This window comes from Dipteris shenzhenensis, chromosome 5 (genome assembly GCF_047967505.1).
Source record: "Dipteris shenzhenensis isolate YYH24624 ecotype China chromosome 5, Dip_SZ_1.0, whole genome shotgun sequence".
NCBI lineage: Eukaryota > Viridiplantae > Streptophyta > Polypodiopsida > Gleicheniales > Dipteridaceae > Dipteris > Dipteris shenzhenensis.
The window spans coordinates 11,188,703-11,332,881 of record NC_141600.1 but is presented as its reverse complement, the minus strand read 5'-3'; the positions used below and the strand labels follow the sequence as shown (position 1 = coordinate 11,332,881).

Here is a 144,179-nt window from a genome sequence, read left to right as displayed (position 1 = left end):
AAGTTTTGCTTGAGTTCTTCTTTAGGAACTTCATGGAAGATGTGATGGGAAGAATGGACGGGGATCATATTGAATGTTTATACACTCTAGCTAGTTTATTGAAGTCAACCAATGTCATTGGGATACTAAGGGACCCAAGACACAAATGCCTACATGTGAAGGACTTCAAGGAGATTGTAGATGCAAAGGAGATGCTTGCAGCTTGTGACACTGCTAGTGTAAGTCGTGAAGCTTACACATCTATTTTAAAAATTTTCAAGTATGCTATTCTAGGAAAGTATAAGAAGTCTACGGTGCCACTACCCACACCTTGGTCTGTGAGGCGTGCACAGAGAGAAACAAACCAACATGCAAGAGAAATGCTTGGAGGTTACCATTGTGTAGGGGGCACAATGACTTGGAAGAGTAAAAAGAAATTTGTTTGCAAACCTTTGAGATAAATGCTTCAATAACATCTACTTAGATGTTAAGAAACTGTAACAAGCAATTGTCAATTTCTATGGCATGAGAGAAGATGGTAAGACGAAATCCATTACAGCATTGCACTTTACTTAGCTCATTTCCTATATCATGTTTATCCTAACTAGTTCTCTCTTTTGTTGTATAGAATGCAATGGCAACCTCATGTTTGTCATCAAATGAATGAAGCTCAATTGGTGAAAGAACACAAGTTAGAGAGAGTGAGCATCTACATTATGAACAAAGCCTTAGCCTTTGTTCAAGGGCATGAGGAAGTTGAGAAAGGTTTATTAGTTCAATCAAAGAAAGATATATGGTGGCTTGCAACATTTGAGACTCTAAAAGTCTAGTGCCATTACACATTAAAGCACGTTCTAGATAGAACAGGAATCCCATCAACTGTCCAAAGACAAGAGGAAGGGTAAACACTGACAATAGATGGCCATGGAACATTTTGAGTTGAATGGCATCCTGTTGGTGACTTGAAAACCCTCAAGTGCTTGCATGGTTGTGATACAAGGCAAGTGCAATGTTCACATGCCTTTATCACATGTGTTCTCAATGTAAGGAAAAGGCTAGATTATAATGGGAGAATGGCATTCCCTCTTGTAGTCAATAATGCAAGCTCCCAATCATGACAAGAAAGATCCAAAGTGGGATTCCATCTTGCCCATCCCATTAGACAGAGTTCACCTATGTACTTTACATGTAGAGCTATGCATACTTTGATAAGTTGTTGTATTTGCATATTCTTTATGCTTGGAATTTAATTGCACAAGAACTATCTGCACGATGCATTGCAGAAGTTGAGAAGTTGCTCTCAGAGATGGGATTCCATGGAGGACATGTCAAACTAAGGAGGACAAGAAGATGTATGGGGCAATGCAAATTCTTCTTGCCAAAGTGTCCCTAGGTGGAGCGAATGCAAGGAGATTCCTATCTAACCACAATCTTGACAAAGACAAACATACATTGTCTCAGAGTACCTTGGGTTGGGAATACTAGAAAGCATTGTGTGAATGCATGACCAATATCGCTAGGGTCGAATCGATGAGATGTATTTTGAAAGGTTCAGGATGGCTGTGAAAGACTCAATTAATGGTGAAAGTATGGGGGGAGTCGCACATTATGCATTACATGGTAATCTTGTGACCATCATAATATTTAGCTCTTGCTTTATTAAAATTGTTTATTTTGCTAAAACAATGTTCGTCATGTTTGCAGCATATTCTCTATGCGCACGGACCATGGTTTGTACAGAATTGGGGCCCTTTGTCCATTTGGAATACATAAGCATGGAGAAGTCACACTATCAAGCCTAGGTAGCTTCCTTCAAGAACTCAAGGCATGGTTGTGGTGTCACTCATAGCAATGCATTGCACGAGATGTTTGGTTGGTTTTATAGATGTTTATGGTGGATAGAACTCTGACGTCTAAAAAGGCAAAGGCAACCGAACTTACGAAAGCAGTTCAAATCGTATCAAAGAATAGAAGGCATCGTTCTTGGAAGGCATCCACAGGGAGTCAAGGAGTCCTACATTGGTTGCAAACTAGAGTCAAACTAGAGTTAGTAGACAAGGGAGCAAATGCGTCCAAAGATAAACTAAAGCTACGGTGTAATTGTGTACTACTCTACAATGAATAAAGTGCATGTTTTGACCACAATTTGGTACTCACACATGGAGCTATGTCCCAGGGTTGGGGAGGGGGGGGAGGGGGGGCTGGGCTGGGCTTTGTTGGAGGTGTGAGGGTAGGGTGGGGAGGTGGGGGGGGAACCCTAATTTAAAAAGGCTATATAAAACTTTTTTGAAGCACAACTCATATTTTAATGGCAAGAGTCAATAACACTGCCAAGCCCACAGGATGTCACCTTAGGCCTTCTCCACAGCCTTCTTCCTCCATGTCCTTCAGCCCCATGACCTCCTCATGCTCCATGGCTTTTGAAAACCCAAATACCTCCTCGAGCACACATCCCTCCTTGGGCATGACCACCTCCACCAATCACACCTCCCATGAGGCCTCCCGTGAGGCCACCCATCAAGCCTCTCGTGAGCCCTCCCTTGATGTATCCTATGAGCCCTCCCATGAGGCCTCCCATGAGCCCTCCCATGAGCCCTCCTGTGAACCCTCCCATGATGCCTCCACTGGCTCCCATGAAGTGAATAAGCTGCCCTCTTCCCGTGAGGCCTCCCATGCCTCCCAAAGGATCCGTCAGCACTCTCCTCAAACCCAGCAAGTGGTGGATAAGCCCTTTGGATCCCACCACTCCCATGACAAGTCTCCGAATAGACAATGTTTGGAATTTGGAGGACAAAGAGAAGTCCCCCCGGCTACCCAAACTAAAGAGTAGACAATGTTTTGAAATCTAGAGGACATCAAGAACCTTGGTGGGAATTTGGTGACAAAGCAAATGGCGAGGAACCCAACAATAATTTCTCTTCCTATCATACAAGCAAGCATGGATATAGTTCATGTTCAAACGGTCCCCAAAGAGAAGCCTTTGAAGATTAGGTTCAAGAAAATGCCAATGAGGCCCAAACCAATTCGGTAACGTGAGGATGATGAGGAAGAACAAGTTAGAGCACAGCAGAGGACTAAGTTCAGAGCTGTGATGAGAGGCCATGGAAGCGCATGCGGGTCCTTGTACCACCTCCACTAAGAGTAAGGAAGCCGCACAGAGCAAAACAAGGAGTAAGAGCCCTCCAAGAAATTAGAAAACTTCAGAAGAGAACCAACCTTATCATCCTACATGCTCCTTTCTAATGTGTTGTGCTAAGAAGGAGATTCCCTAAGAGCACTCATAGATATAAACCTATTCCTGTTGCCAATGCCATAGCTACTGCTGCCAATGCTCTGCCATAGATATTCGATCTAAATGCATTGATGGTAGCCAAGCGGTGCACCAAAGTGACCTTGTCAGCATTCCGAGTGATGCTGGCATACCCAACAGCACGTGACAAGGCCTTACACTTCATCAAAACTCTGTAGGCCCTCGAGGTGAGTATTTGTTGTGGAAGACCATGATGTACTAGCCAGTTTGCCGAGGTAGTGGGCTAAAGCATGATCTTGCCCAAATGCGCTGTAAACATGGCCCCACTGAGAAGAGAACTTGTCCACTTCAAATACCTCTTGCAACAATTTAACAAGCATTAGAAGACCAAATCAGTGTTGTCAGCAGATGGTCATCCATGATCTGATTATCTGAACCCAAAATTATGGGATCTTGGACACTTATGTCCACATCAAGCCCGGTTAATACCCCTACCTTGTCCTCTCGTAATCCAAAAAGAACCTCAATGCCATGTAGGAAGACATACTCTTCTCCATCAATGAGAGGAGGGGAGAGTAACCATATATCTATTCCTGCTTTAGTGATCTCTGCCGATAGTTGCTTGCTTTACGCTAGTAGGGGGCTGCTATAGTAAGTCCAACACTTGAGCTGATTCCATCTCCTCCCTTTCCTCATCAAGGGGCTCTTCCACATATATGTCACTTTCTGGTCTAGGGATCAGCATCTCAATAGATTTGGTGGGGATGCATGAAGATGAGCTAAGTTCCTCTAAATTTCCTTCCTAGAGAAGAAAGATGAATGTCATCTCCCAGGAAAGGAACCTATTCCCTATTCTACTAATCCCCAACTGTAGGCTATCATTTTCATCCACTTTCCTAGACCCTTCCTCTATAATATTGGGACAAAAACGGGCCAAGCGCTTCACAAAGTTGGGTTCCTCCATGTATAGATACTTGATGTAATTAATGGAACCCATTTTTTTGAAGACTTATCAAGCTTATATGCAAATTTAGAGAAATGACCTTTCATATAGTTGATGAGCTCCTTGAAGTCATCCTTGGCTTGTTATGTGCCTAGGACATCTACGGTCTTATCAAACACCCTAAAGAGCTCTTCCTCGCAATCTACAAATGCAATTCGCGAGATGAATGCATGAAAGGAAACTCTTGCAGAATCCATGGACATAGAGGTTGAGGGAGTGAGGAAGTTTGGGGAGTGGGAGTTTCTGTGGCTCTATGAAAGTGAAAGTGAGAAATGAATGTAAAAAAGGCTCCTCTATATATATAGAAACTCTAAAAGTTAAAAAAATAAAACATAAATTCCCCTTTTTTTTTGGAAAATTTTTTGCATGAAAGCACAGAGAAAAACATCAAAGTAGATTACAGCACATTTTCAATGTGCTCGATTTCTTGAAACAAGAACTAAGAAAAGGCAAATAATTTAATGCTGCACTATTCAAACACATTGTTTACTATCTTCAAAGTTGCAAGAGGAATCAAACTGACACTATGCATGCACTTCTCTGCACGTTGCCCAATCTTTTCACCATTCAACATAAACTTGAAGGACTCTAACATGCCATCCTCCATGACCAATAGGTGTTCTCGCACATCCCTTAGAGTCCATCGCGATGTGACAGTCATATTCTTGGCATCTCCTTGATCAACATCAATAGACAAACTTACCCTTGTATTGTCTTCATTGTTAGAGTCAAGGGGAAGCCATTGGCCATTTGTTTTCTTCTAGGGCATGTACTGAAAAGCTAAATACAAGATTTGGCATCATATATGGTATTTAATAACCACATTATCCTTATATGCGTGACATTGAAACATATCACCCTTTTGTTCACCTGACTTGGTGCCCCAATCCTTCCCAAGTAAATCTTCTAGAGCATTTTCATCTACACGCTTGCAGGACCACATAGTTCTCGTTCTATGCATAGGTATATTCTGGAAACAAGAAACAAAAATGTGCGGAGGCATAAACCAAGACAACCTTGCCCATTTGGATCCAAATGTGAACTTCATGGCCATGCCCACATCCTTTGCAATCTTTTCCTTGTACGATTGCGATGTGCTTACACCCACCATGCTGCAATCCATGTCTTGAAGTTGTGGTGGTACAATGATTTGCAAATAGCCATAACTTGATGCTGTCCTTGGAGTTATGTATGTTGCATTGTTCCAATACACATTCTTCTTTTGCAAGTCTTTCGACTTCTCCCTAGCATGCATTTGCTTACCTAAACCCTCATGAATTGTAGTGAACTTCCCTCTATGAATGACTCAACCGGTTCCCACTCCTTGAAGTCCGAAGGGTATGCATCTGCCATGAATAAGAGCTCTTATCATACCAACATAAAATGTCAAAATGGACATATAGATAGAAAACTTACAATGTGATGGTATCCTAGATTGGTTGAATGATGGAGGCAGCCACATGTCTTTTCCCATGTAGACATGTTGCACCTTTGCAAGCCACCCTTTCTTGCAAAATGTAAACTTCAAGATACAAACCTTCCACTCATGCAAGATGTCACCTCTCTTGCTCTTGGGAAGCTTATGTGGACCTTTGGCCGACCCTCCTTTCATCACTATCCCAGTCATTCAAGCTATAGGTGCAAGGGATCCACTCATCCATTGCATTTTTGGTGTTGTGGAACACACAAGAGGACGCAGCATTGCATGGTTTTGTGGCCCTACTCCTCACCATGCTTGTAGAGGTTGCAATAGCAAGAATGGGACTCCTACATAGGGCAATGCAGCTCCAATAGAGGCACAGGAGAGGGAGAGAGAGAGGGAGAGAGCAACTCCAACAGAGGCACATGAGAGAGAGAGGGAGAGGGGGGCGGGGAGAGAGAGAGGTGCGGGGGGTTGAGGTACACAGGAGCAGCCAAAATGGAAGAGAGAGAGAGAGAGAGAGAGAGAGAGAGAGAGAGAGAGAGAGAGAGAGAGAGAGAGGATCTACAGTAATAAGCATACCAAAGCAAGAGGGAGTAGAGAAAGAGGGGGAAGAGGGCAAATGCAAGGGATGGCTACCTCAAAATGCAAAAATGGAGGCAATGGCATGCTGGACCAGAACAGTGTAGTTGCAGTAAGTAGGCCAGAGCAAGAGGGAGCACTGAAAGAGGGTGAAGAGGGCAAATGCAAGGGGGGGCGCCTCAAAATTCAAAAATGGAGGGAATGGTAGGCTGGACTAGAACAGTGGAAAGGGGGGAAGAAAACTCATCCACAGGGCCCATCGGCTCATTCAAAGTAGTTTTGGGCTCATGTGGGGGAGGTGCACATGGAAGGAGGGTCAAACATGGGTTAGGGGGGGGGGGGGATGGTTTGGGTGGTCCCTAGTGTAAGGGGAACAACTAATAGCGACTCTTCAGTCCTGCCTACCCTCCACCTTAACATACCATTGCCCCACACCTTCTGGCACCCTCATTGGTAAACCTCAAATCCTTTCTAATCCCTTGAAATTAGGAAACACTAATTGGAGGCCCTTTTGAGACCCCATTTCTCCCCTAATGATAATTGGGTGGAGAGTTTCAGATGGTGATTCATGGAGTTTAGTGCCTATTCTCTCGTTCAGTGCCTAGTCTCTAGTTTGGTGAAGATGATTGTGATTGTTGTTTGCTGACTCGCCATATCCACTGCCAACCTTGGCAAATGCTTTCTCTCTATCCCTGGTTCTATAAGCTATAGTTTGTATTTGCAACTTTTCTAACAAAAATACATAAATATGGAAAGTACTAGACAACAATTGCTTGCCAAAAAATGGCATAATGTTTTCAAGCTCTACAATTCCCAAAAGTGGATCTCAAATCGCATCAACAAACGCTCTTCGATTGTTTTTATAAAAAACAATTACTCTATGTTTCACTTGGAAACCAACCTACATGTTATTCACTCGCTTGCCAATTTAATTGATGGCCACATTGCAAGCACCTCTTTTGCAGAAAATATCAAGAAACTCAAATCTACTACAAGCTATTCTAATATAGCTTACTTCCATAGATTGACATTTGTGCAATCAAAAGTGCTTTGCAGCAACCTTTTGGATTTGTATGCCTGGTAAGAACAGATGCTAGCAACATCCTAGCATGATGCATGGTAAGAATTGGAATAGGCAACATTCCTACTCGAAGTACCCACACAATCCAATGTGGTGTGAGTTGAATGGCCGAAACAATGTGATTCTGAATGGAGTGCCACATGTCAACCCCACATTTAACCTACTTCTTATAATATATAGATACATACATACATATGTACATAGATACTACTTGTTTAAAATATATAATAGATACATACATACATACATGCATACATATATTGTCTTCTATAAGTTTCTACTATATACAAGGTCTATGGACTCATCATACATTCACCTCTAGTTTTGTACTTTCTCTTGAAATTAAGGATTGGAAAAGTTTTGTAATGGGAAATTTTGTAAAATATTGTAATGTTTAGTGAAATTGAGGATTTTATGTCATTTTCAACCCTTAAATGCTTCAAGAAGTATTTGTCCCCTTTGTCATTTTTTGCCTGCCTTGTGAAGGTAGGCTTTAGTTTTCCCAAAAGGGAAAAATACATCATTCTAAATTTTTAAAAATACAAATTTCTATTTTTTTAAAATAAGCTTTAGTTAAGGCTTGTGAGGGTAGGCTTTAATAAAGGCTTGAGTTTTTCCAAAAGGGAAAAATACAGATTTCTATTTTTTTTAAATAGATGCATTTTCATTGGCATACCTTGTGACAAAATAGAAAATAGATACATTTTTATTGGCTTACCTTGTGATGCCCATGTGGGCTTTGTCATTTCCTCCTCTTTCCGTGGCAAGAATATCTCGATTTGCTTTTTGTAGGTCTGTTGCATTCAGTCCAAGAAGCTAGCCAATCTCACTAATCGGTGAACGCATCCCTAAGCACATCCCTTTCCTCTGTTGGCTTCATTTGAAGAAAAGGCACTCGTTATGTTTTCTGCAACTATAGGCATGCGATGGTCCCATCTTGCTCGATTCAACAACGTTGTTGAAGGCTATGCGATAGGCGATCCTTGTCCTGCGACCTCCTGCCCCCACCCCCAAAATGGAGTCAATCCCATGTGCCATGGCAAACATAAGACAACAGTGGCCATTCCCACCGAGATTTATGCATTTCATTGCTATTTTTGCAAAACTAGGAACCACAGGCAAAAATGATGCTACAAATTTAAGAGAAGCGAAGAATTGATTGTGCCAGTGTTTTGGGGTCGCTTGTTCAATAATGCTAAGATGAAAATCTAGGTTCTAACTTAGCTATCTATTATTTTGTGTATAGCATTTGTAAACATCATCATATCTCCTCTCCATCATAGAAGTGTGAACCTGTCAAACTTCTTCCTTTCAAGTTTAACTAGTAGCATCTGAAGTCTGTCGTCCCATTATGTGACATTTCTCACATGTATTTCTTTTGAGTCCAAGTAGGAGAGATAGGATTTGTTACTAGATCCCTCTCCCTCAAGTGACCACGATTATGCTTGAACTCTAGAGGCTTTGAGTTGGCGTGGAAAAGAATGTTGCCAATCTTGTGTACGTGATGTTGAATCCTCAGGTGATGCATCAATATATCCTTGGAATATATGCCCAGCGATTCTCTACATTTGCAACACTTCATCGATATTTGTCTACCGATAAAAGTTGTGATCCAAATAAAAGAGTGCTCTTGATCTTCGCCTCGGCAACTTCAAGCTCACTCGTGTGATTAGCCTCAAAGTGGTGTCCACACGAGCTGACCATATCTATTGTGATGAGAGTTTATTGGCAAAGGTCAAATGAGCAGCCTATTCGGTAGGAGCCGTTTACAGGTTCATGGGCTTCTACATCCTTACATGGATCACTGTCATTCTTGTATGCAACTTTTATGCCGTGAGTAGCTTGCTAGATGTTCTAGCTGTTCATCAGGCTGGTGAAAATGGCATTGATCACAATCATCTTCGAACTTTGCAAAGGGTTAAGCCTCATAATTTTGAACCGGATCTCCATTGAAGAGATTGAAGAATAGCTATAGATTGGGAAGAATAGTTGTAGATTGGGAAGTATATGATGCAATGAAGCAATCAGGAGCCTCTAATTTTGTTCAATCAACTCCCAATATTCCATCTTCCTACGTATCTGCACCACCTTCCTGCCTTTCCTCTTCTGCATCTCTATCCTATGTGCCTTAGGCTCTGCCTTATGCATCTAGGCAGTCTTGTGAGGAAGTTTTTAGCTTTGCAGCCTGCCTGTGTGGTTGGTTTTGTTGTTGATGTTGCGAAGATTGCTCCATGGCGCTCAATGCCAAGGTAGTTGCACTATATTGTGTGACTTAAATGTGTCGTGCATGTTCTCATTTGATATACTTTTCTATTTTTTAGGCGATCTCTTCACATCTTTGAAGCAAATCTTCCTATATGATTTCATTTGCTAGTAGGATAGGCACATGCCAAGTCTCAAGATGGTTGGAGGAGGAGACTATGCTTTCAACACCTTCTTCAGTGAGACTGAAGTAGGTAAGCAGATCTGGAACCAACTTCACCAACAGGGAAGCAAATATGTTTTCCACACCTTAAAGATTAACAGAGAAGAGTGATGTATATAACTGCTCCTCGGAGTTATTATAGGGAGGATGGAGGTGGAACCCAATACTAGTGATGGGTTGCATATGGTAGATTGGGTAAGAATCATGAAGAGGATCTTTCAAACCACATTAGTGATTCTTAGTCCTCGACTGAGAGGTATGCCTAATCCATTCATCCAAGAGATGGAGTAAGCTTTGGGAGTGGCTTTCATTCGCAATCCACCTAATAGACCAACCATGAAAGATGAGGTGGCTCTATTTCTCGAGGTCAAGCATCTGTTGGAAAAGTATACAAAGATTTCCCTACCTTTGATGTCTTGAATCCATGACAGCTAATTCCTCTCCATTCGCAATTATGCCGCGATACTGCACGGTACCATCTATAACCTCCCCCTTCCAAACTTGCATTCAAACTTTCTTTTCCGGGCAAGCCTTATGAATATCTCAAATGCTTCACAAAGTCTTTTTTGGCAAGCATTAAATTTGTCATTTCTAACTACCACAATGGCATAAGGCCTTTAGCAAGGGGCTCTAATGGCATGCTTGTAAGGGGGTTGTACAAGCATCTAGATGCCAAGTCAAAGATGCTTGCCCCACCAATGGAAAAGCGCACTACTAATGCAACTCTTTCACAAATGGGTGGATGGGTGCCGCCCTCTTCCCTATCTCACATGTCTAGTCACGAATGGGAATCCCTCATTCCTAGGCGGCCCCTTCCATGTTGCCCATCTCCTGGCAAATCTTCTTCTTCTGTGTAATCATAGCCATGGCAGGGTCCACCCATCTTTTTTGGCAGGAGCTTCGACATTTTTTTGAAAGTTGTTGGGTGGTCGTTTGTGAAAGCAACCCGCCTGTCCACTCATTTGTGGAGCCAAAGAGCCTGTCCGAACCCTTGTGAACTCCCCTCCGCCGCCCGCGCCCCCTCCCCCCTCCCTCCCGGTCGACAGAGATGCGAGATGCAATCCCCACCGTCTGATCGAGGCCCCTTAAAACTCGGAATGTGTGCTCACCATTTTTTTGAAATCTGTCACGTGTCATTTGTGCGACCTGCCTTGACGACTGAGAAGCGCCACGTGTCGACCTGTCCCGATCGAAATTCGGCCGAGGAGCCGAAATCCGGCTGGATTCCTGCGGGGCAAAAGCCTCCCCATGACCCTTCCCTACTCCTCCTTGTTCCCTTGAAGCTTGTGTTTCTGCAAATTAGGGGCGCTCATGTTGCTCATGAAAATGTTCACTAATGTGCGTCCAACTGCGGCAGGCTGGCTATGCCGGCGCTCTTGGGTGGCAGAGGTCACTTAAGTCTCGTATTGCCTCCCACAAATGTGCACAGTCGCAGCAGCTATCAGTAGAGAACCCAATTTCCGGAGGTCGTTTGTGGGTCTTTTGCAGTGCGGGCACCATAGTGCCAATAACGTGAGTGAGATTTTCTGGTGTTCTTTCATGTCAGCTCTGAGATGATCATGATGGGTTCTCTAAGAGAAGTAAAAAAATTGGAGCTTTTGTACAGATCGACGAGATCCAAGTAAATTATCGTTGGAGACAAGCAAACTTGAAACTTTTGCTGCAAGGACATGCACCTGCTCGTGAGCGCGTAACAGCTCGAGACCTAGTCGGCAAGACGGACAGGTAATAAGAAGCGTGGAGTGATTCTCTCTGTTCAGAAAAAATTGAGCCACCTGCATCATCATTTCATCTCTTCATTGCAAATCAAATATTTTTTCCTTTCTATCAACAAACTTACAGCCTTAAATTATGCTTAAGTCCTGGTAGACTATTTGGATCCGTCCGAGGCGTGGTCACGTTGAGTACGGAGAAACCGCTGGATAAGGCACTTCAAGACGCAGACCTTTTGGATCAACAAGGACTTCCAACATCTAGGAACACCATTTATTGTCTTTTGCAGGAATGCATCAGAAAAAAAGATCTAGCAGCTGGAAGGCGTTTGCAATCCCTTATGGTCAGCAATGGTCTTAACTCAGTTGCAGTTTTGGCCGACCATCTTATTCGTCTGTTTGCCTTGTGTGGTAGCTTGAGGGAGGCAAACGAAGTGTTTTCGCAAGTTGCACTTCCGAGTGTGTATACTTGGAATGCAATCTTATCAGCACATGAAAAACTTGGAGAAGGTGAGAAGGCTCTTGAGTTATATTATGGAATGCAGCAGAAGGGGATAAATCCAGACAAAGTGACATTTTTGTGCGTCTTGAAAGCATGTAATAGAATAGGAGCCACAGGATCTGGAAGGCTCATACACAATGAGATTACAAAGAATGGACTAGACGCAGATGTGGTTGTTGGGAGTACCCTGATCGACATGTATGCAAAATGTGGAAGCTTAGGGGAGGCTCACCGAGTTTTTGATGGACTTCAGAGTCGAAATGCTGTCTCGTGGGGTATACTAATTGCAGGATATGCCCTCCACGAGTATGGTTTTATCGCTTTAGAGCTTTATGAGAGGATGCATCAGGAAGGTGTATGGCCAGACAAAGTTACATTTTTGGGTGTCTTGAGAGCATGTGGCAACATAAAAGCCATACAATGGGGCAGGCTGATACACAATCAAATTATTAGGAGTGGTCTTGAATTGGAAATGATATTTGGGAATTGTCTCATTGACATGTATTCCAAATGTGGGAGCACGGAAGAGGCACGTGAAGTGTTTGATAAACTTTTGAAGAAAGATACCGTATCTTGGAGTGCATTAATCTCAGGGTATGCACAGCATGGGCATGGCTATCTTGCCTTGGAACTGTTTCAGAAAATGCAACAGGAGGGCATGCAGCCAGATAAAGTTGCATTTTTGTGCATAGTAAAAGCCTGTAGCAGCATAGGAACATTAGAGCTCGGTAGGCTTGTACATGAACAGATATCCAAAATTGCTCTTGATAGAAATTTGGTAATTGGAAATGCAGTTATTGACATGTATGTGAAATGTGGAAGCCTAGATGACGCACAGTTAGTGTTTCAGAAATTAGTGAATCGAGACGTGGTGTCCTGGGGTGCATTGATTACAGGGTATGTGCAGCATGGACATGGGATAAATGCTCTTGAGCTTTTCGAGCAAATGCAAGAAGAAGGCATAAACCCAAACAAAGTCGTTTTCTCTTGCATATTGACAGCATGTGGTGGCATGAAAGCCATAGAGCACGGCAGACATACACATATCAACATAGTCAGAATGGGTCTGGAACTAGACCTGGTTGTTGGGAATTCCCTTATTGACTTGTATGCTAAATGTGGGAGTCTGGAAGATTCGCAGAGGGTGTTTGACAAATTACCAATGCGAGATGTGGTTGCGTGGGGTGCGATTATGGGGGGATATTCTGAACATAAACATGGTCTTCTCGCACTTGATCTTTTTAAGGAAATGCAAGAGAAGGGTATGAAGCCAAGCAGTGTCACATTTTCATGCATTTTGAAAGCATGTAGCAGCATGAGAGCCATAGGTCAGGGTAGATTGATACATGAGCAGATTGTCGAAAGTGGGTTTGAAATAGATGAGCTTGTGGGAAGCACTCTCGTTGACATGTATGCAAAATGTGGAAGCCTAGAGGAGGCTCATAAAGTTTTTAGTAATTTGGTGCATCCAGATATGGTGTCATGGGGTGTACTAATCGCAGGGTATGCTGAGAATGAGAATGGTTTTACTGCTCTTGAACTTTTTAGAAGAATGCAACAGAACGGGATAAAGCCTGGCAAGATCATGTTTTTGTGCATCTTAAAAGCATGTGGTATGATAGGAGCTATAGAGCAGGGCAAGCAGGTACATGACGAAATTGTAAGGAGTGGCCTTGCAGCAGATTTACTTATGGCGAGTGCCCTTGTTAACATGTATGCCAAATGTGGTAGCCTCAAAGAGGCTCACCAACTGTTTGATGAGCTATCAGGTCAAGATGTGGTGTTGTGGGGCTCAATGATCGCTGGTTATGCTCAATGTGGCAATTGGAAGATGGCAGCACAATGCCTTGAAAGCATGCGAGTACAAGGCTTGAAACCAGATGATGCAATATTCAACAATATTCTTTCTGCATGCAGCCATGCTGGCTTACTGGAGCTAGGCCTCAGCTATTTCAAATCTATGAAAGAAGATCATGGCATCAGACCAAGCATTGGGCATTACAATTCCATGGTGGACCTCTTGGCACGTGCAGGGCGTTTGACGGAGGCTTTAGATCTGCTTCAAACCATGCCCTTCCTGCCAGATGTTGCTATATGGACATCACTACTCTCTGGCTGCAGAACATATGGAAACCTGGAGCTAGCAAGACAATGCTTCAATGAAGCTGTTCCATTGGACCCCAATGATGCCTCTGGATATATGCTTATGTTAAACACTTATGGCAATGCTCATATGTGTGAGGATGTTGATAAAGTACAACATTTCAGGAGACTTGTGGGTGTGCAAAAGAAACCTGGGAAGGCTTGGGCTGAGGTTTATGACAAGGTGCATGAGTTCATCGTGGGAGGCAGAAGCCATCCACAAGGTGATGAGATTTATGCAAAAGTCAACAAAATAAGTAGGCTAATGAAAGAAAAGGGGCATGTGCCACATTGCGACTTAGTATTTGAGCGATCAATTGATGAAGGCAAGGGAAATGCCTCTTGCGAGTATTATGAGAAATGTGCTTTAATGTGTAATATTCATGAGCATGTTGACTGGGCTGGACGGAATTCTTTAGTGTGTTCTCACTTTTTTTATTCATGTATGGATGCATCTATGGTTGAAATAGGAGGTGTTGAGATGAGGGATGCATTTTGTGTCTTTGATCTCAGTAATGATATTCACTTGCAGAGATCACTCTTGATTGGAAAACAAATAGTCGTTATTTGTGTTGCTTTTATGTCCCAACAATTGAGAAAGCAATGTTATGAACGTATAAGCATCAGAGATGCACGGTAGAATTTGTGAAAATGCATATCCTGCAAATGCTGTTCTTCTTCGGATACAAAGCAGTTCCCCCTACTCGACAAAAAATCAAAATTCCTAGTAGTATTAGGATGTGAGTGGGGGGAGTAAATCATGAGTGGGGAGGAAAAGCCTCCCTCTCCGCCACCCTCTTCCTTCCATCCTCTCAGCTGGTTAGAGTGGCTTCCTCCCCACTGATCTCCCCTTTCATCCCATCTCACAGCCTCTCTCTTCTAGCCTCCCAACGTCTCTCGCCCAGCTCCCCCCCCTGCCACCGCAGCCTCTCGCCCACCCCATTTCTCCTATCCCAATCAGCTCTCCCACCGACTTTCTTGCCCAGCCTCTCCCCCACTCCTCATGCCTCTCTGCGCCTGCGCCTTCCACTCGGATCCCCTCCTTTCCTTCTCAGCCTCAACCTTCACCTCTTCCTCTTGCTGCCTTTGCCTGTGCCTTCCCTCCCACTTCCTCTGCCGTTGCCTCTCTCCTTGCATGTTGTTGTGGCCACCTCTCTCTCTCTCTCTCTCTCTCAGTCCGTCGCATGAATGCGTGTATTTGCGCATTTGTATTTCTGTCATGCATGTGGAATGGCACCTGTGTCACAATGTTAATCATTCCTAACTGCATATATTCCTCTACTGCATTTGTTGTCTTAGAATGACTGACTGGTAGTCCTAGAATGAATGTAATTCATTCTCAAGGGATCACCTTATAAACATGTAACATAGCAAATCAATTACTGAAAGGGGCTATTTAATATTGCGAGACTTAGAAGCCTTAGTCAAACATGAGAGGAGTAAAATCATTAATACTTCATGAATCACAATTGCGCAATTGCAATGACAAATTTCACGCTTAAATTTAATGATTTATATTTTATATATTTAAGGAAGGGAGTGGGTTGGAGGAGCGGGAGTGAATCAGGTTCCTGAGGAATTAGCTTGCCTTGACCATGCTCTGGCTTTTGGAGTGTGAGGGTCAAGAGGACGCAGTGTGAGGAAGGGCCTGGTGCTGATCTCAATGCGGGAAGGTCGGGGGGTTGAGAGGCGTGGTGGGGATGGGTGTTTGATAAGGAGGTTCGGGAAGAGTACACTTCGTACACGGAGAGGACCAGTTTGTTCCTTAGTGGAGGCTTTTCGGAGAAGGCTCATTGTGTTTTGCATGCAGATATTTCTCGTAGATACAGGAGGCTGAGCATAGGGGATGGAAGGAGATGGCAAGGAAGCATGCATATCATTCAACAACAACAGATCCAACCCTTGCCTCCAGACCAGAACATGTTATTCCATGACGTGCGTCTTTCACCATTGATGAATTTTGGTCTCATGAGTGCCCATTGGGGGTATTTTCTCCGATCCTTCCGTTCGTATCAACCGAGCCATGAGCTTCACCATCAGATACAAAAGCATGGGCACAATAAAAGGCCTGAGTGGAGATTTGCTTGCTGTCATTTAGCGGCAGACCGATCACGAGCACGATGTTCAACTTCGGCTATGTAGCTCAAGGGAAAGGTCTAAGAATCCTTGGTTTCCCACATAATGAAAGAGCGATGGCCCAAGAGTAGCATATACTCTATTAAGGTGTTTCGAGTTTTCCAAATTTACAAACAAGAAGAAGGAAACTTTAAGATGGAGGTCTACATACATTGGCATGCAAAAGTAGAGATAAACTACTATGAAATGGAGCAACAGTGGGCAATTATGAATAGAGATTTGTTTGTGGTAAAGAATGCCAATGCGGTAGAATGTAGAATGCAAATGATGAAGATGAATAGTGATGTGGGATTTTGATTTGAACTGGTAGGTACACAAATCATCAAAGAGGATGTTGTATTTAAAGTAGCTTGCCATGGCAGGGTCATGGCTGGATGCCCCCATTGTTGCATGCTTCAATGTCCCTATCTAAGCAACAACCCAAACGTGGGAAACAACACTTTAAAGAGGGAAAAAGGCTCCAAGGAGTTGTGATGGTTGTAGTAAATGAATGGAAAGATGCTAACTATAAGGTCATGCCTTTGGGATAAGGGCACACACGTGCACGCGCGCGCGTGCACACACACACACACACACACATAATAACTCTGTGTGTTTGACCATCCATTTCAGGATGATCCCCACTCCTCATTCCCAACTCAGTCCTCTTACGAATGATATAGTTTTCCCTTATGACAAGGTGGATAATTTGCTTCGATTTTTTGGTAACATCTCGGGTCCTTCTGTAGTTGAAATTATTATTTCGCCTTAATGGACGAGTGTGCAACATCTCGGGTCCTTATGTAGTAGCTCGAATTAGGATTTTGCCTTAATGGACGAGAGTGTATGGGGGAGAGGATGGGGCAAAGAATTGCCTATTCAATGGATTAGGAGAGGGAAAGTTTTGAGATGCTTAGGTGATCAATTGGGTTTGAGAAACATTTCATTGGTTTTGTGATAAGATGAGGGAGAAGTTTCATGGTTGGCATGGTTTGTGTCTGGGGTGGAATGCAGGGCTTCAAAAAGTGGCATTGGTTGGGAAATTGAGAGAATACTAAGGAAATTTCTCTAGGGAGATTCATTTCATTCCTTGGGAGGCCCTAAAAGTGGCCAAAAGTAGGGGAGGGCTAGGGTTAATGTTGGTGGCCAAAAGTAGGGGAGGTTTGGGATTAACAAATGTTGAGTTGAGGAGTTTGTCCTTGGTTATCGATGAATCTGCTTGAATGGTGTGCTCCCTAGGTGGAAATTACGAGGTGGTTATTGAAAAAGATTGGAAATTAAGGTGTGGCATTACTTATGGATGAGAAGATCGAATGCTATTTGGAACCTATTTGATAAGATCAGGTGCTTCATCATTGGTTGTCGATCAAAACCAGACCCTTTAAATGGGTCAAGGTTTCTCCTTTATGCCTTGTTTGTAGGTGTTATGTTGAAAGCTAAGGCATCCTTCTTAGGAATTTGTGGTTGTGAGGGATATTTGGAAGAAATTGGAGGACTTTGTTTGGAGGGTGGGGCTGATGTTGAGGGTTTTATTAAGTTTAGCTACACATCAGTGCTTGTTGGGGATCCTCAAGGTTACACATCAATTTTGTTGTGTTTTGACCTTATTTAAGAGGTGTTGGGTAGTTGGCAATCCATGAGGATGAACCTTCAAGAGGAGTTTCAGTCGAGCAATTGCGGTGCCTTATTGGTTGCTTCATTGAAAAAAAACTGATTTTAGTGTGATTATTCAAAGGAAGTAATCAGTTGAGAGTAGGGCTCTATTGGATTTTCAAAAGGAGGTCCAATCGAGCAACTGCATTGTGGTTCCTTGTTGGTTGCTTCATTGAAAAGACACTTGTGATTTTAGTGTGATTATTCAGAGGAAGTGATCAATTGGGAGTAGGGCTCTATTCGATATCTAGCATCTCTATAAGGGTAGTTTGTTCACCTGCTCTGTAGTATAGGCCTTGGGCAATATGCTCCTAGGTTGTGTTGGCCGTCCTAGATCTTTTTGTGGGAGAAGTCTCTTTATTAATGTCTAGTCTTTTTGTGTGGATATAACCCACCCTAATATAAGTTGGCTAGTTTTCTTTTAAGTTATATTTTGGTAGTTCATTACCTGAGATAAATTGTGGCTCAAGGAGGAGATTGAGTGTAGTCTTCCTACTCCCTACATGCTCCCTACGGGCCACTTTGAATAAGAAGTGGACCTTGTGTTGCTCTCCCTGTGGATCACTTTGACTAAGGAGTGCATCATGTGTTGCTGCTTTAGCAGGGTCAACAAATTGAAGGAATAGGGGATCGGTGTTGGCTTGCCATTACTAGGAGGAAACTAGCTCTCAACCAGTAACCGGCCATTAGTTCGGGAGCCTATTGAGCCAGTTATGGCTAGATAACCTCGATTCTTGGCTGTCATTGGCGAGGGGAGGCGGAAACCATGTAGCAGCCATTGTATGGTGCATGCCACCTCTCAAAATACATCACAAGACAACGATTTTGTGACACAAGGCATGCCTTTTTTGTTCGTTGGATCTAACTATCGATCTAATAATGGACGAATGTTAAAGTTTGCCAACCATTAGGTCTATATTACATCTAACGATGGATGTTGTTGCTGCAAACAAATTGTTGCCTCAATCTACATAGACCTTATAAATAGCCGATCATGTATTTGATAGATGGCAAAGTTTTGAGAAGGGTGCCAATGGCACGCTTTAACCCCCCTTGATCAATAAAAAGGATCAATCCTTCGTTGACCCCTGCCATTAACGGTTCCTTCTAGACCATGGTTCCCATTTTCACCCTAGATTTTCTTGTTGCTCAACTATGTAGACCACACTTTCTACAAACTCAACCCAATTGAGATGAGGCATCCTTGCTCATGGCATTTTGGGATGCCCGACAATGTTCCAATGCAAAGCCCTTCGCAAAAATTGGTGCCTCTAGTAAATGAGATAGTGCAAAGAAATAGCTTTCATCTAGGAGAATGGGGTCTCATACGCTTCTGCATTTGACTATGTAATTCTTAGGATATCTTACCTCTTTGAAGTCCATCAGCCATTCTGGCTCTGGCATGTCGTCCTCCATAAACCTTCATGGTTTTTCCCCTATCATGATCAGCCCATAAACTTCATGGAACTTTGTCATAGTTTGATAGAACCATGTGAGTTAAAGCTCAGTGGATGAGCATGGCATGTTCGCAAAGAGAGAGAGTGTTGTCATTCTGTAACTCTAAGATAGAGAACTTGGGTAAGCAAAGCAATGCAAGGGTAGAGTGACAAAGGACTTGAGAGGAGCATGAGAAAGAGTGAAAAACAGAGGACTTGATAGAGGAGCATGAGAAAGAGTGACAAACAAGTAGAGAGGAGGGTGAACGAGAGTAATAGAGCACTAGAGATTGAAGGTGAGCATGTAAGAGGGAGGTTGACAAAGGGAGCCTCTGGTAGTGAGTGTGCTCCCCATACTTTCACGAGCTATGGTTTGCAGGCCTACTCGTCAGCTTTGATCTCTCATAGACCTACTTCTTAGCTCTTCTCTGATCATCAATAGAGCCACATCAGCTAGAATCTTTAGATGGAGGTGTGGGGGATACCCCTCCTCACCCCCCAGACCCTCTTCTGTGGAGGTCTTTGCACTTTTGGAGGTTGTGCAACTTGGACTTGTGGGGACCATCCCCTAGCTGACAAACCCTCCGGTGTGTTAGATCATGGCTAAGCCGCAAGATGGGAGGAGTGGAACAACCAAAACAACTCTTATACTCTATTCATGAGAGAAGGCCAATATATAGGCACTTGATATATACATGAGAGCCAAGCTCCACTTATTTCTCCACTGATTTCTCAATCAGCATCTCTCGATCACACCACACTCCTAGATTCACTCAATCACAACCTACTGATGACTGACACATCATCAATCACACCTAACTCAGGCACACCTACACACACATGTGTTCACGCACTCACTTATGTGATCACACTCACAACCATAGACCTTGTAATCCTTGGTATTGTCCCCAGTACATCAATTTGTCCCATCATACCACCCCACAAATTGATGACCTCAACCCTAGTAGTTGTTGATGGGAAACTTCATGGCTTTCCCACCTCTAGTGACAACACTCATGATCCCAACCTGGCACTCACTCTAGTTGCATCAGTAGTAGACTCATTTGGGCATCCTCACCCCAACATGATCTCACTCTGACTTTGGTTTCTTGGTTTACAATTGGGAAACTGGACAATGACTATGCATGGGAAATCCATGGGTCTAACAAGGTAATAAATCAAACATAAGACTAACAATCATTTAAGGGGAACATCCCAGGGCAGAAAACCCTTATTGACCACACACCAAATTTTAATTTGAAGATGTGGGAAAATCCCCCCCCCCTTGATGGCAATCTTTTTCTGGCATCGTTTCCAAGCCACCATTGTATCAAACTCATAAACTTGCTTGTCCATTGCATTCTACTTGGTCGATGAAGAAAAGCTTTCCTTATATCCAAGGTCTTACCACATGGGTAGTGTCTAATGCCTTACAAGGTTTTACAAATAGACTCAAGCGAGTGGAACTTGAGAACATATTCTTCAAGAGCACAATTATCATGTCATCCCCATAAAGATGCAAAGAAGTTGCATACATCATTAACTGATCTCCACAAATGCAAAGTACAATGATAGCTATAAGTTCCATAACTGAGTTTTGATCCTCAAGAAGAGTCAATATATTGAAAACTTTTAGTCAAGGTCAAAACCCCTAATTTTTAGTTGACTTGGTCAGCCATAAGACCAAGCTGTCAAAATCCAAAGATATGAAGGAAAGGAAAATTCATCAAATACTGAAACATATGAGCTTAGATTTGAAATGGAGTTATCTCTAGGTGTCGCCTAGCCTCCCCTGAGAGGAATTAGAGGGATTTTGTCTGCAGTAAGTCGCATTTGGTGAAATGGCTTGGACTAAGTATTGTGTCAGCACGGGCAAATGAAGCAAGCATTTGTTAATTCTTCCTAGCCAAAGGTTCACCCCATCATAAGGGTGCTTGGGCTTAGAGGGCATGGGAAATGTCTTAGATAATGAGGAGAACAAACCTAAGGAAAAAAAATGGGAAGAGAGGGAAGAAATCCTTCATTTGGGAAGAAGATGATGACATGCACTGAAAGTAAGGCTTAAGGAGGACGTTGTGGCTCTGATACCACATGTTGGATCATGGCTAAGTAGCAAGATGGGAGTGGAACAACCAAAACAACTCTTGTACTTTATTCATGAGAGAAGGCCAATATATAGGCACTTGATACATACATGAGAGCCAAGGTCCACTAATTTCTCCAATGATTTCTCAATTAGCATCTCTCAATCACACCACACTCCTAGATTCACTTCTTATTCACTCAATCACAACCTATTGGACACCTAACTAGGCACACCTACACACACACTCAATCACAACCTACTAATGGACACATCATCAATCACCCCTAACTAGGCACACCTACACACACACATGTGTTCACACACTCACTCAGGTGATCACACTCACAACCATAGACCTTGTAATCCCTGGTATTGACCCCAGTACATTAATTTGTCCCATCGCCTACGATGGTAGTTTGACCCCAGTACATTAATTTGTCCCATCACTACGATGACAGTTTTTCCAATCCATGGGCATAGCCTCTAATGAGAGCTTGGAATGTTTGAAGAGACATGGGAACTAACTGAAGTACTATCCCCATGATAACTGAAACTTCCACAAGAAATGGATCATCTCAAAGGTAGCAGTTGGTCAAATCAATGTACATGGGTCATATTTTAGTGTTGGGTAGTGCTATTTTCATGCTTCTTTAGCATATTCTTTTTATCACACAAAAGGCATACCAGCCAAACATGCATATACCCAATATCCATAGTACACACTCTTGGTGCACACGTTCAGTGCACACTTATACAACTAATATGGTTTTGCCTTATTGTGCACTAGGATCCTTACACAAATCCACACATGGAAATTGTGAGGAGCATGAGCACATTTATTCCTTTGTGATTATAAGGTGACTCTTCCTTGAGTAAACCTTTACTAAGCTCTATATCATAAGTTAATGACATGGTGAATCATCATCATTTCATAACATAACTATCAATTAGCTACATAAACGGTCGCACTAAACAAACAATCCCTTGAATTTGCAACTTCTTGAAAAGTATTATCAAAATCCTTAGCAAGGATTTCCTTGAGTAAGCATAGATGTTTTGGTTTCTTGGTAAGGTATTCTAACTCTATTGAGTTATTAGTATCCTATGGTACATAATGGTACAAGTTTTAAAACTTGACATGATGATCCATCCAACTGACTGCTTAAGTTATATTTTATAATGTTTGTGTGTGTGATTTTAAAACCCATCTTTTATTTTTATTTAAGGTAAAATTTTATTTGAGATATTAATTTATTTTTAATGCATTTATCATTTTACTATAATTATTTTTCATTGGAGAATCTACGTCACATTACGATTATTTACTTTTTTTGTTTGTACTTACTAATCTTATTTAAAAGGGTGGACTTTTAATAGCTCATAGCTAGGCACGTTACATGTTGCAGCAAAGAATTCAATGTACGAGTTAGTTAGCCAAAATCTTGATAAGTAAATACTTGGGAGGACACAAAAAGTTGATTACTACATATCATATGGTGCTTTAATATTTATCATAATGCTTTTTAAAAGCATACTTTCTGGTTTCACACCTACAAAGGTATTCATAAGAAGTTGTAAAACCAACTAGGGACATCACTATTGAGATATCTGAGTTACATAGACACTATCGAGATATCTCAGTTGCGTAGAATGTACACGATATTCTACACTTTGTACTTTGAGCCTCTAATCTCTGACTGGAACAACCTTGCATAATTATTTATAATTGATAAAATGCACTTTGACTTGCTTAGCTTCTACAAAGATTCCTACTTCAATTTACCTTAAAACATGACGTTCTTTGATCATCGCACCAATTTCTTAATATGCACAATTAAAAAAGATAGATATCGATGTATAGTCTAGATACTTTCTTTCAATTATTGAATCATGGCCTAGTAATTCCATCATGAAGAAGGTTGTGCATGACAAGACAGAACAAATCAAAGAAAGTATAGATGGTCAAGAGAGCAGAGGCACAAAGAAAGGTGGAAGACCACACAAAAAATTGACCACCTAGGTGGAAGACCACACAAAAAATTGACCACCTATGCGAGCCATCAAAACCAACGTATTATCCTAATTTCATAATGTAGATTAAATAGCTTTCACTAAAAAAAGACATTTTAAGATTTTTTCGAGACAAAGGTTGTCTATAATAGAATACATTATGACCTTTCCCCCCCACCAAAAAAAAAAAGACTCCTATTAAGTATAATAAAAGATAACAAAATCAAGAAAAGTGTTAGCCTAAACCTTCTCCTTTTTGAACCCCGGTACAATTGGTGCTCGGTTGAAATCCATACATTACCATAAATGAACTAAAACTCGATGTAGAAATTTGGGTGCTATTATATGAAAATCTAATATGGGTAGATCCCCTCCCCGATGTATTTTCCCTCTACTCACATATGCTTTAAACATAAACTCCAAGTCATTGATGTGATTGACCCATTTAGTTTGACCATCACTATGTGAATGAAACTAACAATATGAGCACTCCACAAATAGTCTAGACCTTGGTCTAGCTAATTTGGGAGTTTAATTTTTGCTTTGATTAGAATACATTGACTGATTTTAGAGAATCGATCTTTAATTACCTAGACAAAGCATGCCCAACTTTGTGTTTGGGTTAATTCCTCAATAAAGTCCATAAAGATGCTCTCCCATTTGCTAGAAGGAACCTATAAAGGATGAGAAACCCACCTACTTTTAGGCATTCAACCTTATTGACCTAGGATTTTTGATAGTTATCCTTATTCATTCCAAGTTAGTAAAACTTCCTTTTCAAAAGTGTATGTCTTAGGATATTAATTATCGAAAAAGACAGGAGGGAAGAGGAAAAGGTAGGAGGGGAGGGATATCGATTAATAGGAGAGGAGGGGTGGAAATATAAGGGGAGGCATAAGAGGAGATTGATTTGAGGATTTCCATGTAATTATGAGTTGAGGGGCCCCCTCTCCTCTTATTATGAGGGTGAGAATTTAAAACCCTTATATACTCTACTTCTTATATATAATCTTCATGCATCCTAATGATAAGACCTTAATAATGGATAATGGATGGACTCTTGAATTCAAGTCTCACAATGCCAACCATGAATGGTTTGTTATCATTCGCTACATTCAACACTAAATCTACTAGCACTTGTCTCAAAATGGCAACCATGAGTTTTTTGTTAGCATCTACCACTTTCTACTGCAAAGTGACCAGCTTGTGTCAAAATAGAAACCATGCCATGCTTTGTTAGCATTTATAATTACTTTCAACACTAAAGATGTAACTATAGCCACTTTAATCTCTTCAAAAAATTCCGTTTGGGATTCTTCCCAAATAAAGGCCTTTCCCTTTCTCTTAAGCTAATTCGTCATCTACATAGCTACTTTAGCATAATCAACAATAATAGAGTCTTGATAAACTCACAAATATGTGCAATTCCTCATGCTTATTAGGATGAGACCATTATAATGTAGCCTTGAATTGATCAAGATGTGTAAGGATTCCATACACATCTTTGGCAAAGAATTCACATTTAGATTCCTTTGCAAAAAGAGAGTGTTCTCTTATAACTTAAACACTTGTCTCAATTGTTGCGGATGCTACCTTTTAATGTTACTATAAATTAGGATATCACTCAAAAACACTATTGAAAATTTTGTAGATAAGGTCTCAAGGCAATGTTCATAAGTATATGAATATTGCCTTGGGCACATCTTTTGCCATAATGCATACATGATGATATCTTGAGCTTAAATCAATTTAGTAAATACTTTGCTCCTTGCAATTAGTCAAAGAGCTTATCAACACTAGGCATTGTGTATTTGTTCTATATTATAATTTATGCATAGATGCATAGTACCATTCAAGTGAAGTCACTGGAGCATTACTAGCTTGGTGATTTTGTCCTTTTTACGATAGGCCCCTTGAGCCACTTGTCATGAATCTAAGCCCTTCATCTTATGCCCTTGATTTCATTTGATGTAAAAGCTAAGCTTTTGACTAAAGCACTGAAAGCATATAGGTGCTTTTCACAATAAAAAGACTATATAAACGTTTCAAACCTACTCAATTTGAAGAGATGGTCTACTTGATTTGCAAGTTTGGGCTTATTGGCATGTGAAGCTTTGGAGAGCCTCACGATGACCTTATGCTCTACTCTCACAAGCCTAAAAGCTCGACTTACTACAATGATCAAACTCCCATTTTCCCGAGGTTGGAGAGGCATGTAATGCTGGCTAAGTGGAAATTTAAGAGAAAGTTACGTGCTCTACTTTGGACTTCCTGTAATGATAGTTGTCTTTTTGTGCTATCCAGAGTCTACTGAATATTTGAGAATGTTGGAATCATCTTGCTCAAGGACATACATAGATCCTCTTAGGGTCACATTGGCAACTTTTCTAGATATTGTCTCTCGGTGTTTGACTATAATTACGACTATTGACATTCAGGTAATATTCCAATTTCTTATCCATTCGTGAGACTTATCCTCGGTGCTAATATTCTTAGCGTTTATATTCTTGGCGTTATCTCGGCACCTAGGGAAGCGCCTGTTCTCTCATATTATAACTTTTTGGGAAAGGAAGCACGCTGCCTCCCCGCCCACATATGTGTGGTTATAATAATTATATATTATATATTATAATATAAATATTTTCAATTACTAGTCCATTCAAAATTTTGTTGTTTTCAATTTGAATTCTTATAACATTCCTCTCGTTTAATGCATGTTATCGATACGAGGGAGAAAGGAAATCTAAGATGGATGCAACATTGAAGGATGACTACACCTTTATTCATATGGTTGTAGTCCATGTGACAATATTGTAAAAACTGTAACAAGGATCAGTTATTGTATCACCTTATTCATGTATTTGTTGGACTTTAGCTTCCAAAGTATGGACATTACAAAATCAATAATAAATCACCACCCCTAACATTTGCAGAGAGGATCGGGTCCTAAGAGACCCTGTGTCATGTCTCATGTCCACTATTTTACTCATTCTCTTTTTCCCTTAAACAATTGATAAAATAGTAGGATTCAGCTTCAATTTTGAGTTAGTAGTTACTTGCTCCATGATGGAAAGACTACCTTCTGCAAATCTAGTTAAGATATTTAGATAGTCCTTTTTTCTCCAATTTACAAGCCTATAAGGGGATTCACAAATAAGGGTAGATTCAAGAATTACTTATGTACTGATCTACATCTTACTCTAGAAGCAAATTACTGAGAAAATTGCTTCGAAAACATCTTTAACTTCAACCACTACTTTATCAAGAGGAATTCTGTGTTTTTAAATAAAGCTTGAAAAAACTTTTCCTTTTCAATAGTATGACAAATATGAGCATCATAAGAAATAAAATCACAAAGAAATAGCTTGTATTTATCTTCTTTCAAAAGTCACTCCAATTCAATCAAACAAGTGAGAGGAGAGTTTGCTATGCTATATCATGTTTCCCTTGAATCTAAAAGACTTTGCCCTCTTTTTTAAACATGATGGAGTTATTAAGATACTTGCTCTTTAAAGTATGACCCATGCTATAGAGCCATCTTTGTCCAAGCAGAACATCTTTGTATTTAGAATGCATAATTTGGAAAGCTAGGGCATCTTTGTATCGTTTTAATTTCCACCTCGGTATCGTGTATCATGGTCTCCCAAACAAATGCACGCCTATCTTTAGCAAAGACATCACATACTTGTCTACAATCGGGCTTTTTTTTGCAACTTTACTTTCTTAACTAATTAATAGTTTAAGAAATTATGGGTTGCATTACCATTAATCATCACACTTAATTTATGACCTCTTATGTTTCTATGTATCCTCACTAAATCTTGATCTCTTTATCTTTTTTAAGTGTGTAAAAATGGTAACACTTTATTGTATGCACTTGCTTTTGCTTGGAAGGATTAGTCCCCATGCTTTAGGAGTATTACATTAGGGGTTATTTTCATTCAAATGGAAATCTCCCATTTACCATTCGGTCCTAATGGTATTACATTATGACTATACAAATGGTATGAGAAAGGACAATAAGGAGAGTATGACCTATATGGTCATACAAATAGGTGTGATAGGTGTGGTCTTGGTGTTGTAGAGACCTCATGAGTTGTATGGTGTTGGGGGGAGGGGGGGGGGTCATCATACAACTTATATGGCTTGTATAGGTAGAGGAGGGACAACTCAAGGAGGGTGTAGGGGTAGGGGTGCGAGCTTAGAACCCATTAGGCTGTTTTTAAGTACTACTTTCGGTTGTTTCTTTTTTGTCGAATTTCTGCTCATCTTCTCTTGCATGGTCTTGAATTTTGAATTTTGTCAATTAACGAGCCATAAGTAATAGTTGGATGTTGTTTGAGATGAATGGGTGCCCTTGCGTGAGTGGGAGGGTGTGGGATGATGCCCTCTGATTGACACTCCTACCTAGTTTTATGAGAGTGTGGAGTTGTGATTTTTGGATTGGGGAAAAAAAATTGACCTTTAAAAAAAAAAAAAGTGCCAGCATGTATTAAAAGGGGGTGGTCAGTCCCAGAAACAAGAAACAGATACAAAATTTGGCCATCTCAAGGGGAAAACGCCTATGGCCTACTCTACTAAAGCAATAAGAAAGCAACCCTAAAACCTGAGACCAATATCCTGAAGAGTGTTTCCTACTAGCAGGTCCTTCTTGACTATCAACACCCCTAGATCCCGCAAATTCTCCTTGCAATCATTAACCAACAATGGTAACCTGAGCACCCAAGGCATCATCTCTCGAAAGACCTTTAATGTATGTTTTGCTCTCGTTTTTCTCCAAAGCCTAGAATGTATGCATGTTAGATTTAAAATGGAAGAGCCTACATATTTTTGGGAGAGAAGAGGCGTAGTGGTGTAAGCCAAGTCGGCACGTTTGGGGTCGTGAAGGCGACGATGTCACAACGTCCAGCTACGTTACGGGGTGTGACATGCATTTACAAAGAGAGGATGATATGTATATAGAATTAAAGACGAAGTAGCAAACCAAGAGAGCCATAGCCAAGATGGCTTGCCTGAGGACCTTCCTCCTCCTCTTCTTGGCTTTGCTCAGCTGCCTCCATCAGCTCGCCCTCGCTTCGCCGCACAAACCCAAGCCCAAGCCCAAGCCCAAGCCTTACATTCATAAACCTCTCCCTTTTCCCCCCGGCGTCGACCCCGAAAGCACCCAATATGTCATGACTCGTCAGTCCCCTAACGTCCACATCTCCGACACTGCTCGTTGCCTTGCTCATAATCGCTGCCACCTCAAACACCTCAACTGCCCCAGCCAGTGCCCCAAGCGTAAAGGCTCCAAAGCCTCCCATTCCGCTTGCTTCATCGACTGCTCCCGCAAGTGCCAGACCTCTTGCAAGCGTACGTTGCGTCCGCTCTCTTTGTGACCTTTTTCATCGAATCTTTATTGGTTGTTGCTTGTTCGACTTTGACGTTTATTCTTTCCTTGTCGATTGATCGGTTTTTTGCAGACCGCAAACCCAACTGCTATGGGTTTTCTTCCGTTTGTTACGACCCACGTTTCGTCGGAGGCGATGGTATCATGTTCTATTTCCACGGTAAGGCAGGCGAGGACTTTTGCCTCGTCTCTGATGCCAACCTGCATATCAATGCCCATTTCATTGGGTTGAGGCCTGCTGGCAGAACCCGCGACTTCACTTGGGTGCAAGCCGTCGGAATCATGTATGATAACCACAAGTTCAGTGTAGCTGCCAAGAGGGTGAGCGAGTGGGACGACAACGTGGACCAACTTGTTTTCACATACGACGGGGAAGACTTTACAATTCCAACAGGCGATTCCGTAGCATGGACCTCGCCCATGGAAGATATCAAAGTGGAACGTGTCTCTGAGACAAACACAGTGCACATTGTCATTGACGGACTCATGGCCTTGTCAACCGAAGTCGTCCCCATCACCAAAAATGAGGATGCTGTGCACGGTTATAACATTCCAGCGGACGATTGCTTTGCCCATCTCAACATTCAGTTTAGCTTTTACCAGCTTTCTTCTAGTGTGGATGGCGTTCTTGGCCAGACATACCAACCGGATTTCAAAAACCCGGTGAAGGTAGGAGTTCCCATGCCGGTGATGGGAGGGGAAACCAAATTCCGGGTCTCATCTCTGTTTTCAACAGACTGTATGGCAAACAAGTTCGCTAAATCCAATGCGCTTGATGTCTCTGCGACAACGTTACAAGCAATGAACGCAAAATGCACCAGCACGTCGACAGCGGGAGGAATTGTGTGCCGTCGCTGAAGTTGAGGGTGCAGCAGGTTAGACCATGTTGGTGATCCCTTCTTGACCCTGCTACGAGTTCGTCTTCCCTTCCGTTGTCCTTCTTGATCCTGTAGTAGTTCTCGTTTCTCGTTTCTTGATCCTGTAGTAGTTCTCGTTTGTTGTTCTCCCCTGCTAGTATTCTCGTTTCTTGTCCAAAATTAATCTTGGAAAACCTGGACGTTTTTTTTAACCAAATACTTGACATGTAGAATCACAAAAAGAATGCTGAGAGGATAAAGCGTAAAAGAATAATTGTATAGCCTTAATTATGATAAAAATAATACGGAAAATGAGACATAAAGCACCACCCTTGTGCTAGCAAACATTAAATATGTGGTCAAGCCAACCGATTAACATTTCTTTATTTATTTATTTATATTTTTATATAGGTATTAGGGTTACTTCACACCAATAAGAGACTAATGTATAAAATTTCCACACAAAAGAATGGCCTAAACAACAAAGCACAAGAACTAACTATTAACGAATGACAAACGTCAATCGGCTTCTTTCTCTGAAGAATCACATTGAAATCATAGTCTTCCAATCGGGCCTCGCTCCTCGCCAAGTTCTACACACTCTAAATAGCCAACAAACTTGCATCTTTCAGATATGACAAGCACACAATGATTGTAGATGTGAACCCATCGGCATCTCCCACAAACATAGACTTGTGGGGGGTCATGTAGAAAAAATATAACTATCACGTCCATTCAATAGGAGGGCATTTTTAAACATGTTTTCAATAGAAATATATCTACAAAGGGATATCATAAAAAGCAATTTGTAAAGAAGCTACAAATTTGTAGAGAAAAGGGTTTCTTTTAATCATATAATGTTCACAAATAAGTGATTTATAAATTAGGCCTTGAATGCACGTGTTATATATGGTTTAAATATAAACGTAGAGCACATACCTCTCATTGATTCCACTGAAATATCAGCATCAACCTCACCCATCAAATCGACTCCCTCACCTCTTCCACACACCCCTCAAGACCACACAATCCAAGAACAAATGCCTCTCACTCTCCAGCAACATGTTTACACATTAAACAACTTACTAACGAGTCGGCAACTACTAATGAAGAAGAAATTTCACCTTCACAACACCAAACTTCCAAATCTCCTCTAGCCTATTCCTCCACTAGTTAACACCTTGTAAAAGGCTCCTTACCATTTAGTCTTGCAACCAATGACTTGTCATCATTAAGGCCCTGTAGATTGTAAACCACTTTAGCCAAAATTTTCCTCAACACACAACCCCCACTTAGACTGATTCACATTCCAACTAGAACTAACCACATACGTTATCGGCAAGGGATCCAATACACATCTCAACACCTCAAGGGTACTTAGGCTAACACCACCAACTTCCATGTTAAGTCCAAAATGAACCCTTGAGAGTCCAAAGGTTCCATTCAACCTTCCTATCATCTCAAAGCTGGGCCCCAATCAACCATGCCCTTCCTCTATCAAATTTATTAACACTCAAGGCTTACCATCCCACGCCATTGCACAACTCCACATGATACATTGCCCAATAGACTCTCAACATCCCTAAGGTCCTTCTTGCCTTTTCACTTCAAGCAATCACCAGACATGAAAATATGACCCCATTCAAGCGATCACCATAGCTCAACAGACATGAAAATATGATCCCATTATCTTCAAATAAAAGAATGCCATTCGTTTATCATAGCACCTCTAATGCCTCCAAATCCCCACCCACACACCTTTACCCTTATCAAAAAACAAATTCTCCTAGGAGCACTAGCTTTGAGCCACTTACATATCAGGGAAACATTAACATCAAATAACAACCCACCTCTACTTTTCCTAGCATTTAGGACATTCCACATAATGAAATGAGGCTTCCTCCTCTCACCTACCTCTACCCAAAGAAATTCCCTCAAACATCCTTTCAACCTCCATCCAATGACACTTTCTAAAACCCCACACCAAGGACACATAACTTGTTTAGTAGTAGCAAATGACACCTACATGATAACTAATAAATGAGTATTCCATGGCAAACATAAACCATGCCACGAAATTCTGCCTTAATTTATCCAAAACCCATCAAACCACTATCTCACTAGTAGGCCTAGGCCAAAAGAAGCACCCAATAGCTAACAATCTCCCCTCTACCACTCCACTACATGGCAAACCCTCTGCCTAATCTTCCTTTCTCCCTACACTCTCCAAAGTCTAAAATTCTTATTCTAGCTACACACTAACAACCACACCTCACAAAACATCTGAAGTATACCAAACAAATTATCCACTTTTAACACACATTGCAAATTTCCCCACAACCCCGACTTAGATTGATTCACATGCCAGCCAGAACTAACACATAAGTAGTTGACCACAAATCTGAGACACAGCTAAATGCCTAAGCTAGCACCGCCAACTTCCCTATTTAAGTCCAAAATGTAGTCCTAGAGACTTGAAAGATTAGCCCTCTTGTCATGACATCTCAAAGTTGCCCCCAAGCAACCACACCCTTCCTTTGTAAATTCCTAGCTTGTGGTAGATTTATTAATACTAGAGGCTTACCATCCCACACCACCACACATGACTCCACAAATATTGCCTAGTAGACTCCTATTGATCATCTTTGAGGCCCTTCTTGCCTTTCCATTGCAATAACAACCCACAACCCTTTAAAGTAGTCACCAGACATCAAAATCAAATCCAACCCCATAATCTTCAAATGAAAGAACTTCATTATCTTATCATACTAGCCTAAATGTGTCTGAATTCCTACCCACACACTTTTACCCTTATCAACAAACCACTTACCACTTTTACCCTTACCACTTCTCCCAAGAGTGCTAGCTTTGGGAGCCACTTGCATGTTAGGGAAACATTCCTCAACCCAACATCAGGTAACCCCAACCCCAACCCTACTTTTCCTAGCGTTTAAGGCCTTCCACAAAAATTTCCTTTCACTGTCTGCTGCCCAAAGAAATTTCCTCAACATCCGTGTAATGACACATTCTAAAACCCCACACCGAGGCCACATAAGTTGTTATAGTGGTAAACAACACATACTGAATAACAAATTATATACGAAACGTAAACCATGCCACAAAACTCTCCTTAATTCATCCCAAAACCAATCAAATCGTTGTCTGACCAATAGATGTGGGCCAAAAGGAGCATCCGAATACCTGACAATCTCCCCTGTGTCAATCCACTACATGGCAAACACTCTACCCAATGTTCCTTTCCCACCACACTCAAAGTCAAAAGTCTTCTTCTAGATACACACCAACCACATGATCTTATAAAACAATTGAAGTATACAAAACAAATTATCCACTTTTATCATGCACTATAAATTGCCCCATTACACCCCATTTAAACCTAGAACTGCAGATGCATCCCAAACAATGTTCATCGTCACCATCCCAACAAAGTCATCATGTCAACTCCATTTGTAACAATACCCTATAAATATAGTCCAATCAGATCCTATAATAAGATTTATCTAGGTCAAAACCAAACAAGATGCATTTCTACCCCAAAGAATACGCATAATCCAAATCAGGTGACACATTCAATGATATTCTCAAAAAGATCTCTACCCTTCACGGGCCCTTCACAAACCCATTTTTCTCCTTGTCCACCATAGACATAAATATGTTTCTAATTTTCAATGCTGAAGCCTTGTCAAAAATATTCTAGGACATATTTCATAATAAGATGCCAATACCCCACCTACAACTTGCTTTCTCACTTGAGAAAGGCTTCCGATATACCATCATTCACATCCTCTGATAGAGAGACCCTCCAAACTACTTCATTCTCCATCTCAACCAAGCCTTGAGATCTAACAATACCCTTTGACAAAAGCTAGAGGAAGGAAAACCTCTCTCAAACTCTCAAGAACACGAAGATGAAGAATGCCTCAAAGGAGGGATTGTTGGCGTTGACAAGAGCAAGGGATAGCACCAAACTTTGATACCATGTTGGAGGATCAAGGAGAGAGAGAGAGAGAGAGAGAGAGGAGTGCATCGGAGATGACTAACTATACATTACATTGTATTCCAAAGGAACTAAAATATATACATGAGTCCCTTACAGTAGAGGTAAGGTTTTTTCCGTGAACCTTATCTCAATGGTGCAATTTACACCATTCTCAACAACAAGCAATAAGAGATGCTCAAGATCAAAATCATAATTATAGAGAGGTGTTCAGTAATAGCTTGCTATTTGCTTCGATAGTGGTTGGAGACTTTTTGCTTAGGTATAGGTAGCTAGAAATTGCTTAGGTAGTGATCATACCATCTGTAGTAAGTAGCCATCAGTAGAAACTAAATCATTGTCAAAGACATGGTCTTCAAATTGAGCATTCTTAGCCTCAGTTTCAAGGTCCCAAGGAAAATTTGAGTCATCATCATGGATAGCTTATTCAGGTTCACCATTCGAGTCAAGGTCAACCATAAAGAATGGCACCTCTAGATCAATTGGTTCTTTGTGTGTGAGTGGAGGATTTACCTGCATGACCTTAGCATCAATTTGTGAGAAGATGGGATCTAGTGAGTGGCATTTGTTAATGGTCGCCAATGCTTGGATCCAATTGTTGACATTGCTTTGTGTATCGCCCGCTAAGGCATGCTGTTGTAGGGGGGCCGATTTGCTTGAGATCGTCCTTGAAGAGGTTTCATCCAACACTCTAGGCACAATGGGTTTTATTGCTCTTGTCCCCACATTGACTCTTACTGTGGTGTCTCGATTTTGGATTGTCAATCTATCAATTCCCCAATCATGGAGGACTGATGCTTCACGCAACCAAGGATGTCCAAGCAAGATTTGATAAGATTTCTTTGGGGAGATCCAAGATTGTGAATTGAAGAGAAAAACATACTCCTGTGACTTTTGTTGACACTTCATTCACTATTCCCAAGGGCTTTGCACGTGAATCATCTGCAAGGTGTATGTTGAAATTAGCCTTTTGCATTGGTGGGAAACCTCATGCATCATAGAGCTCCTTGGATAGGACATTCACACCTACTCCACCGTCCACTATGGCTTGGATTTCATCATATGCTTTATGGATCAAAGACACAGTGATGTTGCGTATGTCATCTCTCTCACCCATCCGCATAGGGATATCTTCTATGTCTTCCATATGTGGAGGGGGATTTGCTAGTTCAATCCATCCTTTGAAACTCTCCCAAAGATTGGGACAATTTTGTAAGAAGGTTCCAATGGGAATTGACACAAGGCAACTTAGAATGCTAGAGAGTGCGACACCTTCAAGTTGGAGTGGCGGTACATTATGTTATGGATTTTGTTGCTGGAACAGAGGCTCAAGTATAGTGTCAATGCTCGATGGGACCAAGTTAGGGATTGGATCTTGTGCTTGCTTCTGAGCCTCAAATTGAGCTTGTTCCTTCTGCACCCATTGTTGAAGTGCCTAAAATCGAGTCTTCTCCACTTTTGCATTAGGGTATGGAGAGTTTTTTATTTGAGGCTTGAGAATTGATGTGGATGAGGTTGGATGCTCATTACTTGTAGGAGGTAGAGACACTTGTGCTTTCTTTTGAAGAGGTCATCTTGATTGAATTGGAATATTAGGGCCCTTGGTGGCCTCTTTTTACTAGCGTGTCATTACATTCACAAGTTGTGATAATATGCTTGCTGGCTGTAGACTTTGATGGTCCACCCCAATAATGTTGATTGGGACATCAGGCTTAGCCTCATTTTGTTGTGGGACCGTATTTTTCATGGGACAATCCATACAGGCATGGCCAATGCCACAATCCCTACAGAGTGGTTGGAAAGTAGCGGGGCTACCATGATGAGGGCACTCTATGATCCAGTGATTCTCTCCACAACCATAGCACTTGATTAGCACTCGATATGTGTTGGGCCGAACTTGATTCGCATAGACTGGTATTAAACCTTTTGCTCCTTCCACATAGTACACTGGGTATTCAGATTCATACTCGAATCGCAAATCCACTTCCTCAACTTGAAGTTGTTGGATTGGAACTGTCGGAGGAGCTAGATTTGGCACTCTTGGATATGGTCGTGGATTTGGATTCTTGAGTAATTTTGTGAAACTTGCATCCGAGATGAGAACAGGACTCAGCCTCGGAGCTAGGGGTGCTTGTGCAAGTGCCGGTTTCTTGTACACTGGGATGGGTGTCACCGGTTAATATTATTGGGGTCGAGGCGGGTTCTTGTGCATGTTGAAGATGCAACTATTTTCATCATGCCCATCGACTACACAGATATGGCACCACAACCTTGGTGGTGGATTGGCTTGTGCATTGATCCTGGCTCTTAGGATGGGGCATTCATTTGTTGTATGATTGGCCATGCAGTGTGGACACCATACATTTTCTCATCGCCATGGATAAGTCTGAGGTGGCAACTAAGACATGTGAAGCTTTTGTTCCATGGCATGCATCATTTCTTCTCTTAGCTTCTAGATGATCTTCATTAGATGTTTCTGCAGTGGACTTGGATTTTCCCTTTTTAGAGCGCTTATCTCGTGCACTGGCTCTTCCATCATCACTGCTAGTGTCAAAGTCGTTCATGCCATCCTCGATGTCAATGGCTGCCGCATGCGGATTCCGGCACCTTTGTATGAGTTGACAAAGAAAGATGCCAAGTTTGAATGGAATGACGAGTTGACTATGGTTTTCCATGAGTTGAAGAGCCGAGCAATGGCTACTCCTATTCTAAGGCAACCAAGGTGGGATGTGATCTTTCATGTGCATGTGGATGCTTTTGGATATACTTTACATATTATTTTGGCTCAATTGGATGGTTGATTGGAATATCCAGTACATCATGCCAGCCAATTATTAACACCCACATAGTCCAAGTATAGCACTACTGAGTGAGAATTGTTGGGAATGGTAATCAGTGTGTAGAAACTAAGGCATTATTTACTTGATAATCCTTTTGTGTTCTATGTGGATCATCAAGCCCTACTTTACCTTATAAACAAGATTGTCATTCAAGGACGCCTTGTTCATTGGCTGCTTCTACTCAGGAGTTTAACTTTAAAATCATTCATAAATCAGGCAAGAACCATGTAGGAGCTAACTGTTGAGATATGGTGCCATGAGCACATAGATTAGAGGCTAAGGTATGGTATAGGAAAGAATCAAAGTAGCCACCCTAGGATGTGGACTACATGATGTGGAGATGTGGATTGAGGATATCCATAAGGAGAGATGTGGATCAGAGGATCCCACATGTGTTGACTATTCAAAGGGCACTCTCTATATAAGAGGCCTATATATTGTTGACATAGCACATTGGAATAGATTAAGTGCTTCATACTTTGTGTCTCTCTCCCCATGGCTTTTCGTACTTGGTTTGATCCTCCGTGATCTTTATGCTCAATAAATTATAGATTAGGCTAGTATGATCCGCACTTTGACACTAACTATTTGTCCAGGTTACTAGCACCCAAGGATCTTCCAAGGATACCTAGGGAGTTAATATGGATTGCCAAATGGTAAACTCTTTACAATGGATTATTGTGAGAATGAGTACGCCAAGTTGATGGATTATTTATCTAAGGGCATGTTTCATGATACAATGCCTTGGGATAAGCGCAAGCAAATAGCCTTGAAGGTTTGGAAATACACCTTGATCGGTGGACAATTGTATTGACACCTTGTTCACAGATGGGTTTTGCCACATGAATGAGCCACTGTCTTCCAGGAAGCTCACTTGGGTCCATCAGGAGGACATTTTTAAAGGGAGTTAACTGCCAGAAAAGTCTTGAGGTAGGGTTATAGGAAAGAATTAAAATAGCCACCCTAGGATGTGGACTACACGATGTGAAGATGTGGATCAAGGATATCCACAAGGAGAGATGTGGATCAGAGGATCCCACAGATGTTGACCATTCAAAGGGCACTCTCTATATAAGAGACCTATCATGGATTGTTGAATAGAGAAAAATGCACATTCACTCAAGATTATGTTTATGAGTCCAAGCTAGTCTATCTTGGAACCTAATTGACTTGAGGTACATGTCATAAGCATTCTCTTTAGCATGTTTCCACATAGGTTCCATCCACCTTAGAGGGATCCATGGATCCTGAGGCACTCGTTTTGTCATGGTATCATAGCTTAGGTCTAGTCTCTTATATCAGTTATAGGCTTGCCTTCGGAGTTCATGGGTTCTCCTAGGTTAGTTTTAGTTTTAGTTTTAGATCAAGAGTGTTGTTCTCGAGTGTTCCACAGTGTACTTTCCAAAAGCTCTTTCAATATTCCAGTTGAAGTGCTCATTATGGTCATTGATAGAGTCAATGTCTTTTTCCTCATGAAACCTTCGCCGCCTACTAAAGTCCTTCTGATTATGATCTCTTTCCTCCAGCTCATTTACCATCCTCTCTACATTCTCTTCAGTAATATCACGAGCCTTCCCATATTGAAGACTACTTCCATCTCTAAAGAAGTCAAGCATCTTCGTTTGCAGTAGCAGCAGAGCGGTTGGAGGAGGAGGAGGCTTGCAATCCTTCCCATATTGAAGACTACTTCCATCTCTAAAGAAGTCAGGCATCTTCATTTGCAGCAGCAACAACAGCTAGAGGAGGAGGAGGCTCGCAATCCTGGGCATGACTGTCGCTTTTCTGGAGGCCTGAGGGCCGAGGACGCGAGGATCAAGGGTGGCCTGAGAGTCGATGATAGGGCAAAAGCAATACTCAGAGTATTCATGGTAAGGGTTGGAAACGTTGATACAATCGGGGTGGACTCTACCGACATTGGCATCCTCATTTTTGCTCGCCATCATCCAAACCTCGAACAACAGCAACAACTAACTAACACCATACTCTACAACTGCCAGTGCCTTCAAGTACTCCTGCTCCTCCAGCTTCAGCTGAGAAGCTCCTACGACCAAACAAGACGACAACCCATGACACCTTTTGTAGAAGACCTTTGAAAACGGCCACAGCAAATGCATCGATAGAATCAGCCGCCTCCCACGTCCTACGTGCACAGACGACCTACGTGCAATAAGGTAGCTCTAGCCTCTGACGCTCTCTATGTGTGACTACCTCAGCAGCAGCTCCCATCATCACTCAACCACTACCAACAGCGCAAGCTAGCTCCTACTAAGTAGCTCTAAAGCTCATGGGCAACCTTCCCTCCACGAGCAACGCGGGCGACCTCAACAGACTTCGCAACTCAATACAACATCCGCAGATGAGAACGGATGCGAGTGATTCCAGAAAATCTTTTGCACCTTCTTGCTGGTCGATGCTTCTGCAGAGAAGCTCCTTCGAGCTTCTTCTCTCTATCTCTACCACGTGGTAGATACAATCATACTAGAGGCTAGGGGCAAGTAACCCTCGATTAAGGTTATGATTAGACTAACTTTACCATGGTTAAGTCTTTTTAAGTTTGGTTTAGTTAGTTGCCTCGTGGCATAGTTCCACCTAAGCACATAGCCCCTATTAAGCACAGTGTACCTGTAGCATGTGAATGCCCCCTGTGCCACATCATCAATTGCCCCTCTTCTTGATCAAAACTTCGACAAGGAGCAGAGGGAAGCCAGAGAGATTGGGGTGATGTCGAGCCCTTGCAAAGGGCAGAGCAGCATCAAGGTGGTACCGCATTGGCCGCCATCACTCTACCTCCGGGCCCCCTAGAAACTACCCCATGCAGAACCATTCCCCTTAGACTCCCTATTAATAGAGAATAATCATTAGGACCCGGCTGCCACCACTGAGAGCTAATGGTAGGTGCTAACAGAGGACATGGTACATGCGGCACATGCGTTAGACTTTTTGGCTAACCACCACTGGATCCCTCCCCAAGTACTCGAGCATAGCTTATTCCTATAGAAGTGGTACCGGGAGGAGATGTCCACGTTCTTTGAAGAACAAACGGCAAGTTCGCATCGGGCCGAGGCATATTTGTTTGTAGAATGCAAGTAATTCCAGGAGTAGCTAGATGGAAGAAATGCAATCGACAAAGAGATGCTTTAGAACTATTCACAACTACATCAACCTGTAGTGTGAGGTGGATATGCTCTCGACCAAGACCAAGGGTGAGGTGATGAGCCTGGTAGGAAAGAACATGTAGCTACAACATGTCCTATAGTGCTTGCAATAGAAGACCTCTGAAGCTTGGAAATAGTAGGGACTCAGACCCAGATCGAGGTCCTGGAAAAATAAAATGCACGACTAAGGCAAGCTGATAGTACTACAAAAAACCAAGACTTGAAGGAGGAGAATGCACAACTATAAGTCAGCTGGACCAGTATAGCCAACTCTAGCAATTAGTCCGCCTCCTCTAGGTTCCTGATGAGCACCCTAGTAAGTTGCCCTGTTGACACCCACCAGACCACGATGGCTTAGATGGCCAGGCTGGTGTACGGGAGTTGTCACGATCGAGCAAGCAAGTGGGCACCTCAATGCAGAAATCCATGGAAGGGGGAGGTGCTTCACAAACTAAGGCAGTAGAGGGTATCTCAGCTCGTGCCCTACTCATGCTCCATTCAGTAGGCCGAGCGGAGTGTAAAGAGATGGCTACTCAAACGTATTGCAATTTTGGGGATGCTCCTACATACCAAGGTGTTTGCCGAGCCTCCAAATACAAGGAGTTTGAGCTCAGCCTCAAGTTTTCCCCCAAGGTTCGTTCCTTTTTTTAGGTACATATAGTCTTAGTCATATTACCATTCTTGCACCAAAAAGAGAGATCAGCCAAAGAGGTCTACTAGTTCAATGGACTCACTTTCAAACCTTGTGTTATCTTCAATAAGGCCGATAGTGAGCACTTTGAAATACTATGTGTACCATATGGTTCTTGAAGCAAAGGTTTGATGTCCTACCTTTAGATCTTAATTTTTGGTGTTTAGGATGTCTATTTGTTTGTTATGGAATTGGTGAGAAGCTTTTCTTGCATTAGGAATGTATATAGCTTTCATAAATGCCCTGTCCTAGGATCATCTTGCAATAGGAAATGTCCATGCTTCCTTGTGCAACAACCAAGTCTATTACAACGTGTTTCTGCATCCAACTATGCCCCTCCAGCCCACTGTGTGGCTGTTGCTCTTTTTTTTTAATCTAATGTGTGGATATCGTACATTATTTCTTGGCATACATGCTTTTCCACTTCATGTTCGCACATGCTTTTCCATAGTCTATTTAGATGTGGTCTTCTATAGCACTTCTGTCAAATTCTCCATATTTTTCACATTAGTGTCGAATTGTCTCTGGTATATTGTGTTGCTTAGCATAATTATAGAGGAAATATTCTTGATTATTAACTTTCAAAATAATTCCCCCTAATCTGGCTTTGTATTGGATTCAGTAAAGCAAATAAAAATCACAAGTAAGAGTTACAGATTTTTTAAATAATCACTTATGTTATTGCAAAACCAGGCTTTTCCTCATCAAAACTTGAATTCATTCACAAAAATTGTGTTTCTATTGCTCTGCAGGTATTCATTCAAACGCAATCACAATCAACAAATGGGAGATACGATCAAACCATTATAGGTAAACTTTTGAGATCTGAACTAAGTAAAGTAGAAGAGACAATAGAGGAAGAAATAGATATGAACTAGATCTGAACTAAGTAAAGCACAAGAGACAACTGAGGAAAAAATAGAGATAAGGAGACTTGAAAACCAAAGTTGACGAGTGAGAGGCATATTGTAAATAATTGGAGAGGAAGTGTGCCACCTCTCCCTGTACATGATGTAGGATTCTCTTTTTTTATTTTACAAATTTCTTACTTTTCTCAATTACGGATGTACGGATTTCTTACATGATGTACGGATTTTCTTTTTTTATTTTACAACTTTCTACTTTTCTCACACCCTTAGTTTTCAAATTTTATTCTTTTGGGCTTTCTCCCAAAGAATGGTAGCTTCCTATTCATGAATTGAATATGTAGAGTTTCTTTTTAGAATACATTCAAACTTAGATCCTATAAACTTGTGATTTTACCTAACCAGACCTCTCTTTTCTTAATGCATGTGCAAGAGCTAGGGAATTGAAAGAAATGACCATGGCACATGCAAAGTCAAAGGATGATAACACAACATTCATGTGATCAAGGTCAGATCATTATCTCTCAAAGGTCGAAGTGATGATCACTTCCAAGTTGCAAGCAATCCCTTATTCACGTATTTGTTGGGCTTTAGACTCCAAAAAACACTAATCTTTGTCCATCATGAATTAAAAAAGCACTAGTACCCCTAATATTTACAGGGAGGGTCGAGTTCGATGGACTTGATGTTGTCTCGTTTTTAAAATTTTTCCTAGGTCTTTTCATCTCCTTTTAAGATTTGGTTTAGAGCAATGTTATTTGATAGAAAATCTCAATTCTTCAAGGATTCTAAAATAGTGTTAACCAACTTGTCAAGTTAATAATATCGATCGCGACCTTTAATGTAGAAATTACACACCTAAGCCAAGTGTAAATAGAGTGCAAGCAAGGTTGGTCATGTGCTACTAGTTTTGTGCCTTGTTAATTAATTCTCCTTTTTCATGGATGGCATCCGCCCCATCTCTCAATTGAGCCTAGTGTGGTTACACACTGCCTAGTGCCCACCCAAGTAGAGATGGCATGGGCAAGCGGACGAAATAAAGCATGCAACCTACGTGGTTTAGGCTGAGGGATTATTGATTGGACATCTTGAGTTCAATTCCTCTTGTTAGAGCTTGGGTGAACCATGGGCAAGGGCGAGTGGTTGCCCAATATAGTGGGTGCCACACGTGACAAATCATGCCATTTCATGTGTCGTCCACCTAACATGATGCGCCTTCGACCACAATGGGGGCCCCTTTGTGTGCGACGAATCATACCATGCCGCGTGTCATCCACAACGACGTCGCCCAGGCACCAACAGGCCTAAGGCATGATGGAGTTGACTTTTGTTGTGGAGGCGTGGGGACTGCGAACGATCATGCAAAGCAACACCAACAACCCAAGTTCCCACTTCTGTGAATTGTTCCAATTTTATCAGATGTCTCCGAAGAGAACAAAGGCACTAAATCTCTTCAATTGAGATCAGTGCCACCATCTCATTTTTAACAGCATGCCTTCATCACCTCGCATCTTGCAACACCTCCCCCCTTGCCACTCCACTCGTCACCTCCTCGCATTTTCCTTCCACCATAGCTTCTTCTTCTCTACCACCTCTTTCGCTCCAACCTCCCTTCGAGCATATTTCACCCATTCGCATTCATGCCTCTCTTCCATCCCCTGCAATCCTTCATCACCGCCTGCTGCCTTCTTTGGAGGTCGAGCCGCTCCTACTGCAGACGATGACTCCATCGAATCCTCACAAGCACTCCAGGATGACGCCACGGTCTCTTCTCCCGACCTTGTCGATGTTTTGGTAGAAACAATTGGCAAGAATAAAAGACGCATAACGGTGACTATTTCGATTGACGCTCCTTTGGAAGCTGTCTGGAATGTTCTTACCGATTATGAAGGACTGGCGGACTTCCTTCCAGGACTCGCCGTGTGCGAATTGCAGGACCGATGGGAAAATGGAGCTAGACTTTTCCAGGTATTTGATAAGCTTTCATTCCTTGCTCTTAGAAAATTTAAAAACAAGTCGCCCATAAGCAGGCACATGGCACATGTTTCTGAATTAGAACCTGGGCCTTTTAGATGGCTGAATGCACTTGCCCCGTCCCCTCCCCACACCTTGGCTATGGAAATGCAAAAGGTAGAGTATTACCAAGTTATCCTGTGTGCACCCGTGCTGAAAACTGAACTCGTGACCTGCAGGAGTTGAGTGGAATCTCGCATACATGCTTAGCTCCCCCTTCGTTGCTTGTTGGGCTGATTTCCTATTTGTGGGAGTTGCTCGAAGTCACTTAATACCCTGGAGCTTTTCCACTTGGTCAGACATACAGATGCGGGGCTTTTAGAGTTGTTGCCAATCTCACCAGGGCATTCCGAGCAGAAAAAGGATCAATCTCTAATCCAGTTCCATAAGTTGAGGAGTTTGCCTTGTCCTTGAAGGATTTTATTTAAAGGTAAAGGATTTTATTCAAAGGTATGGATTATGGCATTGACCGAAGTAGATGGCTGAAGCCCTTCTGTTGGCAATGGTCACTGATGTAGGTCAAGAACTGCAGTTTCTGGGGTGATCCCTTCAAGGCAAAATGTGGAAGTGGGCTTTAGGTAACACCAGAAGTAAAAGATCACAACAACCTCACGTAACAACGATCAAATTTGATGAGGCTTTTGCCGGTAGTTTAGGGCTGTGGGCCCATAGCTGCCTCTCCTGTTGTCTCCTGATCATGCGGGATCGCGAGACGGTGTCGAAAGCCTCCCTATAGTCTAGACTTTCTTGTGTTTGGACTTCGTCTCGTCAATGATAGCCCTCAAAGTGACGATGTGATCTAGAGTGCAATGCTGCCTTTGGAATCCTGCCTGCGCTAGTGCCCCCTGTCCTCGAGCCTCTATATGACTGCTGATCTCCCACTCTAGTACCGATCTATAAATCTTGGCCAATGTGTGGCCAATCATGAGGGTGCAGTAGTTCCGAGTATCCATGGGGTCTGTTGCTATGTATCGGTACAATAGTGCTAGTGCTCCAAGCAAGTGGGAAGCCGTGGCATATAGGATGGTTGCACATCTATGCTAGAACCAGGGTAAAGACATCTTGCCCATGTGCAAAATGCTTAGTCCGTAGGCCCTCATGATCCTTTTCTTTATGGGTTGTGTAGCCGAAAAAGTGTAGCCTGTACATTCTGTGTAGTGAAGAGGACATGTTCGGCAAAATTCTTGGTCCAAATCATGAAGTGGGGCTGCAGTATCAGCAAAAATGTTTGATGAATCGCAAGCAATAGGAACAAAGTCCTAGAAAGCTGCGTGCTTCATGCACTTTTCTCAACTTGGGCCATTCTTGGATGGTTTTATCTTTGTGGGATCCATTTGTACTCCATCGTTAGAGATGATTAGTGAATCTTATCCAAGAAGAATTTTATTTCCTTGATGTAGGGCTTATTGTCTCGTAGTTCTTGGAAGAAGATGGCTTAGTGTCTCTTATGCTCCTCTTTTGACCTTGACAACACAAGGATGTCATTAAAGAACTTACCTATGAAAAGTTTGTGAGGTTTGAAGTTCTTGTCCATCATCCTATGGAAAGTGGCAAGAGCATTTGTTAAGCCAGAGGGCATGCTTGGGTACTAATGAGAACATAAGCATAGCTTTGCTTACTAGGTTATTATTATTATTGTTATTATTTTCTCATGTACTAATAATTTTTTTTAAAGTCGCTCATAATTCCCTTCCTTTCTTTGTTCTTTCACTTGTTTCATAAAAAAATTTAATTTGTAAGATTTGATATATCCTAGTCTTAGGAATGTGTATGTTTTGTAGCTAATTGTCTTGTTGTAGCTAATTGCATTTTTATTGTAGTGAGGCTCTATATGACCATCGACTTGCCTTTGTGTAAGAAGTGTGCAGTCATGGCATTCAAATTGACATCTACACAAGCTCCACTAAGGATCTCATCCAATTGCATCCTTGGACAATACCAAATGGTGCCAAATCCAAGGCAATTAGATCTCTGCAGGTGAGAAATAGTGTGAGGGTTGGATCAATTTGTCTTGGCAACACAGCCTATGTATTGTGTATTATTCATGGGCGATATCCACAATCAACTCATGATCAATCTTTATGGTAGCATCTTTAAGGTTTTATGTTGATGACATTCTGGTTAATCCTGCTGTCCACTAACATGTGAACAGCCTTGACATTTATGTTGCCTCTCAATCTGAGTGTCTTGGCATTTCTAGCCCAATCAAAGCATTTGGGGATGTGGAATACAACCCTTGTTGTGCATTTTGTATTTGGTGGTTGGTGTGGCTTGCGTAAGGCATTTTGTGGCCGATAACGTTGGAGACTTGGGAAATGAGTTTTCACAACCCTTTTGTCATTCCATTCAAGCAATTTGGACTGGGATTTGGGCTGTTTCTCTATCTTCAGTCTGTTCCCTTATGTGTTGCCCCTAGTCGTCTTGTATTTGTGTGCGTACTTTGGCTCAAAAACCTCTGCAAGCTTTGCCGCTCCTTCAATGGTCAAAGGCTCATGGGCCCTCACATGAGATGCCAAATGAGGATGCAAGCCCTCCCCTCTTCTAGATATATTCTCAACAAAGGGGGAAAATCCCCCAAGAACTGATGTGTATGGTCTTTGGAATGTGTCTTATATGATACATAAAAATCAGCCAAGTACTTCTTCGGAATGAGTAAGGATACAAAAGTGGTTACCTTGCCTTTTAAACGAATCCCACATGACAAATGTGCTTGCTGTATATTCCCATCAAGTGTGGGCATAATATTGCAAATGCATATGAGAAAAAATGACTTTTTCCTTGCTCTCCTTTGCAATAGGATGGAAAGTAGCCTTCTAGCTTCATGATCCACTCCTCAAGTTCATTTGAGGTCTGTCTGTCCATTAGAGAGGCACTCTTGGATATAGGCTAGGGCAAGCAATGGAAGCTCAAAATGTCCTTCAGAGAGTCACTCTTGGATGTAGGCTAGGGCAAGCGAATGAAGCTCAAAATGAACGAGAGAAGACAAAAAACGAGATGTTGTAATGAGTTGCTGCAAAACTGAGAGTGGAGTCTCAAGAGAGAGCTAACAAAACAAAACTCTAGGTCTAAGTGCCCTAATTGGACTAAGTGCCCTAATTGGACTAAGTGTCCTAACTTTCCTAAGTGGTATATGTACTAATTGTACCAACTGACCTAACTGACTTTTGCCAGCAGGAGGCGATTAAGGTCAGACAGCGGTGTTGGGCACGGGAGAGGGGTCTTAGACGTGATCTCGCCTCGATTCAGAGGATGCAGCAGTCCTCTCCTGGCTCTGAGGAGCGCAGACAGCAGGAGGTTCGGGCCCGAGCCATGCTAGAGGAGATTACCCAGCGTCGATTAGAGTTTTCATTTCATGCTTCCAAGTCCTTCTGGGCTAGGAAAGGCGACAGGATGTGCAGCGAGTTCTTTAGGACTCATGGACAGAGGTCAGCAGGGGAGCAGCTCCGTTCCCTTAGGACGCAGGATGGTAGTGTCAGGACAGATCCAGATGAGGTCCGGGACTTGGCGACAGACTTTTACAGATCAATATTTCAGTAGGAGCCCCCAGACCCTCGTGGCCGCATTTGCAGAGAGGAGGTGTGGAGGTCTATACCGAGACTTGTGCAGCCCAGCATGAGCGACACCCTTCTCGCTCCTTTCACTGTTGCGGAGTTGCAGGATGCGGTGAGTGCTATTGATGGGCAGAAATGCCCAGGTGAGGATGGCCTCTCTAGTGCTTTCTTCACCACCTTTTGGGAGCAGATCCACCGACCCTTGCTCGCAGCCTTCCAGCACATCTTCTGGGCTGATTTGCCTCATCCCCAAAGGGGGGGACCGCCAGGAGATCAGACAGTGGCGCCCAATCACCCTCCTTCCGACCGCCTACAAAATCCTCGCCAAGATGATCAGCAGTTGCATCCGCCCCCTGCTACACGACTTGATTCATGACACCCAGACTGGTTTTGTCCAAGATCGCAGCATCTTGGACAACATCTTCACTTTCTCAGAGGCGACGGAATGGGCCCAACACAGTGGCCAGCACCTTGCCATACTCCTTCTCGACTTTGAGAAGGCGTACGACAGGGTAGACTGGTCCTTCTTGGAAGGTACACTCGCTCGGTTCGGTTTCCCGGACGAGTGGATCAGAGGTATTGCTAGCCTTTACAGATCGGCCTCCAATCGGGTTATCATTAGCGGCAGGATGGGGGAGAGATTCACACTCGAGCGCTCGGTGCGACAGGGCTGTCCATTAGCGCCTTACCTTTTCCTATTTTTTGCGGAGGCCATGACACACTTCCTTCGAGCTCGTACCACTGGTCTTTGCGGGATGCGTCTCCCTATTCTAGAGGATGCCGAGTTGTTGGACTCCGAGTATGCAGACGACACAGCTCTATATGTGCAGGATGATGTCGAGTCACTGGAGCGAGTGAGACTATCCCTAGAGATTTTTTGCCTTGCGGCTGGGGCGAAAATCAACTGGCATAAGTCAGTTGGTTTTCTTACAGATCTGGGAGCCAGCTCACAGTGGGGTATTTTCTTGGGGTTTCGCTGGATCCCTAGAGGACAGACGACACGTTACCTGGGATTCCAGGTAGGCCTGGACATCACACCGGCTCAGCAGTTCTTGCCGGTCCTAGCCTCCATACGACGGAAGCTTGCTTTCTGGAGCATGGCTCGGCTTTCCTTGGCAGGTAGGGCCCTTGTGGTCAACCAGGTCCTTCTTGCCACTGCTTGGTATGTGGCCTCTTGCTAGTGTTTTTCGAGGTCTTGTGTAGCCCAGCTGAGGAGATTGGTGCGGAACTTCCTATGGTCAGGTTCAGACGGTTCCGGCACCACCAGAGCTAGGGTCGCCTAGCAGACGGTCATTCTTCCCCAGGCAGAGGGAGGCCTTGGCATTATAGATCCAGAGCTGCAGAGTCAGGCACTTCTTGGCAAGCTAGTCATTCGCGGTCTGACCCAAGGAGGACAGACGCGGAAGCTCTTGCTACAACATGGTCTCAGTGGGTGTACTCCCCAGAGAGGGGGTGTTTGGCAGCCTTCTATTCGATGGATCTTCACTTCAGCTCCTTTGACTCAGCCCCGTTCCCCTTTCCTCCGTAGCCTCATCTCGGTATGGAGGAAGCTGCGACACAGCCTTTCTTAGGTTCCCCCTAGCTGCCGAGAGGAGACAGACAGACAGCCCTTGATTTGGAGCAGCCAGGTGACAGATGATACAGGTCGTCAGCTTGGAGAGAGATCCCATATCCCTTGGGCATTCTGGGCGCACGGGCCCGCACGCTCGTTCCGGGTTTGGAGGGACGTCTACAGTAGGATGAGCCCAGGCGAGCTGGCAGCAGCAGTAGGTATGGCACGTGGGATCCAGGCTCGGCGAGCAGAGATTGGTGCTGCCATCCCAGCATGTTGGAGGATTCCCGTAGGCACCGGACAGCTCTTTCCGGGAGATGAGAGGTGGCTAGGACAGTTCACTCCATGAGGCATTCCTTTGGTGGTGGCAGGCCTCTTCTCGGATTCTTCGGTATATTTCTTCTCCATCACTGATGACAGTCGCCTACAGAGTAGAGAGGCCGTGATCGACCCCCAGCTTCCCTGGCAGCGCCTTCGCATTGTAGGGCTGCAAGGGAAGACTTGGCATATAGACCCCCTGATTATGCAGGACCAGGATTGGAGACTCTGGATATGGGAGGGCCGTTCCTTGTCAGAGGTGGAGTGGGACCCAGGGGAGTGGCTTTGGCCACCGTCGGAGACCTCAGAGAACCCTACCCCCTTCTTTTCTTACAGTACATGCACGGGCCGGCGTGCTCTTGGGGCTCTCCAGCGTGGGCTACCCACACAGGCACATAGGTGGTATGCCGAGGGGATATCCTTGGTCTTTCTTCGCACCTTCTGGAAGACTCTCTGGGCCAGTTGGCGTCCGAGGAAGATCTCCTACTTCCTTTGGATGGTGGCACACAAGGGGCTTCCAGTTGGTAGCTGGCTGAGAGAGATGGGGCAGGAGGGGCATTGTCAGATGTGTCTTCAGGAGGAGGAGTCCCTGAAGCATTGCCTTTGGAGCTGCTCACACGCGCAGACGGTTTGGAAGGGAATCATGGGGATCTTAGCTAGGGCTACACCCGAGCTAGGACCGATCACTTGGGGAGCCGTTTGTTGGTGCAGCACTGAGCCGGGACATCACTGGGCCTATGAGTTCTCTAGACAGGATCCCGTCTTTTTAATCACGCAGGCCACTTGGGCATACATGGACAGCTTCCCGTGGCATTTGACATAGACAGATGCAGGAGCGACGCCTCGGCACCCAGTTTGGGAGATCATAGGGAGCATCACAGGCTGGCATATCTGGACTTCCAGATGTGCGCAGACTGTAGGAGCTCAGACTTCTTCTACCACCCAGACCCTCACAGATATCTGGAGCACGATCATTCACACGCTCAAGGGTCAGTGGGATCAGATTCAGGGAGAATCCTGGATAGGGAAGGAAAAGAGACAACGTTTCCTTTGCGATTGGGACCACCGGGAGTTATTCTTCCAGCACTCCACTCAGAGTCTTCAGTGGCATTACGCCCCCCCACCGTGGCTATTTGTCCACTCTCCGATGATTATGCCCTAGGAGGCTTGTATTTAGCTTTTTGACTTCTCGGGCTGAATCCGTTTTGTGATTACAGCCCGCTGGCCTTCAAGCCTTCTTGTACTCTCGCTTTCAAGTAATATAACTAGCACTACTTTTTGCGCAAAAAAAAAAAAGAAGCTAGGTTCTTGCGAATGCCTGGAACATAAAGAACATTCTCTAGAGTGACAAGATTACCAGGAACAGAAGTAAGAGCAACTTGCCTAACGCTTTTCACTGTATATGATGCATTATTGGCACATGTGACTGTCCCCCCCTTAGATGCATGTTCAAGTGAGTTGAAAAACTTCCTGCAGGAAGTAATGTGCTTACTAGCACCAGGCATCTGATACATCAGAAACTGACATGCAGGCATCATGAATATCATGAACATTAGGATTATACTAACATGTAACCAGAAAAGCCCAATGCTGGTCTTGTGCAAAATTAGCTGACTCATGTCAATCTTCTGGACTAGGAGAACTAGATACTGCAAGACCAGACTCTTTCTTCTTCTTTTCAGATGCAGTTCTTTTCCTGCATTCAGAAATGGCATGCCCAGGTTTCTTGCAATAGTTGCATCCCTTCTTCTTCTTGTTATCCCCCGAAGAAGAGGCAACATGGGAGTGACCAGCATGTGAATGAGGGGGTTTACCAGCTGAAACCTTGCCTTTGCCTTTGTTTTTATGTTGGGAAGCAAAGGCTTGATCACTCGCCATACAAGCATTGCGGTTTGCACGGCTTTGTTCCTCCTGACGTAGAGGAGCAAAAAATGGTTGGCATTGCCACCTGCAACAAACCTCAATGTAGTAGCAAATCCCTGATAAGAGTCAAGCAACAAATCAAGGGTATTAGAAACAAGCTGAGAATCAGGCACCACCTCATCAATATTAGCCAATTTCTCTTTCAAATCCTTCACATAGGTAAGATAGGCATCCATGTTACCACTCTCTCCAAGCTTCAAGTCCTTCAACTGCTTGCGGAGATAGGCAAGCCGCACCTCATCCCACACCTAATATAAGGATGCAAGCTGATCCCATGCTTTCTTTGCTGTCTTGCAAGACCGGATATGAGGGATGATGACCCTTTTAACAGAGAGAGCAATCAAGGCATGTGCTTTGGCATCACGACCATCCCACTGAATCTGCTCCTATGTAGGAGGCAAAGTACCTATAGTAGAAGATGCAGCTGCTCTAGAAATAGCATTAGACCCATCACCTGATGAGCCTGAAGCAGTACTTGTAGCACCAGCTGCATTGCCCGTAGGCCTGACCTCAAATCCTGAAACAATGTGCTACAAATTCTTGGCAACCACTACATGCCCCATCATGTATGCCGACATGGGGTAATTTGTGCCATCAAGCTTGTCCTTAGCCCCAAGCATCCCAAACAAATCATCTTTGCTGCTAGTCATGGTGCTGAAATTCAAGACAAATGCACCAACTGGCAAGGCAAATGAGAGAAAAAAGATTTTAAAATCAAGTGACAAAATTCTGCTCAAGCTTCAAAGTTTTTCACTACAAAAGAATCTGTTGTCTCAAAGTGTACCTGTTGCAAAAAATTCCTTAAAAGGCAACACGAGGCCTGTCCAAGGCAACACAGGGCCTTTCCAAAATGCAAATGAAGTAGAAATTGGAAAGAACCAATGCAACAAAGGCTTACCCAATGGTGTAGCTCAACAATATAGTGTGGAAAAGGCTCTAGATATATGAGTAGATGTAGTCACCCTTGGAGGAGAGGTGAAATGGACAGCAAATGGCAATGAAGGATACCAAGAGAAAGCTGGAAATGAGAATTACAACAAGAGAATGTGCTCCTACAAGGAGGAGAGCACCTCAAAATGAGCGGAGAAGGATCCAATGGTGATAATCTTGCAGCTTGAGGAAAAGAATGGCGAATGGGCTCAAGGAGATGTCTCCGAATAGCAATAGCAAGCTCCAAATGGCTCCAAATATGGGCACGCTTCACGAGACAGCACCAGACAGCTCCGAAATGAACCCCGAACAGGCTGCAAAGACCTCCGTACAGCCACTTAATGCACCGTACAGCAGCCCGTACTGCTGTACGGACCACACATGCGAAATTGCCTGCAATAAATGATCCGTATTGTGCCTGTACAAGCAATAAATGCTGCCGCATGCAGTCCGTACAAACTGTACAGATGCCCGTACACCACACTTTTGAGGCGGCTGAGTCCGTACAGTCTTCAATGGCTACAGCAGGGTAGAAAATGAGTAAAAAATGCTCCTCTCCAAAATGCAAATTTCCTGCGATGGAAATGCTTGGAGAAGCCTCGGGTGTTCACACATGTGAAGATGCCCAGGGAAATGAGCCGACCAGCAGGAGAATGGGCTGCCAAACAGCTCCCAATGGCTCCAAGAGGACTCTGGGTGGCTGGAAATGGCTAGAGAGTAAAACCCTCACCTGCTCTGATACCACTGTAGGCTAGGGTAGGCAATGGAAGCTCAAAATGAAGGAGAGAAGACAAAAAACGAGATGCTGTAATGAGTTGCTGCAAAGCTGAGAGTGGAGGCTCAAGAGAGACCCAACATAACAAAACCCTAGGGCTAAGTGCCCTAATTGGACTAAGTGTCCTAACTGTCCTAAGTGGTACATGTACTAACTGTACCAACGGACCTAATTGACTGCAACTAGGCCTACAAGGCACATACCAAGGAATGAGTGGCACCTATGGATAGCCCATAGAATGGCCTACATTGGATTGGTTTGCTCCATGCCCACGTGCATCCTTTTGCTCGAGATGGTACTTGTGTGTACTCAATCCATCTCATGTTTTAGTGTTGAAAGGATGCATAGTGGTGATCTTTGAGAGCCATTGATGCCAAAGATTAAACAGAAAAGGGACTTGCTTGCTGAGTGAAGCCCGAATGCCTATACACAGTAGAAGATTTTGTAACCTACAAGTTCTAGGTCCCGCATCACATGTGCACATAAGCAATGTTTCAATTATGCATAGATTTGAAAAAGTAGACAACCCGATAGACAATTGAAAGCATGTATGAAGATGATCCAAGATGGAATCCAAAAATTAGCCTATCAAGTACTGCCACATGGACGATAGGATGCTACTTCAATGTTGTCAGAACAGATTTGCTTATCTATTCAGCCTTGGAGCTGATTTGCTAGAGCTCTGAATTGCTACTCAAACTACTTGTGGATGAGTTCATGATGGCCTCCTTATCAAAGCCCAAGAAGGAGCTGTTCAAGGCATTCAAGTATGACATGCTAAACTAGATTGCAAAGTGGATGAGGTGATGCGAAATGCCACAGCGACATCTAGGCCTAGGATGAAGGCCGAGATTACCAAGTATATGTTAAAGTGCCAGCAATGTCAAGTGAACAAGGTAGAACGTCTAAAGGTTGGAGGGTTGTTACATCCTCTAGATATCCTTGGAAGTAAATGAAAGAGTATTTCCATAAACTTCATGGTGGGCATGATGCTATTAGAAAAAAAACCGTGAAGCCTACTGAGTTGGCTTATCAGTTTGTTGAGCAGCCTTCTCCTTTAGTGATAGCCTTTGTCACGGCTAAGTCTACCCTTTACCTCTGGAGTGCCGAAAGAAACTTAGTATGAAGACCTTTGTATAAATGGATGCTCAAGTATGTGTGGGTGTGTGGATTTGTATGTGTGAGAGCATATGTTTAATACTATGGTCTACACCCACTGTTGGGCGCTGATGTCATCGGTGGGGATGTCATAGTAGCTAGTCCTTGCTAGTTTCATGTTCTTGAATTCATATACATGTGTGTAATATGTATGTATGTATGTGTATATGTATATGTATATGTATATATGTATATGTGTGTATATGTATACGTATATATATGTCACTCAGGCAATCTTTCTATGATTGTCTGTGCGTTCGTCAGATAGATTACTCTGTTTACTTGTCTTACACTGAAATCTTTTTATATTGTACTTGCATGTCCTCTCTTTGGGGACTCTTCTTGTAATATAAATATAAATGGATTTCGGTACTCCCCTCTGTTCTTGCCCCTTCCTTTGCCTTTGCGCAGGCCGTAAATGCTGTACGGTCGTCCGTGCAGCCTGTACGGTCATTTGTACAGCCTCCCCCTTTCGTACAGTTTTCTTCATCTGTACCTGCTCCCATGTCCATACAGTCGGGTTCGGTACAATCTCTTCCTGATGTCTATTCCTCCCCTCTTACTGCTGCTCCGATAGATGGCTCTTTCGTTTTCTCTGCTTTAGCTCCCCCTTCTGCCTCTGCTCCTCCTGCACGCGTCTTCTTTCGGCGGAAGCGTGGTGCTTTGCCTCCCTCCACTTTGGTTAAATCGGCAAAGCTGGATATTGCGGATGGTCCTTCGTCTTCCCTCCAGTTGGACCTTCTTCGCCAGATGTGTTTTGCTTCCGTTACAAATGTTCCTTCATCGGGTTCACCGCTTGTTTGTTCTTTGGATTCTGCCCTTCTGGTTTCCAGTCTTCGACAGGCTCAGCAGTTTGGGGTTAGTCTCTACTTTATGGGCAGGGTTTTATCTGCAGCTCAACTTTGTCGTTGGGCTGAAGTTGCAGTGGGACAGGATTGCCTTTCTTCCTTTCTCTTTCTCGGCAAAGGTTTTTATTATGCTCACTGCTCTTCGACTGACATGGTGGAGCGACTTGTCAGTTGTGCTGGTATTCATGGGACTGGTTTCTTTGCTTATGTGATGCCCTGGGATCCGCTTTTTGATTCATCTGCCTCTCTTCTGACTCACTGCCCGGTCTGGATTACCCTCAAAGCGTTGCCTCTATCTCTTCTTCAGTATCTTTCTACTCTTGCAGCTTTTTTGGGGAGGCCTCTACATATTCCGAGACAGGAGTTTTTGTAGGCTACTCGGCATGTTCGCCTTTGTATTTTATGGGATATGATGCAGCTCGTGCCCTCTACTGTGGATCTTGATTTGGGATTTGCTCATCCGATGCGCATCAGGCTGCATTTTGCCTCTTTTCCTACAGCATGCTATTGGTGCTGGTAGGTTGGTCATTTTGCACGTGCTTGGCCTTCGACTTCCATGACTACTCCTCCTGTTCCTTCTTCAACTGTAAAGTTTACTCTTCCTTCTCCTCAGGTTTCTGCTAAGGCTTTACTGGATAAGCCTTCTTTTACTGCTCCGAAGCATTACCGGAGGAAGGTAGAAAAATCACAGGTTAATCTTCCTCTTGCTAAACAAGTTCAGGATTCGACTCCCATTGAGCATCATCAGCCTCCTTCTCCTCTAGATATGGATGTGCCCCTTGCAGAGGGGATCATACAGGATGCTGCACATGCTCTTTCTCAGGTTGATCCTCGAAGTGAAGTTGAAATGCTGAGTCCTGCTTTATCAGATGCAGCTCTTTCGTCGGAGGATACAGATGTTGATCTAGCTCCTTTGCCTCTGATGCCTGTGTCAGAGTCTCCTTCTGTTCGGGATACAGAAGTGCCTTTTTTACTGGAATCTTTTTATCCCATGTTACAACATGTTTTTGACCCTGTGATTCATAAATTTCGGGTACCAACCTATATCAAGAAGAATCGCAAGGGCAAAAAACAGCTGGTTTTTATTGATGGTGTGGTTTCATCACTGCATCAGTTTTTACAGAGCAATAATTTGAAGTTGGAGGATGTTGTGTTTGATCCTCCTCTAGCTTGATATGTAACTTTTTACTTGGCTGCCTCATGACTTTTGCTCTGAGGCTTTACTTGTAAATTTTTTTCTTGTACTTATTGGTGGGTTTTTACCTCTTTTGAGGTTTATCACACGGAAATATAAGATTTCACTTTATTTAAAAAAAAAAAAGTGTGTGTTGTATATAAATATGTATGTCTCTCTCTCTCTCTCTCTCTACACACACACACTTTTTTTTTTGTGAGAAGAACTCTCTACACACACACACACACACATGAGTGGTTCTTAAGGGCTTATGTGTGATCTTAAGGCCTTCTCATGTGCATTTTACTTTCTAATGATGATTTTGGAAAGCTACTCAATAATATGGGAGAATTGCATCCTCTCTTTTGGGATTGTTCCATTTGTGTGAGGAATGATGACCTGAAAGACAATTTATTGAAAAAATGCTATGCAATCAAGCAGGTTCCCTCTGTTCTTGTTGTTAAATATTCCTAGAAATTATGTTTTTATCTGATATAGGCATTTTTTTGACATTTTTGGAGTTAGATTGGCGAGCAAAATTTGGCACTTGGCTTGAAGTTTCAAGCAAAGGGTGTAATAAATGTGCATGAACATCCATTAGAAACTCTTCCATGTGGGTTTCGCCGTGATATTGATTTTGAGATGATAGAAGGCGACTTTCAAATTTTCAAGGGAACATGGCGCATGGAGCAGGTAGCTGCCTCTAAGCTTGGAGGTGAAATTTTACTGTTCAGTTGTGATATTTAATCAGATGGAAATTAATCAATACTTGCATTTATAAGGATGATAGTTGAAGGTTTTAACTTGATGTTGTTTTCTATATTGTCCTTTTAGACCTATCAAGGTATTCAAGAGGATTTGAAAGCAAGGATATGGGTGCATGGAACTAACCTCATAAGTAGGGCCGTTGGAAGGTCTTAAACAATTTCTAGTGGCTTTGTAAAGGTCAACTTTGGTTCTAGTCTTTTGACTTTGTAGCTGCAAGGCTTTTAGCCAAATAGGTGTGTGCTTGCTTGACAAAATGACAAGGGGGACAATTGTCAATGTTCAACATTGGTATTGCTTTCTAGTGCACTATCGGATAAGATTTTGGTAAAGTCCAAAATATGCATGCTTTTAGCAAGGGGTTAGAATTTAGGAAGCACAAAATGCACCCAAAGCATATAGAGCTTGTTTAGCCTTTGCCACAGCTGAGTTTGCCCTTCACCTGTGGAGTGCCGACAGAAATGCAGTTGAAGAACTTTATATAACTAGATGCTCAAGTATGTGTGGGTGTGTTTATTTGTATGTGTGAGAGCATATGTTTATACTATGGTCTACAACTGGGCGCTGATGACGTCAGTGGGAATTTCATAGTAGCTAGTCCCTGCTATGCATGATGGAGTTTATGGTTTCAGCCTTATGAGTGACTATCGTGAGATTGAAACTGCAATATGTTGTGTTTTTAAAGGATGAGTTTGGGCACGTTCCTGGATTCATCTAGACACATACAGAGCTTCTTGTATGGTTGGACATATACATGTGATTTGTATTCAAAGTCATAGTCTATGCTATGCTCTTGTCAATATATTTGAGGCCATGTGCCATTTGCCATTTGCCATGCCAAGTCTATCAATTTCATTAGCATGAATGATTTCATAGGGTTAGAGTGGTCCACAATATTGTAAGAAATGATATTAGTGTTGGAAAGGTCACCTTCCCATCTGTAGGCCCCCAAATGCGGAGAGCATGGGGGAGGGAGACCTAGGGCAAGACCTGCCACATGGGCATCTACCGAGAGAAACGAGAGAGGGGGCTGCCACATGGGCAGCACCTCAGAGCAAACAGGGCAGGGTTATCCCAGGGCAAAAGTGCACTGATGGTGAGGCTTTTGGTAAGGTGTGTGGGCAGGGTTATGACCTGCAACAGAACTAGCAGATGGCGTATCAGATGGGGCAGGCTGGGACCAGAAAAGAGGGCTGCATAGGGGCAGTCCCCTGCCCTTATATAGAGCTGAGGGCTGGCTGGTCGGCCAGCACACAGCCCCACAGAGGGTCCCCACAGCCCCATAAAAGGGCTGGCGGGTCGGTTGAAGGACCTGCAGCAGTCGGCCATTATGGGCCCTGCTGGGTCGTTACAGTTAGGGAGCTGCCAGACCCTATAAAAGGGCCCTCTTAGGGCCTCATTATGCAGCCACCAGGGCAGCCTTCAGGGAGCCGATTTGAGTACAGGAGTAGCAGACTTGGGGCCTACATCTAGGAGGACCAAGGCAAACTATGTACTGCAGACAAAGCTTGAAGAAAGGATGCACACCTAGGCTGACGTTCAGGGCAGCAAGGTGCGGGGGATCAGACACAGAGACGCTCATCAGGGAGCACTCGGACTCAGGGATCTAGGAGTGTCTCGGAGGTAGTAAGACAGCATCTTTTGGTGAGGACAAAGTATTACGGTTTGGTGGGACTTTGGCCCTCTGTTGTATTGTGTCCATTGGACGGAAATGTTTTGTTGGTCCTATATCTCTTCTGAGCATTGTCTATTTGCTGCTGATCGGCACATTTATGTGAAGCACATTAAGTAAGGAAGTTTGTGATTCCACCCACACCACCACTGTGTGAGGTCCTGGGCTATTCTATCTGTCTTCCATTGTGTGTACCCTTTGTTTGGTTCATTTCTAACAATTAGGGCACTCTTTTATAAAGTCAAGCCATCTATATTGCAATGGGCCATTTAAAAAAATCAAAGCCTCTTACCCTTCAATGAAAGATTAGATGGGAAGTTTACCTACAACTTTGATGGCTCGGTAGGGTGTTTTAACTTTACTACCACGCACATCATAAATGTGAGACTACAAGAGTGATCCAATTTTTGCATGCATTTGAACCATATTTTCATATGCATCTAGAATCATGGTTGCAATGGCACAGGATATAGAGAGTCCTTCTGCATACATCTTATCAATGTCTTTGGAAGCCATGCTATGGCACTATCTTCCACTAGCTTGGCTTCTCCATGACAGCTATGACAGTTATTCCTTCTATATTGTTTTTGCTTTTTTTTTGGGGGGGGGGGGGTGTTGAAAAGTATCGTTTTTATTATAAAAAGTATCTAGAAACAACATGGGGCAAATTATAAAGCTTGAACTCACCCTCAGAGCTGCAAAAGACTCTTATAATGACAGTTATTCCTTTGGGGCTTCTTACACATTGCTTAATGCATAATGCTCCTTTGGATTGCCAACTATAGAAAAGACAAGCTAAGAGCTATCCATAACAACAATTGTGTACTTGGTATGCATTGGATGTGTACCATCGACACCACAATAAATTTCTGGTAGCAAAGCTGAGGCAACTAGTCTTTGCTTGTTTGTAAGCAATTATTAATCAAGGAAGGTGGGAAAAATGAGAGGGACATGTTGTAAGCCGTTATAATCAAGGTAGAGGCCCTTTTAGCTCAAGTCATGGAGGGGAAGAAACAAGGATTAGGAATGAAAATGTATTGTTAAAACAAGTATACAAATGTGAGATATTCCAATCTTAACTATCAACATGCACTCACAGTTTAAATCTCTCCTCTCAAAGGCCCAATCAATTGTATCAATAGAGTTCGATTGCAGAACTCAAAAGCCTTGAGAGCACTCGTTCCTAGGGAAGAGGAGATTTTATACAGTTTGCACTATGGATTCCCAAATTAATTCTAGTAGTGGAGCTTGTAGAACTGAAGCTCTTTTGAAAGCATCAAGTGGATTTTCAAAGAGTAAAATTGTGTAAGATTACATTGGCCACGTATTAATCCTGCTTGAAAGCTTGGTAATAGCGTACATCTCATCCATGAGTTGGCCAATTTTGTTGAGAGGAAGAAAGCTTCTTGCTTTCAAAGGCAATTGGCCGTCTCTCTTGCAATAAAACCACTCATACATCATGACCGCTCGCATGGATTTCTAGAAAAATGGTTTATGAGGATCAGTAATTTTCACCGTAGACTTTTGAGCAACTACTCTCTTTACTATACTCTCATGTCGATTCTTTCCCTAAACTTAAGGTACTTTATCTAAGGTCAACTCAATTAATGGTAAGATACTATCAAAACACGCTTTGATATGTCTCCTATAGAACTAAACAAATCCTAATGATGACTGCAACACTATGACATTCTTAGATACATGTCTTCTTCTTGTGATAAAGACACTAGCTTGACTCAGAGTATTGAGCAATTTTCTTAAGTGTAGCTATTGTCAATAAAATGTACTACGAACTTTCCTATATATGGGCAAATTAAATCATTGATCAACATGAGAATGTGCGTGGAGCGTGGGTAAGCCCAAATGGCATTACCAAACCTCATAATGGCCAAGCCTATTTCTAAAAGAAGGTTTACACAGATCTTCAGCTCGAATTCCAACCTGATGGTAGCCAAACTTAAGATCTATCTTACTAAAGATCACGGCTCCATATAATGCACCGAACAGATCATCAATTCTTGTCATTGGATACCTGTGCTTAATGGTGATATTATTCAAACCATGATAATCGATGCACAATCGAAAAGTATCATCTTTCTTTTGCTTTAATACCGATGAAGAAAAAGATGAAAAATTGAGTTGAATCTACCTCAACATGAGGTGTTCTTCATACCTCCACTTCTTTCGTGAAACTTAGTCTATAAGGAGATCGGTCCCAAGAACAAGTTTTAATCTTTTCTTTACGGAGGTAATCCATAAGGAGTTCATCTCTAAAACAATTAAAACACTGAGAATCTGATCGGCTAACAGGGCCATCTCCCCATATTGGGTAACTGAGGAATCTATTGGTGCATCCTCACATGACTCCATAGATATACAACAAAGGAATTAAAACTCACCTTGAGTTTCTATGTCTCCATACTTGAGGTGAAAGAACCTTGAGATAAATGCTTTTAACCTCATAACATAGATGGCATACTATTAAATATAACTCTATGTATGTGTTTCTACCAATCAATTACAAGATTCATCTTAGAATGCCATGCCATACCTAGAGCTATATCTATGTGAGCTAGCTTGGTCATACTAGTCATTTCAAAATCCATCTTCCCCGCATAGCCCTAGATGTAGAGTTCCAAACTATGTGATCCTCTTGTCCCATACTTTTGTTGGGCTTCCATCTGCCATCTTAACTGTATAGGCATAATGGGATGAGCAAATTTTCAATTTCATCCTTTTCATAACTCGTAATTATCAACATTGTATGTTGATATGGAGTCAAACAATGCAATTACATTATGATCGCTACTTGTCCTTTCATCTCTATTAATTCTGTTTCAAGAAAGATTAAATACCCCGTAGTTACGGGTTTTAACATGATATTATCAGGTACATCATCTATTTGCTTAGCAACAGGGACACACAACAAAATAGAATCTAACTTGTGAGAAGATCCCGTTAATTGACTCTGAAGCTTCTCTGCCTTAGGACTTTCCTGCATTTCTGCATCAGATTTTGAGATCTTTCTGCTAATGTGATTGACCACATCCAAACTACAAGCTCTCTCTTCTTGCATGTTCCTTCTGCTTTGGAGTGAAAGAGGACTTTGGCCAAGCCCTAGCTGCCATAGATGAAATCTTTCTTTTCACTCCTATGGTTTTGTTTGGCTGGAATCCACCATTTTTTTCAGGTTTAACAATCTTTGTACTATAGTGGGTAGCTGGCTGCTTCCCTTTTTAATAAACTTCTTCACAAATACATGCTTCTTCAGCTACTCTTGTTGATCGCTAGGAACCACGAGCCCACTAGTTTTGATTCTCACATCCTCATAATTCAATTTAATTGCTATTTAAATTTATTGATATACTCTATTATTGATAAGTTCTTCTATCTCATACACCTATATTCATCCCATGCTCTTAATACTTCATCAAGAAGTAGAAAATGTTTCTTGAATTCCATCTTGAAGTTCCCCCAAGTAAGAAAAGCGACATTGCCCTTGTATTGCTTGTATTTCTTGTCTCAGTGAACATGTGAGTGGACTCGGGGATTTTCATAAGATCATTATGTACTCCACAAATGATGAAATCCTTGTCCCATTTGTGAAGCCAACCCCTGATATATCGGAGTTCCTATCCTTCATTCGACGTGCATATTTATAACGTCTATAATATGCTATGTTAGGCCATTTCAATTTTATAGTTTCTAGGATATGGACACCAAGCTCTGTTTCAGCCAGCCCTTTTCTCTATCCTTTCTAGAATGTCCCTTAGCAACACTATTCATTATTTTCCATGATTCTTCGTGAGCTTGATTTGCCTGTAATTGCTGCATCATAGGTTGCTATAAGGCATCTTCTAAAGTTCCTATCCTTGCATTTAACTATTGAGTCTTAAGTATGTCACAGGGCACAATATCTACTATACCGGCTGGACTCTTGATCCTATAGGACCACACAAGAAGTTTTCGCTTCTACTTACATCTTGTACCCAAAATTCCTTTCCATATTTGCAGGGATTCTTTTTTTTTTTGTTTATTTCTTTGGGTCTCCTTTTTTAAATAAAAACACTCTTTATGTATATATAAATAAAAACCTTGCCTTCCAACACTTGGAAAGTCAGTGCAATAAAATGGATTGTAAATCTCAATCACACAATTTGACCCCAAAATAATTGCAACCAAGAAAGAAAGGAGCTCCTTGGTCAAATCTGCAACTTGGAGCATTGTGATCCTCACATCGAATAGAATTCACCAAGTCTTATTTGGTATACACAGTCTTATCACTTCATATTTTTCTTAAGCGTCTGTTCTTTCACATATATATACATATGTTTCTCTAAAATACTTTGTGAAAGCTGCCAGTTGGTATGCCTCTCTTCATTTCTAGCATAAGTGATGGGAGCTTGTTACATCGGGTCGCCACGCAACACTACTTTGCTCCCTTGGAGTTTCCAACATCCTAGTAGCTCTTCATAATCTCAATCTTCATTTGGATAGTCTTAAAACAATGTTGTACCATGGATCCCAAGAAAACATTGCATTATCAACTGCCTCAATTTGCAGGCTACTATAGTTTCAATGGGTTGGCCCTTAACAGCAGCAAGTGTGCTCCCTGACAAACCTTTGTTCCACTCAACATATAAATTTCTTCACAACAAAGTAACCATTCCAATCACCCACTTCAACACAATTCATTAGATGCGCAATTTCATCGGAATGGCGATAAGGAGCAAAAGGGAGAAATTTGTTAGATTTTAATGGATCTACTAATTGCCGACTATCAAATTGTGAGTGCGCGAGGAAGATGTCAAGGCCCAACTACACCCCATGCACAAACACCTGCAAGTCTGCGTACGAATGAAAAAGAGTGTTGCTCAACAACATATATGAACATTTTTCACAGGCGATGAGCATCGATCAATGTCCACACAATTCATTACTAGGGTTTTGTCTTCTGCCGGTGCATGACCAACACACAATTCAGTCCACCAATACGTCGCCTAACTCTATACGCCCAAATGATCAGTGCTTTAAAACGATAGATCACCTAAACTCCATTGTTGCACATGCTTTGTTAATGTAATGTGCAATTGAACCATCACCTCCACCCTGTTGATGCACGCACTTTGTAAATGCTCGTTCATAGAACTATGTAAACCAGCCCTCTTCACAGGTAGAATTTCCTTGCTCTGATACCAATTAGTACAAACAAATTTCTTTACAACAACAGCAGCCTGTAGCGGAAGTCTACAATATACAAATCCTGGGAACTAATAGGTTATCGAGACAGCTGATCATCTTGAGTCAGATAGACAAACTGAGCGGGACAATAGACTTTAAAAGACATGCTGAGCACATATGTCTTTAGAAGGCAGTTTGATTGGGAAGAGTATCTTCCACCGATGGACTTTGATTATAGCAGTCCGCTACTAGACTCAATCCGTGCTGATGTATGGATACCAAGCAAGATTCCCATCTTTAGTTGACATTTTACAGGTTGTTACTGCAGCTAATTGGTTGCAATAGCAACATAATAGATTGCAATTTGCAAGAGAAAGCATAAATAGTGCCACGTTAGAGTGCAATTTTATGCCAATCAAAATCATTCACTGAAACCGGCTTTAAGACCAACAAAAGGGCAGTAATAAGCAAATAACCAGCCAATACTCTCACATCAACGATTCAACAAATAAACAACCAGCATAATTGGGAGCTAGGATGCTCTTGCTCCAATACAAAGACACAGATTGTACCCAAACTTGGGTGCCCCTTCGGTATTTCTTTAATATTTGGAAGACCTAGAAACTGGGTTACACAATGGATACAACTCCACTTGCTTCAAGGGCATTCCACTGCCCATTAGGCATCAGTACGCCGTGCATATTCCTTGCTTTGCACTGCTCTCACCAAGCATACCAATGGGCACTAAGCCTAGAATTGTTCCTAGAAACCCATACTGGGTCGCTTGGTTCCCATAGCCGCCTCAAGTGCCCACTTGACCTCTAGTGTGCTCCTAGTAGAGATAGAGAGCATGAATACACAGCCCACCTCAACGGGAACTTGTACAAATGATGAAGTTGTCTATTGCAAGACCCCCTCTGCACAACATAGGCCTTCCAAAATCAGTTTGCAAGTAGGGTAAGCTCTAAGTGATCTGCCAGCCCCTCTTGGACAGCTCGCAAGCACTTGACAAAGCCTTACGACCAACCAGGGCCCGGCTTCCGAGATGTGTCAAGGCATCCCTGAGGTTCAGCCCCTTCTTCAAACACTCAACCGAGTTACACAACCCTAGCTCTGTGTCCAACCACGTGCCCAAAGCCAATGGTGACATCGATTGGCACTCATCTTCCAAACCGTCCCATCCACTCAGCTTGAGGCTGGCCATTATGCTCAGCCAGCACCTCAGGGACCAGCTTGCGGGAGTGAAGACAACTTCTTGTACGGCTTCGCTACCACGTTTGCTTTTGCTACCAACTTGTGAGATCAATTGGTCAGCCCGTGCTCCCGTATGCTGACCTCGACCAAAGCTTGTACGGACAAATTCGCCACCACCAGCCCGTACTATGGAGAAGCACCGACCCCGACCAGCCCACAAATGTGGATTGCGAACTGCCGACAAGCCTCTAGAGATGGAGGCGTCGTCATCCCACTGAGCCCCCTCCACTAAAATGGAACCCTGAATCGTGACCTCTCTGCTCCCTTTTGGTGATCAGCCCGTGCTACAGATCGTCGATCCCCATAGTCTATGGCAAATTCACCCTCGTAGGGCTTGCTTTCCCCCATCGGTGCCCACGCGACGTGATGCCTCAATCTAGAAGCCTCTTCGCTATTTCCATTCCCATGCACATAGAAACTGTGGGTTTTAGAAATCGCCACGTGGTACCTATGTTTCAATTTGCCCCTTTGGTCCCTCTTTGGACCACTCTAAAGGACCAAGTATTAAATACACCCCCAAGGCACAATTATTTCTAGGAGTCCTTTGCACACCTTACAACCCAAGGCCTTGCCCATTTAAGGCAAAAATAGGCTTCATAGTCCGAGTTAGAATTCACGTCCTCGTGACATAACCCCCTCTTGAAAAACGGCAAGCGACCCTGATTGCATCTGAGTGCTCAGAGTCATCCATAAACTTAAATACATGTACAAAGCTGATAGCATCGGCATGTGCTGCCATCATAAGCATGTTCCAACATGTATTGCCAAGCTGACGTTGCATGTATGATTCTCAAAGCCTAGGATAGCAAAACAAATATATTGTGACAAACTATCTTAGAGTGACTAGTACACTGATCGTAGAAATCCCAAGGCAGTTACACTATTAGCAAGCATTACTCGGGTGAACATACAATGCTACCAAGCGACGTCTAAATATTTGAGCTTGTTTGTACCCAAGCAATGAAGGTACTACCCCGCTATTAAGGATCAGGAAATGCTGTAGACCTACGCTCTACTGAGCCTGAAGGAGCCACAACCAAAGTTGGCTCAAGCTGAAATGCTTCCAGGTAAAGTTGTAATAATTGTGGTGTGTATGCCAGATCACCCTCTTCAAGCTACTTTACATGCAATGGTGATTATTTCTGAAACTTTACCTCCGGCTTTCATCCTCTGTGGAATGAGAATCTCATCAAGTTCCTCAACCTTTGCCTGCATCTCAGAAGGCATATCCTCTGGCACATCTCCCCGGAAGGGTTGAGAAGACTCACATGGAAAATAAGAGAAGGAAGAGGGGAAAAGAGATTCAAAGAAGAGAAAAAGAAGAGGGAAAAGAGCATAAGCATAAGAGAAGGAAAAACATATGCATAAGAGAAAAAGAGAGAAAGATTATGCTCATGCTTATGCATGAGCATATGAGGGAAAGAGGGGGGGAAATAGGGAGGAAAAGAGGAAAAGAGGGGAAGAAGAGGGAATAGGAGAAGAGAGGGAAAGAGAGGGTTCCTACGCCCATCATTGCAACTAGCGCTTAAGGCGTTAGTTGTAGGCCAATGCAAATAATAAAAATAACAAAAGGGAAAAAGATGAAGCACTTTCTTACTTGGAAAAGTCCGAACCATGTTTCGTGGATTGGCCCTACAAAAAAGAGAAAACATACCATCTTTTCAGATAACTAGTTAGAGGAAGTAGGAGTTTGGAGAAGCAACTTTTCAAAGGGATTGGATGAATTTGGAGAAGCCTACAAACAAGGACAAAGCATAAGCCTACAAACAAGGAGAAAGAGGAGGAAGAGAAATACCAAAAAGAAAAGAGGTGAGTCTTCTTTCTTTCACCAAATCTCGTTTTTTGTCCTTAACCTCTAAAAATCAAGCATGAAAACTAGCACAGCCTTAGCAATAGAAGGAGAAACATGCTTCAAAACTCACAAAACAAAATCTCACAAAAAATGAACCTACATTGCTTAAAGAGACCCACCTTCGTGAAAAACTTCCTTTCACACAAGCAGAGAGGGAGAAGGGTGGAGAGGGAGCAAGAGTGTTGGGAGAGGGACTGGGTAGGGGTGAGGAGTGGGGAATAGAGAGGAGAAAAGCAGGGTCGTCGAATATAAGGTGGGAGGAGAGATTTTTTTCTTTTCCCACAATAGAGATGTGAAAGACGACGTCGTGCGGGGTTTCGGGTTTAAGCCCCCAGCATTGCTATATAGCGACGTTGGGAACAGTCAGTCTTTGCCCCTCTTATTTTCCAGCCTTGCCTTTTCAGAACGCAAAAGAATGCAATCATCCTCTGTAAACTCAAGTGCACGGTGGTGACGATCAACTACTTTCTTTTGCTTTGCCGGAGTCTTCTAGAGAGCTTGCTTGACTCCTGAAACGCTACATCCATGCTCTCGACATACTTGTCAGCCTCAAAGATCTCGTCTTTTTTCTGCAAAATGGGTGGGACTTTCTTCCCTCTTTTCACTATCTCGAATGGAGCTTTACTTGTGGAAGTATGCATGGTGTTGTTATAAGCAAACTCCGCCAATCATAAATACTACTCCCATTGTGTCTTATGCTTAGACACACTGCATTTTAAAAGATTAAGCACGTGGGATTGGCCTCTTTGGGCTGCCCATCTGTTTGTGGATGAAAAGAAGATGAGAACTTCAAAGTAGTAACCATATTCTCAAAAAGTCCTCTACAAAATAGACTTGTCATATGCGGATCTCTGTCACTAATGATAGACTGAGGCATACCATGGTACTTGAAGATGTTCTACATGAACAATCTTGCCATATGATCCACTGCTATCTTCTTCCTCACTGGGATGAAATGAGCATGCTTGTTGAATCTGCATATCACAGTCCATAGGCCATCATTCCCCATAGGTGTTCTAGGAAGATAAAAAACAAAATCCGTAGCAATGCTCTCCCACGGTCTATCCGGAATAGGCAACGGATGCAATAGTCCGAGTGCCTTTTGTCGGTCAAACTTGACCTTCTGACAAATGATGCATGTCCTGACAAAAGCATCTACATCCCGTCTCAAAGCTAGCCAATAGAAAAAGTGCTTCATTGCTTTCACCATGGCATCAATGCCTCTATGCTCTGCATACGGTGGAGCATGACTCTATATCAAAACTTTAGGCCTCATCTACTTTGTGACACAAAGGCGACCGTGCATCATAAGAAAGCCATCTTTGAGAGTGTAATGCTCATGACGCTGACCATTAGACAGCTGATCATAGATCCTTGCAAAATCCTCATCGTGTGCATATTGATCCTTCATTGCATCCAACCCATGGTGGTATACAATGGATACTACTAAAACCTGAGGTTTCCTTGACAATGCGTCAGCCACAACATTCTTTTTACCCTCAACATGCACTATTTGGAAGTGAAACATGGATAAGAAATTGGCTCAATGCATATGCTTCTCAGACAATTTAGGCTGAGTGAGGAAATATCTCAGGGACTAGTAATCTATCTGTACAGTGAAATCAGCCCCAAGCAAGTAATGCTTCCATGCAGAAAGAGCATGAATCACAGCTGACATCTCTTTCTCATAAATCCCCAAACTTCTCTTAGCATCTTGCAAAATTCTACTCTCATAGGCAACAACCCGTCCATCTTGCATGATAACTGCCCTATGAAGCAGTTGTAGCTTGAATGAAGAGAATGTGGACTACTTTTTGATTAGCCTTCTCCTTCAGTGCTAGCCTATGTCATAGCTGAGTCTGTCCTTGACCTTCAGAGTTCTGATAGAAACTCTGTACAAAGACCTTTGTATAAATGGAGGCTCAAGTATGTGTGGGTGTGTGGATTTGTATGTGTGAGTTCATATGTTTATACGATGGTCTACACCTAGTGTTGGGCTCTTATGACGTCAGTAGGGATGTCATAGTATCTAGGCCTTGCTATGCGTGATGGAGTTTATGGTTTTCAATCTTATGAGTGACTATCGTGAGGTTGAAACTGCACACTGTGGTGTATTTTTAGAGGATGAGTTTGGGCATGCTCCCGGATTCATTTAGATATATGCTTTTGTCATAGCAAGATCCATACGCACTCCTTCCTTGGAGACATTGTGTTCCAAAGAGTCACTTCTCTTTGCTTTGTTGACCAACATATGCTTCCTGAGCTGTGCAAACACTATTGCCGATTGCTCCTTATGCTTTGCCTCATCATTTGAGTATACAATCATATCATCAAAGAAAGTGCCCACAAAAGATCCGTACTCCTGAAAGATTCTATCCATCATTCGGTTAAAGGTGGCGGTGAGTCCAATGGCATAACTAAGAACTCATGCAACCCAAAGGAGGTCCTCAAGGTTGTCTTAGACACATCCTTTGGTCGAATGCGTATCTGGTGATACCCACTCTTCATATCTATACGGCTGAAAATGGCTAATCCCTCTAACTGATCCAAGATATAATCAATTCTTGGAATGGGAAATCGATTCTTGATGGTTATGTTGCTCAATGTGCGATAATCTATGCACATTCGCCATGAACCATCCCTCTATTGGACTAAAAACACTGGTGGAACAGTAGGGAGATGAAACAGGCTAGATCAGCCCCTTTTCCAATAAATTCTTCACCTGCTTCATGATCTCTTCTTGTTGGGCTGCATCAACTCTATTTGGTGGCTTGTTCGGTGGACTACTACCTAGTATAATATCAATGCCATGATCCTTGGGCCTTTCAGGCGGAAGTTCCCTTGGCAAAGAGTCAGAGAAACATTCCCCAAAGTGACTAAGGAAATCTGTTCGCTCTTTATCCAGCTTAGAGAAAACAATATTGGGATCATTAGACTTAATATCCTTTGAAAAAACTAAATACGTAGAAAGCTCAATTTTCATTACTGAGCAGATAGCAAAAGTAGATAGGTTGACTCTCCCTTAAGTTTGACATCCAAAACATGTATCTTTTCTCTATGCACCAAGGTGATCTTCCGATTGTAAGCATCCAGTATAGCATGAACTCTATGACACCATGGCATTCCCAACAAGACATCACAGCCCTCAAGTGGCATAACATAAAACTCCTCCAAAAGTTTGAATATGCAAACGGAACTTCCCAATGATAGAACAGGTGTACTGAACCCAGGACAAGCCAAGCTTGCCTCACTCACATGTCGCATCTCTTCTGCACAGATTCCCAACTTGCCTGCTAGCTCAAGAGAAATAAAATTTGCACAAGCCCTGGGTCGAAGAATATTACCCCAAGCTATGCATAGCTTTGTAGTATCCCCATTTGGCTGCTCGATAATAACATCAGGGATCTATCCTACAGTGGGCTTGCCTTTCTGTTCATCCCTACCATCAGCCATCCTTGTCCTCGTGCTACATGTCCCTCGTCCTTGCAATGAAAGCATTTGCTGGCATCCATTGAGGCCTTCCTTTCTTCACATGACAACCAGTTAGAGCCTAGCCTATCACGCTTCTTTCCTCTATTGAAAAGAGCCTTGGAAACATTCCATGGCGTTCTTGCTTTCTTAAAATTATCATTTTTACTGTTTTGTAACCACTAGTCTTCCCAAGCAACAATGCATCAGCTATATGTATTTTCAATCAATTGTATGGTTACTCTAGTCCTAGTGCAGTAATCTCTAATTTCTTTGGGCAGTACTTCTCAATCTGCATAGATAGAGGCATATGCCGACAAGCTAATGGGCAGCAAAGCCTCCCAGAGTTTTTGTTATACTCCTCCAAGTTATGGCAGTTGGCTGCATCCAACTTTTGCCAGGCTGTCATTACATCCACTTCGAACGTATTAGTCAGCCAAGCAGCTGTTTAAATTGAACCCACCTAGACAGTGCTTTGTTCTGAAGCAACAAATTTGTCCACCAGTGCAATGCATTCCCTTTCAGAAAGGTGGCTGCCTTGCGCATCTTAGAAGACTCAGTGAAGCTACCTCCTGAAAAGGCTGCATCAACTGTTGAACAAAAGTCAAAGCTTTCAGCCTTTCTTTGTTCCCATTAAAGGTCTCAAACTTCATTGCTGCCCCACCTTCCTAAAAGTCTTTTGCCTTGCCTTTGGGTGTCAAATTTCATAAACAAGTGGCTGCAAAAATGATGCTTGCATAGCATTACCCACAGCCTGACCAACGTTGCCACTGCCCATAGGAAGATTTGTCATACCTGCCCCAGTTCCTTGATACATCACATTATGCGTTCCAGGCTGCATTCCGCCAGGATGATACCAACAGAGTAGTTTCCAGGCATTCCAAAATTATCCATAGCTTGACCAGCCATTTCCTGGAACATTGAACGACCCGCAAAATATCATGGATGGATTGAAGATTGGGGAATAGCTTGCTGCCCTTGGCTTGCATAATGAAAATTATTGCCTTGGCCATGCAAATCAACTCTAGAGTCTAGGACAATAGATAGATTGTTTGTTGGGGTAAAGGCACATTGCCAACCCTTCATTAAAGATAGGACACCTATGACTGTCTTAAGACAGTCATAGGGTAAACCTAATCCTAATAAAACAGATGAGTTTGTGGTGTGGCTCATCACTTCACACCCGCACACCTTGAGTCTTCTCTCTCTCACTCTCTCCCTCTTCCTCTTCTTCCCCCTTCAGGTCCCTTTCAATTGGTATCAGAGCCAGGTTTCCCTTCTACCCTTGACCTCTCCCCTTCGACCTCTACATTGCCATCGCCGTACGGACGTACGACGTCCGTATAGCCGTACGGACGGACGGACATCGCGGGCGCGGGCTGTGTCGTGGGCACGGGAGCAGCGCGGGCGTGGGCACGGGCTGTGGCGCGGGTCGCGAGCTGTACAGCAGCTGCTGACAGTAGCAGGGCGGCGCCGCATCAAGCCAGCAGCCAACAGTTGCTACTAGCTGCTAAGCCCTTCGGGCGTCGCGCAGTCCACACAAGGGAGACCGTACAGGAGCCGTACAGTCGTATGGACTGCCGTACAGCTGTACGGACGACGCCGCCACCCTTTCGACAGTTTTCCCTCTTCTGGGATTCTGTACAGGAGCCGTACATCTGTACGGATCTCCACAGCGCAGGCACAGTGAGCTGCTTCCTTTTTTTGCAGCAGGGAGTACATTTTCTTTGTTTGGGGAAGAAAGAGAGGTGAAAGCGCATTCTGCTCTTCATTCCTCTTGATTCAGGGTCTTTTTTCAGTTCACACAACTGTGTTATCTTGACAGTACAGCAAGTACTTTCATTCATCTCGTGCTTGAGGTGAAGAGAACCACAGTGTGTGGTTGATTGCACAGCTATTTTGTTCTGGGAAGGTAATGCCTTGATTTTGCAAGAGGACATATGCTTTTACTGGGTTTGAATCTCAGTTTATAGGTGAGCAGATCATAGGGCTTTTGCCCGGAAGGTGATGCATTGTATGCCTTGAGGCAGTGTGGTGCCAGAGAGCACACATTTGTCTTGATTTCCGCAGTGTCGAGGTGACATTTTCTTGCAGGTCACATTTCTTGTACCACACTCCGAGAACCTCAGTTGAGCCACGCTTGGCCAGGGCGCACGAGTTTACTCGGTCCCTAACTGTCCATCGTTGAGAGTGCTCAAAAGGTTCCTCATTGAGTGTTTGTACGTTGGGATCTGTGTATGTCATTTCTACACAGGGCAGTATATGCATTACACTGGTGGATGATTTTGTCAGAGAGATTTTCATATTGTCTGCTACCTGAGTATTGAGGTGTTCTCCACTTGATTCAGGTGTCAGATCAAGGGGCTTTTGCCCAGACTTTGTTTGATAGCACTTGGGTTACCGACAGAGATCTTCAGATGCATTTTCTCCCCTTGGTATAAGGGTGATTGCTTGGGATTTATCCCATTTTCTGTTGCAGGCTGTGTGACAGGCTGAAGTGTCATTTTTTTTTTTGGGGTGTTTGCCAAGTGGTTTATGCATATTAACTCAGTGCAATACCTCATCTGAGGTGGGAGAAGTGATCAGTACAGTCAGTACATCAGGGTTTACAGCAGTGTTTGTGCTTTGTCAGATGATTATGCACTGTTAAGCACTTGTTGAGCAACTGCAGCAGTCTGAAAACTTTCCTTATCTGATATGGCATCAGGGGGAAGTGATTCTTCGATTCTGAACATAAAGAAACTGGAAGGAGCACACAACTATGCATTATGGGCAGAACAGTGCTTGAATGTACTTCTGTTAAAGAAGATTGCTAAGCCCATAAGGGTGAAGGGTGTCAAGCCATCTGACATGGCAGCTGATGACTGGGAAGAGCTTGATTTGTCTGCAAGGGCAGCTATCATGCTCACTATTTCAGACACTCTTGTGTTCAATGTTCAAGCTGAAAAGACCTCTTATGGTCTATGGCAAAGACTAGAAGAATTGTATGCCCAAAAGAGCTCAGCCAGTAAGGTTTATTGGCTGAAGAAGCTGGTTGATCTTCGCATGAGGAAGGTACAGCTATGACCTCACACTTGAGTACTCGAGTTCAATGCCATCTTTACAGAGCTGATTGCACAGGGGTTGACTCTTGATGAGGAGTTCAAGGCTACTTTCTTGTTGTGTACCCTCCCTGAGAGTTGGGACACTTTCAAGACCACCCTGTCTAATTCAAATGTCACTCTTATATATGCTGATGTAGAGAGCTCTCTCCTCATGGAGGAGATGAGCAGGAAGAATAATGCGGGCAGCAAATCTTCAAATGCTTTGCAGGTACAGGATAGAGGCAGAACTCAGCAGAAGGGGAGATCTGCTAGTAAGTCCAAATCCCGAAGTCAGTCCCGTGGTAAAAAGGATATTGAATGCTTTTATTGTGGCAAGAAGGGACATGTGAAGTCTAAGTGCTTCAAGTTCATACGGGATCAGAAAGCCAAGAAGGCTGAAACAAAGGATGCAGGCAATGCAAGCAAAGGCAAAGGCAAGGCCAAGGCAGATGACTTGGATGCAGTGAATGTTGCAGCAGAGGACAGTGACAGTGACATACATGATGTTTTATGCTCTTCTGCTGTAATAGCACATGCCTTGGTTATTGATGGTCACGACATGCACACCTGGCTCTTGGATTCAGGTGCCTCTTTTCATGTTACTCCTCATAGGGAGTGGTTTACTTCCTACACAGGTACTCATGGAGTTGTTCATCTTGGGAACAACTATGCATGTCAGATTGCAGGGATTGGCAGTATACAGATAGTATTTCCTGATGGACGCATATTCATGCTTGATGGTGTCCGCCATGTGCCGCAAATCAAGAAAAATCTGATTAGCACTGGCTTATTGGATGACAGTGGTTACCACACCACATTTGGGGATTCCAAATGGGTGATTACTGATGGCCAGACTGTAGTGGCTGAGGGTTTTAAGAGTGATACCTTGTACCCTCTTTATGTTTCTAGTGTGGGTAATCATGTTGTTGCCATAACCGAGCTGCCAAAGGTTTCATTGTGGCATAGCCGGTTGGGACACATGTCTGTTAAAGGAATGCAAGAACTGTCACGTTTGGGTTATCTGCCGCCTCTTTCTTTTTCAGATTTGCCTACTTGTGATCATTGTATATTTGGCAAGCATTCTGTGACTCCTCATAAGAGGAGAACTCCCCAGAATAGAGAACCACTTGATCTAGTGCACACTGATTTGTGTGAGATGCCACAGTTATCACTAGGGGGTGCAAAATATTTTATTACTTTCATTGATGATGCCACACGCAAAGTGTGGGTCTATTTCTTGAAGCATAAGGGAGATGCCTTAGATGCTTTCAAGAAGTTTGTTGCTCAGGTTGAGAATCGGACAGGTCGCAGGCTGAAATGCCTCAGGTCCGATAATGGGGGTGAGTATGTGTCACATGCTTTTGTGCAGTTTTGCCAAGCTAAGGGCATCAAACAGGAACTCACAGCCCCTCATAATGCATCTCAAAATGGTGCAAGTGAGCGTATGAATCGAACTATTCAAGAGAAGGTTCGATGTATGTTGTCTTATGCTGCATTACCCCATGGCTTTTGGGCAGAAGCCGTGCAAACAGCAGTTCACATTATTAACAGGTCGCCAAACAAGGCTTTGGAGTTGAAAGTGCCAGAAGAGGTGTGGTCTGGCAAGCCACCTTCATATAAGCACTTACGTGTATTTGGCTGCGAGTGCTTTGCTCATGTACGCAAAGAACTACGCACGAAACTGGATCCAAAGTCTATCAGATGCATCTTTATGGGTTATGGTGACGAAGGTGAAATGGGGTACAGATTATGGGATCCCGTTAAACGGAAGATTATACGCAGCAATGATGTCATCTTTAAAGAGGATAGTGTACACAAGGAACCCGTGCAACCTGTGGAATACAGGAGGGTTATTTATGATGATGTTGGACAGCAAAGAATGCCCATTTATATGCAGCAGCAGCCTGCTGCAGATTACCCTGTTCAAGGGGGTATACAGGCTGAAAATCAGCCAGATAATTTTGCCAATGATGCACCACTGGATATGCCAGCAGATGGGGCTGTAGAACAGCCAGATATGGTGGTACAGCCACCCGTCATGCATGAAGAACAGGCTGGACAGCAGCCTAATCCGGAACATTTTGTTAGGAGGAGCACCCGTGCACAACGGCCTCCTGCCAGGTTTGTTCCAGGAGCCAATAATGTGGCTGATTTTATCATGCTGACAGATTGTGGTGAGCCTTCCAGCTTCAAGGAAGCTATGGGAAGAACGGAGAAAAAGAAGTGGGAGAAAGCCATGCAGTCAGAAATGGACTCCCTACTTCAGAATGATACATGGGACTTGGTGCAGTTACCTGCAGGCAGAAAGGTTTTGCCATGCAAGTGGGTTTACAAAGTCAAAGTGGATTCAAATGCTTTATCTAGGTATAAGGCCAGATTGGTTGCCAAGGGATTTAAGCAGGAGAAGGGCATTGACTTTGATGAGATTTTTTCCCCTGTAGTTAAGATGACTACTTTGAGAGCAGTATTGGCTCTTGTTGCTCATGACGACATGGATTTATGTCAGATGGATGTGAAGACAACCTTTCTTCACGGAGATCTCCATGATGAGATCTATATGAGTCAGCCAGAGGGATATGCTGTTAAAGGGAAAGAGCAGCTTGTGTGTAAGCTCAAGAGGAGCTTGTATGGACTCAAGTAGGCGCCAAGGGAATGGTACAAGAAGTTTGATGCCTTCATGCAGTCCCAAGGGTATCATAGGTGTGAGACCGATCATTGCTTGTACACCAAACGGGCAAAGGATGGCAGTTTGATGCTACTCATTCTATATGTGGATGACATGCTTATTGCCAGTAAATCTCAGCAGGAGATTAGTGCTTTGAAGAAACAACTGCATAAGTCTTTTGACATGAAAGACTTGGGTGATGCAAATCATATTCTTGGCATGCGGATTACTCGTGACAGGTCCAAGGGACTTCTGTTTCTGTCACAGAAGGAGTACATTGACAAAGTACTGCAGAGGTTTAAAATGGAGGGGGGGAAGTCTATTAGTACCCCGTTGCCTCCACATTTAAAACTCAGCAGTAAGGACAGCCCCAGATCAGATGATGATAAGGCTGAAATGGCCAAGGTTCCGTATGCATCTGCAGTTGGATCTTTGATGTATGCCATGGTTGCCACTCGTCCGGATATTGCTTTTGCGGTGGGAGTCATTAGCAGGTATATGGCAAATCCAGGCAAGCGGCACTGGGAAGCAGTGAAAGGTGTCTTGAGGTATCTCAAGGGTACCAAAGACTTGTGCATATGCTATGGTAGGCAGGATGCATTGGTGCATGGTTTTACAGATTCAGACTATGCAGGGAATGCAGATAACCGGAAGTCTACTACCGGTTATATTTTCACATTTGCAGGAGGTGCTATATCATGGGTGTCTCGGTTGCAGAAATGCGTTGCACTGTCAACCACTGAAGCTGAATATGTTGCAGCCACTGAGGCCTGCAAGGAAGCAATATGGCTTACTCGGCTGGTGGGAGATTTGGGCATTACAGGAGATATGCCAGTTTTGCATTGTGATAGTTAGAGTGCTATCATGTTGGCAAAGAATCCGGTCTTTCATCAGAAGACCAAGCACATAGAAGTGAAATATCATTTCATCAGGGAGGTACTGGAAGACAAGCAACTTGAGCTTGTGAAAGTGCATACTGATGATAATCCTGCAGATTTGCTCACTAAGAGCTTGCCTACAGAGCGGTTTGCACATTGCCGCCACATCATGGGATTAGGATGAGACCATTCTTATTTTATGGTCTTGTATACAGTAATTGTATATTGCTGTAATTTTTTATTCTTTTACTGAAAGTTGAATTTGACATGACAGATTCGGGCATGTTAAATTTCTATTTGGGGATCCAGTTCATACAAGACAAGCATGGGATTGTTATGTCTCAATCCAAGTATGTGCAAAAGCTCTTGGATAGATTCAACATGCAAGATTGTATGCTTATAGCCACTCCCATGGAGCCAGGGCTGAAGCTTACTATGTATGATGCAGGTGAATCTGTGGATGCCATACTTCTACAGCGAGGCTGTTGGATGCCTCATTTATTTGTGCAATACACGGCCCGATATTTAGTTTGCAGTATCTCAGGTGAATAGGTATATGCACAGCCCACAGACAACACATTGGCAGGTTGTAAAACGCATCTTCCGTTACTTGCAAGGCACAAAGTCTTATGGCTTGATGTTTCCCAGGGGGGTGACTTGCAGATGCATGCTTACAGTGACTCAGATTGGGATGGAGACTATGACACTAGGCAATCCACAAGTGGTAATTGTTTCTTTTTGGGCAAAGCTTGCATTTCTTGGCTGAGCAAGAAACAATCTACTGTGGCTACTTCCTCATGTGAAGCTGAGCACAGGGCAGCTTCAGAGCGACAGTTGCATGTGTTTGGTTGCGTCGTTTGTTTGTTGATCTTCATCTTTCATTGGAGGGTTCTTCTCCGATTCTCACTAATAGTCAGAGTGCTATAGCAGTGGCAAAGAATCCAGTGTTTCATGCTCGCACAAAGCACATTGAGGTTCATTATTATTATGTTAGAGAGAAGTTGCAGGCAGGGGAGATCAATATGATCTACGTGTCAACACATGACAATGTTACATACATCTTCACCAAAGTACTTCCACGTGAGAAGTTTGAGGCATTTCGCAATGCCCTGAACTTATCTCCTTTTGGTGATTGATCACTACCTTGTACATCCTCACATTGGCACTGCAAGGGGGTGTTAGAATTATTGCCATAACTCTAGGCAGTGACCAATGTAATCCATAAGTGAGTTAGGGGCACTTCTCCCTCACTAGAGGTTTTTCCCCCTAACCACAGTGTCATGTGCATGGATTGGTATCCGACGTGTACTGGGTACACAAGACTAGCTCGGGTAGCCTAGGAAGGCTTAGAGTTAGGCAGGCTTGATTCTCGGGTTGAGTGGCAAGGGTACGAATGAGATAGAGGTCTTCGATATTTTTGGCGCTTGGGGCCCGAGTCTATATAAGGGGCCCAGAGGTTCAGTTCTCAGGGAGCCGATGGGAGCAAGTCTCGTTCCCAGGTGCTAGGTCTGATCCTGGATTGAGTCGCAGACGCACGCCTGCATCATAGCGTAGCCCAAGGCCCAGCAGCAGATCCCAGGCTTCACAACACCACCTGGTGGTATGGGACACGAGGGTGGTTAGGATCTGGTTGGGAGTTCGTGCCAGTAGCTCAGCTCGTGGCTCGGAGAGGACATCACCTGATTCGGGATCGCATCCCGTAGATGTCATGGTTGGGTGGTGAGCAGTTTGCTCAGATTCCTCACGTTGGTGTGTTCTTGTGTTTGCTTGCAGATCAGAGGTTTCACGAGTGCTGGGGTCGTGTCAGTTGGTATCAGAGCCAACTCCTAAGGTAGGAACTTCTGTTGCGAGAATTTTGGACGATTTTTTCTCTAGGTATGCCCTAATTTCGAACTTCATGTTCATTGCCCTGCAAGTGATTGATGGGTTCATCGTTAAGGGTCGGGGTTTAGGATTGGGAAAAAAGGAAGGAGGAAGAGAGAGAGAGGGTGAATTCGATTGAGTGAGAGAGTAAGAGGTGTAGCTTGGAGAGAGTGGAGAGGATTGTAGGAGAGGTGTGAGAGGGGTCGCTAGGCAAGCGATGGGCTGAGAGGAACCCCAGGGGATCCCGTGTACGGTCAGGGCTGCGCAGTTATTAGGTGACACATGCAGGAGAGTGTAGAGGGGTGCGCCATAGGCTGGAGCAGGATCGCGGCCAGGTTGCTGTTCGGGGAGGTTGGATGCTAAAAAAAGCACCATCCCTCCAAGTTTAGGAGGGTGGGCTTTCTTAGAAAGCATAGCTTTCTAAAAAACCTGAACCTGCTACGTTATAGCCTGGTAGAGACCATAGTTCTGCCTCAGCTTATGCTTGTGCGCACGAGAAGACCCCTCCACACCCCTGGCGGATTTCGTCACCTAGGTACGTCTTGTAGTAGACTTCCGTACGGCACAGCCAGCAGCGGGGCCAGCAGCGGGAGTCTCAGGGTTCACTGACTGGAGCTGATCGTCAGCTTTGTACCTCTTTCATCGGCCAGCCTCTCTTCTCTTTCGTCACCTCCTATCCGGATAGTTTTTTCTTCTGCTCCACTCTCCTAGCTCCGATTCCACCTGTCACCTCTCTAAGTTTACTCCCTTCTTCAGATCAGATTTCAGATATGGCTGATTCAGTAGACCCCGCGCTTGTGATGGGAGATCAGGATATGAACTACCATGCGGAGGATGACCAGGGTCTCTACGATGATCTGATCATGAAGAAAGCCTTCAGTGAATTCACCATTGCTCTTGATGGAAAGTTTGAGTAGGTTAACACGAATCAAAAGGGGTTGACACAACAACTCCAAGGGATTCATACTACACTCATACTTTTGACTAGCACTGTTCAGGCGCTCACACATGTGGATGCCATGGCTTCAGTGTTAGGTCCGAACATCACTCCAGATTCTTTTCCCGGAGATCGGAAGTCCCGTACTAAGGAGGTTGTTGACACTTGGTTGCACAAGTGGCAAGTATACTTCCAGTTTCACCGTTATCCAGATGACAAGAAAATACAGCTTGCAGCAGGGTTTATGTCAGGAAAGGCTTTATTGTGGTGGAAGGAACTCCAACCCAAGCCTGCAACATGGATAGAATTCGAAGGGGTCTTCAGGAAGGAGTTTCTGAAGGAGGAGGAAGATTACGATATCGTAGGCAAGCTCAAAGCCCTGGATATGTCCAAGCTGAATCTGACTTTTGAGGTTTATCTTCAGAGTTTTCGGGATTTGCAGACCGGAGCTAGAAAGATGGATCCAGTGACCTTGTTAGGTTTCTTTGTGGATGGTTTGCCTGACTCGTACAAGTTACAAATCAAGAACAACAAGCGTACCACTTTGCAAGAGGCCATGAATTACGCGCGCATCTATGATGATACCATGGCCAGCGCAAAGGGAACCACAGTTGCCGACACGGGTGGGAAGCATAAGAGGAAGTTCTTCCAATCTACCACTGGTACCGGGAGGTCGAAACGCCTCCAAGAAACATTCGACTCAGGCGAAGAATGGTTGTGCCCGTTTCCTTCGTACCTTGAAGCTAAAGAAAGAGGGACGTTGCTTCATATGTGAGAAGCGGGGCCACACTAGGAATGATTGTCCTAAGCGCAAGAATCAGAAGCAAGCGTCGGGACCGAAGCTCAATGCGGGTCTAGGTACCAAAGCTAAGGGAGCTAATCAAGTTTCGATGACAGGTATTTCTGTAAATGTCATTACCTGCCCACTTTCTTGTAATTGCACTTTTATTAATTTGTTATTTGGTTCCCATGATCTTTTCCGAGTTTATGGAGAAGTTAGGGACCAAAGAGTTCACATTCTCTTTGACCCGGGCAGCTCTTAACTTTGTTAATTACAAACTTGGGCAGAAGATGGGGCTGTCCACGATACATAGTGATCACACCTATGAGGTGCAGCTTCCAGCTGGGAAGCAGTTTTGGGATCGCAAGATTGAAGCGCTTTCTATCTGGATTCAAGACTACACAGCGGTTCTTACGTGCTATGTTATGCACCTGGAGCATGTGGACTTGTTAATCGGAATAGAGTAGTTTAAAACCCACGATATTCGGATTGGATGGAAGGAACATACTCTTTCTTTTTTGGATAAGGATACCCAATTTTGTATTCAGTGTGATAATATTTCCTCTTCTAAGGGACCTATTGTATCTGCGATGCAGCTTCGGAATATATTAAACACTTCTCATTATGATGTGTATCAGTGTGTTTTGATTCCGCTTTCTTCATTTGTTGTCTCTGTTAATAACAAGAATGATTTAAGTGTGTTTGAACACCGTGAATTGAGAACGTTGTTAGATGATTTCATGGATGTATTCCCTGCTCAACTGTTGGAAGGTTTATCTCTAGAACGGATAGTAAACCATCGCATAGATTTAGTACCTGGGGCTCAACCTATTAGTGTTCCACCTTATAGGATGAGCCAGCTTGGGCTATATTCATCTAAGTAAATCACCTTGGGGAGCACCTGTTCTCTTAAGAAAGAAGAAAGATACTTCGTGGAGAATGTGTATAGATTGTAAACGATTGAATAAAGTGACAATTAAGAATAGATACCCTCTTCCTCGTTCCAATGATTTGATAGACCGTTTGGCTAGAGCGAAGTATTTCACAAAGATTGATTTGCGTACGGGTTATCACCAAATCCGTATCTATGCTAAGCACATAGATAGAATCGCATTCCAAACTAGGTATGGCCACTACGAGTTTCTCGTATTACCTTTTGGTTTGACCAATGCTCCTGCCATCATCCAACAAATGATGAACGATTTGTTCAGAGATTTTCTGGGCAAATTCGTTGTCGTGTTCTTAGATGACATCTTGGTATATAGCCGAACGCTAGAGGATCACATAGGACACCTCCGGATTGTCTTAGTTATTCTAAGACAGCATAAGCTCTATGCCAAGATGAGTAAATGTGACTTCTTTATGAAGGAGATCATTTACTTAGGACTCAAGATTTCTTCTGAAGGTATTAGCATTGATCTGGATTGTATCCAGAAGGTTTTAGAATGGCCTATCCCTCAGACTGAAACAACTTCGTTCTTTCCTAGGATTCACGGTATTTCTACTGAAGTTTGTGCGTGATTATTCACACATCACGACACCCCTGACAAACATATTGAAAGGTCGTGGACGCAGGTCTACCCAACCGATCTCTTGGAATGATGCATTGAACAAGGCTTTTGAAACCTTGAAGTTAACTATCAAGGAAGCACCCATTCTTGCATTACCGGATTCTACCCGGCCTTATGTTTTAGAGGCCGATGCGAGTGATTTTGCGAATGGGGGCATTTCCATGGATTTTATTACCGGTTTGCCAAGAACGTGCAAGGGTCATGACTCTATTTGGGTCATAGTCGACCATCTGACAAAAACGGCTAGATTCTTATCTACTAGAACAACTATTTCAGCTGTTCAGGTGGCTCACGAGTTTGTGGACCACTTGTTTAAGCTATATGGTTTCCCCTCTGACATTGTCAGTGACAGGGACTCGAAGTTTACAAGTAACTTTTGGACACTTGTTTTTGAGAAGTTAGAAACTACTCTGTATGAGTTCCTCAGATCATGCACAATCTGATGGCAGTACAGAGAAGGTTAACCAATTAGTTGAAGATATGCTTCGGGCATATGTTTCTAAGAGACAGTCTTCATGGGAAGATTATCTACTTATGATAGAATTTGCTTATAACAGTGCAAAGCATTTGAGTATTGGGTACAATCCTTTTATGCCTATGTATGGGTTTCAACCAGTTATGGTTGGGTTAAAGGGAATCCAAAATGATTCATGGGAAGATTATCTACCTATGATAGAATTTGCTTATAACAGTGCAAAGCATTTGAGTACTGGGTACAATCCTTTTATGCTTATGTATGGGTTTCAACCTAAGTCACCAGTTATGGTTGGGTTAAAGGGAATCCAAAATGATGCTGCAAAGACATTCTTGCAAGACATGTAAGAAATGTTGCAGTTTGCCAAGGAATCTATTAGAAGTGCCCAAGATCGGGACAGATTTTATGCTAATAGACGTCATTCACCTAGAGAGTTCTCTGAAGGAACGATGGTATATTTGTGAATTCCCAAGGAATCCAAGAGCCTAAGTACTGGTTTGGTTCCGAAGTTATCCCCCAGATACTGTGGTCCGTTCAAGGTTATTAAAAGAATTGGACCAGTTGCCTATAGACTAGAATTGCCTCCTGATGTTAAAGTACATCCAGTATTTCATGTCAGTAGACTGAAAGAGTTACTGGGTGTGGATGATCAACTTGTGTCTCCTCAAGAGATTATAGAAGTTACAGATTTGACTTTTATTCCATACGAACCTGAGAGTATTCTTGAATTTCGTGAAAGATAGATTCGTAATAGAACTATCACGAGATACAAGATCAAGTGGAAGGATCGTGTTGAGGAGGATTCAACACGGGAGACATTACAGAACCTCCAGAGGACATTCTCGGGTTTTTTAGCGAACTCAAGAGTGAGTTCTTAGAGGAGGGGAAGTATGTCATGTGCACGGATTGGTATTTGACGTGTATTGGGTACACAAGACTAGCTCAGGTAGCCTGGGGAGGCTTAGAGTTAGGCATGCTTGATTCTGGGGTTGAGTGGCAAGGGTACAAACGAGATAGAGGTCTTCGCTATTTTTGACGCTTGGGGCCCGAGTCTATGTAAGGGGCCCAGAGGTTCAGTTCTTAGGGAGCCGATGGGAGCAAGTCTCATAGCGTAGCCCAAGACCTAGTAGCAGATCCCAGGCTTAACAACGCCACCTGGTGGTATGGGACACCAGGTTGGTTAGGATCGGTTGGGAGTTCGTGCCAGTAGCTCAGCTTGTGGCTCGGAGGGGACATCTTCTGATTTGGGATCGCATCCCGTAGATGTCATGGTTGGGTGGTGAGCAGCCTGCTCAGATTCCTCACGTTGGTGTGTTCTTGTGTTTGCTTACAGATCAGAGGTTTCAGGAGTGCTGGGGTCGTGTCACACAGTTAGTGGATTAGTGTGGTTTGTCACTTAGACAAAACCACCTCTACTCTTGTATTTTCCTTATCTTATCTATTGCACTCTACGATTTGCTCTCCTGCTCCCTTGCATCTTGCTTGCTCATTTCTCAAACATACCCCATATCCAAATGGTTGCGTGCTCTGTCACTAGAAAACGCGTTTTGGGCAGTAGAAACGTGAAGAAACGTTTCTAAGAAACGTGTGAAACGTGAAAGTTTTTTTGAAAATTTTTAAATAAAATCACACTATTTTTATTATTTATATGAAATAATTTATATAAAATACACTAATTTTACACGTTTCTAGACAAAACTTCTGTCGAAATCTCGAAACGTTTCTTGAAACACATTTCTAGAAACGTTTCTTGTGACATTGGTTGCGTGATGAAGAGGCCAGGTGAAACAAGAGAAAAGATCATTGAGAGAGCAAATTCTGAGAGATTCTGAAGCATTGCGACTTGAGAAGGAAGATTTGAGCGCCTAGTTGTCTGGCTTGACAATTAGGGAACAGAATGCAATTGAGCGGGAGATTGCAATTGTCAAGAAGGAGCACGAGTTGACACTTCTTCAAGAAAGGATTGCGCGCAGAGAACGTGTTGTAGAGCAACATGAATAGCATGTGAAGGAAACAGAGGCATTCATAACGAAAGAAAGAGATCGGGTTGAAGCTTTTGAGCTAGCATTGAAACTGAATGAGGAAGCATTGCCAGAATAGCAAAGGGATCCGGTTGAATTGCAAAGGGCAGTGGATCAGCAGAAAGCAAAGCTGGATGCAAAGAAGGAAGAGTGTGAATTGGCGCTGGCAGAGCTGGAAAGGCAACGAAAATCCTTCTTAGAAGAAAGAGAGGAGCTTGATTGGAAAAGGGACACAATTCAAGATTTAGAAAGTGAAATTCAACGCAAAGAGGAGAAATTGGCAAAAAGAGAGCAACAGCTGGAAAAGAAATTTGAGAAGGAGAAGGAGATAGATTTGAAATCGAAGGTGCTTAGAGACAGAGAACGTACCGGGAAAACTGAGGAGAAACAATTGGAGCTAAAGGCAATTGAAGAAGTTATTGCTAGAAGAGGCTGGAAAATTGAGGACAGATATTGAAGTAGAGAAGCAAAAGGTTTAAGAAGAGCAAGGGAAACTTAGAGTGACTGAGCAGGAAAGGGAGGAGTTGCTCAAATTGCAACCTTGTTAAAAGAGGAGATAGATAATTGCAGGGCTCACACTAAAATGGTGGCCTCTTTGCAAGACAACAGTGAAACAGTAAATGGTGTGCCTGCTTTATGCCTTCGAGGGTTTGACTTAATTCCAAAGAGGTGAGATTGAATGCCATGGTGGCATAGTTGAATAATATGGTGCTAATCTTATCCGAAATGAGAAGAGGTGGTATTGCTCTTTTTCACCATTGGAGATTACGTAAGATATCATTGCCCTCTCTTGTTCATTTATTGCCATTTCCGCTTTGCAAAAAATTGGCATAGCCCACCGTGAGTAGCACAGTGGTTCATATTTGCCGGGGATAGGATTTGTTTGCAGGTCCCATATATAAAAATCAGAAAATATCGCTTTGGGGCAAGAAAGTAACCTACCATGGCTTTATCAAGCACAGAAGCTGAATATTATGGAGCAGCCATTGCAGTGTGTGAGGAGACATGGCTCAGATTATTGTTTGATAATTTGGGAGTATGTATTGATGGTAGTGTTGTGATCTTTTGTGATAATGTGAGCGGCATCATGTTAGCAAAGAATCTGGTATACCATGCAAGAACCAAGCATATAGAAGTCCGCTATCACTTTATTCGAGAGAAAGTGATTAGTGGAGAGATAGATTTGGTCTATGTAAAGACCAATGAGCAGTGGCTGATATCTTTACTAAGGCATTAGGTAAAGATAAGTTTGAGTATTTTAGAGAAGCTCTAGGCTTATATGATGTGCAAGCTCATGTTGAGCTTGAGGGGGAGCTTGTTGGTGTATAGATATATGTATGGACTTTACAGATATGAGTAGAGTTATGGTGACCATGTTATGGTCTAGTGGATTTAAGGATTTTTTATATAATGAAATGAGTTTGATCTTTGTATAGTGTGGCTGTAATATATGAGCATCTTGAAATGAACGAGGGCATCCACGTAATATGGAATGGAGTTTCATGAACATTTCTCTCTCTCTCTCTCTCTTTGTGACTTCTTGCATCTTCACCAATACTCTCACATCAACGATTCAGCAAGTAAACAAGCAACAGAATGGGAGCTAGAATGCTCCTGCTCCAATACAAAGACAGAGATTGGCGTCAAACCTTGGTGCCCCTTTTGGTATTTCTTTAATATTTGGAAGATCCAAAAACTGGGTTACACAATGGATACAACTCCACTTGCATCAAGGGCATTCCACAGCCCATTAGGCATCAATACACCATGCATATTCCTTGCTGTGTACTGCTCTATACCAATGGGCATCCTTTTTTGTTCGAGGTGGCTTGCACTAAGCCTAGAATTGTTCCTAGCAACCCATACTAGGTCGCACAATTCCCATAGATGCCTCAAGTGCCCACTTGACCTCTAGTGTGCTCCAAGCAGAGATAGAGAGCATGAATGCACAACCAATGTCAACGAGAACTTGTGCAAAGGATGAAGCTATCTATTGCGCCCTTGCATGATATAGACCTTCCAAAATCAGTTTGCAAGTAGGGCAAGATTTGCGTGACGTGCCAGCTCCTCCCAAACAGCTCGCAGGCAATTGACGAAGCCTTATGACCAACTGGGGCTCCTCTTCTGAGATGTGTCGTCATAACACCCCTTGAGGTTCAGTCCCTCAAACACACAACCGAGATGCACAACCCAAGCTCTGTGTCCAGCCATGTCCCAAAGACAATGGCAACGTCAACTGGCACTCATCTTCCAGACCGTCCGGTCTACTCAGCTTGCAACAAAAAGGTTGGCCATTATGCTCAGCCAGCCCCTCATGAACCAGCTTGCGGACAAGTGGTCAGCCCAACCTTGACCAATCCCAAAGCCCGTACGAACAGATTCGCCACCACCAGCCCGTGCTATAGAGAAGTGTCGACCGCGGCCACCTGAATCGCGACTTCTTCTCCCTTTTGGTGCTCCTGATTGTCGATTCCCACAGCCTGTTGAAAATTCGCCGTACTTAAGGCTTACTTCCCTCGTTGGCCAGAAGCCTCTTGGCTATTTCTGTTTCCATGCACATAGAAACTTTGGATTTTAGAAAGTGCCACATGGCACCCACATTTCAATCTACCCCGTTGGCCCCTCTTTGGACCACTCTAAAGGACCAATTATTAAATACACCCCCAAGGCACAATTGATTCTAGGGGCCTTTGCACACCTTACAACCCAAGGCCTTGCCCATTTAAGGCTAAAGTATTCAGACCTAGACTTCATATTCCCAGTTAGAAATTCACATCCTCGTGACATTCACCTCAGGCTCTCTCAAAGGGCGAGTGGGTTTACTTGAGAATCCCAAAAGATTCTCCTCAGTGGCCATATTTGATCCTTTAGAAATCAATGTATGGGTTGCAGTCACTGATGGCATCGCAAGTACATCCAATCTTTTCATGCTGGTAGACTAAAGAAAAGCTGGATGCTGATTTAGTTTCTGAGGATAAATACTCAAGGATCTGTCTACTTATGTCCCCCATGGAGCCGCAATGCTTTTTATATTATAGGAACTAACAACTTAGTAACATGATTATTCCAAAGCTCAAAGTTAAGTGAAAGGATCACTCTTGAGAGGATAATACTTGGGAGAGTCTTGATTGTCTTTGAAGCCAATACCCATAATCCATCTTTTAGACCTTCTTTGAATAAAGAGGGGAGAATGTCATGTCGACGTTTGGATATAATGTGGCTAGTGTTAAGGAGGTCGAGAAACCTAGGGTTGTGTATCCTAACCTTGGGCTAGTTAGGACATGTTGTGCCCTCGATATATTTAGGCAGTCTTCATGTAGAGACACTAAAGGCAAGCCTAATCTATTTTTCCTAGAAGGCCTCACATCGGTTATGCAGTTTACAGAGTGAGTCAATTTATTGGGAACTTAGGGAGTCATATTGGAGCAGCCAGAAGGATACTCAGATAGCTGAAATGTACTTTGGGCTTGTATATGAAAAAGTTGAAGACATAGATCTTCATGGCTTTACAGATTCAGACTGGGCACATTCTGTGCATGATACGATTAGGATTCCACAGTTTGGTGGCAATGGTGCAGGGATATGCTTGGACTACAGGACATCGAATTGAGTATATTAAGGGAGTGTTAGAAGTTGATGATCGATTATGATGTCATTTCTGAACCAAACAATGGCCTTTTTTTAATTTGACAATGGTTAAGCTTAGCTAGGGCAGCTTATCTTTACATGGTGCTAGTATAAATTTTTAGCCTGCCATGTGACACTGCCAAATTCCTAATCATGGGAGAAACCTTACTTTTGTAACTACATCAGTTTGTGGTGTCTAGTCTATGTGTGTACTTCTCACACATGTTTTATATGTTCTCTCTCTGACTGAGATATTACCAATACAAGTTGGCTGTTTTCTCTTGTTGCTTTCTTCCCACTTGCAAAGAGAAGGTCATAGGAACCAAATGGATCTTCAAAGGAACAAGTGCTGTTCTGAATGAAGTTTCAGCATCTAAACAGCATGTAAAGCACTATGCTAGCAATAGCAAGAACCATTCTGATAGTAGCCATTCTTGCTGTCAGAGCAAAAGTTTCCTAGTAGTTGAACAAACTACGAAAGGCTATCTACGGGCTGAAATAGACCCCAAGGGCATGGTACACAGATAGATGATCTTCGAACAGATCGGATTGTTTGGAAGTCCTTCAAATATGCCAATTTCTACTTCTTCTGGAAATGTAGAGTTCCAGAAGAGTAGCACAGCAGCCATGTCAGCATGTGTGGGCAAAACAGCAACAGATCCACAAAGGAACAGTGTTAGAACAGGCCCAAGGCCTTGCACAAATTCTACCAGCGTTTCTGTATAAGGCATGGATGAATTGCATAATGTTTATAAAAATCTAATGGCTGATGTGCCTGAAATTGTACAGCCTTAATTTTGTATAGCCAATGGCAATTTACGACAGGAGCACTGGAATTTGTTGGAGACTACAAACCTTGTGGGATTATTGGTTTCAGCAATGAAATAGTCATTGGCTTGAAGTTGTCTGGTGTGCTGTTTTACATGATGTGATCTCATATTTGGACAATCGGGTCAAACACTACAAGGCATATTAGAAAACTGATCTCCCAGGCATGTATTCATTTGAGCCATCTTGAACTGATGCAACAGTCTTGGATTTTTCAATAGAAATTCTTCTCTGCAAAAATGAAGGAAAGTATCTTTTCGAACTAGATAGTCATTTGTATGGGTCACCGATCTGTATGAGAGGATGAAGTCTTGTAACCAAAACTTGGTTTGGACCATGAGTGGTCAGCTTTTCATTTTTTCTTTAAGATGAGGTAAATTCCTAGGCAAGGGCTTCACATAGAGGTGATAGATATCTAGACCAAAGAGCACTATCAAATTGTGCAAGAAAGCAATCTTTAAGTAAACTTGCTTAGCGAGCAATGCTCATCTTCTCATTGTTTCTAAGATAAGTACATTATTTGGCAAGGGTTGAACACAGAGGTGATCAATCAAGTTGAGTATAGATTGACACAAGAAAATCATCTTCACGTGTTGCAACATTGGAGTAGAGCTTCGGTCTCTCTTCGGAAGGAAAGGTCAAGTTCTAATCATAGATAGCCGTATCAAGCTATGGCTTCCCTTGACTCTCAAAATCGATGGTGAATGGACATATATCTTTGTCAAGTTTCAATCAGGTCGAGTGATGAGAGGTAATCTGGACCTTAACACGTTGGAATACTGAGGTTTTTTTGTCTGAACTTTTTCCTGCTGGTGTGTGTTTAGAACTATGTTATGGAAGGTGAGAGGCCTCTTCTTGCCAGGAGCGATTGGCCTGTCGGTAAGCTTCCATGAGAGCCAGATCGATAAGTTTCTGCTTTCTTAGATGCTAGATTTGTAAATAATTTTTTGAAACATGTATCTTTATTTCTTATTTCACTCTAATTACAGATTGATGGGTGGCTAAATATGTTGTCTTAATATTACGTTCGAGATGTTTGTAATTCTGTGTGGATTTCCTTTTGCTTCTCCAACGATTGAGCCTTATTAGATTTTTCACTTATGTCACTGTGTTGCAGGCATTAAGCACTCTTGAAACTCCAAATTCTCATGTAGATGGATCTATAGTCCAAACGAATTTGTCCTACATATTGGATGTCCAGCCAAAAATTTGGCTACCTGTGGCACTGGTGGAAGGAAAGCTGAGCAAGGAAATTCAATGCAACCTTGTTTGTGTCCGTGACGAGGTCTTGAGATGTTGCAGGTCGTCGCCTGTTTGTTGACCCCTCCGGCCACCATCTTTGTCACACTGGAGAACGAAGGTATTTTGATGACCTATGTTTTAATTGAAAAGAATTAAGGTCAAGGTTATGTAGCCCATATATCAGCAGATATCTTGACCACGATCAGTATTTAAATCTTATCATGTTGACATCAGAATTACTACTTCTAAACTTGTTTACAAAGGCCACGAGAGTGGAGCTCACAATCACATTTTAAAATCTTTGTGAAGCTACTTACTATACACATACTCTGATGACAAATCCACGTGGTGGTGATTCTAATTCTTGTCGAATCCAGCTTTTGGAGGACGACACAAAAAGATGTTTTCAAAGGGTTGATCTTAAAATAAATAAAAAAGGATGTCCACAAAATAGTAGGATCAATTTAAGGAACTTGTGTTTTCTCGAATGCATCTAACATCATAAAAGTATAAGAGGTCTTTCTTAATGTTTCCCTTCTTGTTATATAGTACTCCAATTTTTAAGGGAAGCAATACTCTAAATGTTAACAAGGCTGTATGACGAGTTGTGAAGAATCAAACCACCATGTAGCTCAATCAGATATGATTTGCACCAGAAGAACATAATTTGAAATAGAAGAGGGCTTAAACAGCCCCACATTTTAGATCTGCAAATGGAAGAAAGTAATTATTTCTGTTAGTTGCAAAGAAACAAAGTGATAAGCAAGGGAAGGGCATGTGATGTTCTACAGCTTTTTGATAATCTAGGTTGCATTCGTACAATTTTGTATCTTAGAAAATATTATAACCATAAGCAAAGACCAATTGTACTTGTGTTTTCCTTTATTGGTCATTTGTGCAATCCCATGTGAGATGGTTTTGATATTGGGAGGTTGAATGGTTCATGTCGAATTATGATTGGTATAATTTTATCTCACCTATTGGACTTTTAATAAGTATAGGACACATGTAACAGTGTGACAACTGTATTTGACATTTTGTGTTACTTCGAAGTTTTTATGTCCAAAAGTCAAAATCTAAAGCCTTTTTTAAAATAGTGTGTATATGGAATGCATTGCAATATTTTAAATGTTTAACCATCACTCATATCTATGTATAAGTGCATGTGAACATGTGCATGCACATACTTCTTTCTCATATTAAAGAATAAAAGGAACATATTCTTGAGTGGAATGCTAAAGAGATCAAATATGGTGCAAGGCCTTTCAAGTCTACTTCTACAAAGATGTTTGTGAGTCATGTTGCATGGGTAAGCAAGCCCAACTTCCATTTTCGAACTTGTTATTTTGCATGATATTGCACCACAAGAATGTATTCCTCAATTGACAACTTGAGAGGTATCTGTTTCTCTAACATATGCATATATTTTGATGTGAAGTTTATCAAAAGTGTTTTCATATATTTAAAAGAGTCCAAAGCATATAGCTATATGATTCAATTAAGAGAGGTTGATTAACCATAGAGGTGCCATTATTGATGAGACTTCCTTATACTTTGATCAGCCTAACGTAGTCTTAATTTGCCTTCTATTCTAGTAGTTTAAAGAAAAACTTTATCAGCAACATCGATACCCTTTTCCATCTTTAGAATCTTGGAATACAAATGTACTTTAGTTGGTGCATACTGGTAATTGAGACAAAACTTCGCATCAAGGGTTTGGCAAAAAATGGAATTATATTATATTTACTGACGATCTCTCCAGAAAGACAATGATTTTTCTTAATAAGAATTTGAAGCATAGGACTATATTTCTAGACTTTCAAATCATTGGACTACTTTGACTACTTTCAAATGTTATAAATCCTTACCCTTATTGAAGTAAACGAGTAGGCACATCAATTTGAGATGTGACAATGTTGGTGAGTACACGTCTACATGTTGAACAACTTTTACAGGCACCACAAGGTTAGAAGAGAATGCACGTATAGGTACATCGAGTAGCATAATCATGTGGTTGAAAGAAAAATAGAGTTCTCTCTGAAATAGATATGGTATGTTATGTATGATGAGGTGTTTATAGATAATACACCTATAATTTCTCACCTAAGGATTTTTTATTCTCTAGCTCATATGCTCATTGTGTCGATTAGTTGAGACAAAAGCTTTATGTCAAGTCTCAAAAGTGTATTCTAATAGCTACAATGATGAGGGCAAAGCATAGAGATTGGGATCCAAATACAAGGCAGCTTCTTCTTTCTAGAGATGTGGAGACTATGAGATCCTCATACGAGGCAGTTTCTTCTCTCTAGAGATGCTATTGTTTGTGAAAACAATAGCTATTATGATCGAAGCCTACTATTGCAGCCATGCCTACTCGAATGTCCATGGAGTCTTTAAGAATTGTCTTATGACACGCCAACTAATAGTGAATAGTCCTTAGTTACTCAACCGAAAGATCTAGTGATTATATCATCCCTTGAAAAAAGGGAAGGCTCTAATGCAAACAGTAGTTATTAATCAAATTTTACAAAGATATCTTTTGCGCAGCTCAAAAGATTAGTCCATGCAAGCAAGTTCCTGACAGGTGGATTTATACCACCAATAATGCTTGTATTGCAAACATCATGGAGATCCATGAACTTTCATCTTTTTAGGAAGCTCTAAAACAATCGAGTGGCAAGCTATTATGGATGAAGAGTATTGAGTAATCATGGATACTTGAGGAGTTGTCTCAAGGGGACACAACATTGGTCGTAGATGGGTTTACAATGTTAAAATCCTTTATACATGATCAAAATAGTATATGGATTATTAGAATACTAGATATAAGGATAGACTTGTTGCTAACGTTTTGTCTTAGTCCTGAGTATGATATAGATTATAAAGAGACATTTGCTGCTATTGCCAAAATCATAGTAGTGAGGATTGCTAATGCCATCATAGCCCACTTTCAATTGCTCTTCTATATTGGTTTTCACACAAAAGTTCACTAGGGGGACATATTCAAAACTAAACAATATGGATAATTGCACTGAAATGCTTTGAAAAGAAAAGTCATTGTGATAGAGAACGGACATCAAAGTGTAAGGATATATGCCCTTTCGTGGAAGTTGTGACAGCCCAGTGGTAGGGTGCCTGCCTACCAGGGCAATGGCCCATGTTCAAACTTCTGCATGCAAGATAGGCCCAGGGCAAGGTGCCCCTAGATAGGGCCAAATATGTGGGTGAGTGGGTGTGTGAGTATTAGAAAAAAAGAAAAAAAGATATATAGCATTTTGTGTAAGGACCACTTTAGGAATAATACAATGGGTACCAATGGAAAATGAAATGAAGTTGGTAAGGTTAAGTTTAATGTAAAGGTAAGTGGAAAAGGGCCTATGAAGTCCTTCCCCTACCACAACCAAATTCATATGCCATAGCCAATCTTTTGATGCACCTCCCTCATCTAAAGCCACAGCTCCCACCTCTTCCCTCTTGCATTTTTATTTCATCTCATTTACTCTTCGTTTCATTGATTCATCATCACTTCTGCACTTCTTAGGTTGCACGCAACATCTCAGTGTGCGAATTCACTTCTTTGTTGCCAGATCTTTGTTATAACCTTCACACACCATGATCGCTCTGGTCATGCTTTAGAGTTAACCTTTGCTTGATTAGTTGTGTCACATTACAACTCTCAATCTCATAACTTACTGTAGCAAAAATTGCCATTGTGCTTCTAGATTACCTCTCTTAGAGGCCCACATAAGTTTTCAATGGTAGCTTTTTGCAGACCATCAATTTGCAATTCCAAGCTTTTCCCATCGATTCCATGTGGAGATTTACGTACTGATAAATATACATTCATGTTTGGAGTGGAAGGCAAATTGTGGCATCTTGCCTGACTGGGGATGTTGATGCCCACAAAAACTTTCAATAACAGCTTTGTGCAGAATGGGGGAGGAGGGAAAGGGGGAAAAGGAGGGGGAGGGGGGAGAGGGGGGGAGGAGGAGGAGGAGGGGAAGAAGGGGGATCCCCCCTCCAACCTATTGCATACACAATAGGTTAGGGGGGTGAGACACTTTTTTTCACAAATCAAGAAAATTTTATGATTTGTGCAACAGGTTGGGGGTGCACACAACCCGTTGCACAAATTATCAAATTAACTTGATTCATGCATGTGCAACAGGTTGGGGGTGCACACATTCTATTGCACAAATCAATATATTTTATATACTATGGATTGGAATTTAGGGTTTAGCTAGGGGTTTAAGATATATGGTCTAGGATTTAGGGATTAAGGTCAAAGGTCTAAATTCTACAACCCATTTCACGGAATGAAACATACGCATGATGCTAGATACTGCGGACTCAGGTCCAGACTCAGGTCCATTCCAATTCATGACACTCTCAATCCCATTCTGAGGTTGCCCAGGTCCCATCTCATTGATGACAAGCTCCGGCCTGGTTCTCCTTCCGATTGTGCTTCTCATTTGCACTTGGGTCTACCATGTTTCCAAAGAAAGGCCACAAATAGTAGGAAAACAAATTCACAGCTCTTGTGGAACATATGCATAATCTACCGAAAGCAAGGTGGCCATGGGAAAGATGAAGGGGTGAAGAATAAGGGGGGCGATGGACAAACTCGACCAAAGGAAAGATGAATTCAACATATTGAAAGGATCCCCAATAATTTGTAGACAGACACGAAATATCTAAGTGAAACGTTGCTGCCTATCTCCATCATAAAGTTCAAGGGAGAGGAAGGAATGAAAGCAAGGAGCAGGAGACGATAGGACAATGCACAATGGGGGTAAGGGGAGAGCTTGGAGGTGGGTGTTGAGGAATATGGTTCCATGAGCACATACTTAGAGGCAAAGGTATGGTGTAGGAATGTATTCAAGTAGCCACTACATGATGAGAAGATGTGGAGCAAGGACATCCACTAGGAGAGATGTGGATCAGAGGATTCCACAGTGTTGACTATTCTAAAGGCTCTGTCTATATAAGAAGCCTTCTTGTATTGTTGAAATATTTACACTCAAGATTCTATTTATGAGTCCAAGCTAATCTATCTTGAAATCTAATTGACTTGAGTCCATACTTTAAGGCTAGAAAGGCTAACCTACCAATATATGATCATCTCTTATCTATATTTCTGTATGTATATTCCTTATTCATGAGGCTGCACTGAAAAGGCTATACAATGTTGCATTTCTTCTTGTAGCCTCTCTTATAAAGACTACCCTAGCAATATATGATCATCTCTTCTCTATAACTTTATCTATATATTCCTTATTTATTAAATAAGGTTGCACTGAAAATGCAATACCATGTCGCACACCTTTTTGCAACCTCTCTTAAAAGACAATGGGCAACACCTACAACGATATAATCAACTCTTCTCTATATCTCTGTGTCTATATTCCTTATTGGTGAGGTTGAACTCCAAGGCACCCCTCCTTCTCTTATGAAGGTAAATGGTGAGGGTTGGGATTAAGGTAACAAATCCTCATGGCAAACGATGATTGTGATAGCAATCGGTCGCTTTTGTCCAAGACGCCTGCTAAACTAAATTGAAGGTGAACCGAAAGCTGCCATAATCAACAACTCAAGTTGGCATGCCTCTAGCAAAACATTAGTCACAAGGCCTGTAAGCAAAAATCTAGAACAAAGGAGGATGCTCACTAAATTGGATCAAAGTGAACTTAAAGTTGCCACAAATAATGAAACTCAAATCCACACCTCTAGCAAAGCATCAATTGCAATGTGCAAGAAGTCAAGCTTAAAAGACAATGGGCAACACCTACAACGATATAATCAATTCTTCTCTATATCTTTGTTTCTATATTCCTTATTGGTGAGGTTGAACTCCAAGGCACCCCTCCTTCTCTTATGAAGGTAAATGGTGAGGGTTGGGATAAAGGTAACAAATCCTCATGGCAAATGATGATTGTGATAGCAATCAGTCGCTTTTGTCCAAGACGCCTGCTAACCTAAATTGAAGGTGAACCGAAAGCTGCCATAATCAACAACTCAAGTTGGCATGCCTCTAGCAAAACATTAGTCACAAGGGCTGTAAGCAAAAATCTAGAACAGAGGAGGATGCTCACTAAATTGGATCAAAGTGAACTTAAAGTTGCCACAAATAATGAAACTCAAATCCACACCTCTAGCAAAGCATCAATTGCAATGTGCAAGAAGTCAAGCTTAAAAGACAATGGGCAACACCTACAACGATATAATCAACTCTTCTCTATATCTCTGTTTCTATATTCCTTATTGGTGAGGTTGAACTCCAAGGCACCCCTCCTCTTATGAAGGTAAATGGTGAGGGTTGGGATAAAGGTAACAAATCCTCATGGCAAACGATGATTGTGATAGCAATCGGTCACTTTTGTCCAAGACGCCTGCTAAACTAAATTGAAGGTGAACCGAAAGCTGCCATAATCAACAACTCAAGTTGGCATGCCTCTAGCAAAACATTAGTCGCAAGGGCTGTAAGCAAAAATCTAGAACAGGAGGATGCTCACTAAATTGGATCAAAGTGAACTTAAAGTTGCCACAAATAATGAAACTCAAATCCACACCTCTAGCAAAGCATTAATTGCAATGTGCAAGAAGTCAAGCAACTTCAATACCACATGGATTTGCAATGGAATATTCTCACACTAATAAAGTCTTATTCGATGAGAATGTTTAAAGGATAGCACTTCCTTGTGGAGATTGAAAACCATTCAATAGTTCTAGGGCACATTCTTAGTTTTTTCTATCAAGACATATTTTCTTATTTTAAATCTGCCATGTGTCAAGGAAAGTGCACTTCCATGTCCAAAGAAAGTAGGTATCAAGGATATCAAGGATTTTAGGAGACAAAAAGAGTATATAAAATATTTTTTGAGGCACTATAAAAAATTGACTTTTTAAAAATATATAATTAAATCCCTATAGTTTTGATAGGCAAATATCATACATATTTCTATCTACCTTTCTTTTTGAGTGCGTGTGCACTCAATCCTATATCTATGATGGAAGGGGTCTTGAAATGATAGGCATCTCAACGTCCCACATTGAGATGCAACAAAGTTGATCTCTAACTCATCTTAAGTGAGTCGTGTTAGTCATCCCTATTGTTGACACACATCTACTTGCCTATTTTGATGCCACATGGCACAACTCTTGATCAACACCTCAACCACAGAAACAAGGAATGTAAGATAATATAAAATGGCGAATATCAAATAGCTTTTGAAGCTTAATTGAAAACGACTAGCATGTCTCGCCAAAAAGAAAAACGTTTCAATCTGGTTCGAAAGCTACTCATTTTACATAGTTTCCAAGGATTCGCATGCTCATTTACTAAGATGCTCATCTACTAGAATTTTGAAAACAAGAGTTACTAGCCTTCATTTTGTAAAATTACTTTTGAGCCTCGACCTTGCTGCTATTCAATTGACACATTCAAAACGTTGTTACTTTCTTGTGCCCTTCAATTTGTGACTACCAAATACACATCGATTAGACTTTTCACGAACATGTTTGATTTCTGTTACTCTTTCCTTCAGTTTGCTGTGTCGTAAGATAATATACTCCTCCCTTCACTATATAATAAAACTTTTTGATGCGCGTCACAAGGCTCGTTGTGGCTTATCAGGTCTTTTTACTCGTGGCTATGCCAAGGATATTTAGGAAATTAAGATATACTCCCATTCTCTCCTATTCAAATTCACAAGTCATTCATAGGCGTCACAGGGTTACTGATTAGTTCCATAAGTCTGTTCTCTTGCGGGTTTATCAAGGGTTTGCATTCTCGTAGCTAATTAAAGGCAGGCGAAAGATGCCAAAGCTAGGTCGTAGAATGGCATTATTTAAGAGTTCAGAAGCCGCTTTGAATTTCCTTCGTCAACAACTACACGGTAGATAATGATCAGGTCTTTTTACTCGTGGCTATGCCAAGGCTTTTGGGAAATTAGGATATTTCCTCCGATTTTCTAATATTCAAATTCACAAGTCATTCATAGGCGCTACAGGGTTACTAGTTAGTTCCATGAGTCTATGCTCTTGCGGCTTAATTATCAAGGGTATGCATTCTCGTAGCTAATTGACGGCAGGAGAAAGATGCCAATGCTAGAGGTCGTACAATGGAAATATTTTAAGAGTTCAGAAGACGCGTTGAGTTTCCTTCGTCAACAACTACACGGTAAATAATGAGTTTACTTATCACTCACATTTTGAACAGACAAGATTTTCGTTCGTCCACAACTACAGCTACTTAGTAGAATTGATGAAAGAGCAAATTATATCTTGTAATGAGAAAGAAACGTTTTAGCAGATAAAAGGTTCCTACTCTGGCGCTGGCACAAAAAAATTTTGGTCTGAAGGAGGCGAACTGCAACTCCTTCAGAGACTTCGCCCAAAAAACTAATGGGCTGTGCACAGGAGAGAGCTACCCTCCGATATACTAAGTTCAAACGACAAGATGAGCAAGGGAGAGAGCTACTCTCAGAAATACTCAGTTCAGACGTCATGAAAAAGATACATTACAAGGATATGGAGTATGTACAATACCCATGCCCGCAGCTATATAAACTATTAAGCTACAGGCAACAATGAACGTTCTCATGGTCGCATGGTATTCCATTCCAAAAATATTCAAAATTACATAGGAATCAAGAAAGAGAAGGAGCTCGGCGGTCAGTAAGTCGGCTAGTTCAATCGATATTCAGTCAGCGCCCAAGTCCGCACCTTCGTGCGAAAAAGAGCAATCTAAACAAACCTCACTGCGGGCTGCAAATGAACGCAACCACAGCTCAAGGTTCGTCTGCTCAGATTATCCTGCAGGGAGACCATCCGCATGGAGGAAAAAATTTCCTGGGAAGCCATCGCCAGCAGCTTGGAATTAGTTCCACTGTTCTTAATGCACCTGCCCCCCAATGTAGGTTTGCCCATACTGCCAGCCAGCCGGAGCGACGTCGTAGTTCGTAAATATCCTTCCATCTCCAAGCGTAATTTGGAACGATAGGCTCTGCCCATCTAACTGGTTATTATTTTGCCAGTTCTCTCCCCAGTTTCGAGTCATGGGCTGCCATCCAGTGTTTGAACCTTTGACGGACACTGACTGAACGTTGCCAGCACCTCCCACATTCGTTATCAGCACCAAGTTGAAGTAGGAGTGGCCATCAATCGTGTAGTGAATCCCTCCTTGTCTGGCGCAAGGTACCCTGAAATGCACAACTAAACATCTTCAGTAAGGAGGATAGAGCGCAATCTACAGATTTGGAAACCCACTAAACAGTCAAGAAGCTTGCCTTTGATAGAGAACGGGCACTATTCCACCAGCGTCAGTAGCAATCTGTTCAAAAGCTGGCTGCGACATGTCGAAATGCTCGAGCGGAAGGTTGCACCAGCCCCCATTACTGCCGGACAAGGCATCATTTGGAGGGCAAAAATTAGTTGCAGTTATCATGACAGATCCCCCTCCGGGCTTGCACCACTGCGGGTCGGAGGAGGAATCACACTTGACCTCGAAGCAAGCCCCGCAGCTTTGGCCATTGTTAAACAGGGCGGAGCTAAGAGCCGCGGTGTTGGTACCGTAGCCGGAGCTGTATAGGTCGCCATAGCCGCACGCACCTCCTGAGAGGAAGATAAACAATTGATCAGGTAATGCTTTTCCTCTAACTAGTAGTTTGAGTCTCTCGCATATGTTCCCCACATTGCTTAGGTACATTGACGAAGCTCAGTCCTTTCGTGAACGTCCCCTCCCTTCGCTCACCATCCCCTCGCTGTCGCTCCTCTCTCCCACACAGGTTGCTCTCTGTCTCTCTCACTTTTCTTTGTGAAACCAGTGACTATAAAATTAACATAAAATCAATGTACATGACATTAGACTCCAAAAGAGAGCCTAATGGAAGCACTCAAAAACAGTGAGAAAACACTTCAAGGCTAGTAGCATCCAAATCCCTCACAGCATAACTATCATATAAAAATTGCTTGAGGGACATTCTGAAGAAAGAATATGCCTGAGGGAACTGTTGTCCCATCCTAAAATGACATCTCTGTGTCCACATAGTCCATAGTACCCAAAAACGGTCTCTCTCTCTCTCTCTCTCACACACACACACACACATCATGGGTACAGCCCCCCTGCGCAGCTCTCCAGCTCTCAATTCTACCACACACACAGCCATTCTGATCCAAAGTACAGACCCAAGCCGCCCTCCCCTTCGTTACTCCAACGCATCGATGCACAAGAACGAAGTCAAAACAAAAGCTGGGGCGGAGCTGCAAGGGGCATAGAGGCCTCACCCATAGTTCCAGACGCGTCGCTACCACCGTAGAAAGTGGCATGGGCATTTGACCAGCCAGTGGTCTGGGAGCCGCCTCCGCCATAGTAGCCAGCGAGGGCGAGCTCGCAGGAGCAAGGGAAGAGAAGAACAAGGGCGAGGGCGACGAAGCTAGCGGCAGCGGCCATGGCGACGACAACTCAAGTGAAAGGAAGCGCGAGTAGAACTCAAAATGGAGCGCGCCTATCTTCTCCCAACGTTGCCAGGGTGGTCTTATAATACCAAGTAGGGATAATGGCAGTTAACTTCGCAGTTATTGGTCATATTTCAAAGTCTAATATTTTTTTCCCCCAAAATGTTTTTTTTTGGACCTTTGCCCAAAGGGCCTCCAAGGCTTTGGCTTCGTGGTTTGAGCATTGGGCTTCTAATCCTCAAGTCACAAGTTCAAATCTTGGAGGCCATGCTTGGTGTCCTTGCTCGTGGGACAAGTGCGCAAGAGTTAATCACGACACTGGATCCTAAGTCTGATAGGACCACGGGTGGGTGTGGATGTGCTTATTATTCCTATTATTTCATTTAAAGAGTCTCTCTTTCACCAGTGTCCTAGGCCTATCTCAATTTTAGAGCCGATACCCATGCAATAGGTATGAGGGACCTCAGCTCAAAATCGCCACATTCCTAAACTACCTCGTTTACATTAATCCAAAATCGTTGCATTCCTCAACACCCTCTTTTACATTAATTCAAGCACCATGGCAAGATGGATTTTCCTTGCAGGCTCCAAAGACAGAGCAAAACTCTCAATAGCTATTGTTGCACATTGATCCAGGCCTTAAAAGTGGAGTGAAACTCTTGGAGTAGAAGTTTCCACCCTCGAGCACCCCCTGGACTAGACAATCTTCTCTGAATGGGGGGACTCCTAAATCCATTGTGCCAGTCGTAAGATCAACCCATGGGGACTCCAAATTCAATCTAAATCTCCAAACGAGTGGTGAGAGCCAATGCATGGGGACCATCTCCTAGAGCCCTTCTACATGCACATGACACAACTCTGCTATTAGAGTGGCCTCCTTTCTTTATTCATGCACGAAATTAAACTTCAATCTTACTATCCATGAACGTACTTTATATTAGAGAGAATTCTTGCAATGGGCAAATTCATCACCGTATAAATGCAGAAGACTAATTTGATACATTCCCTGAAGCTTTGCCGGTGATTGAGAATCTCCATTAACATCGCTAGTTGGGGTGATGTTAGCCATAAGAATAGGGTAGTGCAAGATTTATCTTCCTTTGTGCTAGTTCTAACCAATAGTGAAAGTTAGATTCAACCTTTCATGTCCTACATTTCAACCTTTCTCTGATCAAGGAAGGTAGGAGAACAACTTCTTCCATCATCAGAGACCCAAAGTCTAAGGACTGAAGATCAACAAGACATGGGAATGTGTTGTTATGTGTTGGGTACCACAAAGATATGCAGAGAGCCTGCAAGACAAGCCTCACATGGTGTGAAGTGATTGGTTTTCCCACAAGACAATGGGAGTGCTCAAACAACATTGAAAGCTCTCGATGAAAGGATGCAAAGAGACCTGATTGGCATTGAGATAGTTGCACGTTGATGCAAGGAATAGGACCTTTATAAATGAAGGTGTTGTTTTTGTGAGTCATGTGAGTTCAATATCACTCATCTTGTAACATCTCTTGTGTGTGACTGAGCCATTCCTCAACAAGTAGAGGTTTTCTAGCACCATGTGGCTCTTAAAGTTACGGCTTGCCATCCAAGGGCAAATGTTGGCTTTTTAAATTCCACATTCATGCATGAACTCTTTGTCAGGAACAAGGTTAGGGTCAAATTTCAACCCAATAACGAATTTAGAGGCTTTTCCAAGTTGGCTTGGTTGGTGGTTAGAGCTTCATCTTATTTTTCACCTACTCTTTGTATTCCTCAAAGGTCACATAAAAAGATTTAGTTTGGATGCAAAAATGCACTCATGATCAATGAAACAACATGTGCATGCTAGTAAATGAGCAAGTCTCTCTGAGTCATACTTGCTACACATTGTTAGCAAATTCTAAAGGCCTTTTAGATTTTACCCAGGTTATATTCCTCAAAGGTCATATAAAAAGTTTTAGTTTGGAGCAAATATGAGCTGGTTGTAATTCGTGAAATGGAGTAATGAAAGAACATGCATGTCTATAAATGAGCAAGTCTCTCTTAGTCATATTTGCTACACATTAGCAAATTCTACCTAATTATTGGGGCTTGAATGCATGAGAAGCCTACTCATCTTGTGGCACTTGTGCTTGGTAGTGGCCCCTTTACACTATATAGCCTATTTCCATGTACTTACTTTTCCTCTATTTTTTTGTTGTAGATGTGGTCAAAATCACGTGCATAGTTTGTTGGTAGAAGTCAAATGCTTGCTTTTAATTCTAGTTTATGTGTCTCCACATGGGTAAACCCCATGGCCAATGCATGTGTTCTAGAGTACCAATATACAGGTTTAATTTTGGTTCCCATGTTTTCTTCAATATTTTGAGATGATATAGTACCCATTTTATATGAGAATTTTTATTTTTTGAAATAAAAATCCTCATAAACAAAATCAAATCCCTTATGTTGAATACATGAGTTGTCTCACATACTTCTTAATGAACTCCTTGGAAACTTCCTACAAGAGCACAACCACATGCATTGTAACATAACAAGCAATTGGCAGAACAAAGGTTTAGGGGCAAGGTAGTATCGCTAAAAATAATGGCAAGGGGATGAGCTATCGGAAGGAGGATAGACCTTCAGTTTTAGTTGGGAAAAAGACGCTCAAAAAGGAAACATTTAATAACATCGATCAACCTACCATTGTATAAAAGGCTCTATGTGAAACTTGTTATGGTCTATGAACTCATAGTAGCTTCTAATAGATACTTAGAATGATTATAATAACATCAATGAAGGTAATGACACTCCCCATGTGAACATGAATAACAATGAAGGTAACAACACTCCCCCATGTGAGCATGAATAACAATGAAGGTAACAACACTTCCCCATGTGAACTTGGGTGTTTCGTGGAGGTGTTGTTGAGAGATATAGGACTCCATGAGGCCATGCATGAGAATGTGCTCTAACCACTATCATCTTTTACACAAACATTTGCATGAACAATTATTTTTTGCAACACTACCAAGCTTCCACAGCTCCCTCTTCCCATCCATGCGCAATGCTATAGCAAGGACCCATGTGGATAGCAAGGTTTTTTGGAAGGGATAGACAAATGCAATCCTATCATGTGCACTACAAGTGCATGCCATCATGGGGTCAACTTAGCTAGAACAATTGCATGTCAAAGTTGAGTCAACCATTGAGCCAAACATACTACAAGGAAACACAACATGACTCAAATCCTACATCAATGGGACAACATGCAAATGTAGACTATCCATAGTCCTCTTCACATAACCTACATGACCTCATTGAAGCGTAACCAAGAAAGCCTCATTGGAATGGTTGAAATTTGCAATAGGTTTTTCTTTTGGTTTCCATGTTCACCCAACACAAGGGTGCTCCCATTTAGTCCATAAGTAGTCCTTTTGGTTCCCTTTTGGTCGTCACATTATCTTCAACATTTTTGGGATAATTTTCCACCTTTATAGCTTAAAGAATAGGGTTTCAAGTGCATGTTAGCATCATGTCCACGTATCTCATGTGAAATCTAGAGAGAACATGTAATATTTGCTGCATATGCTACACCCATGGGTTCGCGACCTGATCACATATGAATTTTGGAGTGCTTATTGAGGCAAAAAAAATTGATACCAGCCATAGTGAACTTAATTCCCATGCCAGCTTCTACTTTTCTCAGTTTGATTCAAAAGGTTATTCCCATTGCAAGGGACTACACATCAGAAGTAGCCACATGCTAGCCTATATTTCCACATCGTAGTTAAAATGCATGAATCATTGGTATATATTGTTGAACAGGAATAATCCTTCTTAGAGTATCCATTTCTGCCTTCACTCACATTTTTTGGATTAGACCTGATTACTATGAAGGGCTCACAGATCATTGAGGGTGGCTACATTAACTAATTGCAAATGCATATCCTTACTATGGGGCATCATAACAAGAGATCTTGAGCCAAACCTAACTAAATCATATGTACAACTAGCACAACTACTTTGCATAGGACCAATAGTATACATTTAATGTGTCCAATGGATTTAAGATTCTCATGAGCCAAGAGGCCAAAAATCATAGAAATGTTGGGGGCAACAATGAAAAAGGCTTTATGGTCCAAAGACTTTAGACAAATTCCATGACAAGATAATGATGTAGCCCTCCATATAAGGTTAACGACATTACTTTTATAAGTCATTATTTACCTTTATGTTGGAAAAGAATTGGCCTAGTATTGTACAATGTTTAATATGTTCCATACTCCAAGGGTTGAAGAAGCTACACTTACAAAAATATACATGTTGTGAATAGTGTGTGTGGCTTCATGAAAAAGTGGGTCAGCTAACAGTTTTCAAATAGTCAAGAGACCTTTTAACTTTAACACAAATTTCGGTGTTTTTTGGCAAAAGTGGATAATGTTATCAATACATTAAAACTTGTGTTTTCTATTGCTCATCCTTGTGTAATTGAAAATTTTTATGTTGACTTCATGATAGTTCTCTATAGTTAACATCTACACATTTTCTTTTGCATGCATATTTTTACTCTTCAAACAAGGTAGAGATCATACTTTTTGACATTTTCTTGTCCAAGGATATTTAGCTATTCAAACAAGCTAGTAAAGCTTGGAAGCCTTTCACACAGGAACATTACAAGGCATTACATAGAGCAACTTGGAAAGGTAAAGTTTCAATGTTAGTTTAAATTATTCACCAATTTGGGAGACCCAAATAGGCCCATAGAGATAAGATTTGAGAAATGAATGGAAATAAATCATGCTTAACTAATAAGGGGTCCATACCAATCCTTCCACTTATCCTATCTTATTAGTAAAGACAAAAAAGTATCCTTATATGCATTGGCAAGAATTTGATTATGAATAGAATATCAAATTTAGATCTCTACATTTGGTATTTTTGGTTTCATCTTAAACTCAAGTGATTATCTAGCTTGTACAAAAATTGGTCATCGGCTTCAAATAAAATTTCAATATCAAAACTAAGCTCCTTATTTTTTTAAATTATGTAAGGTAATATCCTTGCAATTTGTTGAATGAGTTAATTTACCTGATAATGGAGGAATTTGTTGATTGCTCCCAATCATTGATAAACATTTGTTTTCAAAAAACCAAAGACACATTAAATTGCATTTATAAAATGGTGTCACTAATAATAAAATTTCTATATCAAATTAAGCTCATCATATATGAGATATTTAAACCAACATCAAGAAACATTTTTACCAATATTGTATATAACTCATCACATGACAAATAGTAAAGTTGTTAATGCATAAAACCTTTTGTTTTTTCTCAAGCTATACACCACATTAAAGCATGCATATTAGCTCTTCATATTGGTTGGATGTCTTGAAATCAAAATGTCTAAATCAAGCTTGAGCTCTTTGATTCTTAATTACCTAAACTATGAATGGAAAACAATTGTTCTTAAATTATATTATAGAATGCACATGCTAGGTGGGAGGCATTATTCCATGTACCACACGTACATACCAAGTGGGAGGCATTATGTTGCATCTTTTTTAGTAGACATGACAATTGAAGATTAAACAAGTAGGAAAATAGATCATTCGTGCTCGTTACAATGTTGGAAATATTAAACAATTTAGATTGGACAACTATAAAGTAGAGCATGCATGCTTGTTACAATGTTGGAAAGAAAGACGTGGTGGAAGGACTGTGTACAAGCCAATTGTAATAAAGGCACGTTAAATAAGCATTATGAGGTTATAGTTTGGTGTAGCATTATAAATGTAGGCTAGTAATATTGCAATGAATACTAAAAAATGGCTCGTGGATACACCTAGAAACATAGAAGGTTGTAGGCTATAGTAGTATCCCATGGCAAGCAAAGTGTAAATTATAGAGTCTAGTGAAAATTGTGACTTTAGGAATGAATATTACATGCAGTTTATGTTCTTATTTCAATAAAAAAAATGTGGTGAAAAAATAATACAAAGCAAAATTGCTACAAAGTCTACCTATCAACATTTATGGCAATCCAAATTTTCATTCACAAAACCAGGTAGAGGCAAAGATCTTATACTAGAAAAAGAGATGGAGTTTACATTAGCCAATTGATGAAAAATGAGGGCTATAAAGCTCATATTGAAGCATATTTACATTCTGGAGATAGTGTGTCATGATGCAACGTTGGCATCTTCAATGGTAATTGCCTTTTAAGGGTAGATCAGAAGCTTAGGAGCTCAGGGGGTTCACCTCCAAAAAATTTAGTGTACCACGTGCATTCAAAAGGAGGGGTATTTTCTCACTTTTGGGAAAAAATTAACAGGATTATAATAAGAGGAGGGGGTTTTTAATCCAACTTTAGAAAAAATCTGTTATTCATAAGTAAAGAGGAGTGGTTTTATTGAGGGAAAAAGTTTAGTTGAGGGGTTTTTTAAATACTCCTTGAATGCACGTGATACCTAGGGCTTCTTAGTAGTGCACCCCTCGAGCCTAGGAGGTTATTAGTCCAATGCTTCTCTTAGCCAATACTATCCTCTTGTGAGGATCATCTATCATCAATTTTGCATTGGCTCTCTTCAGTTATGTAAGCCCAATTTTGCGAGAAGACCCCTTGGCTAAATCTAGACATCAATTGAACATGAGGGCCTTAATAGCCTCTCCCACACTATAGATCATATGATAGCTCTATTGGCCACCAAATAATTTGGAAATTTAATGAGGTTCTTTGCTTATCGGCAAGCAAAGCATCCTTTGTCAACAAGATAGTGATATTTCTCCTCATGTTGATTGCCAAGGGGCATTCCCGAAACACATGAAAGGACATTCACATCCTCGATTCAATTGATTGTAGGGACAAAGGGGGCTTGAGCCCGTGTATGGCTAAAAAAGAAGCTCATCATCCATTTGATCACACTCATGTGAGGCATAATTATGGAGAGGGTGAAATGGCTATGGGAAGCAAGCCATGATTGCCTTTTACTTAAGGTTGTAGACTAAAATAGAGTCTAGAGGTAGCTGAGAGTATTTACGAGTAGATCCTATCAAGATGTTGTCATGTATAAAGTCTAGATGTTTAGAATTTTCAAGGAATTGTAGCAAAGGAGCTACTGTATCTCCTTCTATCAATTAGGAGTATAGGAGAGATGACGAGGAAATTTTGCTCTCGAGCAATTCTTGCATTTAATACTCACATGGACCTGATGCAAGGGCTATTATAACCTTTAAATTGTTTAAAAGAGGGGTTTTGTATGAACGTTCTCTTACACTTCGGTATCTTGTGAGGGGCCTTTTGGCCCAACCTTGATGTAATGAATTTCTAGTAGGCACGAATTGAGTGTGTTATCATGTGCTCCTAGTGATTCTCAAAGCGTTGGGGAGGTACCCGAGGGATGCACTATGTAAAAGCCCTACTTAACATGTGTGTTCATTCTTGAATGTGTTGTAAATTGTTCAATTAAAAAATTTATTATCATGATTGCACATGCTAACTTACATATTCCTTAGTGGATTGGACGTATCCTTCACAACACATGGCCATGCATGAAAGGGAAATGAGCTACACTATAGCACCCTAAGAGCATCCATTAATTAGACATTAGAGTGCTTTAAAAGTTAGTTCATTGCCATGTGTGCCTCCTTCTAGAGGAGAGGCTTAAAGCTCTTCCTTGTGCCTTTCTAGTAACTCTAGCAACTTTCCCATTGCTAGGAAGGGTTGTTCCATCCCTATGGAGACATGCAGCTCTAAGTTGGAGGTTGACTAGGTAGCACCTTGAGTCTAGTTTAAGAGTGGCATAGACCATGCAAGTGGTGGAGGGTCTAGACATGCCTTTTATGGTTTGGAATAGTGTTTAGAGAAAACTTGTTAGTGAAAAGGAATATTTTCTCAATTTTGTAATATTAGCAAAATTTTAGGCAATCCAAATTACATTTGAGCTAAAAAATCTACAAATTCTCAAGAAAAACCTTCAAAAATTTGAATTTGTTGAGAAAAACATTTTTTTTGCACACTGGTTTGGAATGCAGATTTGGAGTTACACATCCCCCCAGGCTGGCAGCCATCCTCCAAAAGGTGGTGTGAATGGTTGCAATCCTCTAAGTTGGCCCAATAGGAGGGACATGCTTGGACACAGACACAAAAGATGTGTGTCCTGCCCGTGAAGGCTACCCATTCCATGGCCAACTCCTCGAACTGCTACGTTCCATGTCCTCCAACTGCTACACCAATCACAAGTTGGTGACATAAATTAGTAGGCTGGATCGTGTGAACCACCACACTCGGTGGCCATCCTCTCCTCCATGAGCGGGGATGGTCTAAGAGGACATTCCCGCGTGGGTGAAAATGCCAATTTGTGGGGATTTTTCTCCACGCCAAGATTGTTCTCACGAGCTGCCCCATTAATCTAGATGCCATAATATGGCATTGTGTCGCCCCGCTGGAGATGGGAAAATGGAGTCTCCCAGCGAGCATTTCGGGGCCATTGTTGCTGCACCCAATCCTTTTGTAAGTTTCATGTTGACATTAGACCTATTGCGCCAGGCATTGCCAGATTTATGCAGCCTACGTGAAGGCAAACCACGGTTAGCAGCATTGCCGTTGGCATGGCATTGAGCTTGTGCATTCCAGCTAGCATGATGTGAAGCGGGAACGAGCTCTTAGCTCGTTTTTACGGTAGCGGAATCGCCACAATCAGTGGAGCATTGAAGACGCCTGAGGTGTTCCCTCGTGAGAATGAAGACACCACCACGCCAAAAATTGGCATCTAAATGCCTCACTGGAGACAAATTTTTCTTCTCTCCCAACAAGCATTGCGGTGCCAAGCGTCAATTCGGCCTGCCCAGTCGGTTGATTCCATTCCATCAAGGCTCAGCACAACCTTTTGCCAACTTGTGATTCAACTTGCAACCTACTCTTGCAAGTTCCTCTCCGGTGGATTTCTATCAGTGGTGGACCGGCTGGGAGCAAGCACGCGAGAACGCATCTTGGATATGCCAAGCATTCATTCTCACACGCATTGGGGAGGGAGGCGCGTTCCCGCGCTCTAAAACCACCCTTCTCAAGAAGCACTCGAGGTGGATTCGTTTATTTTTGTGCAACAGGGCCTATAATGAAGAGTTCCACGTGGCAGTAGGGACCGGGTGGGGGGACACGTGCCGAGAGATGAGTAGGGGGTCAGCGCAATCAGCGCCTAGAGAAGGGGGTTGGCTTGTTTCGTCGTCTTCACTCACTCTCACGTTCTTGGCTTCAACGCTAACCAACAAAACTACCATGGTCCATCGCCTTGTCGCCTGCACTATACGACACACTCGCGTAACGCGTTCCTTGTTGTCCTTCTCTTTCCCCGTGATCCTTTCGATTTCACCCCATGTCTCCCTTTTGTTTTATGTTTTTGTTCTACTCCGCATTGCGCAATGCTCCTCTCCCGCATTGGATTCTCTCACTACACCGGCGTCGTGTCGCTCGTTTCTCTCTCGACTCTCTACATCTAGGGAGGCTCTAGAGTCTATCTCTATAAAGCAAGGCAGCTCCACAATCAGGCGGTAGAAAGATTTAAAAGAAGAGCTTTTTAGGTAGCTCTTTACTCTAAGATTGCTCTCAAGTTTCCACCCCAATGAACTGGAATGCGGCCCATTCCTCACGCGAAATCATCTACATTGATGAACACACAGGAAGGGAACTTAAAGAAGCCTCATGGGGTTCGAAAGGTATTAAAAGTAGTCTTTTGATTTCCAATGAGGTACAAAATCTGTGGGAAGCAAGCGGCGACTTGGCGAACTTCCTGCTCGTCGGAGCGCACTGTAAAAACTGCGAGATTGCCGTCCAGCTTTCCCAGTTTCCCAGATATCCTATCTTCCCGGCTGGCACGAATTCGCTGGCCAATGGCCGAGGAGGGCCAGGAGCTTGCCGACGAGAAAGCATGTGACTCTCTGAGCGTTTGTTTGACAATGCCTCCCTAATGCCTCAGTTATTAAGGGCCACACCCACACATAGACATTGGGCATCGACAAGCACGTTCGCCACTGTGCGGTCGAAGAGCCCTCTCTGTTCGTGCCTTTATTGTCGCCAGCGATGACAACTTGACACGCGCCATGAGTCATGACCAACCAATCTTTGAGAAGGTCCAGAGTCCAGACTCTACAGGACTCGCGAGTCCAGACAGTCAGAAATATTGAATCCACAATTCAGATTCCAAACCGTCGTCTCGTTTTGGGAAGCGGATTTAAAAGAGCAGTCCCAAACTTCCGTCATCCACAACTCGCAGGCTGTAGCCTGTAGGTAGGTTGAAAGCTGCGGGCTGCAGCCTGGAGGTCCCCATCTTGTCGAAGAGCTTCTCGGCCTCAAATCTCAAACCGAGGCACCAGGAGGCGCTTTAAAATGTTCAATACTAGAATTTCGCCGGGGGACCGACTCCCGAGGCTCTAGCCTCTGGGGTCTCGGGTCTGGAGGCGGGAGGATCAGGAGTCAGGAGAGTCGTTGAGTCGCGAGCCTTAAGACGGTCGTTGAAGCTTCATTTACTTCACGTGAGAGAGTGCGTAGGACTTCGCAATCCGTGCTTTATCCTTCCAGGCTCACTGGTGACTGGCTCATCCTTGCGTCGCGTGAGTCTTCAGTTGATCACTCGAAACCCTTTCTTTCACACATGGAGTGAACGGCACATGCGGGCTTGGGATAGAAGAGCGCTCATAGTAGCGCTCAGCGTCTAGCTGCTGTCTGCCCACCCAAGAGGCAAAAGCTATGCCCCATGAAGGCTGGTTGTCTTCCACATTCAGTTTAATGAAGCATGAACTACAAGCTAAGGAGCTGTTTCCACTCAGGGTGGAAAGTCACACCTAGGTGCTCCTCAGGGCCATCGATGGCTCTGAGGTTGCCAAACTGCCACCCTCTTTCCAGTTCACGTGCAAAAATGGAGGCTTGCTGCGACTGACCCTGTTTGAGGCTGTTTCTCCTATGCCTGGAGCCTGTGAAACGTGCAGGAGGCAGCAGATTGGATGGATGCTCTGCCCAAGGCTGGAGGTATAGCTTTCGATGCAAGCAGCACCCAGGAGACCCAAACGATCCAACAAAAAGAGATGGACTTAGTCTGCCACCCGTTGGCTCCCTTTGCCATTTCCTCCCCACTCCTCTCTCGTGGGAACTGTCCAAACAGGCCTTCCAGCTTTCAAATGGGCCATTTGCCCTTGTTTCCAGGGGCTGGAGGTATAGCTTTCGATGCAAGCAGCACCCAGGAGACCCAAACGATCCAACAAAAAGAGATGGACTTAGTCTGCCACCCGTTGGCTCCCTTTGCCATTTCCTCCCCACTCCTCTCTCGTGGGAACTGTCCAAACAGGCCTTCCAGCTTTCAAATGGGCCATTTGCCCTTGCGTGGAAACAAGAGGTAATTGCATCAACCTCATAGTATTTTGGTTGGCCGATGGGAGTCTGGTGGCATGCAAGGTTTGTTGGGCTCGTGGCATTGCAAGGTTTGTTGGGTTTGAGCTCCAATGCTAGCATTAGGAAAAAAGGGAGCTCATTTTGGGGCCTTTACGGTTTGGAAAAATAAGCTCTCAACCAATCAATAGAAGGCCAACGTAACGTTGAAAATTCACGAAAATAAGAGAAAATAGAAAAAAGAAACAATACTTTATGTAAGTACAAGCGTGCTACATTAATGAGGAGATTGGTTTTTTATTCGTAGAAGATCTTTGGACAAGAAGATAGAATCTAAACTGACATTTTATCTGACAAGATCCTTCCCGCTTCCACCTTCCTTTGAATTTTCAAATATTGTGCCGCCTTTCGTGCGAAAGGTCTACCATTCTACACCATTGCCTCATTGTGCAACTGCCTTCCTTTTCCAAAACTGCTCCCTTGATCCTGTTTGGCGTAGAGTAAGATGTTTCTCGTCAACTGTCTGTTTGCCCACTTTCTCTTTCTTGAAACTTCAAATTGTTATCTTAGTTACATTACTTTGCTATTCTTACAGATTCAGAAAATCTCCATGGTGAACCAAAACCACGGCCGTTCTTGTGCAAGACGCTCTGTGGATGATAATGCTACGAAGGCAGAATTATACCAAACATCCTTACCCCGTCGACCTGCTTCTTCTATTTCGTCGGTAGAGAATTCAAGTACAGTCAAAACAGAAGGAACTTGGGAAAGGTTTAGTGTTTCGAAAGGAGCATGGGTGCTCATGCAACCTAGCAAAAGAAAAAGACCCCAGACAAAAAACATTTTCTTGGCATCGTGGAAGGGAAGAGTACGAGATTTTAAAATCACCAAAGGGAAGATATCCGTGAAAGAAGTTTTGATTCAGCACGTGTACATGCATAAAGAACTTGTCTTGCGAGACTATCCAAAAAATCTTCCGCAACACAGGCCTAATTGTATATTTTTCTATTGTGGTTTTTTCCTTCATGAGGTGTATGGATTTTTAAGATGAAGCTTTCTCTCTTAACTTATTGACATTCTTGTGTTGTTTTATTTCAGATTTATATCCTTCATCGTATGAGACATGGCAAAACATCGATTGTATTCTGGGATTTATAGATGTTCTGCATGGATCGATAGGAGAACAACAATACCAAGGTCGATGTGCAATAGAGCTAGCTCAATCGGGTATATTTTTTACTGATCATTTTTATCAGTTGCTAGACAAAGCTAACACACATGGTGTATTAATAAAACAAGACCTTCCGGCATGGAATTCGGTGGATTGGCCTCACCCACATTCTAGTGTTACAGAGGCATATAGGGCGAAGCTTTTTACAGAAGTACAGAAAGCTCTGAGGCCCAATATTGCCACTAGGATAGTAAAAATTTCTTTGTGCATGCCTCTCACAGTTTTTGTAGACTTGTTTAATACCTTTCCAGTAAAGGTTTCAAAAACAATGCTCACAGTTAAAGCAACAAATTCGGCATGCATGCCACAATTTTTGGATAAAGGTTGGGATAAGAAGACATGTAGTTCAGTGTTTTGTGAGGTGGTCCAACCTTCTATGCAACTGAAGTACATGGTTGCATCACAAAATCTTATTTTCTCTTTTTATTACAAGCGCAGTCGAATGCTAGGTTCAAAGCTTGTCCCAATGGACCAAGATGAAGAGTCGTTTGGTGCACAAAATAAACTTATTGATATTGATGTTCTTGAGAATGGTGATGTGGTAGCCAGTATCTCGTTAAGAGAATGTTGCTCCCTAGCTCAATTACGCAGTGACATTCTGTTTGAGACTGAAGGTTCTATCTCAAACGACTTTTTATTTATCTACAAGAACAGAAAGGTACACCATCTGATTTATCCTAGTCTCTATAAGCATTGCTATTAGTTTAATTTACCACTCTAATTCATATTGCTTTTTTGCAGTTACTCAGAAGAAGAGAGAGCTCAGTTAAATGCAAAGACATAGAAAATTTTAAAATTGAGATCACACATACTCCATAAAGAAAGGTTTTGTATTCAATCAAGTAAGATTTTGTACAGAATTGTTTAGCTGAATCTGTAGAACATATTTCTAACATCCATTTTCTATTTATGTACAGTTTCATCCAGAGGCTGCTCTACATTTTCTGGAGGATCTTCTCTCTGCTGCTCCATCCTGTCCGTGCTCCAGCCTGTCTTCTCCACTGCCCCAGAAGCCTCTCTTTGCTGCTTCTCCACCTTCTCCTCAACATCAACAGCAGGTCTTTGCTCCTGTGTCTGCTCCTCCTCAGCACTCTGTGATTGCTCCTGTGGCTTCTGGTCCTCAACATCAGGTGCTTCATATGTGGGATCAAGGTGTATGACACCTTCTTGTACTTTAGAGCTTTCACCCAGCTCCACAGTAGCTGCTACAATAGGTTTGGGGGAGGCATAGCTCAAAAACCTCAAAATTGTATGAGCTCTAAAATTATGTACATAGTTGGGGCTGAAGCTATCCTCTTTCATCTGCAATGGCAGAGGATAATTTAGAACACTTTGTATCATTATGAATTATATTCAAGCTAAATGAAAAGTATTTTTCCTTACCAGATCTGGCTGTTCCTTTTCAAAGTAGCTTGAAAGTATATATTTTGCATTGATCAGCACCCTCCATCCACAACTACTTGAATCATTTTGTTGTGGTGTCTGTACAGTTAGAAAAAAATGTTAGAAACTGTGAGCATCAGCACAAAACAAAATTATTCAATAAGTTCAAAGACATAGCATTTAATAGACCTTTTACCTGTAGACTTAATGGCTCTATTGAATCCAACAGAGAGACATTTGGAGGACAATGATCCAATGCATCTAATAGCCTTCTAATACAACTGCAATATGTATAATTTAGTTAGTATGGTATCAAAATAATGAAGTTTTGAGTTCAGAAAGCACACACAGTACTTACAATTTCAGCTCTCTGTGTGTGTTTTTTAGAGAGTTGAATAGAAAGCACTGCTTCTGCTGGATGTCAATAGACACAAAACTCCAGTGGTCACTGCATAAGGAAAAAAGCATAAGCAAATGAAAGGCTACAAGAGTTCCCAATATTAAAGAAGAATCTTAAAAGAAGTAGTCACCCACATACCTGCTATGATATGGAAGTAGCAAAATGTCAATTACTTCAAAATTGCAGTGTTTGAACCAGCTGGAAATACTCATGGGAGTCTCTTTTGCATCTCTTAATCTAGAAGAAATGGCTGGATCAACAATATGGACTGTATGTTGTACAGAGGGATGAAGCCAGCTTCTCATCATGCTGCATAGGATCAGAACATAATTAGGGTAGGTTATAAAAGAGTTACAAGGAGGATTGATTTGCAAAAAATGTAAAATCTAAAGACACTTACTAGAGCATTGCAAGAATGATAGTATCTGAGCAATACTCATTCTTGTTAGCCAATGCTGCTAAGCATTGTTTTGTCAAATCAAAATCATTGACTGAAACTTCATCCTCAATATGTACAACTACATCAGGGCCCAGCTCCTTCAACCTTCTATGTATGTGTAGCTCCTTCTTTCCAGTTTCCACATCTATCACAGATTTTGTTTCTTTTACTTGCTGCTTCAGTGAGTCCTCATAAGCAGCCTTCCCTCTGGTGTTCTTTGAGTGTGTTACCTCAACAACCTTTACCTCATCAACCTTGACCTTCCTTGTAGGTGGAATTAGCAATATATCTCTCATTTTGATGTCCTGCCATTCCACAGGATGAACCAGCTTGTCATATCTCCATCTCACTCTGGACAAAGTGTTGAAATCTTTGGCCATCAAAGTCACCCTGTGAGCATGGGCTGCTACAAGCATTGCATCCTCAAAATATTTCTCCAGGTAATCCTCTGCCATTTCCTGCAAGGAAAGAATGGCAGTTCTATTCCACCTGAACCCAAGGTTCCAACTGTCACAAATTTCTCTCACCAGTCTTTGAAAGGGTGCTTTGGGTATTGCAAAACCTATGGCTTTCTGTTTCCTCCTTATTTCCCTAAGCACACCTGCACCCTTATTCAATCTTTTGGCCTTTTGCTTGAGCAAGCTCATTGGCTTACCCTTCCTGCCATGTGAAGCTCTTCCCTTTGGAGGAACACTAAACTTCTTGGAACCTGTCCCAGCTGCTGTTGCTGCAAGACCTGGTCCTTTGCCAACTTGCCTTGCAGTTGATTTGGTTCTTGCCATCACTCTGAAAAACTGCATACAAAGGATTGGAAAGAGATCAAAGACATGAAGAACATGTTTTTACAAAGAAAAGGCAATCACAGGGGTGGTAGAAGCCAAATAGAGAAATTTGCAATAAAATGCGATATGAGCAGTTTGGAATTTCAAACAGGTCCACATCGCATTTTGCTGCAAATTTTTTAAATGAAATGCTGGTGCACTCCTACAGTGATTTCTATGTTTCTCCAACCAAATATAGTATGAATGGAGGTCATTCAAGAAGATCACATGCAAATATCACACTTGAAGATCTGCATTCCTTCAGTGATTTCTCTGTCTTGGTTTGAGCCTATGCATTTCCATACAGGATGTAATTTTTCTATTTTAGGCAAGAAGATTGCAGAGGCTAAGGGGAGTCACAAAACCAGACATGTTCTCATTAAGAAAGGGCAATTACAGAGGTGGAAGAAGCCAAATAGACAAATTTGCAATAAAATGCGATATGAGCAGTTTGGAATTTCAAACAGGTCCACATCGCATTTTGCTGCAAATTTCTGAAATGACATGCTGGTGAACTTCTACAGTGATTTCTTTGTCTCTCCAGCCAAATACAGTATGAATGGAGTTTATGCAAGAAGACTACAGCCATGGAAGTCAAAAAACCAGAACATGTTCTCACAAAGAGAAGGCAATCACAGGGGTGGAAGAAGCCAAATAGAGAAATTTGCAATAAAATGCGATATGAGCAGTTTGGAATTTCAAACAGGTCCACATCGCATTTTGCTGCAAATTTTCTAAATGACATGCTGGTGCACTCCTACAGTGATTTCTATGTTTCTCCAACCAAATACAGTATGAATGGAGGTTAGGCAAGAAGATCACATGCAAATATCACACTTGAAGATCTGCTTTCCTACAGTGATTTCTTTGTCTTGGTTTGAGTCTATGCATTTCCATACAGTATGTTTTTTTTCTATTTTAGGCAAAAAGATTGCAGAGACTAAGGGGAGAACCCATTGTTCCTGACCTGGAGTCTATCTGTGGATGTGTTGTGCTGCTGAGGAGTAATCTGTGCTGAGGATGATTCTGTGCTGCTGGACAAGATGCTGATGCTGCAGAGTATGGAGGTAGGGAGGCAAGAGGGCAGAGACTGGAGGGCAAGAGTTCTAAAACAGGATACCACAAAGAAGTGCAAAATGAATTAAAGAATCACTAAATCCCACACGTGTGGAATCTAGTCGTTTTTCACACGTGTGGATGGGACCCAGATCTCTTGGAGTTTGAAATCTGGCACGTGTGAAAGTACACTTTATTCCTTGGAACTTGTGCCATTCATTATTTCATCATGAATACCACAACCACTTTTCCCTCCCCTGGATTCCAATCTCTCATCCCTGCCACGACTCTCTCCTGATCCTTTCTCTCTGATTCTTTCCTGCCCAGCACACTCCATCCAGATTGCAGCCTGCCTGAAGACAGTACTGCCAGATCTCCAGGTTACCTAGAGTGCAAGGTTCAAGTTAGAGAAAGAGCAGGAGATTTACCAGTGCAACTCAATCAGCATGGAAAAGGAAAAAAAAGGTCAGAGTTCTAGTTTGGTTTCAATGTTTTTCAACATTTATTTCTTCCATCCATTGGATTTTTTATGTCCCAATGTCTTCACTCAGCTCCATCCTTCTTCCACAATGTGGTAAATCACCCAAAAATTAGATTGTAGGTTGATATGAACAGAAACAAGAAATTTGCAACAAAATGCGAGGAGAGTGGTTTGGAATTCTCTAAACAGCCCATATCGCATTTTGCTGCAAATTCCTATTGTGGACTCCTTGCTCATGAAAATTTTCATTCATTCCATTTTTTCTCTTGCATATGAGAGCATAGTGTCCAGGAATCACTGAAATGAAGCAAGTGCTTGATTTGACATGCACATGAACAGAACTTGAGAATTTGCAACAAAATGCGAGGAGAGTGGTTTATAGTTCTCTAAACAGCCCATATCGCATTTTGCTGCAAATTCCTGTTGTTGACACATTCCTCATGAATAGTATCACTCATTCCATTATTTCTCTTGCATGTGAGATCATAGTGTCCAGGAATCACTGAGATGAACCAAGTTCTTGATTTGACATGCACATGACCAGAATTTGAGAATTTGCAACAAAATGCGAGGAGAGTGGTTTACAATTCTCTAAACAGCCCATATCGCATTTTGCTGCAAATTCCTGTGTATTATTTGTTTCTCACTTCTACCTATTAATTTGCTACCTTTAGCCCTGTGGAGATCTTCCTTGATGATGAGATTTGGAACAGCTGTTTCCCAGGCCCCACCTTTCAAGAGGAAGCTGGACTTTTCTGCTGCTATAATAAAACCTCAGCAATCACCAGGTGAGTGATGAGATGTCATGAAGGAATTATCTGGTGATATACAATGCATTCACTGATTGCATATGTCAGCATATAGAATTTATAGTATATAAGTTTTTGAACAGGCAAAAAGAAGAGGCTGGAGCAGAGTGCTGATTCTTCCATCAAAAAACAAATGGAACCAGAAGAGGACAGTTCTCCAGATTTGCTCCTATTTGAGTTTCTTCACAAATGCAAGGCTCAGAGTAACTTCCATTTATACCACAGTATATTCAACATGGAGTTCTCAATGAGCTCTGTACTGGAGCAACACAAAGATTTTCTTTCAGACTATTGGGATGCCTTCAAAGAACTGACAGAGGCAGGAAGAATTGTGGGAGGTGAAAAGGTTTTTGTGCACATTAATCATATTGTCTCCAATGATAGGCTGAGGTACCATGTGAGCAGAAGATTTGACAGCCTGCCTGATCACTATAAATTCAACTGTACTTTGCACACCAGAAAGTGCAGAGTGCTGGAGGAGAGCATGGCATTTCTCATGTACATTGTCTTCAGTCAGGAGTCTTTGGATGAACAAGGGCAGGAAACAGAAGAAGAAGACACATCTGAAGCTTCTGAAAAGGAGGATGTTTCTTTGGGCTCTGAAATGGCAGAGCAAGAAGAAGATATCAACCTTCAGGATGAGGGGCTGCAAGTGGCTGCTCTTGACCTTGTTCAACTGAGGAATAAAACTCTGAGGGGAGCAGAGCCAGTTGAAGATTTTGATGTTCAGAGCAGCAACTATGCAGTGCCCATGCTTCCAGGTGTGTTGATTGGTGGAAAGGATTATGTTTTCCTCCATGATATAGAGTGTATGTTTGATTTGAGGGAGGACTATGCCATTTCCCTTATTGCCCAGGCTTCAAGGCTTGACAAGGAGGTTGGCATAGAGGATGACCAATCACTTCTGGCTTTGGAAACAATGTTTGATCCTGTAGAGGCCCTTTCATTTTGTTTCAAAGAGGCTGAAAAGTTCCAAGAGCCAGATGAAGCTGCCTTCCAGCTCACACAGGAAGCTATGAATCTCTCAGCTCTATACACAGAAAAGACTAGAGAAGAGGCTGTACAAGAAGGGAGAGGGATAAATCTTTGGAAAGATGAACTGCTTGTTGCTGATGAAAATGAGAAGGTACTTCAAATCATATACTTTGACTTCTGCTTAACTTTAGTTTTGTAGGTTGTGTATTGTCTCACTCCAATCCTTTGATATGTTGCAGCTACAAATTGAGGATGACACATTCCTCCAGAGATCAAGTGGAAGCAGGCAGGTTGGGTTTCGCAAAATGTCAGGCCTAGCTCATTATATTCATGATCTAGGCAGTGCCAAGATCTTGATTTACCATAGGCAGTTGAGCAACAATGGAGAAGCCATTGTTTACTTCCTAAAATGTTTGTCCAGGGCTTTAGGTGGACATGCTCTTTCATGGCAAAAGGAAAAGATCATTTTGATAGAGAGGTTGTCTGCCATAGATATATTTGGAGATTATGTGAATAAGCAGGCCTCTAGGGCCGCTTACTTTTTGTCTTACACTTCTTATGCATTAGCATGTGGTGTTAAGGACCCCAAATATCTGGAGGGCTATGGAAAACACCAGCTTGTAAGGTTTCGAGAGCCACCCATGATCGCATCAGGCCACACAGTCCAAGAAGAGGAACAGGTGGAGAGAGCTGAAGAAAAGGATAAAGAGACAGTCGACATCAAGCCAATAAAGAAGAAAAAGACTCCAATCAAGATCAAAAAGAGAGTTCCGATGAACAGGCCCTGGGAGAAATAGGATTTAGTCATCGAATATAGCACAAACATTATATTAAATTTGAACTGATTTGTATAAAGTCTTTGATATCTGGTATGATCTTGTATAAATGATTAATAAGTTGATGATGAAATGATTTGTACATTTACATAGAGTGGTGTCGTTAAATATTAAATGAACAATATATTGAAATTGTAAACAAATTGTATTAAGTTCAGATCATATGTTTCACATTGAAATTTTTTTCATGCATAACACCAAGAGTCACTTGTTCCACTAAAAAAATTTCTATTGAATGAGTTTGAAAACATGTGGACATAACCCCAATAAGTTACAAATGAGTCCTATTCATGTTTACTTGTCCATTTATGGTTTCTAAATATCTTCGATTCCCTCCACTGTCTATGTCTCTCTGCTGCAATTGAATTGTCTAGAGCTTGTCTTCGTCTTTGCTTTTGGGCTAGAAGAAAAGCAAGCTTGATTTTGGAGCTAGCAACTTTTCTTTTAGCATGCAGCCTTTGTAGTATGCCTCGGTAAAACCATTGGAAGACTTCCTTCAGACTATTCGCCTTCCGACTCCCTCCATAGTGTTGTGTGTGTCTAAAAAATGCATTACGTGCCATGTAGTGAGACTTCTCCATGCCTTGGGTAGACCAAATAGCTGGGCATCCATACTTTTTGACAAAATAGGGAAGGTGGTTGTATATGATATGCTGTAAGACATAAGAATGCATAGTAAGTAATAAAAAAAAGAGGATCACACTTAAGTAAAAAAAAAAGACAGAACCTTACCATGTAGTGAGTTATATTGCAGGCTGTCCACGCGTCTTTCATTGACTTCCCAAAATGTTTAATTGCCTCCTCAAAGTTCTTGTAATCACTCTTTGTCCATGTTACTTTGTCACAGAACATGAAGAGTTGATCAAGAGACCTCCACACCTCTGCCTTCCTATTTCGTGCTTCCCCATCTGCCTCATGATCTTTCACAGCATTATGGACTTGCTTCCACAATCCATAATTAATCTTTGAAACTGCTCTACCTTGCCTTACTTGCTTACTATGTTTGGGTCGAGACAAGAATCTTCTTGCCTTAACACCACCAATAGAGGGCTTGATTGGTACCTCCTTGCCATTGGTAGACTTTTTAAAATCCTTTGTGATTTGAACATCTCCTCCATGCAGACCTATATCGGATAACACTTTTTCCAATGCTTGAAGAGCATCCTTTCTATTTTTTTCGGGACGGAGTTTCCAAGCAAATCCAATATATAAAAATACCAATTTCTCAATAATTCGACATAGACCATGCAATGTGCAGATGTGAACATTACATAGTGGAATGTCCAGAATGGCCTTGAAGTCAGGGTCAACTTTATCTCTATTAGGTGCTCTCTTCCACCATTTTGAATCCATTACTTGAGCTGATTCTTTGCAGTAAAGACAAGGAGACTTTGAGTTGCCTCCTTTACTAATGTTATACATGCACTTAAGTGTTTTAAGATCCCCGGCCATGTGCCACTCTACTTGAAAATCACCTTTTCCTGCAACATGGAGATTCTCGCCTTGCACTTGTCTTTTGATTATTGTTGGTATTTCCGTGTGATGAAACACCCAATCTAGTGTTTCATGGTCTTCGGTCTTCACCTGCGAGATTATAGAAAACAAAAGTATTACTATATCAGATTTGAAAACAATGACCAAAATCAAGTATAAAACAGCCCATGATCATACCTAGAACGAGCCTAGCCACCATATGTGTTTCTCTGACTGCACACTAAAATACTTCGAACTCGCTTCAGTCAATGATGTATCAATTGCTCCATTCATCAATGTAATAGTAACTCTTTCCATTTTCTTTTCCTTTACAACCTCACACTCATCCAGTTTGATAACAAATTTCAAAATGCCTTTGCACTCCTCAAATGTTATTCCATAAAACTCGACCATTCTTTTTTGAAGTTGTTGCAGATCTAAAAATATATTGTTCCAAGGATCATACACAGTGGTTCCTTTAACACCATGAAATATTTCTTCAATATGGATATACTGCCCAATAAATTCATCTATACTTTCATTCAAATGACCTCTTATCCTCCACACGGTTGCTGGATTTGGCAGTAAAACTCGTTTAATCCTTTGATCTTTCAAAGTTGAGGATATCGCATGAAAAATCGAACTATATCCCTTCCTGCTAACTCCACTAACATCAAGAGCCTCTTGGATTATAGTGCCATCAACTTGATTATTGGATACAAAGTCCTCTACAACATTGCGTTTGACTGTTTTGTATTTTTTTTCCTCAATCAAACCTTTTGCTACATCGCAAGAAAGCAATCCTTTCATGTGTTTAACAGGAAGAAGGTTCGGGTCCATATTTTCTTTTGCAGGCTCCAATAATTTCCTGTAATAACAACATTATATGACTATATTATTCAGCACCTCCATTCTTATTTTGCGACAATCAACGAAATAGATATAGTCTGGAAGAGAGCCTTTTTGAGTATACAAAATGATAAATTTCAATCTAACCTTGCTTCCTGAATTCGTCGCTTGCATCCACCAGTCCCAGCCTTCAAATTTGCAATGTTTTTAATCTTCCTGCTACGTTGTCTGTCTCCAAGCACGGTTCTCTTCTTTCTTGCTCTTGTCAATTCTTTTTTACTCTTTGAATGCTCCTCGATTTCATTCTGCAACTGCTGCTCCAATTTTGCACGAATGGCTATCTCCTCCATCTTGGCCCCCTTTTCTTGTAGGTACATCATTTTATACGTTTCCGCAAATGCAGATTGCGCTGAAATATAACCAAGAAGTCCATTTTGTCCATCGCCGGCAAACCTCAGTAATGTGGTGGGATTGACAAATGGAGGTGTAGAGTTTTTTACTTGACATTTTGGATATATGCTTCCGTCGCACCATAAGTCAATATGTTGAAGCCCTTCTCTTCTCATATTTTCCCGCTGTTGAGCATTCAGCACCGTATCCTTTCGTCTTTTTTGTGCTGGAGCATATTGTTCTTCCAAGTCGATGTGAAGATGGTGTAATCGCTTCTTCTCAGATAGTGACTCACTAGTATCGGCCATTTTTTGTGCTCCTCAGGTTGCGAAGTTTGTTTTTCAATCTCATAGTCGTTTTGTAACATGAATCGTGGAAGTGTGGTGGTATCCATGTGAATATTTTGAAAACTTGCAATCACTAAGTTCAGTGATGGACTCTTAATGAAAGACCTGCACACGTCGGCCAAAGAGATGCGGAATCTTTGGTAAACAAAAAAAAATCTAAGAGGATATTTAATACAAAATCGTGTTAGTCAGACAAAATATTATCTTATTCCTTTTTGAATTGACAGTTCTGTAGTCCTTACTGACAAATCTGAGCCACGTTTCCGTATTTTACTATTTTTGAGGTCTTTTAGGAGAGAAATAAATCAAAAAATAGTGAATTTCTTACAGGGCCCCAAAATGAGTTCCCTTTTTCCCTAATGCCCAACATGCTCACCTCTGGCTCTGGCCTTGCACTGGGCTAGCTGTGAGACTTGCCTATTGGGTAAGCTCCACTAGCATGCAACTCTAAAAGGGCCTACTTAGGGACGCATATCAGCTTGAACTTCAATGGACCCTATCAGAGTTGAAGGCACATGTTAGGGAATAGGTAAGAGAAATGAAGTTCTTCATTTTTATTGGATATTCCCCCTCTTGCCCCCTCCTGACCGTTGCCTACCTATGTAGTCCGTTTGTATCCGTCAGACATCCAATTGCACTTTTTACCTAAACTTTGGCTGAAGTTTGCTAAAATGGTTGCATGTGCCCAAGGGGTGAGTCACCTCCTAGAAGGCTATAAAAGGACACTTAGCCATCTGGTTTCCTATTGAATGATGATAAATTTGAATTCCAAACGAAAATTGACTAAAACTTTAACTACAAAAACTAAAATTTTACCCATTGCTTTCATATTGAGTGAGAAATCTAGCCATCTAATTTAAAATTTTAACCAACCAAGAGGCTCTCATTTCCCAAATCATGCCTCTCACACTAAAGTTAGGGCACTTCCCATTCTTGTGAACTCGTGGGGCCAATTTTAAGGCAATATATGTACCATATCACATGGTGTTGCACGAGTGGTATGCTGCCATCTGTCTATTAAGGATGGTACCCTCTTTAGCCCCTCTTAAATTGCAGTGGATAAGTAGAGGATCATGTACAAAATGTTTTTGGATGTTCCTGTGCATATGATAGCAACCAAAACTGAAAAAGAAAAGTGCAAACATTAGAATAGTATATGCATATGTGAAGCATAGGGACTACATAGTAGAGTCTATACAATCAGTATAACTGAGATCCCTCTTTTAAGTTGTAGAATCAATCCTTTGAGTTTGGGATCAAAGCCCAAAAAATAGGCCCAAGGAAAGAGGGAAGTATGCAAAAAAAAGAATTGACAATATTGCATGAGGTATGCTCCAATAGGGTCTACTATAATGGATCTACTAATCTAAAATATTCATGATCTGCACATTTGCATCGCATTTCCATGGGATTTATTCCATCAAGTTTGTAATTTTGTGTTTCAATTGTCTCCGCATTCAGAAATTGCATTCGATCAAGTGCAGGTCCCTATTTTAGCTCCCCTCCCCTCCAAAAATTAATCATTAACCTAAGGGTAAAGGGGTCATGCAAAAGAAGTAAAAGTTAACCTCTGCAAGAAATCACACATGACTCCGACCTCGCTGCTTGGATCCCCCTCTGTTTGGTAGCTCATTTGACAAAATGGTAATATCCAATAGGGTAATATCCTCTTGGATTTGCCTACTCTCTCTTCCTCCTTGCTTCTTCTTTCCTCCCTCCTGCTGGCAGCTCACACCCTTGCTCCTTAGTTCCCCCCTCCTGGTGCCTCTCCTTCCTCCCTCCCTATTTCTAGCAACCACAGAGATCGGGCTAGCAAAGGTGGTGAGGACGAGGCCGTGGGGATGCGTGGAGCAAGATGCGAAGCATGGGGCCATGGGGGATGTGTTATATGCTTGAGCAAGGTGGTGCAAAGAAGTCCAAAAGGGGGACACTTGCCAAATTATCCCTCCCCCCCATTTCTCCCTATCTTCCCCCCTTCCTTCCCCCCATCTCTCATGCTTTAATAGCATTTTTCACCAACTGGGGGTCCCTATTAGAGAAATATCTATCATAGGATGCGGGGTCATGGAAGATCATATAGTTGATGTGGACATAGTGATCTAGCGGCTACATAAAAGCAGGGGCCGAAGGTGTAAGTAGGCAATGACATCACCACATTGCCTAAGGTATGCTTTAATAGCATAATATCTATCATAGGATATAGAATGTTAAATAGGGTAATATCCTTTTGGTTTTGGCCACAGCTTCCTTTGAGTCCAATAGGGTGATATCCTCTTGGATTTGGCCAAAATCAGAAGATTATTACCCTATTGGCCAAAGTCAAGAGGATATTACCCTATTGAACTGGTTGCATTTCTTGAGGTATGCTACAATAGGGTAATATCTATCATTGGACTCAAGGTCAATGATGAGATCTTAATGTTCTTATCGGGATCGATAGGAATGGGGGATGATTATCTGCATCGGTGCCTTCATGGAGCTCAAAGGCTCTAAGTGGATGTATCCTAGAGAGTGAATAAATTTGTTTTGGGTTAGGCCCCCTCCATTTGCGATGGTCCCTCTCCATTTTTGGGTCCCATATCTTGCGCTGTGCATAATTATTATGTTGCATATGCTTTATGGGTTTTCATTAGTTGCTAGATCCTTATTGCAACTTAAATTGTGAGTTATTTCCTTATTAAAGCCCGAGTTTCGCCATGAATTGGACTATCATGATGAATACATTGACATTTTTTCATGTTATGTATTTGCAAGAAACAGTAGTTATGTTCTTTATGTTATGTTGTTGGGATAAACAATTGCACATGTATAATTGCATTGTGAAGTTCAACACATGATGGCCTATGTATGCAACACATGACTAGAGAGAGAGAGAGAGAGAGAGAGATGGGGGGGGGAGGGCAGAGGGAAAGAGCCTTGGCTACTCATAGAAGACCCAAGTCACCAATACACTAAGCCACTTCATGAAATCTCCATTTCCAAGGTTACAAATTTACCAGCTTCATGCCATCTCCATTTCCTACACTCCATAAAATTGAAACTGACTCCTTTCAAGCTGCACCATGACCCAGAAATCTCTCTACATCCATAACTCATCCAAAAGAGTTGGATCCATTCAAGGGCTAAGGCCTCATTAGTTATAATCATTTTTTGTACAATCATTTATAAGGGCACACTCTAAATCTAGAGCTATAACTTAAATGGTCCTTGTAGTACCTTAATGTTGAAACTTATGCATGGAAATCACAACTAACACGATTTATTTTAGGTACATTTCATGATAGCCCTTCCTTTTGTGTTCTATTGTTCTAAAATTAGCTACACCAAATCGTGCATTTATTGTGATACCTTATGTTACTATCTAGGGTTAAGGTTTCTCAGAACCCCTAATCCTAGTAGAAATTTATGGCTTGACTCATGCTAACATGTGCAATTCGCATTAATTTAAGTCAAACTCAAATCATGGATCATATTTCATCATGTAGAATAACTTAATTCATTAGCATTTGTTTAAGAAAGTAGTACAAGTTATGTTGAACACAATTCACACATCTTTACATCAAAACAACCTCTCCCATAGCAACTCACTTGTGAACAATGGGAACGTGGCCCCTCATAGTGATCTTCCTTGCTATGCGTGCCTCTTAACATCACTATTGCCTACTTTGGAAACTCATTGTGAGAAAGGTTGATGTATAAGATTGACATGCATACATACCTATTGCAAATATGCATTCTTGGATGGTTTCTCCCATGGTCCCTCATAGTAGATCTACCTAAAATGTGTGTCATGTAGCACTGTAGCAACCTATGTCCCCTATTCAAAAGAGATTCCACCCCAAGCGTAATAGTGAGATATATTTGATAGTTGGGATCAATTGATTAGATCCATGAATTATCAATACCATGAGAATGCATTCTCATATGTAGCATCATACATAGTATGAAATTAGTGTGTCCTTTTCTTAGGGTTGTACTTGACTTCTAGAAATTATGAAATAGAGGTATGTGCTTCTATTTTATGGGAAGGCTTCCCTTTGATGAAGAAATTGACCGCACTTATTCAAAGGGGACTTGGTAGCAGTGTGCAAAGTTGAGAGCTATAAATTCACTGGATGCAACATAGTTGCAACATAGAGACATAGGCTAATATCAAGCACATTCGCACATAAGGGAAACATAGTTCATATGTTGCCATAGACACTTAACTTTTAACCAAAAGCTACACTCATGTCAAAATGCCTAGCCTACTTGACTTCTAGTATGGGTCGACTTCCTTATCCCACCCTTGCAACTCAATGAGGGAAGAAGGATAAAAGAATATGCAAACTTTGGGATGAATGCAAGAAAGTGGCTGACACAATGGATATTGAGTCTCATGGATGGTATCCTGATCTAGCAAGAAGTCCAATATTCCACTTCCATGATGCCTATTATGAGAAGTGGGACACTTTGCCAGACATTTGTGACTCAACCAAGCTAAACATTTGTGTAGCCTCTTTAAAGCGATCGGATTCCACTTGCATCCTACTCCAAAATCTCAAAATTGGAGAGATAGGTGAGGGAGACATTGAATGGTAGTTTCAATTATATAGTTACTCTTTGAATGGCCCTAGATGAGGCTCTGTAGGGATTGCTATCCTTGTAGACAAATCTTTGATTCTAGACTTACTTAGGAGGAGAAGGATGGTTACTTTGTGATTGTTGCCATCAAGTTAAAGGGTGTGGAGTCATTGGTAACATATGTGTTTGGCCCACATAGATCCTTTGAAAGGGATGGAATGTGAAAAGATCTCAAATGGCTATTGGGTGGGAAAATATGCATTTTTGGTAGAGATTTCAACGTGGTGGTTGATATGCAAGATAGATCCCATGCAAGGAAGGAGCTCACTCAAGATGAGGAGGAGGCATGGCATAGATTGTGCTTAAGACATGGAGGAGGATAGAACTCTTACTTCTTTCACTTGGACTGACCATCAATGAAGCAATCAATATGGGGCAGCCAGATTGGACCACTTTTGTTTATTAGTTGTGGGCTAGCCACTCTTGGTGCAAAGGATAGATACTAGAAGTGCTACCTCTAACTATTTCCCAATAGTGGTTAATGGGTGCTTGAGGAAGAGACGTGAATTAGTAAAGAGTGTCCCCTATAGACTCAGTTTGGAACTACTTATAGATGTGAACTAATAGAGAGATTCCCCTCAATTTGGAACTACTTATAGACCCAAAAGAGGGGGGTATATCAGAATAGCATGCTCAAGGGCATTATGAGAGGGTTAATGAGTTGCACCAAGTGGGACAATGCAATTAAAGAAGTAAGTAGATATGCTGAACATGCATCCAAACAATAGAAGAATATGAGATATGTGCTAGCAAAACCCTTGGCATCAATTAGAGTAGGGTTAAATGATGCTGTTAAAGTGATGCCTACTACCGATAAGATAGGGAGATAGTTGCACCATGTTTAGAAATGAGAAAGCTAGTCCAAATCCTTGAGACTTAGATCAAGCTATGAAGGAAAAGATAATAGGAGAGAACATTGACAAGGTAAAGGATGACGTAGGGGGCTGGCATTCTGAGTCGCATCAAGTAGCAAGGGTCATTACTAGTGGGGAGCTATGCCAAGTGGCAGATAAAGATAACGTGTGGACACAAGACAAGAGGCCTTTTGGTCAAGACCTACTTGAAGAGTGTGGGCTCTTGAATTACCCCAAACCAAGCTAGCATCTTGGATAGACCTTTCAAGTAGAAGGAGCTCAAGAATGTAGTAAGGATGATGCATGGAGCCAAGGTCCTCAGAATTGATGTGCTACCCTTGGAGTTCTATATCAAAATTTGGGATCTTTTGAAGGACATTACCTCCATGGATAATGAGGCATGGTGAGAACACATGAGCTCACAAAATAAATGCACATTTAGCTTGGTTAGGATTTTGTATTGTAAATAGAATGGTAAGCATTGTAATTAGAGTGGTAACCATTGGTTAAGATTTTGCATTTAAGCAGAGTGGTAACCATTGGTTAAGATTTTGCATTGTAAATAGAGTGGTAACCATCTCATTCTTGGAGAGGAGTTGGATACCTTTTAAGGATAGAAGCCTATAGGTGGTTGCAAGCTAAGGGTGTCCACCTTTTGGCCACTGCCCAAACTTTTTAGGGGTGAAAAATAGGCCATTTTGCATAGTAAATGGGTAATCTCACCTAGTTCCCTAAGGATTCACTCTTTCAAGTCTTCTAACACAACATCACACATGTACCCATTTTGCACAATAAATGGGTAATCTCACCTAGTTCCCTAAGGATTCACTCTTTCAAGTCTTCTAACACAACATCATACATGTATTTGTGCACACAATGACATGGTCCGATAAAAAATTAGAGTTATATAACTCCTCTTTTCCATTGGTGTCATTGTAGGTCATAGGGTTGGTCACACTTTTTAGCAAATACACAGTGTGACATTAAACCATTAATATCTTACTCATTCTACATAAAATGGTGCTACAAATTGATAGGAAGACACATCACATATTCTAGATCTTAAGTTTATTTTTCTAGATTTTTTTGAAAGCTTTATCTAATTAAAATTGATTTTTTATGTTTAATAATTAAGGGAAAATATATTTTTTGGTGCACCATAGCTTTTTTGGCCAAGTTTGAATTATTTTGGACATTTGATTTAATAGGGGGTTAATGGACACGCAAGGGTATGTGAAGCAAGTGTTAAATCTAACATCCAATGGTCAGATTGTATGGGATCTACATTTGAAATTTACTTCAACTTGTTAGAGGATTGGTAAAGGAAATTAGAAAAAAATATAGTAATTTGTAGAAGTTTTTTAATACACCCAAAATCACACTCATATTAGGCTTTGACTTGATGAAGCTATTAAAAAAATTTGGTGAAATTTTCATAAGGGAAGGGTCACTTTTGCCTTCCCCAAGTGAAAACCCCTTCATGTATGTAAAAAGGGTCACACTAGCCAAATACCGAGGCTTGGGAGTTACCAAGCCTAGTGGCAACATTTTTGGTGGGGTATCTTGTCCATGTGGAAGGATGACACATCATCATCCTCAAGAGTGGTCTTGACACCTCAACATGCCACATGGGCATTGAAGACATGTCAGCAGGTCGCCTAGTGCCACTTGGGGCTCACATGCCACCTCATCATACCACATCATAGGCCACATCAACCCCTACATTCCACCTCATTATGCAACCTCATACAAGAATTACACATCATGACCAGTCATGAGCATGCATGATGCCACATCATTTGCAATTTGCCACATCAGCATCTCCCTCTATGCATGTACAAAACATCCTGCCACATCATCATGCGCTCTCATACATGCAAGGCATCGAAGGTGGATGGTCTAATGCATGATGTAGTGTATATGCATGCATGCAGGATGCACTATTGTAACATTTAAAAAAATGTATTATGTTATCATGTATTAAAATCTTATGCCCACTTAAGTTACATTAGAATAGTCATATAGTTAGATCCTCTTCTCCTGCGGTAAGCCGATTTAATTAAATTAAAATCAAATAATTAAAATTATATTTAATCATATATTGTATAGTTGTATGCATAGATTAAAGTCACACCAAATTGTAAGAAGCAATCAAATTAGCATTTTTTCCATCATATACTCAATTGATTCAAATCATCAAAAATTAAAGGAACCACCCAATCCATTCAAATTACTAGATTATGTCAAATTAGGACAACCACTTATTTCTGCCAATGAGCCAACCCCCCGTCCTCTTGCCCCCCCTTCTCTTCGCCCCCCGTCCTTCCCCCCCTCCTCTCACCTCCCCTCCTCCCCCATCTGCTCCTCCTCCTCCACCACTCATGCCATCTGATCCCCTTCCCCCACCTCACACTAGTGATGGATCAAGAGTACATGTCTTACCAATGACAACCATTCGTCATCGTGTCAATAGGATCATAGAGTATTTCTTTGTTGATCTTAAACTTACTTCTCAGACTACACTTCTCACTTGCTTGATTGATCATCCTAAGTTGGTAGAGTGTAGAAAGCTTGCTGGGATTGGTGCACGTAGAGATAGGAAAGCATGTAGTGAGGTCCTTAGTAGTGTTCATCATTCTTATGCATCTATCAAGAAGAGGAACACTGTAGATGCCTTGGCAACATGTTGTTCTATTGTGGCTGCTATTACTCTCAACCTCGCATGGCAGGTCATGTTCATGCTACATCTCGCTTACTCCACATTCCACCACGTACAGTGAGAGTGGACATGATCAAGAGGGAGAGTTTGGATGCCAATGACGTTGATACTCTATGGGCTTCTAGTGGTCACCTCGAAGTGATCGTTTGCTCGATGAGGGCAACAAGGCATTCATAGAGCAATTTTGGGAGGAGCATTGTAGGGCATCGCTAATTTTCAAGAAGGCATTGAGAAAGAGGGTCTCACATGGTGTTTACATCGAGCATGGGGCATGCTTTCTTGAGGTTAACCAAACTAAGTTGTATACTCAGTTTATAGAGGCACATCCCCATATTAGGATTAGGTAGAGATATTTTTAGAGGTGTAAGCCATGGTTTGTGTGATGTTCTAAGGAGCGGGATACATGCTGTTTTCAATACCATGTCGACTTTGGATTGTTTTACGTCTTTCATTCCCTCATTGGACACAAGGGAGTGGTTCCTACTAGTACTTGTGACTTCATTGACTCTATATTGTGTCCTCCATGAGAGGAGGATGTGTTGTACCATTCACTTGATTGTGTGGAGGGGAGATGTGATGCATGCAGTGATTTGGCCCTGCTCGTACCCATTCAGGAGGATGGTAGTGACATGGAGATTGTGCATTGGCAGTGTTAGGAGTATGTTACACACAGTTAGATGGTGGTGGACAATCCAGGAGGTTGTAGATTGTGGAGAAGGAGACTCCATGTGTGGTGTTCATTGATCATTTCAAACAACAGATCTACCCATACATACATCACACACACACAGCAAAGTGGGAGGATTGACAGTTTTGCACTTGCCTCAGCACATTTCCCTTAGGGGTGGTTGTCTCAGTGGTGGACTTTGTAGAAAATTACACTTTCACACTGTAGCATGAGATTCAATTGGAGTATTATTTTTTTGAGTAGGTAACACTTTTTTGTTTGTGCTCTCCCCTATTGGTGTTTAAGTGTTAGTGTGTATATAAATGTAGATAAATTAGTGAGGTTTTAGGTGTAAAGAATTGTTAACTAAGTGTGTACATGTATGTTAATATTATACATGTTAAATAAATAGTTGTATTTTTTTGTAGGTTGCTATATTCATGCACATTAGCTACCATCATGCACATGCCCAGTTGGATGGGGTTGATAGCACCCGTGACTCACGAATGATTATCAGAGAGTATCACTTCTACATCAGTGATGACCATTTGCATGATGCACACTTTATACATCATTGCTTCACTCTTCATGAGTGACAGTTTCTTGAGAGACTAGGAAGTCACATGGCAGCAACATTGGATTTGGTCTGATGGATGTGGTGCACAGTTCAAATTTGCTAGACAGTTTTTTTGGTTCTGTAGATGGCACCATGACACTAGCATCCCAGTGATTTGGAGCTACTTTGAGACTGGGCGTGGGAAGGGAGAACATGATGGTGTAGGTGTGCATGCATGAAGCATGCTTTATGATGCCACTAGTTGTGGTATGGTGTTCATTAGTTTAGGGATGCACAACAGGTAGTTGAGTGGTGCAGACATCATTTGAGTAGTAGTGCTAATTCTTCTTATCGATCACGTACAGATAAAGTGGTGAGGTGCTTCTTCTGGTCTGTGGATGTTGGAGTATTGATCGATCCATTGCTTATGATTTTCGATTAGTGCATGGTACTTTGGATTTCCATTCTATTAGGAGTACATGTTCTAGGGATCCCACGATTTTCTCTCGACAGTTTGCATGTTTATGTTGTGCATGTGTTGATGGCGATTGGGGAGGATGTTCCTTGATAGCATGGGATGATCCATGGACACAGCATGTGCTTTCTCCCTAATAACCTTGGGAGGTAGTGCTTGATGTTCTGGATATTGGGTTCACATTTGGCAAGGATTATGATGAGTTGACAGATCTGTTGGCTGTTGATGACGTTTTTGCTGTCATTGCTCCTGAGGGAAATGCAGTGTGTGGATTACTACTTGTTGAGATGCTCTTTCGTAAAGAGTGTGCTCAATGAGGATTCAGTGGATGGACATGGGATTTCTTTTGATGCTCATAGCATGGTGGTCAGTGGTTACTACTTCCAACAGATATATATGCATGGCAGCATGATTGAGTTGTTTCAGCAATACATGGCTGATCACGAGGCATGCATGTATTCCCATCTTGTCGTTGCAATTAAGCTCCAACTTCCTCGCATCTGATCTCGCAAGGGTGGATCCACTCCACGTTTGCAACTTGCAGCATAGGATTATGAGAGCATACTTGCGGCTATTGCCATGAGAGCAGATCCCGAGGAGTAGTGTATTGTACTATTATTTCATATTGTATCATTGTGTTGATGCTCTATAGTTTCTTTGTATTGAGGATCTATAGTTTCATTGTATTGTTTTTTTGTTCCATGTCATTTTATTGAGGATTTACATTATCCTTATGTTGCCCATTTTATGTATTGAGCAGTTTTCATTGGAAAGCTTTACCATTTCATGTGTTTATAAAGTAGTGTTCATTGCATTAGTTATATGATTTCACTTTTAGATGTATTTCAACATTACATGTTGAGTCGAATGTAATCTTCACCATTGCGTATTTTTCACCATTGTGTATTTTGAACCATTGTGTGTTTTTTGAGTCGAATGTAATCTTCACCATTGCGTGTTTTTCACCATTGTGAAATTGGGACTTTTGATTTTCTCAGGCCCACATTCAGTGTCCAATGGACATCCAACTTTGCAAGCACATGGAATTTGTCAAGCCTAAGGCCCGTGCAAATTTTTACACCAATCCAACACGTGGACATGCCAATGTCCTTCCCCGTTAGGTATTTTTCCCCTTCACACACATATGATATACTCATGTGGAATTGGGGCTTTTGACCTTCCCAAGCCCACATTCAATGTTCGATGGACATCCAACTTTGCAAGCACATGGAATCTGTCAAGCCTAAGAAGGCCTATGCAATTTTCACACCAATCTGACTGGACATGCCAATGTCCTTCCCTACTAGATATTTTGCCCCTTCACACACATATGCTATACTCATGTGGAATTGGGGCTTTTGACCTTCCAGGCCCACATTCGGTGTCTGATGGACATCCAACTTTGCAAGCACATGGAAACCATCAAGCTTAAGACTCATGCAAAATTTCACACTAATCCAACACCTAGACATACCAATGTCCTTCCCCATTGTGTATTTTGCACCTTCACATTCACATGATACTCATATGGAATTGGGGCATTTGAGCTTCTCGGCCCACATTCGATGTCCGATGGACATCCAACTTTGCAAGCATATGGAATCTATCAAGCCTAAGACCGTGCAAACTATTACACCAATCCGACATCTGGATATGCCAATGTCCTTCCCCGTTAGGTATTTTTCCCCTTCACATACACCTTCACATACACATGATACTCATATGGAATTGGGGCATTTAACCTTCTCGGGGCCACATTTTGTGTTCGATGGACATCCAACTTTGTAAGCACATGGAATCTATCAAGCCTAAGACCCATGCAAAGTTTCATGCTAATCTGACACCTGGACATGTCAATGTCCTTCCCTGTTAGGTATTTTTCTACATCACATAAACATGATACTCATATGGAATTGGGGCATTTGACCTTCCCGGGCCCACATTTGGTATCCGATCGACATACAACTTTGCAAGCACATGGAATCTATCAAGCCTAAGACCCATGCAAAGTTTCACACAATCTGACACCTAGACATGCCAATGTCCTTCCTCGTTAGGTATTTTGCCCCTTCACATACACATGATACTCATATGGAATTGGGGCATTTGACCTTCCCGCGCCCACATTCGGTGTCCAATGGACATCCAAATTTGTAAGCACATGGAATATATCAAGCCTAAACCCCTTGCAAAGTTTCTTACCAATCTGACACCTGGACATGCCAATGTCCTTCCCCGTTAGGTATTTTTCTCCTTCACACACATAAGATATACTCATGTGGAATTCGAGCTTTTGACCTTCCCGGGCCCACATTTGGTGTTCGATGGACATCAAACTTTGTAAGCACATGGAATCTATCAAGCCTAAGGCCCTTGCAAAGTTTCTTACCAATCAGACACCTAGACATACCAATATCCTTTCCCATTGTGTATTTTTTCCCTTCACATACGTGTACATGATACTCATGTGGAATTGGGGCATTTCACCTTCCTGGGCCCACATTCAGTGTCCAATGGACATCTAACTTTTCATTAAGATGGAAACCATCAAGACTTAGCCCGTGCAAAGTTTCTTACCCATCTGACACCTGGACATGCCAATGTCCTTTCTCATTAGGTATTTTTTAGATTCACACATATGATATACTCATGTGGAATTCTAAACAAGTGAAACACATATCGAGACCATATAACCATTCAAATCACTTTTATACAACCATTGCAATGAAAATATATTAAATTAACAAAATGATTGATATACTAATGTACACAATGAATATAATCCATTAAAGATTTGCATGAATGACAAGAAGATACATACACAAAAAAGTACATCTGTGACAAACTAGCAAAAAAGAAATACATAAAACCTAATATATCATTATCTATAAAATATAAGGTTGTACAACTGTGCTAACCCAACTACTATGGGTTTAGCATATACAAAAAAATGTCCACAATAATAAATACATATAATGGTCCTAACCCAACAACTCTGGGATTAGCTACTCTGAATCATCCACCTTGACGGCCAATCAAGGTCTCTAGGCTGCCCTCTAAGGCTCTCCACCTGCCACTCGATCCATTGTCGTGCCATGCTGTGAGATCCATCGTGCACTAAATTGGGGCTCTGTACTTGGTAACACGCATACTGCATCTTGCATCTGCATCCTATGTGCCTCCTACAACATCCGATGCCTGATACTCCACAGATGATATTCGGCTCTGATTCATGTCTCTAGAACTCTAAACAAGTCGACCTCTTAGCATCTAAGATGCACTACTCCTGCTCTATTGCCTTTCTACCACCAAAGTATTTGGATCCATACATCACCTCCTTGCAGCTCTCTCTCAATATACGAGCCAACTCACTATCATCAAAGTTCCATGGAATAGGTGCTGGCTCCTCAACGACCTCTGGAATGTCAAAATAGCCCTCCTCTCATGCAATCCTCTCAATGTCCTCCCGTGTCATGTGAGAAGCGGGCCTTCCAGTCACTGGGTCCATCTCAACATTCTCTCTAGGATACAACAAGTCCATACCCAAAGCCCGATATATGACAAGGGGGACATCTGCTGTGCAACAAGGGCTTCTAGACCTAATAGTCAATGATCATACAATGCAATCCAAGTGGAATAGATGCCCACAACCAAGTCCATAAAATCCTATCCCATCAAAGTCTGTCGCACACAAAGTGCAAGAGGTATAATGAATAAACTCTGACACTGTATGTGAAAGTCTCGGGCATCCTAAAAACTATGACATAGGCTGTGGATACAGGGCTATGTATGGATCCAAATATGCTGCCCTACTGCCACCACGCTCCTTAAAATGACGGACCTGCATGTAAAAGTGCTCGGCCCTATGCTCTACAATCCTATGCCTAGTGATTTCATCATCTAGGCAAGCCTGTGTATCCTAAACCTGATCCTGAATGTGAGTCTGAGTGTTGTGCAACTAATCCCATGTCTCGCTCAACTCTACCTGCAATCTCTCAATAGTGGCATCAACTCATGAACATCCATAGAAGGTGCTGATGCCTACGTAAATATCATGTGCACATGCTATAAGTCTAAATACTACCTTAATGCACCGAGAGTTAAATATGAAGCATGAAAACAAATAAGGGGAACATACCATGATAGGAGCAATAGGGGCTACAGTCGCATGTGATGAGCCAACGTCTGCACCACTACTAGATGGTGCCAGTGCCTATGTAGATATCATGTGCACATGCTATAAGTCTAAATCCACCTTAATGCATCTGAAGTGTTCTATGTCACATGAAAATGAATAAGTGGAACATACCATGGCAGGACCAATAGTTGCTATAGTCACATGTGACGAGCCAATGTCTGTGCCAGTACCAGACGGTGCTAATAAAGATACATGCTACATGTGGCAATAACCAAACACATAAGAGCTATAAAATTCAAAGTATAACTTAAAATAAGAAAACATTTCAAAATTATACATACCATGTCAATAGGCTATCTCTGGTCATGACATAGTGCTGAGCATATGCTGAATGGACCTAGCAATGGACCTCACACCCAAAGTGATGTGAGATCCTACCTTCTGTATAGAAGATGAGGTAACGAATGTTCCTTGAACATGTGTTCCACTAGCACCACACCCTCCATGTCACTGGTCCTGCATCCTCCCACTACCAACTCCACCACCATGCCATACACTAGAGTAGTCCACTCTATGTCCCAATATAAAATCGACATACAACTGTATGCCAAAGTATAATGGGATCTGATGATTATTGGGCATTCTTCCATTGTTAGCAGCCACATATCGACTATAAATACGTGATGCTACCAATGGGTGAGAACACCTAGATATCGTCAAGGGTTTCCCCCTCGCTGGCCTATTGCCATGCCTATCTAAGAAGATATCTAAGACAGCATCCCTAATACTAGGCAACCTCTTGACCTCATCATATGAAAGACCCTGGGATATGGTAGAACAGAGATGAGTGCGTGTCCAATCCTCTAAGTCTGACATATACTACCTAAAGTACGTAATGATGCAAGCATGGGCTCTAGGTCTGAAACAAGATGGAGGACAGTAGGGATATCATGTGCATTACCACGAATACTCGATAGCTCACTATCAATAGATGATATAACATCAGCTAGGGACATCGAACCAGACATGGCAAAGGGAATCGTGAAAAAAAGGGCCAAAATGCTATAAGGAAATGCTAGAGACTAAGGCAACTAATGCTAAGTACCAAAAGAGAATAGCAAATACGAAGCACCAAAAGAGAAGAGTAAGGTATGATGACTTTGCAGGAATAGGGAGGACTACTTTGGCTTCTTTGGTGAGGAATAGAAAGGACTCCTTTGGCTTCTTTGGTGGGGAAAGGACTTGAGGATGGAGTGAGGGAAGACAAGGAGAATGAGGGAGTGGGGCCTTTTAGCTTGGAGGGGGTGATATTTTCAAAATTCTGCTTATGGGATTTTTAATGCCATGTGGCACCCATACCTCGATCGAGGTGATTGATCCCTTATTTGAAAGGGCCAATATTAACCTATTGAAGGGGTATCATTGTGGCAAGCCATACCTTGTTTGAGGTATTACATGCTTTGTTTGTTTGTTTTTTTCCTAAAATAAGCATGCATGCATGGCCATGTAAATGCCTTGATCGAGGTATTCACATGGCCATGCATGCATTGCATGCATTACCCCATTGCCACCTAGCACACCAACTCGTGCCACCTAGCTCGTTCGAGGTATTTTGGGGCTTGCCACCTTGGCTACCACTTGGATGCCATGTCATATGCACATACCTCAATTGAGGTATCCCTTGCCAAGTCATATTGCCAATGAGGTGCCATGTCACGAGGTGCACATACCTCAATCGAGGTATTTAGCTACTACTAAGGTGTCAGTACCTTGATCGAGGTATTTGAGTCCTCGAACCTCTAATGGATGACATTTGGAAGAATTGGATTGTTTGATTTACCTTGATCGAGGCATGCTGGCCCTTTGTGTTTTTTGAGACGTGGGTGTCACACTCTACCCAAAGTGGTCAAAAGGTGGACACCCTTATCTTGCAACCACCCCTACATTTATCAAGAGTCTTGGGAGGAAGATCAACAAAGTGCACCCATGACTACTTAGAGAGGGGAGTAGTGTCATACCCATGTTTCTACCCCCCTCCCCATGTTTTCCATGTTCCACAACTTATGGTCCACACCTGCGGAGTTAGTTCTCAACTTATCTTAGGGTAAGAAGAAAAGACCTTATAAAACATGGGACATGAGTTCAGACTAGATGTGGAGGCCAAATTTGTTATTAAAGTAGGTAAATATTGGCCATAGATGATTTTGAAATGGAAAACTACTTAGTCTATTTAATCTTTTCTTCAAATAGATCATCAATCTATTTTTCTAACTTTTCTCTTTTTGCCCTATTCATCATACAATAAGTTCTAGATGGAGTAGAAAATCCTTCATTCTCTATCCATTCTCTACAATGGATAGGCATACTCCCTATCCATTTCATAAATCCATACACTAGTGTTGGCTCAATGGATAGCATTCATTCTTGGCTTGATAGTCACCATAGATTCCTAGGATGAGGAGGTAACTAAATATTTCTTTTTTCTTTCTTTGTCTTACTCTTTTCAAGTAACTCCAAGGAGACTTTCTAAAACCTAGCTCTAAATTCAACATTACTCTCATTGTCAAATTGCCTAAATCTTTCCCAATGGGAGGTCAATTCCTCTTCATGCCTCACATGCATGAATGTGGCATTTAGCTACTCCACAAATTTAGACTATTCAAGGATAGCTCTCTTCCCATCTGTGACAAAGACCACCACGTTAAAGCATCCTTTTGTAGATGTAATGTGGCAAGAGTAAGTTTGTCTTGGTTAGTAGCCTCGTCTTGATGGGAAAAAAATAGCTCAAAATGGCAAATCTAATGAAGGACTTTATCAACCTCCCTTGCTCCTGTAAGAAAATAATACAATGTCTGTGCTCAATAGATAACAGGATCTCGTACGCAAGAGAGAAAACAAGATAGTATGGAGAATCAAAAATTTGATTACTGTAGAACTGATACAATAGATGGCGCTACCTCCCAACTGTGCAATCCTGTGAAAGAAGCTTCGATGGCATGTTGGAAATAGTAGAAGACAGAGGCTGGATGCTAAGGAATCAGGGTTGCTGTAGCTAGTGATGAAATGGGCTTCATGGGCTTGCTCTTATATAGCCACCACTAGTCGTAGTCGGTTAGGCTCAATTGGGTGACCGACCCAGTCCGCCCAAAACGGTCGACTGGGGGTCGGTCCCGAAATAGGCCACCGACCATACGATAGAACCGGTGCACAAAACAGAGCAACTAACCTACGGTTACCATTCGGCCCAGAGCCATCCGGGATCATCTGAGGCTCCAAACGGGCCCCGCAACCCGAGAGTGGGCTGCCTCGGGAAATGCTCCATCTACCCTCAGTGCGGTCAGTCAAGGGATGCCTTCCTGCACTTGCATGTAGCCTAGTTGGCGATGTGCCAACTCTATCTAAAGTCGTCCAGTCATCAGGCCACACATGGCCCCCATCTGGTGTCCAAACCAGGACCTACCAGATAACCGAGTTACTCAAATGCCTTCTCCTCATACGGGGGGCTTACAAGTAGAGTTAGCTGGTTCCTGCATAGTTACACGAGAGTGGAGCATTGATATCTAACACCCCCCCTCAATGTCCACCCGCAAGTGAACTTACTTTTTCGGCCCAATGCCAAGTCGATGAAGATGCCTCTCCAGCAAGTCTCTTCCAAGAGCCTTTGTGAAGATGTCCGCAGCATTCTTTGTAGTCGGACAGTACACTAAGTCGACCTCTCCATCCATGATGAGCTCGCATGCGAAGTGATATTGAATCTCAATGTGTTTTGTGCGAGTGTGGAACACCAGGTTCTTTGCAATCGCCATGCAACTCTGATTGTCACATGATAATTACATAGGCTTGTTCTGCACTGCATCCATGTCCCCAAAAATCCTCCTCAACCACACTGCCTCGCAAGAAGCAAAGCATGTAGATTTGCACTCGGCCTCGGTAGAAGAAAGAGCAACTGTGGGTTGCTTCTTGCTGACCCATGACACAACTCTAGATCCAAGTGAGAAACAGTACCCTGTCACTGATCTCCTACTGTCCACATCTCCTACCCAATCCGAGTCACAGAATCCGATCAAGATGTTGCCCTTGGTATAGGTGATGCCATAATCAAGTGTGCCTTTGATGTATTTCAGCACCCGCATCCCTACCCTCTAATGGTTCTCCCGGGGCTTATCGAAAAACTTGCTTAGTACACCAGTCACAAAACTGATGTCCGACCGTTGTTGCACAAGTAAATCAAGCTGCCCACAAGCCTTTTATACTTCGCTTCATCCACCAGTGGTGATGAATCCTCATTTGAGAGCTTCGCGTCAACCTCCATAGGGGTACCAATTGTCTTGCACTCAGCCATGCCAAATGCCTTCAGTATCTCTCCAGCATACTTCAGCTATGAAATAAAGATCTGTTTCGGGCAAAATTCAATCCCCAAATAGAATGCATCAGTCCAAGGTCTATCATTTCAAACTCTCTTCCTAGCAAATGCTTCGTCTGCGAGATCTTCTCTTCATGGTTCCCTATTATGACAAGGTCGTCCACATAAAGGACCACGGAAGATATACAAATTTGCATCAGATGGGCTCCTCTTGAACCCATTTTGCAAAAAGAAGGCATCAATTCACTGGTACCATGCTCGTGGGGCCTGTTTCAGTCCGTAAAGTGCCTTCTTCAGTTTGCAAACTTTATCTTTTGAACTGGGGATCTCAAAACCTGGTGGTTGTTCCATGTATACCTCCTCCTTGAGATCTCCATTCAGAAAGGTGGATTTCACATCCATCTGAAACACGGGCCAACTTCCCTGGGTAGCTAAAGCCAAAACACTATGAATTGTGGTTAGTCGAGCTGTGGGAGCAAAAGTATCTTGATAATCAAAACCATGTACCTGTGCAAATCCTTTTGCCATGAGCCAAGCCTTGTACTTATCCAACGTGCCGTCGGACTTGTACTTGGTCTTGTACACCCACTTGGTTCCGATTACCTTGCGTTTTGGTGGTCGATCCACAAGGTCCCAAGTGTTGTTCTTCATTATGGAGCCATACTCTGACTACATAGCCTCCATCCACCTATCATCTCGCCCTGTGCCTCTTCAAGACACTTGGGTTCATCAGCACGGATCACTTTTGTCATCAAAGCATAGTTGACCAAGTGTTCCTGCGCCCTTCTTTGCTCCTCTAATCTCTTGGACCGGCGGTGTTCAGATGGTTCCTCCTCAATGGCTGGAGGTTCTCTACCATCCAAAAGCTGCTTTACCCACTTCGGGAATGGCCGTTGCTATTGTGGTTCTGCAGGCTCTTCTTCATTTTCTTTGTCTTGAATCCTCCTAAGCACTGTTGGGGGAGTTCGGTCTGCTGTTGGTGGTGGTATTGGATGGATATCCTGGTCCTGGTTGTCTGGGAAGGAAGCATCCTCCTCCAATTGATGCGGCTGTTCTGAGAAGACCACATCACGACTTACAATTACCTTCTTGGTAATAGGGTTATAGAGATGGTAACCCTTTGCCTATTCACTGTAGCCCAAGAAAATACACTTCCGGCTCTTCGGTTCCCATTTGGTCCTGGTAGCATCAGGGACATGCACAAAACAGTCACATCCAAAAACTCTGAAATGTGCAACTAAAGGTTTCCTACTAGAAAAGGCTTGTAGTGGAGTCATCCTGTTCACAGCCTTCGTGTAGCTACGATTCAGGATGTAAACTGTAGTGTTACATGCTTCAGCCCAGAAAGACTTTGGCAAATATTTCCCTTTCATCATACTCCGGCCCATTTCGCAGATGACACGCATCTTGCGTTTTGCTACTCCATTTTGCTGTGATGTATGTGGCGGGGGTTTTTGCCTCTTGATTCCGTGACTTTTGCAGTAACTTTCGAATTTAGTTGATGTGAACTCTCCACCTCTGTCTGATCTCAACTTCTTCACCTTCCTCCCTTTTCTTTCTCGACCATTACATGCCATTCCTTGAACCTACTAAAAGCCTCGTTTTTAGTCTTCAAAAAGTATATCCATATCCTTCTACTATAGTCATCGATTAGCATCATGAAGTAGTAGGAACCACCCAAAGCTTCCATCTCCATCTTTCCGCAAAGGTCCGTGTGAACGAGCTCTAGAGGAGCCTTTGCCCTACTGGCCTCTTTAGGAAAGGGATGCCGATGCTGCTTGCCCATCATGCAAGCTTCACATGCATCAGGCAGATCTAAAATTTCTAGTAGGTTTGCAATCATTCCACTTTTATGCATCTCCTTCAAAGAACTAAGGTTTAGATGACCAAACCTCTCATGCCACAGCTTAGTGTTCTTTACATCCACTCGAGCACTGAAAGCTGAGAGTTCGTAAATGTTGTTGCACCGTGTACCTTTACCAATGACCTTCCCTTGAAGATCCAGAATCTGTGTATCATTCTTATCGAATTGAACTTTGAGGTCCCAATCCGTGATCGTGGAAATGGACAACAAGTTCCTCTTGATATTTGGCACATAAAGAACATCGGACAACTGTTTTACAACTCCATCTGACTTAAGAGCAATCATACCTTTTCCTTTTGCTGGACATTTTGCATCATTGCCGACTGCTACCAGGATGTCATTCCCTACTGGCTGTAGAGGTATATCAATCCTTCTGACTGGTCATGTGGCATGATGCACCACTGTCAATGATCCACGATTCATCCACAGGTACATGAACTGCCTCCGTGCAAATCTCCTCAATTGCGACGAACAGCTCTACTGGTACTACCTGTGCCCTATTGCTAGACTCTTTCTTTACTCCGTTCTTCTCATCTGCAATCTTCTTTTGGCACTCATTTTGCTTGTGCCCTGCCTTGTTGCAATAGAAGCACTTGATCTTCTTCTTTCTCTTTTTATCATCAGAAGAAGATGGGTTACCAGAGTCCTTACCCTTACCTTTCTTTGATCCGCCAGTCCAGAAAAGCCGAATCTTCTCTAGTCCTCATCTTTTGACGCATCTCCTCCTCCAGAAGCATCACGTTGAAATCCTCAAAGTTGAGGGGCGGATTTCTTTTTTGCGTATTTAGTGCCGTAACAAGACCGTCGTACTTTTTGGTGGGAGAATCCATATGCACCTTCGTGCTAGATTCTCGCTGGTGATGGTGATGCCAATCGCAGTCATCTGATCACGTAGATTCTTCACCCTGGTGATGAACTTCTTTGCCACTTCAGACTCAAACAACTTCTCATTCGCGAGTTGAGTCTCTAGATTCTGAATCTGTGTCTGATTCATGGTCTCGTACTGATTTTTCAA

The 144,179-nt window shown here is 42.2% G+C and overlaps 3 protein-coding genes and 1 pseudogene across 5 annotated transcripts; 3 read left to right on the top strand and 1 right to left on the bottom strand.

Moving 5' to 3' along the window:
* The first annotated feature begins 11,022 nt into the window (after positions 1-11,022).
* Positions 11,023-14,736, top strand: LOC147901623 (pentatricopeptide repeat-containing protein At5g27110-like). Its single transcript, XM_087375186.1, has 3 exons — positions 11,023-11,252; positions 11,347-11,465; positions 11,610-14,736. The coding sequence occupies exons 1-3, from the start codon at positions 11,160-11,162 to the stop codon at positions 14,734-14,736; spliced, it is 3,339 nt and encodes a 1,112-aa protein (XP_087231312.1). The 5' UTR covers positions 11,023-11,159.
* A 13,663-nt stretch (positions 14,737-28,399) lies between these two features.
* LOC147901622 (uncharacterized) lies at positions 28,400-29,643 on the top strand. Its single transcript, XM_087375185.1, has 2 exons — positions 28,400-28,748; positions 28,859-29,643. Exons 1-2 carry the CDS (start codon positions 28,400-28,402, stop codon positions 29,641-29,643), a joined length of 1,134 nt encoding a protein of 377 aa, XP_087231311.1.
* A 12,984-nt stretch (positions 29,644-42,627) lies between these two features.
* LOC147901621 (Polyketide cyclase / dehydrase and lipid transport protein) lies at positions 42,628-90,058 on the top strand. 2 transcript variants are annotated; one of them, XM_087374861.1, is made up of 3 exons: positions 42,628-43,180; positions 55,980-56,147; positions 89,493-90,058. In XM_087374861.1, exons 1-3 carry the CDS (start codon positions 42,704-42,706, stop codon positions 89,694-89,696), a joined length of 849 nt encoding a protein of 282 aa, XP_087230987.1. In that variant the 5' UTR covers positions 42,628-42,703; the 3' UTR covers positions 89,697-90,058. The 2 variants fall into 2 exon arrangements, with proteins under 2 accessions (XP_087230987.1, XP_087230988.1); XM_087374862.1 differs by lacking the exon at positions 55,980-56,147.
* Positions 90,059-98,510: 8,452 nt separating this feature from the next.
* On the bottom strand, positions 98,511-100,106 carry LOC147901620 (expansin-A10-like; annotated as a pseudogene). The gene is made up of 2 exons (XR_015541018.1): positions 99,902-100,106; positions 98,511-99,229 (listed from the first exon to the last, which is right to left on the bottom strand). The product of XR_015541018.1 is annotated as an expansin-A10-like (transcript).
* Positions 100,107-144,179: the final 44,073 nt, after the last annotated feature.

What these genes read in the sequence shown, in the direction of transcription:
- LOC147901622 (XM_087375185.1), top strand. Translation starts at nt 28,400, where the DNA reads ATGGCTTGCCTGAGGACCTTCCTCCTCCTCTTCTTGGCTTTGCTCAGC. An exon ending in GTGCCAGACCTCTTGCAAGC is followed by an intron (nt 28,749 to 28,858) that starts GTACGTTGCGTC and finishes GGTTTTTTGCAG; the next exon opens with ACCGCAAACCCAACTGCTAT.
- LOC147901621 (XM_087374861.1), top strand. Translation starts at nt 42,704, where the DNA reads ATGCCTTCATCACCTCGCATCTTGCAACACCTCCCCCCTTGCCACTCC. An exon ending in ATGGAGCTAGACTTTTCCAG is followed by an intron (nt 43,181 to 55,979) that starts GTATTTGATAAG and finishes TTTTGGAGTTAG; the next exon opens with ATTGGCGAGCAAAATTTGGC. An exon ending in GAACATGGCGCATGGAGCAG is followed by an intron (nt 56,148 to 89,492) that starts GTAGCTGCCTCT and finishes ACTGTGTTGCAG; the next exon opens with GCATTAAGCACTCTTGAAAC.
- LOC147901623 (XM_087375186.1), top strand. Translation starts at nt 11,160, where the DNA reads ATGTGCACAGTCGCAGCAGCTATCAGTAGAGAACCCAATTTCCGGAGG. An exon ending in GGCACCATAGTGCCAATAAC is followed by an intron (nt 11,253 to 11,346) that starts GTGAGTGAGATT and finishes GCTTTTGTACAG; the next exon opens with ATCGACGAGATCCAAGTAAA. An exon ending in CTAGTCGGCAAGACGGACAG is followed by an intron (nt 11,466 to 11,609) that starts GTAATAAGAAGC and finishes AAGTCCTGGTAG; the next exon opens with ACTATTTGGATCCGTCCGAG.